This window comes from Molossus molossus, unplaced genomic scaffold (assembly GCF_014108415.1).
Source record: "Molossus molossus isolate mMolMol1 unplaced genomic scaffold, mMolMol1.p scaffold_m16_p_9, whole genome shotgun sequence".
Classification (NCBI taxonomy): Eukaryota; Metazoa; Chordata; class Mammalia; order Chiroptera; family Molossidae; genus Molossus; species Molossus molossus.
In genome coordinates this window covers 30,137,560-30,262,744 of record NW_023425403.1, presented here as the reverse complement: position 1 = coordinate 30,262,744, position 125,185 = coordinate 30,137,560, and the positions used below count along the sequence as shown (strand labels likewise).

General features: G+C 41.4%; 3 protein-coding genes across 16 annotated transcripts; 1 reads left to right on the top strand and 2 right to left on the bottom strand.

Annotated features, from left to right (window-relative positions):
- Window positions 1-6,935: 6,935 nt before the first annotated feature.
- On the bottom strand, window positions 6,936-35,040 carry POLB (DNA polymerase beta). Its single transcript, XM_036250362.1, has 14 exons — window positions 34,811-35,040; window positions 34,420-34,477; window positions 28,732-28,798; window positions 25,574-25,648; window positions 24,966-25,024; window positions 21,709-21,758; window positions 19,562-19,613; window positions 17,717-17,771; window positions 17,549-17,621; window positions 14,956-15,026; window positions 13,714-13,800; window positions 9,202-9,266; window positions 8,140-8,279; window positions 6,936-7,179 (listed from the first exon to the last, which is right to left on the bottom strand). The coding sequence occupies exons 1-14, from the start codon at window positions 34,869-34,871 to the stop codon at window positions 7,085-7,087; spliced, it is 1,008 nt and encodes a 335-aa protein (XP_036106255.1). The 5' UTR covers window positions 34,872-35,040; the 3' UTR covers window positions 6,936-7,084.
- Window positions 35,041-35,143: 103 nt separating this feature from the next.
- Window positions 35,144-37,187, top strand: LOC118622829 (UPF0428 protein CXorf56). Its single transcript, XM_036250342.1, has 2 exons — window positions 35,144-35,253; window positions 36,322-37,187. The coding sequence occupies exon 2, from the start codon at window positions 36,422-36,424 to the stop codon at window positions 37,088-37,090; it is 669 nt and encodes a 222-aa protein (XP_036106235.1). The 5' UTR covers window positions 35,144-35,253; window positions 36,322-36,421; the 3' UTR covers window positions 37,091-37,187.
- A 4,839-nt stretch (window positions 37,188-42,026) lies between these two features.
- Window positions 42,027-117,417, bottom strand: IKBKB (inhibitor of nuclear factor kappa B kinase subunit beta). Of its 14 annotated transcripts, XR_004958047.1 has the most exons (25): window positions 117,360-117,410; window positions 113,459-113,578; window positions 107,424-107,613; window positions 93,629-93,751; window positions 83,222-83,316; window positions 82,255-82,372; window positions 79,384-79,453; window positions 68,384-68,472; window positions 66,913-67,002; window positions 64,584-64,708; window positions 60,619-60,726; window positions 59,058-59,187; window positions 58,514-58,708; window positions 57,762-57,876; window positions 56,278-56,401; window positions 55,556-55,707; window positions 55,332-55,393; window positions 54,134-54,243; window positions 52,903-52,952; window positions 52,705-52,804; window positions 52,357-52,504; window positions 48,726-48,853; window positions 45,630-45,720; window positions 43,948-44,449; window positions 42,027-42,067 (listed from the first exon to the last, which is right to left on the bottom strand). XR_004958047.1 is itself a non-coding variant. In XM_036249768.1 (24 exons), exons 4-24 carry the CDS (start codon window positions 93,731-93,733, stop codon window positions 44,384-44,386), a joined length of 2,271 nt encoding a protein of 756 aa, XP_036105661.1. In that variant the 5' UTR covers window positions 93,734-93,751; window positions 107,424-107,613; window positions 113,459-113,578; window positions 117,360-117,410; the 3' UTR covers window positions 43,507-44,383. The 14 variants fall into 14 exon arrangements, 13 of the variants coding, with proteins under 13 accessions (XP_036105661.1, XP_036105665.1, XP_036105653.1 ...); XM_036249768.1 differs by lacking the exon at window positions 42,027-42,067 and having other exon boundaries at window positions 43,507-44,449; XM_036249760.1 differs by lacking the exons at window positions 42,027-42,067; window positions 43,948-44,449 and having other exon boundaries at window positions 45,513-45,720.
- Between the last annotated feature and the right edge of the window lie 7,768 nt (window positions 117,418-125,185).

Below are 125,185 nucleotides of genomic sequence, written 5' to 3'. Positions count from 1 at the left end.
TCAGCTTCCTTGAGCCTCAGTTCCCGCTGGTTTTTCCAGCCAGAAGTTATGGGGACTTCTCTTCCTGGCACTGGAACCCAGAGCGGGCACCTGGTGTGGGATGGGGACCCCTCAGTCCTCAGGAAGGACCTTCCCAGTCGAGGTATCCTCCTGATTTTTATCCGCCACACATGGGTGTGGGACCAGCTCCTCGCGTCTCTGCCCCTCGTGCCTCCGCCCCTCCTACCAGTCTGGATGTGGCTGCTGCTTTAATTCCGTAGCTGTAGGACTTCCATTCAGCTTGATTTCAGGTGGTTTTGAATGATGGTTGTTCTGTAGTTTAGTTGTAACTTTGATATGGTTGTGGGAGGACGCGATACCGCATTTACCTACGCCGCCATCTTGACCGGAAGTCAGAAAAAAGAATTTTTAAAAAATTAGGATAGCCCTGGCTGGTGTGGCTCAGTGGTTAAAGTGTTGGCCTGCAGACCAAAGGGTCACAGGTTTGATTCCTGGTCAAGGGCATGCACCTGGGTTGCAAATTTGATCCCTGGCCCTGGATGGGGCACATGCAGGAGGCAATCAATTGATGTGTCTCTCTCACATCAATGTTTCTCTCTCACACACTCCCTTCTTTCCACTCTCTCTAAAAATCAGTAGAAAAAATATTGAGTATTTTAAAAAATGAGGATAGTTTAAGGAACCTTTTGGACGACCTAAAATGCAACAATATCCACAACATAGAGATACCAGAGGGAGAAGAGAGAGCGCAAGGATTGAGAACATATTTGAAGAAATAATGACTGAAAACTTCCCTAACCCGGTGAAGGGAAAAGACAAATCCAGGAAGCATAGTCTCAAACAAGGTGAATCCAAAGAAGCCTACACCAAGACACGTCATAATTAAAATTCTGCCCATAAAGTTGGCAGTATCCCTCTCCTCAAAAAGGCTATAATAATGAACAAAAAACAAAGACATATATGCCAGTATTCTAGATAAATACGCAAATGAATTCTTGTTAGACTCTGAAACACAATATAGAGATCAAAATTGGTTCTTTCATTTTAGAAATTTGGAAATATGGCCTACGGAGATTGAAAAAAAATGTACAAAATACATATGTAGCCCTGGCCAGTTTGGCTCAGCGGTTAGAGCGTCGGCCTGCGGTCCGGAGAGACCCGGATTCGGTTCCCGCTAAGGGCACGTACTTCGGTTGCAGTTTGTCCCCGGCCCTGGTTGGTCGTGCAGGTGGCAGCCACTCGATGTGTCCCTTCACGTCGATGTTTCTCTCTCTCTCTCCCTTCCTCTCTCTCCCTCCCACTCTATCTGTACAAAAAATGGAAAAATATCCTCGGGTGAGGATATAAAACAAAAACAAAACATATTTAGAGAAAAAATTTAGAATCCAGATCTACCAGCAGCTAATTTCTCTTTACAACATATTCAAACATATATTCAGAGTAGAAGACTGGACAAATCATGTATGAGCTAAGAGGATTTAGGTTAACAATGCTGCCACATAAAACTGCAATTATTTTGTAAAACTTAGTTTAAAATTTTCAGTGACTATGGGACAAGAAAACAACCAAACAATGAGTATTAGAACAGTGTAGTAAACTTGATCTTAAGGTAACTTTCAGATGTATATTTTGTTTCATTTCATGTGTACTTACATATCTAGGTAACTGAAATTCACAATGAATATATCACTGGTAGGCACTGTTGTCTTAACACATGATTTAACAGAATACTTAAGCAAGAGGTTTTTAATTACTTAAAGTAAGTTATACCATAAAATGTAGAAGCTATGAGTAAAAGCATGTCTTATATTTATATTTATCTTGTTTTTGTAAAATCACTGATATATTAAAACAAAAAAAATGTTTAAAGGACCAATTTCATAACTTTGACACCTAAATATTTTTATATACACAATATCTATAGTATCTACATACCAATAACATCTGTAATATGTATATATCTCTGCAATTATTGATGTATACATAATAAAAATTATTTGGGGCCAAATAATTTTTTTAAAATATGTTTTATTGAATTTTTTTTTTTTTTTTTTTTTTTTGAGAGAGAAGAAGAGATAGAAACATCCATGTGCAAGAGAAACATCGATTGGTTGCCTTCTGCATGTCCCCTACTTGGAATCGAGCCCACAACCCGGGCATGTTCCCTGACTGAGAATTGAACTGGAACCTCTCAGTCCATGAGACGATGCTCAATCCACTGAGCCACACTGGCCAGGCAGGACCAAATAACTCTTATAATCATGTATCCAAACACAAATGTTAAAAGGTAGAAGTCTTATTTTGGTCTCAAATAAAAATATACAAAAATGTTTTAGGTATCATTTACTACATATTTACCTCTTTCTCTCAATTCATCCTCCTCATTCATGCTGCATATTTAAAAAAACAGGGTGAGTTTTATATTTTCTGCATAAGTTGGCAGCTACTGTACTATAATGTAAGCCAACTTTATTATTCTCCTACTATGACTGCAACTAATTTTGATTTCCTATAACTCTCAACGATGGGCATTTTTTCCATTACCTTTCAGTGAAACAGACAACTCCGCAGCATATCTAAAGACTGAAAAGTAGAAGAAAAGCCACATTCATGGAACAAATGTGTTCCAGATGCATTTCTCATTAATAGAGCTCCCTTTCTCTACATCTGGCTCTTTCTGAAAATCCCGAGAAATGACAGTGTCCATGTACACTATGAACAGTAGTCACATATTATAAATAAAAAGTAAAGCAATTATCTTTATTTATATTCACCTTGTCTGGAAAGCCCTTTCCTTGATCATTTCTACCACCTGAAATCCTCATTCCCACATTATTCCAGAAAGCTTTACTTAAATTCTCAAATCAGAAGTGGCTGCACTTTGGTATCTCGCAGCACTGTATCTGTACTTCCATTCAACCACTTACTCCAGTCTACTTCAGAGTAAATGTCACATCAGCAGGCCCCTACTAGCTTTGTTTCCTGAGGGTGTATATAAGGTTTATGGTGTTTTGCATACAGTAGAGATCCAATTAACACTGGATTAATTGAGGGTTGTTTTTTTTATTTATTTATTTTTTTTATTTATTTTTTTTCCACATCTTTATTGTTGGATGTAAAATGTATTACAGATGTTCCACATTTTTCCCCCATTGACTCCCTTCTCCCCACTCCCGCCCCCCTCCCACCTTTTCCCAAACTATTGTCCGTGTCCATTGGTTATGCATATAAGTTCTTTGGTTTATTTCTTCCCACCCCCCCAACCCCTTTCCCTTTGAGGTTTGTCAGTCTAGCAATGAATTTGTGCTTCTTAATCCCTTCACCTTTTTCATCCATTCCCCCAACCCCCCTCCCAACTGGCAACCAACAAAATGTTCTCTGTATCTATGAGAATGTTCCTGTTCTTCCTGTTCATTTTGTTTGTAGATTCCATTGTTGATAGATATGTATTCATTGCCATTTTGTTTGTTCATACATTTTATCTTTTTCTTTAAAAAGACCCTTCATCATTTCATATAATAACGGTTTGGTAGTGATGAACTCCTTTAACTTTTTCTTGTCTGGGAAAGTTTTTATATGTCCATCGATTCTAAATGACAGCTTTGCAGGATAGAGTAATTTTGGTTGTAGGTTCTTGCTTTTCATCACTCTGAATATTTCTTGCCACTCCCTTCTGGCCTGCAAAGTTTCTTTTGAGAAATCAGCTGACAGCCTAATGGGAACTCCCTTGTAGGTAACTATCTGCCTTTCTCTTGCTGCTTTTAAGATTCTCTCTTTGTCTTGAACCTTTTGCATTTTGATGATGATGTGCCTTGGTGTGGGCCTCTTGGGGTTCATCTTGTTTGGGACTCTCTGTGCTTCCTGGACTTGTATGTCTGTTTCCTTCACCAAGTTAGGAAAGTTTTCTGCCATTATTGTTTCAAACAGGTTTTCGATTTCTTGTTCTCTCTCTTCTCCTTCCGGCACCCCCAAGATGGGAGTGTTGGCACGCTTGAAGTTGTCCCAGAGGCTCCTTACACTCTCCTCATTTTTTTGGATTCTTTTTTCTTTTTGCTGTTCTGATTGGGCGTTTTTTGCTTCCTTATATTCCAAATTGATGGTTTGCTCCTTGGATTTACGTACTCTATTATTGAAGCTGTGTAAATTATTCTTTATTTCAGTTAAAGCCTCCTTCGTTTCTAACTGTGCAGCGATCATTTCTAACTGGTCCTTTTTTATGCTCTTGAGGCCCTCACTGAGTTCACTGAGCATCCTTATAAGCAGTATTTTGAACTCAGCATCTGTTAGGTTGCTTATCTCCATTTCGCTTAGTTCTTTACCTGGGGTTTTGTTCTGTTCTTTCATTTGGGACCTGTTTCTTTGTCTCCTCATTTTGGCTGCCTCCCTGTGTTTGTTTCTGTGTATTACTTAATGAGAGGTATGGGGCTCGCTGAGACCCGATGCTGCTCATTTGAAAGAATTTAGGAAAAACCTGAAGCAGGATCCAAGACAGGCCAATCCTACGGTTAAGCAAGTGGCAACAGCTTGGGTGGACCTGAAAGTTGTATGGGGCGGGGCGGGGCCTCAGGGAGTCACCAGGGCGGGGCTACCAGCGTGAGCCAGGTTGCTGGAGTCCCAGATAAGGCGACTGTCTGCCGCCCCAGGGAAGGGCTCACCAAAGGAACAAAGGCCTCTTACCGCACATTTGTCCCCGAGGAAGCCCTCTCTCCAGCCCTCGCTCCAGTGCCAAACAGCTCAGTTCTTCCCTGTATGTCTCTGGCGCCCCTCGAGCTGCCTCCCCTCCAAGCTTAGAGGGAGAGAGTCCGATAAGTCTGTGCGCGGGCCCTTTAGGGAGCTGCCTGTGGCTCCAGCCAGATCAGCTTCCCTGAGCCTCAGTTTCTGCTGGTTTTTCCAGCCAGAAGTTATGGGGACTTCTCTTCCTGGCACTGGAAACCTGAGTGGGGCACCTGGTGTGGGACGGGGACCCCTCAGTCCTCAGGAAGGACCTTGCCAGCCGCGGGAGCCTCCTGATTTTTATCCGCCACACGTGGGTGTGGGACCAGCCAGTCGCGCCGCCGCCACCCCTCGCGCCTCCGCCCCTCCTACCGGTCTAGATGTAGCTGCTTTTTTTTTTTTTTAATTCCGTAGTTGTAGGACTTCCATTCAGCTTGATTTCAGGCGGTTTTGGATGATGGTTGTTCTGTAGTTTTGTTGTAACTTGGATGTGGTTGTGGGAGAACGCGATACTGCGTTTCCCTACGCCGCCATCTTGACTGGAAGTCAGTTTTGTTTATTTTTAATGAAGTCTAGTTCTGAAACAGGAAACTAACCTATTACACTTGATGTAGTTCCACCTAGACTTTGTTGTGCTCGTCAATATTGGACTAAAATTTGTGAACTAATCCTACTGGAGGGACAGGTCTGTTCTAGGAGAGGACATAAGACACTGCTCAAGCTCCAGAAATCTTTCAGCGCTGTGACTGTGGTCCTAGACTGCTGTCCACATCAAGGGGCTGGCAATCAACAACATGCATGGTTTAGAGCATGCCAAAAAATCTAAAAAGCTGTAAATATTTCAAAATGAAGATGACTCATTGTATTCAAGCTGAAATCTCAAACGTTAATTTTTAAATCTTTCTATACAAATGTATCTTAAAATCAAATCTTGTAGCAATTGAAATAGACTGGGCTAGAGAACAGTGAGATGCCTTGTGATGAATGGAAACTAGCTTTAGCTTTTGTCTATTTCTGCAGAAAAGTGATGTGATACTATAACAAAATAATTTAATTTTTATCTAGTGATTCAAGTAGTTCAAATAAATCTTAAATAATTATTGGTGAAGTTCTGGTAACTGACAGTAGCTTGGGGGGAAATAGTGATGGCATCTGTGGTGCAATGAATTCTTATATCTTACCAGTGAAAATTATCACAGCAAATACTATTTTTCCTTAAAAACCCTATTGTTTATTTTCTTTTATTTCTTGGAAGGGCAATGCCATTTCACCACAAAATAATTTAGTTAATAAATAAGTTTCAAAAGGCAATTATCATCTTAAGTTTGTACAGACCTTTGCAAGTTACAGAGCATTTTTACATAATTTGTTTTCAATAGCTTTACTTATCATTTGATAACTTTTTACATTTACATAATTTTTATATTACAAATTGAGGGCTTTCAAGGAGTGTTTTGAGTTATATATTTTTACCATTTAAACCTAAAAATTAGCTTGGAGGAAAACTAGGGCAAATTTGCTTAAAATTTCAGAGGCCATATTTTGTACATACGGGTACAACTAGAAGTGGTTTTGCATAGGGAAGCTCTTTCTGATGGATTACAACCAGTTGCTACAGATTTCATTTAAGAGCTAAACCACACACCCGTTCTTCTATTTAAGTTTTAAGTGTATATTATGAAATCAAATATGGGCCAACCAAAACAAAAATTAAATTTATGAAGATCCCTAGTTTTAAAAAAATACTGAACCATCCTCCAGAGAATAGCCTCTGGGAATATCTCTTTCTTTTCTTTTTTTAAAATATATTTTTATTGATTTATTAGAGAGAGAGGAAGGGAGAGACAGATGCATCAATGTGAGAGAGCCTCCTCTTTCACACCGATCAGCCTCCTCCTGCATGCCCCCACTGGGGATGGAGCCCACAACCCGGGCATGTGCCCTGAACAGGAATTGAACCGGGACTCCCATGAGAGGGCACTCAATCTACTGAGCCACACAAGCTGGGTTCCGGGTGTATCTTAATTGACTAATTTGTAATCAGTAAATAGTAGAAAAGGAAGTGGGAGTAATGTTGGTTTATAGCATAAGGGCAGAAAACAAGAAAAATCCCATTAAAGATTTATTATTACCTCTTAATTCTCTCTAGTAAACCTTTAGTAAAGTGTGATCAAAAATGTAAATTTAAACATATTTTCTAATAACAGAACAAGTTCATCTGATAATAGTACAAGAGGTTTTATTGACTACGGTGCAAGCTAAAGCATGAAGAAGAAACAATCATTTAAAAACACCAAAGACCCTTACATAGCAAACATTAAGAAATAAATTAAGACTCCTTTTGGGCTGCGCCTGGGAAGAAGGACAAGCCTCATTCACTTCGATCCTTGGGTTCTCGGTATTTCCATTGGATGTAGTCAAAGATGTCTTTCTCACTATCCACTGGCAGGGGTTCTCCAGCAACTCCTGCAAGTAAGAGACAAAATAAAATATTTACTTACAAACCAGTTTTAGAATTTAGTTATAGAAGATTCAGAACTGACAGCTATATGGGACATACTTAAAGAAAAGAAAATGGTAACCAAGCCACTGAAAAAAAAAGATATTGCCCACCCCATCCTCCCACACGAGCCTGTGCTTGAGGTTTGTCATACATACGCTAGTGCTACCAAAGGAACCTGAGGACGCCAACCATGGCCTCTGAGGTGATCCAGTTCATGAGTTTCCTCTCTGCGGGATCTCCATTATAGCCACCATGTACTATATAAAATACTCCTTAGTTCTTTGGCAACACAAAATGGGGTTCCTAGACTAGCGGTACTGGCATCACCTGGAAGCTTCCTAGAAATGCTGGATCTTGGGCGCCACTCCAAAGTCCACTGAATTAGAATCTGCATTTAATGGGGCCTCCACATGATTTTTATACACATTGACATGTGAGAAGTCTGCCCTAGTCTACCAAGAATGAAAGCCCGATTTTAAACTTTTAGGACAAAATCGCAGAGAGTAAGCAATTCTTACTTATAAACTCTAAACCATGGTGCCAAAGCTACCAGATTTGGCCTGGCACCAAAAGCAGTGATACCTGGGTTCTTTAGAAGTCTTGAAGATAGATTTAAAAAAACAAAACACTTAGATCAATAAATTTTCTTTTGCTGACCATCACAGGTAGAAAGAATTTAATCCATGTGATAGAGCTAGAAGTAATTCTTGCTATCAAAGCCTTCAATTGAGGGCCTGGGAACATATATGCCCTAAAGCCCTCTTTGTTGCCTGAGGAACAAACAATACAAAGAAACTACAATTAATTGGCAATAGTTACTTAAAGGCTTTTTAGAGAAATGCAAATTGCTAAAACAAAGTATCTTTGAAAATAACTTTCTCTCCAGATGACAGGGGTTATCACTAAGGGACACAAATACTCACCAGTGACTCCCAAGGGACGAATTGTGTACTCATTGATTGTAAAGCCCTTTTCTAGGGCATGAGCTCTCATATTCTTATTAAAAATATCACTCCCAGTGAAATAGAGAACACCACAGTAATACTGATCCTTGGGTATCAACCTAAAAAAAAAAAAAGGCAATAAACAAATTTAAATCTTTTAAATTTAGCAAAAATAACCTGGCCAGTTTGGCTCAGCGGTTAGAGCGTCGGCCTGCAGTCCAGAGAGACCCGGGTTTGGTTCCCACTAAATTTAGCAAAAATAAGACTCTTAAAATCAATAAGGGCCCTGGCTGGTTTAGCTCAGCGATTAGAGCTTTGGCCTGCGGACCAGAGTTGTGGGTTCGATTCCGATCAAGGGCACATACCTTGGTTGTGGTACGTCCCTGGCCCTGGTCGGTCGGGGTCATGCAGGAAGCAACCAATTGATGAGTCTCTCTCATATCAATGTTTCTCTCTTTCTCTCTCTCTCTCTCCCTCTCTTTCTCTCTCCCCCTCCCCCACTCCCTCCCTCCCTCTCTCTCTCTGTCTCCTCTCCTCTCCCTCCCTCCCTACCTCCCTCCAACTCTATCTAAAGATAAATGGAAAAATATCCTCAGGTGAGGATTTAAAAAAAAATCAATAAGGTACAAAGCACCTAAAATAAGTCTATGTAGCCAAATGACACAAAGAGGAGACTATCATTAGGTAGACCATTCAAAACACCCCAACGCTGCGCAGTTTAGGTTTTAGTAAATTATGTTCTGCAAGATGTGTGGAGAAATGAAAAGCAGTATCACTTATTACAACCAATTTTCCCCAGGCAGGAATTTCCTTTTGAGCTGTGGAAGGCATCATGATGAGATGGATAGCTAGAAAAAATAAATTAGATTCTGTAGACAGTTATTATTTATATATTTTCAGGCTACACATTTTCTATAGCAGGAACACATAGCACTTCAGAATGAAAAGAGATTCTAGACATTTATGTGAATTCCAAGATATATAGAGGGAGGGGTGGAAAAGAGAAAAGAAGGGAAAAGTTAATAGGTCAGCAATAAATACCTGATATCAATTCTCCTGTGTGGATATTCCTTTTCATCATTTTTACTGGGAAGCTGGCAAACACCCTAAAATGGACATTTAAAAGAGTGTTTAAAGATATTTTTAAACTTAAGGCTTAATTTTATTATTATTATTATTTTTATCCTCACCCGAGGATATTTTTCCATTTTTTGTACAGATAGAGAGGGAGGGAGAGAGAGGAAGGGAGAGAGAGAAACATCGACGTGAAGGGACACATTGAGTGGCTGCCACCCGCACGACCAACCAGGGCCGGGGACAAACTGCAACCGAAGTACGTGCCCTTAGCGGGAACCGAACCCGGGTCTCTCCGGACCGCAGGCCGACGCTCTAACCGCTGAGCCAAACTGGCCAGGGCTTAAGGCTTAATTTTAATTACATATTGTTAAATGTGAGGTTATTTTTGTTTTAAATGGAGGCAGTTTTCAAATTTGGAGCACTTTTAATTTAGTTTTTTTTTTTAAGTATGTTTTTAGGGAGAGAGAGATAGAAACATTGATCAGCTGCCTCCCACATTCCCCCCTCTGGGGACTGAGCCCAAAACCCGGGCATGTGCCCTGACTGGGAATCGAACTGGGACCTCTCAGTCCATGGGACGCCGCTCAATCCACTGAGCCACAATGGCCGGGCTAACCTAGTTTTTCTATGCGGTATTTGTTATCACTACCTTCCTATTATACTTCATGATAATGAAAGAGCTACATGAAACAGCAGGCAAGGACTATAGTTATGAGGACTTGGCCTTTGTGTGATTCTAAACAACAAGCACCAAGGAAAAGCACCAAACACGAAAGACAGACATCAAAACCAACAGAAAAATGCAATTTGGAAGAAATGATTATTCAGGAAGAAGAAAACAAATAAAAAAGCTATGAGTAATATTCTCAGATAACAGGAGATATTCCATCCAAGAAATAAGGGCAGATGCTACAGCAAAAGAACATTCAGGGAAAAAGTTTAAATTAAAATAAAAAATATGATAGCAAAAGTAGATGAGTTAGAAATTATGGAAACCTCCCAGGAATTAGAGGACAGATAGAAGAAAAATAAGAAAAATTTAAAAGATAAGAAAATCAGGGTTATTTTCTTCCTTCTCTGCAAGTTCGTTTTCATTATACTTCTACAGTTTTCAAATAGGTATTTTTAAGGTCTGTTTTGCTATCTTTTCCTTTTCCAGAAAAATGGGGGGAAATTCTGGACTAGTCAGCAACCCATAAATATGTAAAAAGAGCTACAAACATCAAATTTCAAAATAGTTTCAAATGCCACATTCTAAGAAAAATATACAAATGAGGGGGTTCTGGTTTTAAAAAGTAGTTGAGCTGGTATACATATCACTAAAAGCTATACTTTTTCATTCAGCAACACAGAAAAATTAAAATCCAAAATGGGTATTTTCTTTAGCTGTTGCTATGGCTGAAAGATTAATGAATCCTGTTTATCTTCAAAATATGAAACCTACCTTCTTAGGCATTAAAAAGTTCCAACTCAACCTTCAAATGGATCAGAAATGACGTCCATCTGGAATTACCATGAAGCATGACCTTGTGGATATGGATGTTTGGATGCCACAGGCAATGATCTTACTGTCTGTCACATTAGTAATAGGACTTCATCTAATGGCTTTGTTCCTTTCCTCAAGACTAACTGTATTTCCTACACTTTTTCTAAAGTGTTAGGGTTAAAGAATTTCTCTGAATCATTGTAAATTATTTATTAGATAGAGTGGATTAGTTTTGTTTGGCATTACAATTAGGTAGCTCCATGCAAGTGTCTGGAATAAAGCCCCTCTTACTTCCTCAGGGTAGTCAAGGTATCTTCTACTGTCCCTTGAATCCTTACTGTTGATATTTCACAGAAAATCATCCAAGGCCAAATTTGCACAAAATGCTAAAATTTGTATGGTGCTCATCATACATACAGCAAACAGGCATCTAAATGCAGAAGGAATTGGTCTTTTCTTTCTAAATGTTAGTCACAGAATGAATAGCTCAATTATCTAAAGACCATGATTCTACAAGATTTGTAATAACCCTGGCTTTCCTAAGGTTTGATTACTATTAAAAGAATTAACATTTTGAAGATAACTTGAAAAATACATGAATGGTATTATCTTTAAAACTAGTTCGTAGTTATAGCAACAAAAGGTTTTGAAATCAAGTAGATAAGGAATGAGAAAGGTTTATTTCACCTTATAAATTGAATTCATTTCACAGCCAACTTCCTTTTAAAAACCTAGAGATCTTAACTTCTTTGGATGTCTCTGCTAATATTCATGTACTTAGGGTCATTGCTCTGATTCTCTCCCCGCCACATCTATTTGGCTAACTCCCTTACCTCAAGTCTTTCCCCAGGTCTCATCTTCTGTGCCTCTGACCATCCTATATAATACTATGACCTGCACACCCATCTCCCCATACCCTGCTCTCCCTTTTCTTCTTTTAAAAAATAGTACTTATTACCTTAACCTAACACATTAAACAATTTATTTATTATGTTCCTTGTTAACTATCAGTCCCTTCCCACAATCCTCAAATATAAGTTCTACTTAAATTCACTGATATATCCCAAGCTCCTAGAACCTGGAATGTAGTAGATGCTTAATATATATTTGCTGAATTAACTGAATATACCTTCTCACCCTATTGACACTCATTCTCACCATTTTGTTCTTTTATATCATAAACAGCAAGGTCTGAACCAGCCTACTGCAGCAGTCACTGGGATTTGGCTGCCCATTCACTTTCCAGGCAAGAGTCTTCTCTTTTTTGATTGAGCAGCTACTAGGATAACCCATTTCCACCACTGTCAGCAAATCTTTACATTCATGTATACTTGGCTACCTACCTTTCCTTTTCAGATTATAACCAGCCCACCAGCTTGTAATTTTTCCTTGTATTCTTGCTAGCTGAATTACTATAGCCTCTGTTGGTCTTTCCTCTGTATCTCTCTGAGCACTGTTCAAACAGTAAAAAAATGCTTCTGCTATTGTATTGCATAAACACCTTCCATGTAGCTAACTCTGAAAGCAGGTGGTGCACTTCCCCAGTAGGGAGTCCCAGTGCCTTTCACAGAGATGACTACTGGAGGAGGAGAGTTAGGCCAGAAAGAGCACCCAGAATGTACCCAGTGAGGACACTTACAATGAAAAAAATCCAGCGTGTTTAGCTCATATTATTTTTAGGATTTTTCCCAATTGAATGTACTTTAAATGTAAGATTTATGCGTATTTGGTATGAGTGAATTACAATCAATCTAAAATTTAAAGGATGTTCATGGAGCATATATAAACCCTATTTTAAATAAGATCTCATGTATGTATATACTTTTGGACATAGAGTCAGAACTCAGAATCTGACAGATTCAGGAAAACATATATTTAATTCCCAAAGACTGGCTAGAATTTTATTTTTACCTTTCCCAAAATTCTTTTGAAAACATTGATAAAGTGTGACCAACTTAGGCAATATACTTTCACAGCCCATTAAAATCACCAGGCTGAATTTAATAACACAATGTTTTTTTATGATTAAATATACATAAAATTTACCATTTTAACTACTTTCAACTTCCCCAAATGAAATTCTGTACCCCTCCCCATTCCCCCCTTCCCCCAGGCCCTGGCAACCACCATTCTACTTTCTGAATGGTATGATATTTCAATTATTTATCTCAACCATCTTCTTCTACTGTTGGTCAAAACTGTTGTCAAATGTATGCACAAGACTTGCTAATTACAGCATGTCTATTCTCCAAAAGCACACTCTTTCCTTTCAGTCATATAACTTGGGGAAAAGGGGGCACAGAGAAAAGGGAATCCAAATGATGTATATATTTAAGTGACCAGTAGAATAAAGGTAAGCCTTTATGACTTTAGTCCTAGACTTCTATTTGCCTTCCTATTGGTTTTTATACAGGGTCATTTATTAATCTGCTTTTAATCCATTTGCCATTTATCTTGAATCTAAATTTTAATTCCCTAGGAAGACTACAGGATTTTGAAAGTTTGTCATGATGGGTTTCACTTTGAAAATCTCTGCAAGTGTGCCCCTCTGTGAACTCCTCTACCTAGCATTCCACATAACATGTTTCTAGCACATACCTTGATTTCTTTCCTTTCTTTGGTACTGTAATAGATTAATACTCTTCAGACAATTTTAATCTCACTTACTGAAGAATTCTGAGTCAGAGAATATGAAAACATTTGCTATTTTAGGGAAAAACTTATATGTCAAAGTCATTAGGAATATTTTGAAAATAGCAGGTTATGCCTAATGATCTATTCCAATGGCACAGATATTTACAAGTGGGGATTTTAAAAGAAAACTTTTTTACTAAAATATTCTGAGATTAGCATTCTGCTAATTATTCTTCTCTGTGGTCTCATGGATATTTATTGACTGTAACATTAAGCTACTGTGAGGTCACACATCACAACCATTACTGAACAGTCTTTAAGGTTTTTCTGATTTGTTAACTCAAACAACTACTTACCATGAATTTTGTTTCTCCTTTCGACAGAGTATCCGTAATAAAACAGACCTTTTGTAACTGCTCCACAACACGATGTAACAGCTTCGGCTGTAGAATCATAATTAAGGAATAAGAAAAAGAGCAATTACTCTGTTACAGCAAGAAAACTTTTTTTACATCCTCAGTAGAGGATTTGCAGACAAAGTGGAAGGGAGGTAGGGAAGGAGAGAGAGAGAGACAGAGAGAGAAACATTGATGTGAGAGAGACATTGACCGGCTGCCTCCCATACAATCCCAACCAGGGCCAGGGACCAAACTGCAACTGAGGTACATGTCCTTGACTGGAATCAAACCTGTGACTCTTTGGTCCATGGGCCAATGCTCTAACCACTGGGCAAAATCAGCCAGGCCAGCAAGAAAACATTTTTAGTCCGGCTGATGTGGCACAGTGGTTGAGCATCGACCCATGCACCAAGAGGTCGCCAGTTCGATTCTAGGTCAGGACACATGCCCAGGTTGCGGGCCCGACCTCCAGTGGGGGGCATGCAGGAAGCGGCCAATCGATGTTCTCTGTCATCAATGTTTCTCTCTCTCTCTCCCTCTCTCTCTAAAAGTCAATGAAACATTTTTTAAAAAAAGAAAACATTTTTAACATGAGTTTTCTGATTATTTGTGGAGAAATGCCTATTTTCCTATGCTCTGAGTAAGTACTTTTTTTCTAACAGAAAATTTATCTTATTAAGCAAAACTTATTTTTAGATACCATCGTCTTTCAATCATGATATCCCCCAAACAAACATCATTTGTGTTTATCTGTTTCATTAAATCAAAGTTACCTGCTTCATCTTTAAAAGGCATATATTTGAAAATAAAAAATGTTTTGCATTCTTGAGTTTTCTAATCGAGGTCAAGTTTCTAAATACAATATTATTTTAATAGAAAACTATTCCTTTAATGAAAACCTAAATATCATATTGGGTATTTCTAAAATATTTATGATAGACAATAAATAATTCTGGAAATATTTTACTAAATTTCATCTCTTTCAAATGTTAGACGGTCCTCCCAATTCCTTATGAAAAAACATGTATCCCTTTCAAAAACTTACTTTGACTTTCACATAATTTAATCAGTACAAACTTCAACTGATTTTTCAGAAAGATTAAAGCAAAAACTTATTCTGAAAATATCCAACTATCATTTAGAAAATGATACTGCACTGCTATGTAAGATCGATCACAGCAAACATAAATTCTGAGGTACCTGTTTGTTTGATTCAGAGGTAAAACTTGGATGGGTCAGAAGAACATCCATGTCACCACTGGATTCTGCACCTATGAAAACAGAAAACGTACAGAATTTTTCACGTGAATTTATCTGTGAGACAAACAGAACCAGGGTGATGACACACATTAATGGGCCTTCCTTCTCATAGCCTAACTTTCGATTTCACTAAGCTTCATATTCAGAATTACTGAAAAGATTTCAATTTTCTGTCCAACTATTTAGTTATATTGATGAAAAAGGCAGAATCTGGTGTAACAATAGTCACTGGCATTAGATATCGCACCTAATTTGCTAATTTAATGTAGCTAGTATAGCTCAGTTGGTTGGACATCGTCCCAGGCATCAAAAGGTTGCCAGTTTGATTCCCAGTCCGGGCACATGCCTGGATTGCAGGCTTGATCCCTAGTAGGGGGTGTGCAGGAGGCAGCCAATTGATGTTTCTCACATCAATGTTTCTCTCTCTCTCCCTCTCCCTTCTTCTCTCTCTAAAAAATCAATAAATAATATTTTTAAATGCACTTAAGTATTTAATAAAGAGTAAAAATAACATTTAAAATAGCTTTAAAAGACATTCTATGAATACTATATATCTAAAAATTTCAAACAATATACTCTAACTCTGTAAAGGTTAATCAGAAAACTCACTTTAATTCTTATGATTGAACTTATTTAATGAATATTGGTAAAAATAACTATGATAGTGTCATGGATAAAGAGCACAGCACATTATAATGACGTAGGCTTTCATTTTGATCCCTATTTTAAAACTAAATAACTTCAGGCAAGTTACATACAGTTGTTTAAACCTTTCTTTCACTATGAAATTTTATCTCCATTGAAATGGAATTTTTTCATTTTAAATCTTTTTTTTTTTTTTCAGTATTGCAAACGAAGACTATATTCCTCTAGATCTCACTTTCCTTGTCTACAAACTATTAAAAACTACTTTATAGGCTGTTGTGCAACTAAATAAGAACATGTGTCAAAGCATCTAGAATAGTGCCTGGCACATAGCTGGCATAAAATAATCCTGTTCACTGCCTCTTTTCCCATTTTTTAAGTATAATATATGTAAAAAATACTTCTGGTCACGGAAGATCTTACACTGTCTATGGACCATCATCCTATCCATCAAAAATCTTTAACCAGATTTTTAAGTGAAAAAAAGGTATAGTACACCATGTATATATTATATTACCTTTGAGAAAGAGAGAAAAGAAAACCAAAAATGTATATTTATATTTAAATTTAAAAACACTGAAAGAATACACAAGAAAGTGGTTATTAATGGGTCAGCAGTGGGAAGGAATGAAGAGAGTAAATAGGGGTAGGGTAGAAGAGAGACTTCTTAAGAGTATATCTTATTTATATTAAAGCAAGTAAGCATATAAGTGACTGATAAAAGCAAAAGAAATAAAAATAAAAAAATATAAATCCAGAAAGGCTGTTCAAATGAGCATGCATGTGACTTTCTGTGTATCAAAATCTGTTTTGAAAATATCAATTCCAAGGCCCCACCCAAGGAGATTCTTATTTAGTAGGTTTGTAGCAGTGTACAGCAGTGTGTACATTTTTAAAAACTTCCTAAGTATTTCTGATTGACAGATGTGAACAACATAACTTTAATTCTTTCATTTTGCAAATACAGAAAACAGGATATGGAGAGACAAACTTACTTAATTTGGCCTGAGAACCCAGGTATTTTGGCCCCAATCCAGTGTTCTTTCTACTTATCAGCAATTGTGAATTTAGTCCTTTTCTCTCCCCAGCTCTATTCTTATAGCAGCTACCCAGAGAACTGCTTATAGCCCGTCACCTACTTCCACGCAAAACTCCAGAGGTGGCCAGAGATTCAGTCAGATATCTATTCTAAAGTTTTAAATAAAGTTTTTCTATTCTAATTGTTAAAGTTTAAATTTTTTTTTTATTTTTTATCCTCACCCGAGGACATTTTTCCATTTTTTGTTCAGATAGAGTGGGAGGGAGAGAGAGGAAGAGAGAGGGAGAGAGACATCGATGTGAAGAGACACATCGAGTGGCTGCCACCCGCACGTAAAGTTTAAATTTTTTAACTTATGTTACCCTTCCAAATTTTTGAGACCATGATTGTGTGGTACGCATTTTGTTCGTATTCACATAGTAAATGAAGATCAGCAGAACCTCGTTGTTGTGAGAATTGGTTTTGAACTGGTGCTTCTGAGACATTATTCTTAGATCCATTATAGAAAGCTTAGAAAATACAAAAAGTAAAACAAACAAAAACTACCCACAGATTCACTAGCATCTAGCCAGATAGCCACTATTAAGATTTTAACACACTCAAAATTATTCTACAAATTTGTATTAAAATTAGTCACTAAAATATCATTCCATAAAAAATTCAGTATGAACTTCATCTAACTTTTCACATATATTTCTATCTATAAATAAATAAACTTAGCTATTACTACTGGATCTTAGTAAATCTGTTAAGTAACACAAATTCCATCTTTTTAACCCACGTTTTTCATATATACTAGGCAATTTTAACATCAAAGCATGAATCACCTGAGATTAAGAAGTGTATTACCTCTTCTGAAACTGCCACAGACTGTAGCAATGTATTCAGAATCCACATTTTTAACTTCATTTAGTACAATATCCTAATAGAAGAAAAATTAAGTCAGAATTCTAAAAATGGCTTTCACCAAGGACACTGTCAATTCTAATTGAAGAATACAACTCAGCACACTCTTACTTGCATTTGTAACATCTCTTCACGAGGAATTCTTTTTTCAAAGTCCTCAAAATATCTATAAAGACAGAATAAATAGACAAGATTTTTGTGACATTTAAATCTTCTTAAAAACTACATTTCCTGTCATATCAAGTGTCCTTATACCATCAAATCATTCAAATATCAAGATTAAAATTCAGTAAGACAACAGTAAAATTGGGGGTAGGGAAAGTTTATTCCTTAACTTGGATCAAAATCCTTAAGTGCCATCCTTGCTGATATTTCAGATACTCCATCTAAACTTATTTATAAATAAACGTCACATTCACATGCCCAGAGTAAACGAATATATTTAAGTCAGTACATTTCCAAATTAGACTGCTCCCTATTGACAAGGGGTTATAATTTATTGCCCTTAAATTACGTAAAATTACTGTATTTTATTGTATGTTTTTTTATTAATTTTTAGATAGAAAGGGAAAGGAAGAGAAAGATAGAAACATCAATGAGAGAGAAACATCAATCGACTGCCTCCTGCAAGCCCCTCACTGGGGATCAAGCCCACAACCCGGGCATCTGCGCTGACCAGGAATCGAATCAGTGACCTCTTGGTGCATGGGACAATGCTCAACCACTGAGCCACACTGATCAGGCAAATTACTGTATTTTAAAATATCCTAGTAGAATCCTGCAATATGAATGAACCCAGACATAAATGAAAGAAGCAGTCACAAAAGACCACGTACTATATCATTTCATTTATATGTAATGTCCAGAATAGGCAAATCTATAGAAACAGAAAGTAGATTAGTGGTTGCCAGGAGCCTGGGGGGTAGAGGTGGAGGACTGGAGAGAAATAGGGAGTGACTGTTAATGGGTACAGGCTCTTTCTAAGATAATAAAAATGCTCTAAAATGGAGTGTAGTGACGGTGGTACAACTCTGTGAATACATTAAAACCCTTCAATTGTATACTTTAAGTGGGTGAATTGTATGGTTATCTGTAAGATTTTTATAAAAACATTACTTAAGTATGAAACAACATCTAAGAATAAAGCACCGGTTCAAAACCAATTCTCACAACAACTAAGTTCAGAAGATCTCTATTTACTATGTAAATGCAAGGAAAGTGAGAACTATACCATCCTGATCTCTTACCTGCTCAAATTTTTGGAAGGATGGTGTAAGTTTAAAATATTATGGTAAGGCATCAACAGAAAAGTTCAGATTATTAGGACTGAATCGCCAACAAAACTATATGAGATTAGTGGAAAGATGCATGCTTATGCCTTGACATAGCTTATACACTATGTATTTTAAATAATTTAAAAGGGGGTTCCTGATTATATCTGGCACAAAATAATAGCTAATGCTGACGTACAACATGCCTATTAGCTATTCCTTTACTGTTATTTAGGTGATTGGTTTTTTGTGTTTTTTTTTTTTTTTTTAAATTTAGTGTTTTAATTTCATGTCCCATCTTCTGGAGTAGACTCTAAACTTCCTAAAAGCTCCACTGAGCCTGTTTCTATCCTTACCCCAGACCTAGTGCAGTGCTTTGTATAACATAAGCACAAAACAAGCACCTACTGACTCACTGATGCACTCAATTCTATGCATTTTCAGAGGAAATTCCCTGCTAAAGTCAAGAGAATGAGAGAAATACTCAAAACAAGCAAACTAGAAAGCAATAACAAAATGTGAATATAGGCATATTCTCTACAGGAGTCTGCGATAAATCTTAGCATTTCTGAATAGAAAAATGGTTGTTTAGCTAAGTCTGAAGAATTATGATGATGTATGGAAGGATGGCTATAAAATATTTTACTTTTACATCTCCAGTGTCAAAGAACATTTGCCACCTTACTTCAGCCCAATTCGCTGATGATGGTTCAATTTATCTTCATTTTTTCTGAGATCTGTATAGAAGATAAATAAAGTTGAGGTGCTAATTTAAACATTACTGGAAAAAAGTGCTAAATTCAGTGATCCTTTTTACAAAGAACTACATGGAAAATACATTAAAATGACTTTGAATAGACAAATGAAAAAATGTACTTAAAAAGAATTAGCTAAAAGTGACTATTCATCAATGTAGTAAAACCTAACAGTTACTTCATGAGCATTTTTATTTACTGAATCAAAATTTCAATTATAGTTACATGGAATAGTAAATAAAATATACCAAGATGACACTGAATTTCACTGACTATAGCAAAAAGAAGCCTTATAAGAACATACAGCCCTGGCCAGTTTGGCTCAGCGGTTGAGCGTCGGCCTGCGGACCAGAGTCCCAGGCTTGGTTCCCGCTAAGGGCGCGTCCCTCAGTTGCAGTTTGTCACCAGCCCTGGTTGGTTGTGTGGGTGGCAGCCACTCAATGTGTCCCTTTCACGTCGATGTTTCTCTCTCTCTCTCTCCCTCCCACTCTATCTGAACAAAAAATGGACAAAATTGTCCTCGGGTGAGGATAAAAAAAAAGCAATTCCTATAATCACCCTCATATTCACATAAATTCTCTGGAAGTACAAAATGGAGAAAATAAGCATCTTTATGATACATGGAACACTTCATATTTCTCAGTTGTATTTACACAGAAAACACTAAAGTATATGACTGAAATGAAACAGAAATATTGAGTTTTATATATATATATATCAATAGTTATATTACATATCTGTGAATTGTAAAATGATGTAAAAACCATTACAGTAGATCTTTCACACTCCCAAGGGATGAAACTAAACACCTTTGAGAAACAAATTCTTGACCCCTTTATTCAATATTTCACTCAGATAAACCATATGCCACAAGCAGAAAAACACAAACCCTCTGAAATGCAGATGTAGTAAAGATCATTATCTATCACAAATTCTCAGTAATATTACTAATTAATCATGCCTCTTTAAGAGTCGGTTACTATTTTTAAGTACTGTAGTAGGTACGAAGCATTCTACTAAGTGTTTTATATACACTGTTTCATTAACTCATATGAAGCAGAAATTATAATACCATTTTGTAGCTGAGAAACTGAAGCACCACAGTCATTCATTCTTTTTTTTTTTTTAATCCTCACCTGAGGACATTTTTTTTTTCCATTTTTTGTTCAGATAGAGTGGGAGGGAGAGAGGAGAAGAGAGAGAGAGAGAGAGAAACATCGATGAGAAAGGGACACATTGAGTGGCTGCCACCCACATGACCAACTAGGGCCAAGTACAAACTGCAACCGAGGTATGTGCCCTTAGCAGGAACTGAACCCGGCTGCAGGCTGACACTCTAACTGCTGAGCCAAACAGGCCAGGGCAGTCATTCATTCTTATAATGTGGTGGAGACCAGATTCAAACCTAGGTCAGTCTCTAAAAACCTGTCCACCTAACCATTTGGGTTGTTTACAAGTAGTTGAGTCCATAAATATTAAAGCCTAAATGCTACAGGTATGCTGTAACAGAATCCATATATATATATATATATATATATATATATATATATATATATAGTATATGCCCTTGAAATGTATTGAGAAATAAATTATATTTAAAAGATTGCTATATTAGGTTTAAGAAAAATGTTTCATAATTACTTTAGCTCTATTTTTATCACTTCTTTGAAAGCAAAAATTCAATAAGCATTACAAGTCTCTTACAGAATCTTTCTCAATATATATAACTTGGCTTTTAAGCTGAATGTGTAGGACTTTGAAGTCTAAAATTTTATTTAAGAAACAAAGGTAATTTAAATAATCTGAAAATCTGCAAATGAAGTAACTGCCATAAAATCAAAAGCCACTTCTTGCTCTTCTTGATTTTCTTCTGAGTTACAAATCTAAACATGTTTAAGATGGCAATATAAACTACTCTTTATATGTACTCTCTACTGTAGAGTTAAAAAGAAATCATATCATTTGTATCTACTAATTGAGAAAGGGTTTTTTTTTTTGTTTGTTTGTTTTTAGTTCCAGTTTGTTAGAGCACGATCAGTCTGTCAGGACCACATTTAACCTGGAATTACATACTCACCTTCTAAGGTTTTAATGCCTTCATCTACAAACTTCCTTGCCGCAGATGGACTACAAAGAAAGACATGCATTATCTCAATATAAAGCAAAACAAAACTCAGGATTCTTACAACAAATAACCAATTATGTCGTCTCTTGTCAAACATAAAGAGTTACTATTGAACTGAACAAAACTTGCTAAAATGTTACATGGTTAGTTTGGTACCACTCAATTTCATCCAAGGAGAAGAATTCTTGAAGCCTCAATGGAGGAACATAACCATAAACTTAGACATGAAAAAGATGTACAACAGCTAGGTGTCATAATGCTCATGTCTTTTATTCATAAAAGACATACAGGCACTTGAAAACTTAATTTGTTCATGAGATTTACCGACAGTCTATTATATACCAGATACACTTCTAGGTGCTAAAAATACTTCAAGAATAACACAAATAAGGGCCAGGTCTTATCTCCTTACATTCCAGTAGGTAGAGAGAGACAATAAATACATATATAAACAAAGAAAAATATCTGGTAGATGAATTAAAATAGAGTAATATAACAGAGTAGCTAGGTACTACTTTAGATTGGGTGGTGAGGGAAGGCCTCTGAGATATTTAAACTGAGATTGGAATGACAAAGTACCTTTTCACGAAAACTGTGTGGTACAGAAACTGACATGTCAGGAAGGCAATGTGGCATAGAAAAAATAGAACTGAAATGGGAGACATAAGTTCTAATTCTGATTCTGCCATAGTTATCCCACTTTCTGTATTTACCTTTCTTGCCTGGGAAAAGAGAATAACTTAACAGATGCCCTGTAAAACAACTTTTAACTAACATTTTATAACGACCTTTGGTCCCCAAAGAGTCAAGTTCATTTTCTGTAGACTAGGTTTAAGAATTTAATCTATTTTAGCCCTGGCCGGTTTGGCTCAGCGGTTAGAGCGTCGGCCTGCGGTCCGGAGAGACCCGGGTTCGGTTCCCGCTAAGGGCATGTACCTCGGTTGCAGTTTGTCCCCGGCCCTGGTTGGTCGTGCGGGTGGCAGCCACTCGATGTGTCCCTTTCACATCGATGTTTCTCTCTCTCTCTCTCTCTCCCTCCTGCTCTACCTGAACAAAGAATGAAAAAGTGTCCTCGGGTGAGGATAAAAAAAAAAAAAAAAAAAAAAAAAGAATTTAATCTATTTTAGAGTAACTTTCATAAAAATTGACATTTAAAGGATCATCGTATATCTAAAAGAAATTCTCACTCCATAAAGATGAGAGTTAGGTAAAACATTACAGCCTTAATATTACAATGTTCATCTTTATTTTATCTAATGTCAAAGAAAACTCCCTTCATGCTAATTCAATTTTTTTAAGTCTCCCCTTTTTAAAAATTTCTTTTAGAGAGAAAGGAAGGTGGGTAGGAGGGAGGAGAGAGAGAGAGAGAGAGAGAAACATCAATGTGAGAGAGAAACACTGATTGTCCTTGTCCCACAGGCACCCCAACTGGAGATTGAACCCACAGCCTAGGTATGTGCCCTGAGCAGGAATCAAACCCAAAACCTTCTGGTGCATGGGACGACCCTCCAACCAACCAAGCCACCTGGCTAGGGCTGGTTCAAATGTTAAGATAAAGATCCCTTCATTAAAAAATGCTTGAGGCTTATTTCAAATTCAAAATGTACTATGCTAGGTGCTATGAAAAAAACCTTAAATGCTTAAGATAGATATCATGCTCAGAGAGGCCAACGAGATTTAATCTGGAGGATGCAATAAGATATACACAAATGAGGTATCACCTCACACCTGTCAGAATGGCCACCATCAACAAATCATCAAACAACAAGCGTTGGCGAGGGTGTAGAGAAAAGAGGACTCTAGTACACTGCTGGTGGGAATGCAGACTGGTGCAGCTACTATGGAAAACACTATGGTGTTACCTCAAAAAATTAAAAATTGAATTGCCATTTGACCCAATGATTCCACTTCTAGGAATATACCCTAAGAAGCCTGAAGCATCAATCAGAAAGAATATATATACCCCCATCTTCATAGCAGCACTATTTACAATAGCTAAGATCTGAAAACAGCCCAAGTGTCCATCAGTAGACGAATGGATAAAAAAGCTGTGGTACATATACACAATAGAGTATTATGCAGTTGTAAGAAAGAAAGATCTCTTATCCTTTGAGACAACATGGAGGGACCTGGAGAGTATTATCCTAAGAGAAACAAGCCAAGCAGAGAAAGACAAATATCACATGATCTCACTTATTTGTGGAATATAATGAACACAACAGTCTGAGGAACAGGGTAGACCCAGAGACGTGGAAATAGGGTACAGACTGACAACCCTCAGAAGAGGAGGAGAGGGGAAGGAAGAGATAAACCACAGAACTTATATGCATGTACACATAACTGATGAACATGGACAACAAAGCTGGGGATGGGGTGGGGGAATGGGGAAGAGGGTGTCAATGGGGAAAAAAGAAAAAATATCTGTAACAAAAATAAATTAAAAAAAAAAGATGTACACAGAGCAAGTGTTAGTGGAGTTTAGAGAAAGAAGAAATTATTTCTGGCTGGGGAATCAAACTGGTTTCATAAAAAATGTAACATTTGCCTTGGATGGGGCTTTGACAGTAGAGGCATCATCTAGAGAACCAGCCCAACAAGTAAGCCATGAAAGAGTATAGGCAAAGGTACAGAGGTGGAAAGGTACAGGTTTTGAAGGGAAACAGCACGTACTTTAGTTTGGCTGACATAAAAAAATTAAACTAATCCTACTATTGTGTCTGTTTAAAAAATAGTTCTTGCCCTGGCCAGGTGGCATAGCTGATTGGAGAGTCATCCCATACACTAAAAGGTTGCCAGCTCGATTCCTGGTCAGGGCACATACCTAAGATTTTAGTCGGGGTGGGTACGTGTACGGGAGGTAACTGTTCAATGTTTCTCTCTCACATCGGTGCCCCCCCCCTTTAAATCAATAAAAACATATCCTCAGGTGAAGATTTAAAAAAAAAAATTCTGCCCTGGCTGGTTTGGCTCAGCGGTTAGAGTCGGCCTGCAGTCCGGAGAGACCCGGGTTCAGTTCCTGCTAAGGGCATGTACCTCAGTTGCAGTTTGTCCCCGGCCATGGTTGGGTCGGGTGGGTGGCAACCACTCGATGTGTCCCTTTCACATCGATGTCTCTCTCTCTCTCTCCCTCCTACTCTATCTGAACAAAATATCAAAAAATGTTCTCGGGTGAGAATAAAAATAAATAAATAAAAAATAAAATTTCTTACCCAATGCCAGTAACTCGAGTCAGGAAATTGATGGATGAACTTGTATCATCCTGGCGAATCTTTAAGCAAAAAATAAAACACAGCAATGATTTAGGAATGCTTCAATGCTTCAGATAATCTTATGGGAAATACATCAATCTGCTAAGAGACCTAAGAATCACTTACATGTGCCTGGATAACCCTTACAGAAGTATTCATATGTAACCTATACTCTTAAAAGACATTCATAAAAGACCAGAAGTGATATAACTACTATTATCATGGTAAAATAAGACCATAAAAATGCTTGGGAGAGTTTAAGCACAGAAATTCTAAAAGATTACATCTTCTGGTCAAAGTTTATTATCTCCCTCCGAATGGTACTACAAATATGGAAATAATTCTATCATATACGCTAATAGTCTTGTAAGTACTACATAAAATACGTGAACATTTTATAGAATATTCAAATTTAAAAAAAAATAGAACACTTAAAGCCATAAATTCCTCTCTTCTCTTTTCCTTCTAAGTCTCACTAGAGTGAGTGACATCAATCACCCTGCAATAGTGCTCCATGATAACTGCCACAAAAATAGACACACAATCAAATAAGTAAGTTAAAATTTTACCTTTTCCAGTTTACGTAATTTTCCAGTTGCTAAAAACTCATCGATCTTTTCAGCAATTTTTGTTCCTACTCCAGGCTACATATAAAATTTTAAATATAGAAGTCATATAAATATAATGTTTAACAAATCACTAAAATATAAGCGTGCAAAATAAGAAATGAAAACCAAATTATCTTCACATGACCAGTTAAGCAGAGTTACTACATATATATGTATATACATATTGTTTTCTTACAATAATAGAATCATACTGCTTCGTCAAATGTTATTTCAACTTAAGAATACATTGTGAACAAAATTCCATATCAACAAATACAACTACAATAGCTTTAATGGCTTCATAGCATATCATTGTATAAAAGCATCATAATTTACTTAACAAATACCCCCTACAGATGAACATTTAGATGGTTTCCAATTTTTGATATTATAACAAGGCTGTCATAAACTTCCTCTACAACAGAGATTCTCAAGTTTTTGCATATATCAGCATCACATGGGGGATACATTAAAACATAGAATGCCAAGTCCCACCTTAGAATTTCTGATTCAATAGGCTGCATTTCTAACAAGTTCCCAGGTGATATTGATGCTGCTAGTCTAGGTACCACAATTTAAGAACCACTACTCTAGAACTGCATAGTCCAACATGGCAGCCAGCAGTCACAAGTGACAATTCTAAGCTTAATTAAAATAAAAATTCAATTGCTCAGTTACACTAGCCACATTTCATGAGCTCACTAGCCAAATGTGGTTCATGGTTACCATACTGGACAGCACTGCTCTAGAATATAAGCTTTAGGAGAGCAGAGATCCTATCTTTTCACTGCTTTATCCCTAGCACCTGGATGAATACCTGACATATAGGTGCTCAAAAATGATGAACAAATGAATCTTTGTGTGCACATATCTCTACTGGTTTCCTTAGTATAAATTCCTCAAATTGGAATTGCTGGAACAAAGAATATATACATTTTGCCAACATTCTGCCACATTATCCTTCAGAAAGGCTATTAACAACCAACATTTTGATCAGCAGTAAATTAGTGTCTTTTTTTCCACACCTTTATACATACTGCATACTATACTTGATAATTTAATAGGCACTATACAGCACCTTGTTTTAATTTACAACTCTGATTATTAGTGAAGTTAAACTTTTTTGTGCTTATAGTTAAATGTTTACCATGCACAACAAGTGAGCCAGGCATTCCTATCATCTCTTAGCCCTAAGTTCACCCTGCTATATCCTTTTTGTTTATCTGTTTTGTTTTATTTGGTATTTTTCTTTGTGTTTTTTACCCTTTTTTATTCTTGATTTATTTAATATTTAGTAAGTGTCCCAAGACTACTGAATGTATGTTCAAGTTCTGAAAATAGCAAATACCAGACAGAAATGAAAAATATTAGTAAGCAGAATCAATTTGAAAAGGGTAACTGTTCAGGTTTCTCATTTTCTATGTCAGAAGATACATGATGACCTAAAGCAATTTAGGCCCAGGCTATTTTCTATACCTAACATTAAGAAGTACAAGGCAAAATGCTCATTCTGAAAATTCCAGATTTCTAAAATTATTGAGAAAGTAGGTCTGTTTGAAAATAATAGTGAAAAGAAAGGTAAAACGGAATAAAGATGAGATTTGCATATTAAATTTAATCTTATGCAAAAGGAATTTTGGGTACTTCTGTGTTCTTTTTAGGGATATATACCATAAGCTCAGATTTGGGATGAAATACATCAGAGCTTGACAGAAGTCTGCCTCTAATAAATGATGGACTATTTTCAATTAACATGAAAAAGGAAATGCAGGTGACTAAAGGGGAACAGAATGGGAGCAGAAGTGGCTCCTGAGGTTAACACTGGGTCAGTCTGCCAATACAGAAACTTAGAATTAAAATCTAACATATTTAGATTTTACCTAAATTCTTTTTTTTTATCCTCACCCGAGGATATTTTTCCATTTTTTTGTACAGATAGAGAAGGAGGGAGAGAGAGAGAGAGAAACATCGACGTGAAGGGACACATCGAGTGGCTGCCACCCGCACAACCAACCAGGGCCAGGGACAAACTGCAACCGAAGTACGTGCCCTTAGCGGGAACCAAACCCGGGTCTCTCTGGACCGCAGGCCGACGCTCTAACTGCTGAGCCAAACCGGCCAGGGCGATTTTACCTAAATTCTAGAGGACTTTTGTGAAACACAAATGGATAAAGAAAAACAGAAGAAGGACCTGTACTAAGCAAAAGCCATGTCAGTTTGACATCTTCAAGAAAAAAATGAATGAGCCCTGGCCAACATGACTCAGTGGTTGGAGCAATGTCCTGTAAACCAAAAGGTTGCAGGTTTGATTCCAGGTCAGGGCACATATGGAAGGCAACCAACAGATGTTCTCTCCCACATCGCTGTTTCTCTCTCTCCCATCTCCTCTCTCTAAAATCAGTAAGCATATCCTCGGATGAAAATTAAAAAATAATAAAAGGAAAAAAAAAAATGAATAAAGTATGACTCTTAATTTTGAAAAACTTGGAATCTTTTAGTGAGATTTAGATGAGAACATAATCTGATTATCAAGAGGCAAATTTTCCCAGGATATTCTTAACAATACTATTACAAATTACCAAGAGATGTCACCTCTAAAAATCATGACAATATTAGCATACAGGGCTTTATGGAAATTACAGAGGACAGGGCTTAATGCCATAATATACAACAAAGGGGTTTAATCATGTGCCTATTAACAGGTAAGATTTCTTTGGGAACACTAACTCACATAAGTTCCTATGCCTGGGGATCAGAAAAAGGTAGCTGGAGACCAGATATGCTGGAGACCAGATATGCTGGTATCACTCTGTCACCATATTCTTCTTCAGGACTATACTCAAACTGAAAATGAATGAGTACATGTATACATGGAGAAAGTAGAGAAAGAAAACTGTAATTATACATGGTTAAAATTTTTTAAACCCACCCTCCCCCAATCAAAACATTTTGAACTTGAAAAAGTATGCCTGAAACAGAATAAATATTATTCCAAGAAATCAGTAACAGTAAAATCTGTGTGGGTCAAGGCAGTTTCAAAGAGGCAAATACAGTTTTATGGGAGCCCACCAAATCCATACATGTGTGAACTCTTCGATCAACTTGCTCACTAAACTTACCAGTTTCTTAGCTTCTGCTCCACTCTTTATTTTGTGTGGGTACTTTGCTATCACAGATGCCGCTTTTCTAGAAGAAGAAAAAAAAAGAAATTAGAAATCCAGGAAGGTCCTAATTTTTCTTAAACTGGAATACACATACAAGCAAATATGCAGCTTAAACTTTCACGGAGATAATTCATTTTCCACATCGGTGTAACATTTACAAAAAAAAAAACACAGCTAAGCTTAGAGACTACATACCTCTAATTTTTAGAAGTATATCTTGAAAATCCTCACATTTGAGACATCAAAATTACAACTAAACTACAGAACAACCATCATTCAGAACTGCCTAAAATCTAGCTGAACAGAAGTCCTACAACTAAGGATATACTATAGAAGAAGCCACCTTAAGACTGGTAGGAGGGCCCTGGTCGGTTTGGCTCAGTGGTTGGGGCATCAGCCTGTGGAGCAAAGGGTCGTGGGTTCGATTCCGTTCAGGGGCATGTGCCTGGATTGTGGGTTCAGTCCCTAGCCTCAGTCAGGGTCATGCAGAAGGCAGCCAATTAATGTGTCTCTCTCACATCGTTACTTTCTCTCTCTCTCTCCCTCCCTCCCTTCCACTCCCTCTAAAAATCAATGGAAAAGTATCCTTGGGTGAGGATTAACAAAAAAATTCCCCCCAGCCCAGGGTTCCAGTGCCAGAAAGAGAAGTGCCCACAATTTCTGGCTGTAAAATCCAGTGGCTGAGTGAGACAAAGGGCTGCCAGGGTTTCAGACATTCCTCTTAAAGGGCCCACACAGACTCCCTCTAAGCACCAATACTGGGGCAGCAGCTCAAAGGGCACCAGGGACATACAGGGAGGAACTAAATTGTCTGGCATCAGGGCGAGGGCCAGAGAGACAGCTTTCTCCCAGACAGAAGTGCTGGCATAGGTCATCTGCTGAGCCCTCTCCCCACAGAGCCGGCAGGCATTGGCATATCGGCGTTTCCATCAACCTGGCTATCACTGCTTGCCCACCCTGGTGATTCCCTGAGACTCTGCTCCACCAATTGTATAGGTCCACCAAAGCTGTTTCCAGTGGCTTTTCTATAGGAATGGCCCGACTTGGCTCATGCTTTCTCTCAAACAAACAGCACCTAGCCTCACCATGACCCGTACCCTTTGCTAAGTGGCTCCAGGCCTGACTCTAGTGGCAACCAGCCTTGGTTCAAAGCTTGGCCTCTCTTGGGCACCTCCAAGCCCAAAACAAGTAGCAGCCATCTGCAGATCACTTTGTATTTCATGCAAGGTGGCCCCCAGCGGAACACAGGTGGCAGCTGACTTTGACCTAATCTTCTGGAAGGCCTTAGAGTCATCAAAACAGGTGGACAGCTTCAGACCACTTTGAAGTATCACCAACCACCTTCATAAGCGACACACTCAAGGGGCAGACCAGCGGGTACCAGAGTCCCACTGAAGTAAATCCTGCTCCATGGGGTGGACCCTTGCACAGCTGATCCTCCACAGTGGTCGAAGCCAGTTCTTACAGCAGATCAACGCGGTGGTAACTCCTTCCCATTGACATGCCAACAGCAATCAAGGCTCAACTACAACTGGAGGGTGTACACAGCCCACGAGGGGAGGGGAGGGCACACCTGGAGTGCCCAGCTCTGGTGAACAGGGAGGCTGCGCCACTGGACCCTACAGGACATGTACTACATTAGGCCACTCTACCAAACTTGGGGGACACAGCAGCTCTACCTAATACAAAGAAACAAACACAGGGAGGCTCCAAAATAAGCAAACAAAGAAACATGTCCCAAATGAAAAAAATAGAACTCCAGAAAAAAAAACTAAATAAAATAGAGATAAGCAATGTACTAGATGCAAATTTCTTTTTTTTTATCCTCACCCGAGGACATTTTTCAGTATTTTGTTCAGATAGAGTGGGAGGGAGAGAGAGAGAGAGAGAGAGAAACATCAATGTGAAAGGGACATATCGAGTGGTTGCCACCCACACAACCCAACCAGGGCTGGGGGGACAAACTGCAACCAAGGTACATGCCCTTAGCAGGAACCGAACCCAGGTCTCTCCAGAACGGGCCAATGCTCTAACCACTGAGCAAAACCAGCCAGGGCGCAAGATATTTTTTTTGGTACGTGCCCCTAGCAGGAACCAAACCTGGGACTATCTGGTCCGCAGGCCAACGCTCCATCCACTGAGCCAAATCGGCCAGGGCTAGATGCAGATTTCAAAACACTGATTATAAGGATGCTCAATGACTTAGTGAGAACTTCAACAGCATAAAAAAAAGACATGGAAATAATAAAAAAGAACCAGTCATAAATGAAGAATACACTAACTGAAATGAAGAATAATTTACAGTGAATCAAGAGTATAGTAGATAAAGCCAAGAATCAATTCAGCAATTTGGAATATAAGGAAGCCAAAAACACCCTATCAGAACAGCAAAAAAATAAAAATAACAGTAATAATAATAATAATAAATAAAAATAAAAGCAAGAACAGTGTAAGGGACAACTTCAAGCATACCAACATTTGCACCATGGGGAGGGGGAGGGGCTCTCTCTTCAAGAGGGAGAGCAGGAAGTTGAAAACCTATTTGAAAAAATAATGACAGAAAACTTCTCTAACCTGGTGAAGGAAATAGACATGCAAGTGCAGGAAGCACAAAGTGTCCCAAACAAAATGAACCCAAAAAGGCACACATCATAATTAAAATGCAAAAGATTAAAGACAAAGAGAGAAACTTAAAAGCAGCAAGAGAAAAGCAGTTAGTTACCTACAAGGGAGCTCCCATAAGACTGTCAGCTGATTTCTCAACAGAAAATTTGTAGGCCATAGGGATTGGCAAGAAATATTCAAAGTGATGAAAAGCAAGGACCTACAACCAAGATTACCCAGTAAAGCTATCAATGAGAATTGAAGGACAAATAAAGAGCTTCCCAGACAAGAAAAAGTTAAAGGAGTTCATCACTACCAACCCAGTATTATATGAAATGCTAAAGGGAGCCCTGGCTGGTTTGGCTCAGCAGTTAGAGCATTGGTCCAGGAACCAGAGGGTTGCATGTTCGATTCCCAGTCAAGGGCATGTACCTGGGTTGTGGGTTTGATCCCTAGCCCCAGTCAGGGTCATGCAGGAGGCAGCCAATCTATGTGTCTTTCTCACCATCAATGTTTTTCTCTCTCTCTCTCTTTCCCTCCCGTCCACTCTATCTAGAAGATGTAGTTTTACAAAAAATAAATAAAAATATGAACAATAAAATGACAATAAGTACATATCTATCAACAATTGAATCTGAAAAACAAAATGAACAAGCAGAACAGAAACAGACTCGCCGATACAGTGAACATTTTGACAGTTGCTAGATGGGAGTGGAGTGAAAGAATGAGTGAAAAAGGTGAAGGGATTAAGAAGTACAAATTGATAGTTACAGAACAGTCATAAGTACGTAAAGTGCAACAAAGGGAATATAGTCAATAATATTTTACTAACTATGTATGGTGCCACATGGATATGGTACATTGGGATGATCACTTAGCAAGTTATATGTCTGAAGTACACCTGAAACTCATATTATATTGTACATCAACTATAACTGAAAAATAAAAAAAATATTTTACATAAATAAATTAAAAGAAAGAAAATCCTCACATTGAGGATAATATGATATTAACTGTATATGTAAAACCAGGGAGATTCAGGAAACCATTTCCTTTTTGAGATGAAGTGGAAACTACCATTGGGCCTTTTTTTTTAATGGCTACTTTTTAGAAATTATTCATAACACTCTTTTATAAAAATGTGCCACTTAGCATTCAGACTACTAGGTACCCAACTGGCTAATAAGTAACTATTTTTAAATTTATGGTTTAAAACTGCATTCCCCTATGTCCTTAATAAAAGTTCTTTTTTTCTTTCTTTCATTGCTCCTATTTCAGTTCCACATAAGGCAGAATGACCTGTAATTCTTGCCCATCTCCACACATCCAGTTCAGTAATCTTGTGTCAGATTGGGTACAGCCTAGGAGCACACCAATGGTATCCTGTCTACAATTTCAATGCTAAATGTGGTTAGGACTGATGCTGATAAAAAGCCATAATACAGCTAAGTCTAAAGCATAAATATTGGATAGTCTGTGGAGGAAACTGCTTCAGTAAAGGCAAGTAGTTCCAGATAATTGGCACTATGGGGCAAAGCCTCAAAGGGAAGAAGAATCAGATCATGAAAGGCCTTTTGTATGCCACAATGCATTTGGGCTTTATCAAACTGAAGAATAAATATTTAATTATTTGATATGGAAGAATGACAAGATCATATAACTATTTTCAAAAGAATATTTTGGCCACAAAGAGAAATGTTATCAGGAAAGGGAAGAGCATGCAGGGGTGTTACCTGCTTTTCCAGACTTATTTTCCATTCAGACCATGCCCCTTAAGCAAACTGAATTACTGACTTACTAGAAAACGCTATACCCTTTCATGTCTCAATGCCTTGGCATACTTTGCGTTCTATCTCTAGATTGTTTTCCCCTTCACTTATCCTTTGGTGGGTTCATACAAGACTAAACATTTCCTCTCTGAAGCCTGCTGTGACTCAAATTATAGTGCTGAATATCTCTCAGATTTCTAGATCATCAAATGTGTGGATGATAGTACAATTATTTTACATAGGAAGTCATAGGAGGTAAAGGAGAGAGTATAATCAGTTTTTAATTATGCTGGTTGGGAAGGGAAGGAAGGAGTGGAGTTTAGTTTTGAAATGGTAAAAATAAAGGGATACAGATGGAAAAATCTGTAGAAAAGCCCAGTGAGATACATATTTGGAGTCACAGACATAACCAGTATCCAAAGCCACCAGGAATGTTGAGACTGCCAAGAAAGTGAGAGAGAGAGTGAAGGGCAGACCTCTGGGAACCACCAACATTAAAAGGTAAGACAGAAGCGGTGAAAGAACAGAAGGCTGCGCCATCAGGAAGTCAAGGGTAAGACGTGAATAGAATGAGCGAGCAGTGAATGCCACTGAGAGTCCAATAAGAAGAGATGTAGGCAACCGCATTTTCAGAAGGGAGATAGAATGGAAGTTACACTGCAATGAGATAAGAAAAGACTAGGGAGTAAGAAATCCAGGCAAGGAACACAGATTACTCAAGAGGGATAACTTTAAAATGGAGAAAGGGGATATGATACTCTGCTAGAGGGAAGTTAAGAAGATTGCTTTGTTTCTGCTTTTAAGAGCTGAGGGATTAGGATGTGCTTCTAGGCTAAGGATCAGAAGCAGGTGGATGTGGGGAAAATGTCTAGGAGATGAACAAGGATGGGATCCAAAAAGGTGACAGGATAAGACACAGACCAGCCAGATGGGAAAATGTGATTCCTTGAACCACGTCTATTTCACAGACCTCATCCACTGTCTTTCATTATGGTTTAAAATCAAACTGTATTTTCAGTGATTCATGTTTAACGACGGGAACTCTGCCTGTTTTCAGTCAGAACCGGGAACTGGCCAGAATTGATTCGACAGAGCTCTGGCCAAGTTCTCCCAGAAATACTGCAGGAAGGTACCACTACGGAGTCAATGCCCTCAGTTCTCGCTTTTCCCCCTCCTCTTGAAGATGGCCCAAATGCACACGGGCTGCTCAGCCCTTCCAGCTGCCACAGCCCCCCGAACGCCTGTTTCCAGGGAATGCCGCACGGCCCACCTGTACGCGTTGTATTTGTGGATCGCCTGGTTCACGTTCTTCTCAAAGTTCGCGAGTTCTGAAAAGGCAACAAGAGACTCGGGTGAACAAGAACCCCGAGTAAAACAAACAAGAACCCCTAGTTTCCCATAAGGGGACGTTAAGAGCCTCTGAAAAGTACGGCGAACCCCTCTCTTCTCCGCCGGCCAGGCCAAAGGCAGCCCAAGCGGTGACAGAACCCCCGGCAGGGCTGACCGTCAGCCACCCGCCGCGGGCGCGGAAGGAAGACCCGCGCGGCAGACTAGCCGCTGCCAGGGCCCGATCCCATCCACCGGGCTGCTGAACTGGATAGGTAGGGAGGGCATGGGGTGGGAGGAAAGAAGAAAGCCGCGGCCCCCGGCGCGGGGCTCACCTGTGAGCATGTCGGTGATTCCCCCGTTGAGAGTCTCCTGTGGCGCTTTCCGTTTGCTCATGGTGGCCTGCACCCGAGAACCTCAGAGTACACAGAGGGACTGGCCCCCTCTCCCAGCTTTCAGGGGGGCAGGGACGTGGAAAGGCGGGGAGGACCAGCCCAGCCCCCGAGCAGCCTGCGCGGCCGGCGGAACAATGGCTGCCTCTGACAGGAGGCGCGGCGCACGGCGCACGGCGCTCGGCGCGCGCGGTGACGTCACGCCCTGAGGCGGTGCGGGGTCGGGGCGAGGACGGCGCTACGCGGGAGCCGAGGGAACCGGTAGGGCGGCGGGGACCTGACACTTGGCTTGGGCAGGAGGAGCGTGGACACCTCAGAACGACATCCCAGTGGGGCTCCTGTAGGAAGACGTGGGTTCCTAACCCTACCTCGTATCCGTGTTCCCAGTACGTTTCTCTGAAATTCTCTCCCTTAGAAGGGGAAAAATAGTCCGAGTTTGGACTCTGAAGTCAAAACTTAAAGTGGTCGGGGATAAAAGGTGGTGGGATGGGGGACAGAATACTGAAGACTGCTCTGTGCACATGTTGTGTGTGCACAGGAGTAGTTACTGAACTCATGACGTATTTCATATGTGATATGAGGCAACACCCCCAGGGTCGTGCCTACTGTCAAAACTTTCCGTGGGAATCGAGAGCAGCCCACACTGCAGTGCCTTTCTCCTGTGCTAGGAGCAGCAGGAGCCCGAAGTGAAATGTGCCCATAATAGGAAAGCCTCCTATATGAAACTTTTTAGCAGATATGCCAACCAATGTCCAAAGACATTTTATTTTTTATTCCCCTGCCTTTTGTGGTAGGGGCCAAAGTGAAAAAAACACTAGAAAGGGAGAAGTGCTTAACCTACTGAAACTGGCATAACAGCTTGACCTATAGCTGAGAATCTTGCGGTTCTGCTGCAGAAATGAAAATGTGACATCATCAATATTTTACAAGTGTTAACTCCTGGGGTTCACACTAAACTGCCAAATTCTAAGCAATTGCTTTGTAAATAAAATAAAAGCTCGGTACATGGAACTCTAGAAAGAGCAGAAAAAAGTATAAAAGGAGAAAAGAAAATTAAAATCAGTGAACATCTCACCATCTCTCTTAACTACTGTTAATATTTTGTGACATATGTTTCCAGGTCTTCTAATCCAGCCCTTTTAAAATTCCCATTGTTTTTTTAATAATGAAATAATGTTTTAGATATAGTTTCTTTGATTAGGTTGTGGTTGGTTGTGTTGTTTTTACAATATCAGTGTACATCTTAAGTATACTTATTGGACATTTGTATTTCTTTTTGTGAATTTCCTATTTATATCCTTTGTTCATTTTTGTAATAAGGTAATTATCTATTATTAATTTGCTAAATTTTTAATATATCACTACTAACACCCTTTTTGTAAACTGTATTTGTATGGTTTTTGTAAATATTTGTATTTTCCCCTAATCCCTTACTTTTTAACTTTATTCTGAAGATTCTTACCACTTTGATTTGCACCTTCAATCAGAAGTGAGTCATCTTGATCTCTGGGAGACCCTTATTTTTGGCGTTGAGTTTATGGACATCTGTGAACTATGCCTAAAGTTGTGTCCCGGTCAGTTGTCTGCTCCTACACCCGGGACCGGGAGGAATATGATGACAGTGAGAAGCCCCTTCACGTCTACTACTGTTTGTGTGGCCAGATGGTTCTAGTGCTGGATTGTCAGTTGGAAAAACTGCCCATGAGGCCCCGGGATAGGGCCCGGGTGATTGATGCTGCCAAACATGCCCACAAGTTTTGTAACACAGAAGACCAGGAAACTATGTATCTTCGAAGGCCTGAAGGCATTGAACGACAGTACAGGAAGAAGTGTGCAAAGTGTGGACTGCCACTCTTCTACCAGACCCAGCCAAAGAATGCTCCCGTGACCTTCATTGTGGATGGAGCAATAGTCAAGTTTGGCCAGGGTTTTGGGAAAATGAATATATATACTCAGAAGCGAGAGCCTCCTAAGAAGGTGATGATGACCAAAAGGACTAAAGACATGGGTAAATTCAGCTCTGTCACTGTGTCTACTATTGATGAAGAGGAAGAGGAGATTGAGGCTAGGGAAGTTGCTGACTCATATGCACAGAATGCCAAAGTGATTGAGAAACAGCTGGAACGCACAGGCATGAACAAAAGGCGCCTGCAAGAGCTGGCTGAACTGGAAGCCAACAAAGCGAAAATGAAGGGGACTTTGATTGATAACCAGTTCAAATGATCAGGATCTTTCTCTGAACCCAGACTAAAGGCAAGCATTTAGAACAGGAGGCAAAAGAACTTTTTCTTGACTGCATGTACTGGTTCCTACTTTTATGCCCCAGCAGAAGGCTATATGTTGCTTCCTACATTCAGTGCGGTCTTTGAGTCCATCTGACCTGCTTTCTAGAGATGGATTTTTTAAAATATATGTGTCTTCTGTACTATTTTTGTCCGTTTGATATCAAGTTCTTTAGTTGTATAGAAACTCTATGACTAGTTCAGTGCTTGAGTGTCTTTAGATTCTAAAATAGCTGTTCTTTAATAAAATATTTAAAGATTTTTTTTTAAAAAAACTGAGCATCTTAATTTTTCTGTTCACTTTTGCTATCCATCTCTATTCCAGGCTATATTCCTATTATTTTGTTCTGAAGAACGAGTATTCTTCTTAAATAAAGTTTTTATTCACCTCTGAATAATGAACACTACAATTTTAGAGAATTGTAGGATCATTTTTTTATATGAGTATTATGCCAACTTTTTAAAAAAATCAATGCCAGAAAATCCAGGGGAAATGATCAATTATCTGTCCTCATCTTTTCAGACCAACAATTAACATCTGATCCACTTAACCACTCTCTTCTTGAAACAATGTTTTCAGTTGGCTTCTAAAATACTACATGGTCTGTTTTTCTTCTTCCTTACTCTTCTGTAGTAGCCAGTTTGTTGGTTTTTGTGTGTTGGTTCCCAGCTCCTCCTCCACTCTCTAGCCTCTATGGGAAAGTGCCTCAGGCCTTGATCTTCTAACCAGCTTTTCCACTTTGTCCAGTTTCACCTTTGTAAATACCATGTCTAGCTTTAAGATTCCTAAATTTGTATTCCAGCCCTGATCTCTCTTGAGCTCTAGTCCCATATATCAGACTGCCTACTGGTTATCTCTAGTTGTCCATAATAGGCACCTCAAAGATAAAGTGTCCTATAGAACTCGATTCTAGCTTCTCCTTAACTTTTCCCCATCTCAGTTAATGACACTTAAAAAAAATTTATTGGGGTGACATTAATTTCAAGCATACATTTCTATGATACATGATCTGTATCATGTGTACCCACCACCCAAAGTCAAATCATATTCCATCACCATCTATTTGGCCCCTTTACCTTATACTATCCCCCACACCCTTCCCTCTGGTAACCACCATACTGTTATCTGTATCTATAAGTTTCAGTTTTGTATCCCACATATGAGTGAAATCATATGGTTTTTAGCTTTTTAAAATTTTGCTTAAGGTCCATCCACGTTGTCACAAATGGCAGTATTTCATCTTTTCTTAGGGCTGAGTACTATTCCATAGTATATATGTTCCATATCTTTATCCTGTCCTCTATTGAAAGACACTTTGGTTGTTTCCACGTCTTGTCCACTGTAAACAGTGCTCCAATAAATATAAGGGCGCATGAGTCTTTGTGAATATGTTGTTGTTGGGGTTTTTTTTGCTTATATTTGCATTAAGTTTTTTTTATGTTTATTGTTGAATGTATTACAGATGTTCCTCATTTTTCCCCCATTGATCCCCTCCTCCCCACTGCTGCCCCCCTTCCACCTTTTCCCACACTGTTGTCTGTGTCCATTGGTTATGCATATATGCATATAAGTTCTTTGGTTTATTTCTTCCCACCCTCACCCCCCTTCTCTTTGAGGTTTGTCAGTCTAGCGACCAATTTGTACTTTTTAGTCCCTTTACCTTTTTTACCCATTCCCCCAACCCCCCTCCCATCTGGCAACCAACAAAATGTTCTCTGTATCTATGAGAATGTTTCTGTTCTGTTTGTTCATTTTGTTTGTAGATTCAGTTGTTGATAGCTATGTATTCATTGCCATTTTGTTTGTTCATATTTTTTATCTTTTTATTCAAGAAGACCCTTCAACATTTCATATAATAGTGGTTTGGTGATGATGAACTCCTTTAGCTCTTCCTTGTCTGGGAAACTCTTTATATGGCCATCGATTCTAAATGACAGCTTTGCAGGATAGAGTAATCTTAGTTGTAGGTTCTTGCTTTTCATCACTCCGAATATTTCTTGCCACTCCCTTCTGGCCTGTAAAGTTTCTTTTGAGAAATCAGCTAATAGTCATATGGGAGCTCCTTGTAGGTAACTAACTGCTTTTCACTTGCTGTTTTGAAGATTCTGTCTTGAACCTTTTGCATTTTGATGATGATGTGTCTTGGTGTGGGCCTCTTGGGGTTCATCTTGTTTGGGACTCTCTGTGCTTTCTGGACGTGTATGTCTGTTTCCTTCACCAAGTTAGGGAAGTTTTCTGCCATTATTGTTTCAAATAGGTTTTCGATTTCTTGTTCTCTCTCTTCTCCTTCTGGCGCCCCCAAGTTGCGAATGTTGGCACGCTTAAAGTTGTCCAGAGGCTCCTTACATTCTCCTCACTTTTTGGATTCTTTTTTCTTTTTGCTGTTCTGATTGGGTGTTTTTTGCTTCCTTATATTCCAAATCAATGGTTTGCTTCTTGGCTTTACCTACTCTACTATTGAATCTGTGTAAATTATTCTTTATTTCAGTTAGTGCCTCCTTCATTTCTGACTGTGCATCCTTCATTTCTGACCAGTCCTTTTTTATGGTCTTGAGGCCCTCACTAAGTTCATTGAACATCCTTATAAGCAGTATTTTGAACTCAGCATCTGTTAGGTTGCTTATCTCCCTTTCGCTTAGTTCTTTTCTTGGGGTTTTGTTCTATTCTTTCATTTGGGACCTGTTTCTTTGTCTCCTCATTTTGGCTGCCTCCCTGTGTTTGTTTCTGTGTATTACTTAACGAGAGGTACGGGGCTGAGACCAGATGCTGCTTGTTAGAAAGAATTTAGGAAAACCTGAAGCAGGATCCAAGATAGGCCAATCCAATGGTTAAGCAATTGGCAACAGCTTGGGTGGGCCTGAAAGTTGGATGGGGCGGGGCCTCAGGGAATAACCAGGGCGGGGCAAAGGTGTGAGCCAGGTTGCTGGAGTCCCAGATACGGCAACTCTCTGCCCCCCACCCCCCCCACCCCGGGGAAGAGCTCACCAAAGGAACAAAGGCCTCTGAAAGCACGTCTGTCCCAGAGAAAGCCCCCTCTCCAGCCTTCCCTCCAATGCCAAACAGCTCAGTTCCTCCCTGTATGTCTCTGGCGCTCCTTGGGCTGCCTCCCCTGCAAGCTTAGAGGAGAGAGTCTGATAAGTCCGTACCCAGGCCCTTTAAGAGGAGTTTCCTGGGGCTTCAGCTGCCTCAGCCTCCCTGAGCCTCAGTTCCCACTGGTTTTTCCAGCCAGAAGTTATGGGGACTTCTGGAACTGGAACCCTGAGCAGGGCACCTGGTGTGGGACGGAGACCCCCTAAATCCTCAGGGAAGACCTTCCCAGCCGCAGTATCCTCCTAATTCTTATCTGCCACACGTGGGTATGGACCAGCCAGTAGCGCCTCTGCCCCTCCTACCAGTCTTGATGCAGCTGCTTCTTTAATTTTTTAGTTGTAGGACTTCCATTCAACTTGATTTCAGGTGGTTTTGAATGATGGTTGTTCTGTAGTTTAGTTGTAGCTTTGATGTGGTTGTGGGAGGACGCGATACCGCATTTACCTACGCTGCCATCTTGACCGGAAGTCTCTGAATATGTTTTCAAGTTTTTCAGGTAGAGACCCAGAAGAGGTATTGCTGGATCACATGCTAGCTCTCTTCAATTTTTTTTGAAGAACCGCCATACTATTCTCCATAGTGGCTGTACCAGTTTACATTCCCACCAGCACTGAATGAGGGTTCTGTAAGGTAGCCAGGCGCCGCCGGTGGGAGGTGGGAAGAAACCGAAGAGCCAAACAGCTGAATAAGCAGAAATCAGGCCTTATTGGGTACACTCCGGGCGGGTTCACAGACTCCGGGGGTCGAGTCCAAGAAGCCGCGCCCGATGCTGGGGTTTGTGAATTTTATATCTGCGCCTATGGCAGCGGGAACCTGTTGTTAGGGTTAGGTCCTGAGGGGCTACGCATGGGGGCCCCTGGAATGTGAGTCTATTGTCCCGGAGCAAACAGTTCCTGGACTAGGACAGGAGAATGGGACAGGAGTTGATCTATGAGTTCGGGGCAAACAGTTCCTGAAACAGGGTGGGAGTCTGGGTTGGGTAAGCGAGGTAACGGCTGAACAGTTTGCCTGGCGCCAGTTCCCAGGCTATCAGACAGGTTCCTTTTTCCCTACAACCTCTCTATTTGTCATTACTTGTCTTATTCGTAATAGCCATTCTACAGGTATGAGGTGGTAACTCATTTTAGTTTTGATTTGCATATCCCTAATAGCAGGTGAAGTTGAGCATCTTTTCATATATCTGTTGGCCATTTGTATGTCTTCTTGGCAGACATGTCTATTCAGGTCCTCTGCCCATTTTTAAAGTTCTTTCTTGATTTTGAGAGACAGAGGAAGGGAGAGGGAGAGGGAGATAGAAACATTGATGAGAACATCGATTGGCCACGTTTTGCATGCCCCCCCACCCCCACTGGGGATTGGGCCCACAACCTGGGCAAGTGCACTGACCAGGAATTGAACCGGCAATCTCTTGGTGCATGGGTCAATGCTCAACCACTGAGTCACACCGGCCGGGCCCTCTGCACGTTTTTAAATTGCATTGTTTGTTTTTGAGTTGTATGAGTCTTTATATATTTTGGGTATTAACCACTTGTCAGAGCTGTTATTTACAAATATCACCTCCCATTGGGTTGGTTGCCTTTTTAGTTAATGACACTTTAATCTACCCTATAAGGCAAAAACCCTAGCAGTCATTCATAATTGCTCTTTTCACATCGCACATCCAATCTGTCAGCGCATGTTGTCTGATCTGTCTCCAGAATACGTATTCTTAACCAGATTGCCTTTCACCACCTTTACTGCCACTACCCTAGTGCACTGTACCATGATGTCGGTCCCAAATGACTGCCATAGCCTCCTCAGTGGGCTTCTTTCTTCTGCTCTTGTTCCCTACAAATAGGACAAGAGTGATTTTTTAAAAAATGTATATCAGAATATGTCATTCATTTGCTTAAATACCCTCTCGTTGCATTTAGAATAAAACCCACAATTTTGCCCTGGTTGTTATGGTCTAGTTGGTTGGATCATCATCCTGTACACCTGGTCAGAGCACATATCCAGGTAGGTTGTGAGTTTGATCCCCAGTCAGGGCACATGTGGGAAGCAACCAACTGATGTTTCTCTCACAGCAATGTTTCTCTATCTCTCTCCCTTTCTCTCACTAAAATCAATTTTAAAAATCCACACTCCTTTCCATGGCTTAAAAGGCCTAATCTGATCTATCTTCTACCATCTCTCCTACTTCCCACTTTTCCCTTTGATTTAGTACATAGATGAACCTGCTTCACGGCTCTTCTCTCATTGTTCAGTACTTTGCCTGGCTGCCTTCTTTTCATCATTCAAATCTCAGTCCAGTAGTCACATCCTTGTCACATTCTTGGATAACCCTTAGGTACTCTATCCATTACTAAGTTTTATTTTCTTCATAGCATTGAAACTATTTGAAACTTACATGTGTTACTTGCCTATTATCAGCTCCTTTCTCTTCCCATTTTCCCACCAATATAAGCTCCATGAAAGTAAGGAGTTAATTTTGTTTGCCACAGAGAGATGCTCAATAAATAGGTACTCATTAAATACCCTAAATTGCAATTTTGCTGAAGTGCCAAATACTTTGAATTACACAGTATATGGACACATCCGGATGTAGGATGGCCAATCATCCCGGGTTGGCAGGGACTGAAAAGTTCACTGGGATACAGAACTTTCTGGGCTACAACCAGGAAAGTCCTGGGCAAACCAAGATAAGTTAGTCACCCTAAGATATGTCACCATTTCAACAAATCGTGATATTAACAAAATATCAATAGGTTCTGCAACTTTAAGTAAAACAACATATAACAAAATCAACTTTACCATAGGCTAATTGATATAAACAAGAGTTAAGTTCCTATAGTATCTCATCAACATTACAGAGAAACAACATTGAATGAAACATTTTTCAAAGACCTTCTTACTTGAATATACCAGTGTACAATGTGGATCTTACAGGCAATTAGAGCATGAAGCATTTCCAAAACTTACTTGACCATGAAACATTTCTGTACTATTTTCATGAAAGCCACTTTGTGAAACTCTTATTCTAACTTCCTTCAATCAAACTCAGTTTTGTGATCATAGGAACTCATTTTCTTTCCTGCTTTTATATAAAGGTGAAGTTTTATGAAATGTCAGAGAGCTATGGCACTGTTTATCCAGGCACTATTCCACCTTATAAAATTTCCATTAAGTCGGATTATGAGTTCATAAGTTCTAACCAGAGGTACTGTAAAAATGGATTGTGGAATCCAGTATAAGTATTTGAGTCATATCACAAGATATAGAAACAATTTTTAAAAATAAACCAATTTAATAATACTGCTAGATGATATGAGAGGCAGGGACTCCCCATCCCACCACCACACAGATGTGTCTGAGCAAGAACAGGAGGTGTGTGCTTGTGGTCAGCAGGCCTGTGGTTGACAGGTAACCTTTTCTTCTTTCCTTCTTCTCCATAACAACTCACTCCCAAGTAATCTTTGAGACCCAAAGGAAGGGAGTTGCTCTTCCATCCTGGCTCTAGTGAGTCACTCTGTGGCCAAAAGGACTACAGACAGGGAGAGGTTAGCATTCACTTACAACCTTGCCAAAGGGAGTATAACCACCAAAGTGTAGGTAAAAAGAAAATTTTAGCAGCAGTGAAATGAAAAGAAGAAGAGAGAGGATGGGGCCAGGCCAAGTCCGTGATTTTAAAGTCTGTTCAAGAGAAGCCAAATCCAATGGACACTAACTGTGAGGACGTGTGGATCCGGGCCTCCAAAGATCAGGAGGGTCACCAGAGGACAGGCTGGCACCAAGTGCTGTTCATACTTTGTCCTGAAAAATTCATGTTAGACATTTGTCCAGTGGTCTGTGGGGCAACTGTACTTGAGTACTTTTTTCAGAGCAGAGGAAGGAGGTGTTGTGGTTTAGTCTCCCTAATGCTCCTGCTTGGCATCCACGTTCGCTGGGCCTCTGTGATGGAGGACTTCCAGTGTACAGACAAGTTGCTGGCAGTGCCCACGGAGAGCCACACCCTTGGTCCACAGTCAGTGCCACAACCGTTGGGGAAGTGAGAAGATCTCCATCTGGGTGCCGAAGACTGCTGGGACATCTACATAGCAGGAGCCACTGTGGGACAGCTTCAGGCCAGGCAGCCCCATCATGTGGTCAAGGCCACACACACAGTCATGAGGTCTGCTCCAAGCTATTCTGTTCTTCTTCTTCTGTCTGTAACCAGCTCCAATCTAGAGACTGAAAGTCAACAGGCAGGTTAAAAATACAGTGGCCACCAGTACACCTCAGGTTGTTTTTCTTTTCCAGGAGGCAACCAGCACAATTTAGAAGGAAATTTGAACCCTTTCATTAATAACAGTCTTTTTATTGCAGGGTATGCTTGAGCTAAATAGACATTCAAAATTGTACAGGATCTTTTCTTTGGACTAGATTGGAGTCCCTGAGATCCCTGGACGATGGAAAGTAGAAATGCAATTTTAGCTGTACTCACATTACTTATTTATGCCCACTGTGGGTAGGTGGTACCAAGGGCATTTAAGGTGGAGCAAGAGCACATGCAAAGGCCCTGTGGCTAAAGGAGCAAAGTTATACGTGGATTTTCTAATGTGCAGGGAGTAGGCACCTCTAGCTCCTGCGTGGTGGAAGGGTCACTGTACTAGAAAATCATAAGTGTATACTGAGATTAAGGAAACACTGGATTGCCTTTCCATATTCTTTTTCTCCGCTGCAGAAAGGACATGGGATAGCTGGGCTTCACACAGGCCATAATCTAGGAGCAAAGCAAATCTCAGCTATTGATTTCCAACTTCACCAGATGAAATGCTCTAATAAGACTTCCTTTTCCTCTGGTAGAAATGCAAATTAGCAGTGAAAGGATTAAATATACAGTCCCAGGAGGAGGAAGAGCAGCAACAACAGATATAGAAAGCCTACAAACCTGCCCTGGCTGATTTTTCTCAGTGGTTAGAGCGTCGGCCCGTGGACCAAAGGGTCTCGGGTTTGATTCCCAGTCAAGGGCACGTACTTGGGTTGCAGGTTCGATTCCCAGCCCAGGTCTGTGTCATGAGGGAGACAACCAATCAATGTGTTTCTCTCACATCAATGTTTTTCTCTCTCTCTCTCTCCCTCCCTCCCTCCCTTCTACTTTATCTAAAAATCAGTGGAAAATTATCAGTAAGTCTGCCAGTCAACAGTAGGCCATTCGTAGTAAAGTTTTTGTGGAGTCAAAAGTTATACGTGGATTTTCTAATGTGCAGGGAGTTGGCACCTCTAGCTCCTGCGTGGTGGAAGGGTCACTGTACTAGAAAATCATAAGTGTATACTGAGATTGAGGAAACACTGGATTGCCTTTCCATATTCTCTTTCTCTTCCGCTGCAAAAAGGACATGGGATAGCTGGGGTTCACATAGGCCATTACCTGTAAACTCTGGTCCTGTTCTTTCATGGTGTCTTGCATTGCACTTTCTAGCTGGGTGCAGAGAGTATGTGCTTCAGCCACCAGCTCTTCACTAAAGAAAAGGATCAAGTTACTAAAAAGTGTCAGTAATATTTTTTCAGAGATAATACTGCTTAAAAATATGCTAAAGAGCTTTTGACAAGATTTTTTAAATTAAATAAGAATTATTTTGGTGATGAGGGTCTTTAAAACACCATGTTGCCCTGGCCAGTGTTGCATCAGCCCGGGCACCAAAGGGTTGCAGGTTCAATACCTAAAGGGCACATACCTAGGTTGCAGGTTTGATCCCCAGCCCCAGTCTCTCACATTGTGTCTCTTTCACACTGATGTTTCTCTCTCTCTCTCCCCTCCCTCCCTCCCTCCCTCTCTCCCTTCTATTCTCTCTAAAATTCAATGGGAAGAATATCTTTGGGTGAAGATAAAAACAAAACAAAACAAAACAAAAACACGTCAGACTAGTGATTTCATTCATGTCGTTAAGTACTTTCAGAAGACCAAATCTAGCTATGAACATTGCCTGTCACAGTGTGAAAAAGCAAATAGATCCCTCCTTAATAAAAACAAAAGTAAAAGAACTCTTTCTGATTTAACTAGATAGCTGAATTTATTAAATTCTCTCCAAACTGCCAAAATCTAAAGATAACTCCCAAATCACCTGTTTTCTAATTTTTGAAATAGAAAAAAAATATATATAAACCAAGCAATTTCACCAGGTTTTCACAGTTCCTTGAGATCTGAGAAAAAGCAGGTCTGGGAACTGATTTCATTTAATCTGTGTTCTCTCTTTTCTATGATTTCAGTCCTATCAAAAATGGGCCATGGGGCCCAGCTGGTTTGGCTCAGTTGGTTGAGTGTTATCCCAAGAGGGGTGTTATCCTAAGAGGTGGCCGGTTCAATTCTGGGTCAGGACACATGCCTGGGTTGCAGATTAAATCCCCAGTAGGGGGCATGCAGGAGGCAGCTGATCAATGTTTCTATCTCTCTCTCTCCCTTCCTCTCTATTAAAAAAAAAATCAATAAAAATATTAAAAACAAAAAACCACCACCACAGGCTGTAGTAAGATAGGGAAAGTATAATAAGCCATCTGCCCTTTTCTAATCTCAGCTCTGTGATGCAGAGAAACAACTGGCAACCTGTGCTCCCAGGATGACTCTTCTAGATCGTTGAGTATATCACTGGAGGGAATATGAAAAGTCCAGGAAGGCAGTGTCCTCTCACCTTGCTAAGTATGACACTGATGGAAGGAACTCAGGGCACTTTTTTGCTTAGCCTCATCTACAGGACTACTGACTAAGTTAAAGCCTAGGTGCCAGCTCCGGCAGACAATGTAGGAGGCACAGGATCCAGTGATTATCCTCAAGGAACTCACAGTAGGTTGGGGAGAGAATTAGGAACCTAAAGCCACATATAATTAAGTACCAAAACAGTATATAGGCTATGAACTCCCCAAGTACTAGAACAGGACTTTTAAAAACAGTTTTATTGAGGTAAATTTACATATCATAAAGTTTACCCAGTTAAAGTGTGCAATTCGACAGTTTCACCACATTTACAGAGTTGTACAATCATCACAGTAATCTAATCTTGGAACATTTTCATCACCCATAAAAAATCTTGTACCCGCCCTGGCCGGTTTGGCTCAGCAGTTAGAGCGGCGGCCTGCGGTCCAGAGAGACCCGGGTTCGGTTCCCGCTAAGAGCACATACCTCGGTTACAGTTTGTCCCCGGCCCTGGTTGGGTTGTGCGGGTGGCAGCCACTCGATGTGTCCCTTTCACATCGATGTTTCTCTCTCTCTCTCTTCCTCTCTCCCCCTCCTGCTCTATCTGAATAAAAAATGGAAAAATATCCTCCGGTGAGGATAACAAAAAAAAAAATCTTATTCCCATTATCAATCACTTCCCATTCCCCCTCCCCACCTGTCCTAGGCAATCATTAATCTATTTTCTATGTCTATAGATTTGCCTATAGGAACTGATTTTAACCATCTCCAGGGCCTAGGCCCTGGCACACAGAACGTGCTGAGTTAATGGGTATGAGACTGAATTATAAACGAAAACAAAAAAACCCACAGGAGGTCCAAGAAGAGAACGATCTCGTGTGCTTGTGTGGTCAGAGCTTTGGAGGAGATGGGAAGCAGATGAGCCCTCCAGATGAGAGGAGCATTCCAGGGAAGTTTCTCCACTTGAGTGTGCATCAGAATCAGCCAGGGCTTGTTAAACACAGACCGCTGTGCCCCACCCGAGTTTCTGATTCAGAATCTGCATTTCTAACAAGATGCTGCTGATGCTCCTGGTCTGGACCAGACTTTAAGGACCACTGGGCTAGAGCAAGGAGTTTGTGGATCCACCTGGAGAGCCTCTCTGAGGTGGCTGTGAATGCCTGAAAAGGCTCAGGATGGATTTTTTAGGGAGTGAGGAACCATTACTACTTACTGACCAAGGAATAACTTGATCAAAATGGTATTTTGGGAGGACTAACTTGACCAGAAAGGGCTTGGAGGCAGTACGAGGCAGGAAGCAGGGAGGCCGAAAGCCTTGCCGGAAAGGGCTGAAGTGCTCTGCGCACTCCTCTGTGGCAGCGGTCCAGGTAACAGGAGGGGAGAAGAGGGGTGAGCCACTCCACCGGGAGGTGATGAGAAGCAGTGGGAGGAAAATGTAACAGTAACTCAAAGTGTGGTGGGGTGGGAGGGAGGAGGCAAGATGACTCGGGTGGATGAACATGGCCCTCCCTATAGGGAATCTGGTTTTGAAGACCAGATAATGACTAATGGACTACATAACAGCATGTGACTGCCTAGCATTTTCAATATTCTTATTGAGCAATTAGTATTCCAACCCTCAGCCAGGGAAATTTTAGTTACCAAGATATTCTGACTCCCAAGGGACTGAGACATTTGTCCCTGCAGTGCCTACCATATGTAACAAATGCAAAGAAAAACATGCACAAAATCATTAGACAGATGAAATGGTCTATCAGTGATAAACATCCATTTCCATCTGATGACCTCCTGATGTGCCCTTGAATATTACACTTGGCACTGTTAACAATGACGTACCTTTTGTTGACTGACTCAGGTGAGCTGTTGGGAGCGGTGGAAGGCTGAGACATCAACTGTCCAGAGTGACTAAGGCGAGAAGTGTTCATGCTATCTGGGCTTCCACTAACAGGACCACGAACCTTGCTCTAAAGGACGAAACCAAAAGGAAAGTCAACAAAATTGTGGAGCAAAGAGATAATTCAACTTTTGCATTCACACTGTGGTGTTTTCTCATGAGGCAGCTGGCCACAAGACGCATGCTATTCCTAGAGGATACCGGGCAACACCTCTATCCATGACAACAGCTCATAGTTTGCATTTCAGTTTAGAAAACGTTTCTCTATCAGGTGTACTTTTTTTTTAATCCTCACCGAAGGACATTCTTCCATTTTTTATTCAGATAGAAGGGGGGAAGAGAGAGGAAGAGAGAGAGAGAAACATCAACGTGAAAGGAACACATTGGGTGGCTGCCACCCACACGACCCAACCAGGGCCAGGGACAAACTGCAACCGAGGTACATGCCCTTAGCGGGAACCGAACCTGGGTCACTGTGGACCGCAGGCCGACGCTCTAACTGCTGAGTCAAACCAGCCAGGACTAGGTGTATGTACTTTTTGATAAAAGATTCTAAACATAGGGAGATTTGAGTGCCTGTATTTGTAAGCTTTATGTCTCTAAGTTTGATTGCTTAATGAACTCGCATAAGGAAATTAAAAGTGAAGTGTTATTACTCTTTTCCAAGTAGAAGACTAAGGCTCAAAAAAGTTATCAGTGACTTTTTGTGAATGCACCATTTGTGGGACAGCAGAGAAGAAAACCAAGATAGTCTGACACCCAGGCTGCTGCAGCCATTCCACCTCAAAGCCAAGATGCTAAACCAAAGGCTCCTGCTCCAGCTACTTGCACCTCCTCAAACCTGCAGCCTGCAGCCTACGGTCAACCTTCTCAGCACCCCACGCCACCTCTTCCTCCCTGAGTCCCCAGCACACTCTCATCTGTTGGCCTCACCTACTTACTGCTCATTAACCCCTCTCCTTGCCCTCACTGCAGCCTGCAGTGTTTCATCCCTCTCAGCCGCTCAAATGTGGGACCCATCCTGGCTCCACATCTTCCCTTCTAGCTGAATGTCAAGGTCCAACCTCACCCAGCCTTTTGCCCTGCTCTTTGTCTTCTGCTGTGTCTTCCCTGATGATTATCATCCTTGGAGAGACCCAGCCACCTACCTCCTTCAGTTCTGCCTGGGTCTGCAAGTGAGGAAGGAGATCACTACTGTGCTGTTTGGCTCCTTACTTTTCTACCATCCTGGCCTCTGCACCACAGGAACTACTCATTTCCAGCCTCCATTGAGAGGCACTTCATGCTCAAGATGAGGTCTGCCAAAGTCTCAAATCTGTTCTCCAGTGCTATTAGTGAGTTTTCTAAACTTAATGTGATCACCTCATTCCCATACTTAACTTCTTTCAAAATAAAAGGAAAAAACAAATACTGCAGTGTTTCCTCTATGTCTTCAAAATAAAGTGTGGCTGCCCTGGCCTGTGCAGCTCAGTGGTTGGAAAGTTGGCCCATGCACCGAAGAGTCGCAGGTTCAATCCCTGTCAAGGGCACATACCTGGATTGTAGGCTAGATCCCCAGCTGAGGCCAGGGCGCAAGCATGAGGCAACCAATCCATATGTCTCTCTCACATAAGTGTTTCTCTCTCCCTCTCTCTTCTCTCTCCCTCCTCCCCCCCCCCTTTTACTCTCTCTAAATATCAATGGAAAAATATCCTTAGGTGAGGATTAAAAAAAAAATTTTAAATAAAGTGTGGCTTGTATGAGCTAGCCCCTGCCTACCTGGTGCAATGCCATCCCCAGTGATACCCTTCCCTACACCAACCAACCTGCTTATACCTTCTCTCCACGCCTTTGTCAGAGCAATGTCTTTGTTCTGGAATGTCCTCATCTCCACCTAGCCACCTACCAACTTCCTACTCATTCTTCAGGTGAAACAATACCTCCTTGTGAATGTTTTCTGTGGTTCCCTCACCTCTAAGACTGAAGCTGGCATTCCTCCTCTGTATTCATGCTATAGCTTGTGCTTACTATAGTTGATGTAGGGCACTTCCTGCCCTAAATTGTTCTCAGTCACTTCCCTGTCTGTGCCCCTCACCAGATCAGGAGTTCATTGGGCCAGGTGCTACCTTATTTTTCCTCCAATAACTCCAGCACCCTGCTGGGCATATAGTCAGCACTCAATAAATGTTGAATGGATACAGATGGCAGATCAGGCCATTGACTGTGAATACCTCAACTTCCCTCTCCCTCTTAAATCGTCTCTGCCTGGTCATCTCTCCCCCTTTTCCTCCTTACTTCCCAAGGCCAAGCTCATCATGCTGACCTCTCTCCATTGTTCTCAAGACTGGAGACTAAACTGTATCCTACCACTTTGACACTGTGAATCCCCCGGAACACTGTCTCCTTCTGATTGGCCTACAAATATGCTCCAGTTGCCATGATCTTAAACATCCCCATCCTGCCAGCCAGTGTGCCTCAGTGGTTGAGCATCAACCCATGAACCAAGAGGTCACTGGTTCGATTCCTGATCAGGGAACAGGCCCAGGTCGTGGGCCCAATCCCCAGTGGGGGGCATGCAGGAGGCAGCCAGTTGATGTTCTCTCTCATTGGTTTCTATCTCTCTCTTCTTCTCCCTTCGTCTCTCTCTAAAATCAATAAAGAAAAAAACAAAAACCCCATCTTTGTATCCCACCTCAAGAATTCCCATTCTCCTCTTTGCTCTTAAAGGCCACAATGACTACATGGCTCTCTTTTCAGCCTTTGTGCGGCCTTCAGAGTGCAGGCCACTCTCCCATCAGCTCTGGCTTCCATGGCTTTTGCCTGGCTCTTTCACTTCTCTGTCCTGAGCTCTCTTTTTCGTTTCATGTTTTCTCTCTGAGCAACATTCAGTGGAGTCACAGTTATATTAAGACTGATGGTAAGCACGGAAAGTATGAGTTACAATGGAAGCCGCATACATAGATGAGGATCCACCACATCATGCTGCCATGCGCTGTAGGGAAGAATAAATGCAGGACCCCCAAAAGATCCATCCATTCCTAACTCCAAGAACCTGGGAATGGGACCTTATTTGGAAAGAGGGTCTTTCCAGATGTAGTTAAGGATCCTGAGATGAGATCATCCTGGACTATTCAGGTGGGACTTAAATCCAATGACAAGTGTTTTTATAAGAGATACTCAGAAGAGAGACACAGAGAAGGCCATGTGAAGACAGAGGCAGAGACTGGAGTGATTCAGCCACAAGCCAAGGATCACCTGGGCCACCAGAAGCTGGAAGAGGCAAGGCTCCTCTACAGCCCATCTCTACCAACACCTAGATTTTAGACTCTGACAGAATACTTTGTGGAAATTTATTACAGTAGCCACAGGAAGTGCATACATGCATAAATAAAAACAATGAGCCTAGGCTGTAACTCTGCCCCTCCCTGCTCACTCAAAGTTATGAAGAAGTGAAAAGTGAGCAACAGCAGCTGAGTGGTTTGTCAGTGGCTTTGTGGTCTCCCTTGTTGGGTGGTGACAGTTGCACAGAGGTGGAAAGGCCCAGAGAGGCTGGCAGACTGAGGGCTGTGTGCCTGGCTACAAGGCTTCACTCACACAAGCGATCTTCAGGAGATTCCAGAGCTCCTTCTGTCGCTTTTCCTGAAGCCGAACAACAGTCTTCTCATCCTCATTCATTAAACTCACCACCTCCTCCACCTTGGGCAACAATTCCAGAGCCTTCTGCTTGCAAACCACAGTTTTACTGTAAAGAATAAACAAGAAAAAGCCCAGTGGCATTTGGGTTGAAGAAAGCAGGACATAATCCCTGGTGATTATGAATCCAATCAGCAATTGCAGATAAATTTTCTTCAGGTGGGCAAGCGCATCAGCGTGAAGAAATGGCCTCACACAGCCTCGCTGCTTCTCCACAATCCACCTCGAGTAGGAAAATCAGGGATATACCTGAGCTGTGTGTAAATCACTCGCACTTTCTTCTCAAAGGCTTGGATTGCCTGAAGTAGCAGCCGTACCATTTCCTGACTGTCACCCTCGGTTCGCTGGTCTGGAGAGAGGAAAGGAGTTTCATAGTTCCTCCAGATGGCTGGCAGAGTCCCAATGCCTCACACCTGAGGTAACAAGGAACCCAAGGAATCCCCTTACCTCTTGGTTTTTCCCTGAGTCTCCTGTAAAGCTCCCTTGCTTGCTCTTCTCTGAAATATACAAATAAGAAGCTCTGTCTAGATTTGAGGACAAATTAGCACACTTGAAGCACTGATAAGCTAATTCCTGCCAGTAGAATTACTGATTTCTAGAAGTAAGTCTGGCAATATGTCCTGACTGGAGAAAATGACTATTCCTGGTTTTAGTATAGGTGAGGTTTAAAATAAGGGAATGATCACCATCATTATAAAAAATCAAACATCTCCAAGGTTTATGAGAGAGGATCTTAAAGAAAGGAATCTCCATTCTGTCCCTTAGAATTTCTGTCCACTTGGCTTCCACAATAGTAATTCCAGGTACCATCCCTGGACCTGAGCCCAGAGAACATGGTTTCCTTTTGAAAATGCAAGACCAGGGAGGACACAAACTCCAACCCCTTTTTCCCCTTAACACAGTGAGACTGGCTGACATTTTCAGAGATGATTCTCATTTGAAAACTAGGGGAGAATAAAAGTTTAAGTGATTCAAGAAAATATAGAATACAAATAATCAGATTTCTAGATTCTCAGTTCCTGGTCCTGAGAATCCTAGTAGAAGCATCAGAGGACACTGCTCAGCCCAAATGAGATAACTCCTGAGAAATTGATGAGCTTGCCTGCCTCCTCCCGTCTGCACCCTGGGGGCTGTGTGCAACTTCCTTCAGGCAGGACTGCTCTTCCTAGGCCCCTCGTCCTCTCTTGGAGCCAAGGCCAAAGTCCTGATAAAGACTCAAATGAACAGTTTCCAGGTCCAAACTTCTAAGAGTTGCCAGTCTTCTCCTTCTCTGCTCTACTTTCTGCTCTTTGAGCTATACCTGGGTCAAGGTGGGCTGGACAAACAGTGATGCCTGAAACCATGGTAAAGGCTCCTTGCGGTATAGCCTTCATAGTTTACACACTACTGCTCTGTGCATTATCTGAACTGATCTTCACAACTTTGGGAGACGAGACCATTTTTCTGGCCACTAAATAGATATGGAAACAAAGACTCAAAGTGATGGTGATGTGTCCTTGTTCATTTCTGGAACATGCTGAGATGATTCACTGGGGATGAGGGTATATGCTCTACAGGAGAACAGCCTCACAAGCTTCCATAATAACCACACATGATCCCAACACACATATGGAAACTCCAGTTGGGATATGTGCATGTGTTGGGGACAGTGTGCGGCCCCCGCCCAGTTGGTACTCACAGGTCGTCCAGTGTTCCCCCCTGCTTCCGACCCATTGGGCTCCTCTGCAAGTCCACGATGTCTGTCTGCAATGCCATCATCCGTTCCACCAGATGTTTCACTTCATTCTCCTGATTAAAAAAAACAAAACAAAACAAAACTGTGCTTATGTCAACTGACATCATAAGATCATTCTGAGGTGCAAGATTTTCAGGGAAAACCCTCCAAACTCACTGTAGACTCTCAATTGACTGGCTAGAAGGAATATGGACTTTGGAATCAGAATGAGCTGGTTTGGATCTTGGGTCTACCACTTTCTGTGTGACCCTTGGGCAAATTACTTAACCCCTATCTGCAGTCTCCTCCACCATAAAATAGGCTTCTGATAGGGCTGTTTTAGGGGTCAGATAAGTATGTAAAGGATCTGGCCTGGTGCCTGGCATATAGAACATGCCCCGTGTACATTCCTCTCTCTCCTTAGTTTGTCCATCCAGGGCCATCCCATGTGGGGGTGGGATTCCGTTCACAGATTACATATATGAGCGCCGAGATGGGGGTGGAGCACTACCCATTTCTATGGTTAAATAAGTTGTCTATATATATTCACATTTAAGCATTCATTCAGTACCAATTTACAGAAACAAACATCAAAACACATAGGTGAAGGTCCTTGCCCAAGTTCACAGGGGAAAATGGTGAAAAAGTCCAAGAAAAAGCCTCAGAGCCCAAGGTCTTCAATTTGGTTGAGGGTCACTAAGTAACACTTCCCCTGCCTTCCTAATTAATGTTTTCCAGTGGCATTTGGTTTACACTGTCCTAAGACTCTGCCTAGACCTTTTCTTTCCTATGGATTTAGTGTCCCCAAAAAACTAGGCAAAAACTTTTGACTAGATGGAGTGTTTATCATTCATCCAAGGCCCTTTCGAATAGGAAGAGGTCTCTTCTCCACGAGGACACTTCACACTTTGCTCCTTACTCAAATCTGGACCAGCTCTGTCCATCTGTATAGCTCCTGGATCTGCCACAGTTGGGCCCCCTTTAGTTGACTACTCTGCCAGCTTCTTTCCATCAATTTCTAGTTAAAGTCAAAGAGCAAGGTGAGGAAAACTTGAGTTCTCACATACAAGGTCAACCTAGTGTTTGAAGAGAAAGTGGGAAATGGCAGAAAATAGCCTCATCTCCCATCAGTAAGGATATGAACCTAAAATGAGTCTCCTACCCGCCCACAGAGCTCCACAGCCTGTTCCATTTCCCTCCAGGCCAGTAGCAGTTTATCTGATGCTGGAAAAAAAAAATGTAGGGGAAAAAAATAAAAAACAAAATGAAGACACCACAAAACCAAAACAGAATAAGCAACTCAATTTTAAAGAATAAAAGAAAACTCAGGAAGAGAAAACAAGAACAAAATGGTCTCTCCAAACTCATTGCAAAGAGTACACTCACTGATCCCAAACTCAGTTTGCTCACTATACTTCTCCAGGTCAATCTGGATGCTGGTCTTAAAGAAATCCAACTTGGCCTTGAGCTGCTGAGACATGGAGGCCATGGAGTTCTTCATCTTGGAGAGGCAGCTGTTATTCCGGAGGAGATTCATCCTGCAAGGACCACAAGAAACAGAGCCTTGGGGCATCTTTGGGATCCAAATACCATTTCCTGCACAATAACACAACTGCCTCAAATGCCAAGGCAGATCTCTGCTATAATTATTGTAAGAGCAGCCACTTACAACCATAAAGACAATTTCCTAGTCCTCAGCAATGCATGAGGTCCTGCACCAAAACTGGAATTAGAGGACTACACAAATGGCCAATAATCCAAACTAGTCATAATCTGGGGAAAGAGTTAGTCAGCCCCTGGCATGACAATCAGGGGAATGTTGCTGACCCAAATTGCAATGAGCTCCTCCACATTCTAAATTCTGCCCCCAGTTTAGTCAACCCAGCCCTCCGTTTACACTCCTGGCAATGTGCTGACCTCACCCTGTCAGGTCTAAAAGGGCCTCCCTCCAGCCAGCCCAGCTGACCACTTCCTGCCCATCCAAACCAGTGTCTCCCTCTTGTCTCTCCTAACAGTTGCTTCTGGGCCCCTGCCTCTGCCACCTCCCTGTGGCAAAAGCCACCAAGCAATTTTAAATAAGTTAAGTCCAAAACCGCCTGGCACAATACATGGCAGCTCGCTGTCCCTGCTGCAGGCGGTTACAGTCCTCCTTCAGGGTTTGGATGCTGTGCCAGACCTGGCCCCACACTTTCCGCAGCTGGAAGAAAGGCAGATTCCTCTTGGGCTCTTGAACTGGAACAGAGACATATACAATTGTCAGAGAACAACTCCCCTACGATTAACCACATCCTGCCTTGCAACATCACTGGCACGTTCACATTTTTAAAAGTTATATAACTACTATACTATTATATAACTTTTTGGGGCGTTATGCCTGGTTACTGTCTCATATATTTTTGGTACCCCATTACAGAACAAGCATGTACCAGTCAATAAAGAACTGTTGATTTGATGTGAAGAAACAGTGAACCGTGTGGAGATAGTCATATGTACACAGGCCTCATACATTTTCAGTAGAAACTCTTATGATCACAATATTTAAGGTAATATGAAGCTTTCTAAAAATGCAGCTGCTACGAGCAGTACTGAAAGATAACTAAATAAGCAATAGCCTGGAGGTGTCTTTGACCCTTGCTCTGTTTGTTTTGTGTGTGTATGAGTGAGTGTGAGTGTGAATGAGTGAGTGTGTGAGTGTGTGTGAGTGTGTGAGTATGAATGAGTGAGTGTGTGTGTGTGAACAGGACTGAGAGATACATTAAAATTTCCATCGCCCTGGCCTGGTGGCTCAGTCCATTGGAGCATCATCCTATACACCAAAAGGTTGTAGGTTCGATTCCCAGTCAGGGCAAATACAAGAGGCAACTGATTGATGTTTCTCACATCAATGTTTCTTTCTAAAACCAATTTAAAAAATCCTTGGGTGAGAATTTAAAAAATTTTTTTGAATGTCCATCTAATATTCATACAATGGAATACTACTACACAGGCATTTAAAAACTAGGCAGCTCTATATGCACCAAAAGTGGGGACAAGGGAATCTCCAAAATATATTGTTAAGTAAAAAAGGCAGATACAGAACAGTACATATTGTATGAGACCATTTGTTTGGGGGGGGGGGGTATATATAATCTATAAATACATAGGTAGAATATTCCTGGAAGGTATACCCAAGAATTTGATAGCAGCCGTTTCTTGGAAGAGGATGGAGAACTTGGGGAGAGAAGATGGCTTATTTTTCACTATATATCCTCTTGCACCTTTTGATTTTTTTTGTATATGTGTATGTATTAATTATTAAAATATAAAAACACTAAAATGGCCATCTGATTCAAGTTCAGTGGCTTATAGGCAGTATTCTCTATCCTCTGTTTAAAGTTCTACCTAGGAAATTCAAATTAACTGAAGACTTCCTTTACTCTTTTTTGGCTAGGCTACTCCTCACATGTCCCTAGTAAAGAAGGCTGCCCCAAAGACAGGGTAAGCTGATCTCCTTGGTGTACACCCCTCCCCTGGTCCATGTCCCTCCCTTCTGCCTTGTCCCCCAAATTCTACGTGATTATTAAAAAAAAAAAAACCACAATGATGTTCTTACGGATACAGCTGACACTTTCAGGTTGAGGCCGTGGGGAGATCTGAGTCTCATAGGTGACTTTACTGTTGTCAAAGAGAAAAACAAGATCCATGTCCAATGTGTGGCCCTCATTTAGCTGCAAAGGGACAAGAACAAAATGAGATCTCATGAATCTAACCCCTCCTTCTCCTAAGTAATAACAAAGAGATTTCAGAGTTTCCCACTGTCTACCAACAGCATTGTCTTCAGCCAGTAAGTACTAAGCGCCTGTCTGGCCGCTACTTCTTTTTCCTGTTCCTTTTACACTTACTTATCGCAACGTACACCTTATTTACAACTTATTACATTCTATTTTATTCTATGATTTAGGCATTTGCTATCTCCTTTCCTCTTCAATGACTGTTTTTCACATGTTAACTTCATCAGCTTTTTGGGGACATGGACTATGTCTTGCTTTGCTGTGGTGGTCAACACAGTACACAAGATGTACATCATAAATAGTTTTGGTTGATGGAAGAATGAAGCATTACTTTGCAACAAAGGCAAAATAAAGGTACTCTAAGTGGTCTGGAAGTATCAAGTCAATTATGGAGTGATCGGTGTCTCCTGTTAGGCCAAACAGGGGATCTCGCGTTCCAACTAAAAAAACAGGCAGGTATCTGTGTGATGAACAGAACTGATAAAGTAGAGCTAAAATATGAATGCAAGATTATTTTCCTTGCAGGCAAAGTCAGGGTAAAACAGGGCATTCTGCAAGAAGCCCAGAGGCTCACCTTGTTGTCTGAAATACACTGAGTGGCAGGCTTGTCGGGAATCAGTGCCAGACCCGCTTCTTGCAGCAGCTCCTGGTCCTCCTCTGGGATTCCTGTGTCCTCCTGGATTCTGGCCTTTAAGCTCTGTAGACTCTCGTCTTCTGACACTGGATAGGTGTGAATGGTGCCTGTGACCATGTTCAAGATATGGACCAGCTGCAACACAATCCAGATGTTATTGAAAAATTCCAACTTTACAGAGATGCCCATCTCTTTGCCTGGATCCTCTGCTACTCCCAACACTTCCCAGCCATGCGAAGCAAGGGCCTAGCTTGAGGATGGGCATCTGAGTGTCATGGTAATATACTCTAGTCTTTAATATTCGTGTCTGTTCATAGCTACAACCTTATAACCTACGTCAGTTAGCACAGGGGTTCAATCTTCTTACTTATGTAGAGAGATACTCACAGCAGCCTAAATTTCCCCACTGGTCAGGAGGCCCATGACCTGTTTTTAAAGAACTGCTGTGTCCCCTGGGGACCTGAACTGTTGCCTCCATGCTCACCTTTAAGTTTAAGATGTCATCCAGGGCCTTGAAGCAGCCATTGGGCCCGTACCTGGGATCAGTGCCCCTTTGTCGGGGGTGCCACATTAGCATCAGCTGCAGCCACTTCTCCAGGAGCTGTGCCAAGACACTGAGAAGAGGAGCAGAGTGTAGGAGACACGACTATTTCAGGCGGCCTTAATGTGCAAATTGCAAAGCACAAACCTCACATGCATTTCACCATTATGTACACAGATGGCAGCCAATAAATGATAACTGAAAATAAATTAATCTGAGAGGAAAAGTGAACATATCCAACCAACTTATTTATTCAGGTGCTTATTATCTCTCCTGATTTGATAAAAAAAAAAAAAAATACAACTCCTGAAATCAGGGATTTCTCAACAGATGGGTCAATAGGCTGATCTCCAACTGACTATGCAAGAATGATCTAAGCTTTGTAAATGCACTTTACAAGCGTGCTTGACCTCCAGGTGATCTCCACACACAATCTTGAACCCCTGCTGCTGGAGTTATTTGTTAATCACCCCCTGAAAGGCATTTGGTTCACATGACAGAGGTCACACTCCTCTTACCACCCCTCCATGAAAGCCCTTTATGAGGCCACTACTTCTATTGACTGATTTCCTAAATGTGCCTTTGCTGCCCCCCATCTTTCCCCTTTGAACTTCTTTCCTCTTTATCTATCCATGTCCTGCACATCTTTCCAGATCCTTCCACAAAGTTCTGGCTCATCCAAAGTCATTCCACATAGCTCTAACCCACACAATATATCTCCTCATCCTCTAAATACTCATGATAATTATTATCCATGCTACTCATGGATAATGTGACTGCCTTGTAGTTTTCTTTTGTACTATTACCCAATTCTGATATTACTGTTGAACTGTTCATATTCTGGCTATAAAATTAGATTGCAATGATGCTCAAACTACAAAGGTTTATTTGTTGGTTATGACACAGTAAGATGTTACATGAGGAGTGCAAAGAGAAATAAAGTATAATTCCCTGCCCTTAAAAGGCTTACAGTTAAGCCCTGGCCAGTTTCGCTCAGTGGTTAGAGCGTCGGCCTGCAGTCCAGAGAGACCCGGGTTGGGTTCCTGCTAAGGGCACGTACCTCGGTTGCAGTTTGTCCCCAGCCCTGGTTGGGTTGTGTGGGTGGCAACCACTCGATGTGTCTCTCTCACATCGATGCTTCTCTCTCTCTCTCTCTCTCTCTCTCTCCCTCCCTCTCTATCTGAACAAAAAAAGGAAAAATGTCCTCGGGTGAGGATTAAAAAAAAAAAAGGCCTACAGTTGAGTAGATCCAACTCAATGAAACACAAGGTTGAAGCTACTAAGGGTAATAGGAGGTAGAGATAAATTGTTATGTGAATTTAGAAAAGATGATTTCTAGATGGGGCGAGGGCTGGGAATCCATCTGTTTATAAGAGAGATGGATTGTGTCCAGTTCTTAGTCCGATATCCTGATAACCTGTTTAAAAGCTATCAGATGTCACCTCAGACATCTATCTCAAAAAGAGGAAAAACTTTTGTTGAAAAAAATGTCACTGTGCCTTACCTGTTCAGATTATTGGGGTAGGGTAAAGAGCTGGAAAACTTCACTGCTCCATTCAAGTCTTCAAAAACCACGATGTCCATCTCACTCTTCTGCCGGACTCTGGAATGCCTGCAGAGGTGTGCTTGTTAACTGCAGCCCTTAACTCACTTAGTGGTCAAGAGCCGCTTTACATTTGTAACATGTCACCTGGCAACTGTACAAGATACCCCCAGGTCACTAGTGATTCTTTTCAGATAATCATCAGTGCATTTGTATCCCAGTAGGAAGGCTTCTTTGAGTTTAAGAATGGTCAGTACTGCCTGAATGAGTAGTCATAAACCACCCTGTGTCCAGAGTTCTACAGACAGCTATTTTACCCTTGGCTTATCATTATCATTGTCTCTACCTTTCATTTTTGCTAATTCAAAGCTCTTATGTTTGAAGGAGGATCAAGTTAGAACTTCTAAACCACGATTACTGCACATATCACACTGACAGAAAATGCACACAACATGCACTTCCCTCTAAATGTGTACAGCTAAGTCTTACTTCTAGGGATAAACAAACTTTAACATTTCCCAACTTAGAGAACTTATTGATGCATCTGAAACAGTATTTAAAGGGAAAAAATTTTAAATCTAACTGGTTTCAAATTTTCATGGTGACGAGGGTAAAAATTTGAATCATGCATAGCTAAGCAAGTCCTTTGACACTAAACACGTACTTCCTTTGCCAGGATAACCCCATATGGCAGACATTTTGTATTTCGTCCCCCATTCAGTGGTAAGAAAATAAAGATCGGGTGATTTGCCTAAGGTCATACAACTGGAGAGTGGCAGAACTAGGGACTCAAATCCCAAGTCTGGTGTTCTTTCTACTCTGTTTGAATGTCTGAATCTTTCCTTTCCAAAAGATAAAAAGTATTCCCCTGAACACTTCTCATTGGTAAAGGGTGAACTAACTGGCCTATCTGGAGCACAGGGGAAACCTCATAGAGTTGGTAGGTGGCAGGGGCTGGTGGTTTACAGCTCTGGCTGAAACCGACTATTGTAAGTCAGGCGCACCGAGACTTTTCATTACATTCAAGTAGGATGATCCTCTGATAGAAAACTTAGTCTGTCAATAGGGAATTATAAAAATAAAAGGACATAGTAAGTAAAATGCTTATTGCTTAGGTCCTAAATGTACTGCAAAGTAGCTTTATAACTGAATTATAAAGCTGAAATTGCATTTGTCCTGAAACTACCGTCTACCTGCCATCTGAGAGGAAAGTGAAGTTTTACAAGAGTTGTCTGAGGCATTACAAAGCAGACGAGACAGGCACTTCTCACACACTAGTCCACTACACAGCTCCTTATCGGGCGTCAGAGAAAACCATTTGAAAGTGGTCACCTGGCCTTCCAGCACCGATGAGGGGAGGTCTAGGAAGCTGATTCTGCAGACAACAGACTTACTATGAATATGATGAGCCATTAGGAATATATTTTCAAATAGCACTTATTCTTCCAGTTTTAATGGATTTTAACTCATTTTGTTATAAATAATAGAAAAGGTCAACATTTGAACTGAAAAAATACAGTTAATTCCTTGGTTAGTTAAAAACTCTAGAGCTGTACAGATATTTAAAGTTTTTTCATAATGGTTACATTATATGATATAATTATGGCCCTGGCCGATTTTGCTCAGTGGTTAGAGCTTGGGCCCGTGGACCGGAGAGTCCTGGGTTCGGTTCCCACTAAGGGCACATAACTCGGTTACAGTTTGTCCCCAGCTCCAGATGGGGTCATGTGGGTTGCAACCACTCGATGTGTCTCTCACATCGATGTTTCTCTCTCCTTTTCTCTCTCTCTCCCTCCTGCTCTATCTGAAGATAAGTGCAAAAATGTCCTTGGGTGAGAATAATTTTAAAAAAAGATGTAATTATGAATTAATTAGCTAATTCCTCAATATTTGGAACCTGTGCAAAACAAGAAATGCTTGTTTTAAAGTAAGCCACCACAGGAGGGCATACTTTGCCATTTCACAGGACTCCTCAAGGGCAGGGCCCTCGCCTCATACACCATTGCATTCCCAATATCTTGTGTATAGTTGACTGAACTGGACTGCCATCACATAAAGTGAGTCTCTGGGACAGACTTCAAAGGCTACATCTTATTCTCATAAATAAATATTCTCAAGATGCAAATACCTTTTTTGGAAAAGTTAATTGTTTTTACTACTTCCAAAAAGGTAGAAAAATGACAATAGCCAGTGCTGGCAATGGTGTGATGAAAGGGACAGCTTTGCATGTTCCTAGTGGAAACGATATTTATACAATCTTTCTGTTGAGCATTTTGTTGATACACATCAAAAACCTTTGAAACGTATAATTTTTTTATCTGTTGCTTCCATTCCTAGGAATTTATCCTAGGGAAAAGTAATTGTGGATATACAAGGATTTCCCAACAAAGTTATTCTTGGTGTTATTTTAAGAAGTAAAACTTATAAACCATCCATGCTTCCAACAATAGGAGATAAGTCAAATAAGTTATAGTAAGGCCATTCAGTAGAATACCAAACAGACACTACAAATAATATGGGAAAACATAAAGCATTTTCAATACTAAGTTTGAAAAGCGGGCTCTATGAGAGTATGTGATTAATTTGTGTGTGTGTGTATGTTTTAAGTATAACACACACACTGAAGAGCCTGGACATACAAAAATGTTCATAGTGGTTGTTTCCAAGGTGCGTGAAGGAAATTCTCACAGTGTAAAACTGCTCTAGGAGCACAGGACGGAGTTCATATCATGCTATCACTAATGTAAAAAAAAGGGAGAAACACATTAATGAACAAACAAATACATGCCAATATGTACAAAACATCCTTGGAAGCCCCACAAAAAACAATGCTACCGGGTGCCTGTGGGTTAGGAAACCAGGGCTGGGAGACCAGTCTGCAATGACTTGTCACTGTATTTTTACACTTTTTGAAGCTTGAACCATGCAAACTTACTACTGCTCCTAAAAACTGAAAACAAAAGAAAAATTGAACCATAGAAGCATCATTTAAATTCGTGTGCGGCACCCAGTTGGTGTGGCTCCGTGCACTGAGTGTAGTCCCATGCACCAACAGGTCACTGGTTCAATTCCAGGAGAGGACACACACCTAGGATGTTGACATGATCCCCAGTAGGGGGTATGCAGGAGGCAGCCGACTGATGTTTCTATCTCTCTCTCCTCCCTTTCTAAAAAAATCAATAAAAACATATTTTAAAAAATATTTAAATTAGTGTGTGGCCTCTCAAGGAACAATTCTGAATGAAACCTAACTGATTTAGGGGAATGTTAATTTTTAAATTATGCATTTCAGTAATGATACACACACACACCATATATATATATATATAAAGATCAACACATTTTAATAATCAAATACAGTTAAACAATATAGAGTAATTTTTAAAAACTTAATTGTATCCTTTGGTTTTTTACTAGAAAATCTTTCTTTGTAACTTATTTGGTTCATATTTTAAGCCACTTTCTCATATTTTTAAAACAAAAATTTATATTCAGGTTTAGTGAACTCTGTCAACAACAAATTTTCATGTAATATTTCTTATTTGTCTTGTGCACATGTCCTTCAGTTGTTTACTAATACACAACATTGTCAGGGTTAGTGCACACATTTACACAACGGTCTGTGAAGGTACTGGCATGTTGCTAGTACCTACTGGCAACATGCAAAGGCCATTTATATGGTATACTTAAAGATGTTAGTACTTGACAACTACTCTATTTTCTAGGTCTTTGGAGCTCGAACTACCCACATGCAGGGTCCCAACAGGACTTTCTCTCTGGGAGACAGATCACAGATGTCTCAGGCTTAGCCTGAGAGTGCCCAATGAGATGGGAACAGGTGAAATGACATGACAAAGACAGAGAGACATATCCTTCCTTCAGGAGACTCCCCCAGCCCTGCCCCAGGGCCGTGGCACCTCACTCACCACTGCACAGGCTGCCAGTTGGGGAGGAAAGGCCGGAAGCCCGTGATGCACTCGAAAGCCAAGGTGCCAAAGCTCCAGTAGTCGACAGTCACCGTGTACTTCTGCTGCTCCAGCAGTTCCGGAGCCTGTAACAACACATGGCGGAAACATACCTGAGCCGCTGCAGTTGGGGGCAACCAGCCCTTCTAGTCATGCCCCACACTTTTCCTGGCTCCATCCAGGAGGTACTGGCACATCCACTCAAGGGTGAGGTGACCATGTTTAGGTGGTGGTAGCTAGGATTTTTCTGTACTTCTCTGACTCCTGATGTTGACACAAGGGCCCCTAAGGGTACTTTTAGGTAGATCAGAATACGTCATATAACCTTCTCTTGGGCGCTGTGTAGAGATGGGAAGATAGACTACATACAACAAAGGAAAAATGTACACACCAAATGCATAACACACACATATGGTTTATGACATGTGGTGTACAATGAAATGGAATATTTACAATCAGGCTGAAAAAAAAAAGCCAGATGCAAGACTCCCAGGTAGAGGGAGCTGGGGTGACCAAGGAAAGCTCTGAAGCACCGGTGGGACCAGACCCGGGCTTGGAATACGGCTCTGTACATGAGTGTCTGAGAGGAAACATTCCAAAAGGACCACCATAAGCAAGGCATGAAGACAGCACTGTGTGTGGTCTGGGTGGATGTGCGACTCTTATGGAAGGGCCAAGGAGTCCAAACCACAAGGAAAAATTGGGGGATGATCAGGTCAATCTCTGTGTCTCATTATAGACAGAAGTTTTGGCTTCTGCAAGTGAACAATTTCACTGAGCATCCTAGTCAGAGCATGGGGCTCCCCTCTCCCCCCACCAAGCTGCTGCTGAGTCAATGAGGATGCCAGATGACACTCAGCAGGACCTATGTGATTACACTATATGGACACAGGTGCTGAATCATAGTCTGCCCAGAGTTACCACTCTGAAACCTCTATACTATAGAGCGGATGATAAACTGGTGGAAACCATACCCTAATTGGTGGGATAAATAGGAAGTATAAATGTACTCAGAAAGACTTCAAATAATTTTTTTTAAATTTAAGAGCTGGATAGAATATTTAAACTCGTCAAATCCAGTGATTTTTAACCTTTTATTGTTTTTGTTTTTTTAACCACAGCCTCCTTTATTTAATCAACATTTTATTGGTTATCATCCACAAGCAATCTATCACCAGGTCTTGCTAAGTCTCTTGCTAAGAATTGCTTAAATAATTTTCTACATCCTCACTGCTGCCATCAACTCTGAACTGCCTATCACATTGTCCTCCTTACTACCTGACCATGACTTTACTCTCGTTCAGTGAAATTCATTCTCTCCACCGTATCAAGAGTAATCTCTTCAAAAGGTAAACCTAATTCCTCTCCAACTGAAAACCCTTCGATGTCTCTCCGGAGGCTTTAGGAGAAAGTCTAAAATCTTGAACCCAGCCAACAAGGGCCCCTGCATCATCTGTCCTCTACCTCTCTCTCCAGCTTCAACTCAAGATACTCTCTTCCTTCTTCCCTAGGTTCCAGTCACACTTTCTGGCCTCCCACTGTACTATCCCTTTGCCTGGGACTTCCTCTCCCTCCCCCACCTCCAGCCCCTTTTCACCTACTCATCCTTCAAGTCCCAGACCAGGCTTGGTCTTCCTAACATATATTTTTATCACACCTCGCACTTTCCTTTGCAGCACTTACAACAACTGCAATTTCTTAGTTATTGGTGTAAGTCTCCGGTAATGCCTACTTTCTTGCTAAACTCTAAGCTCCTAGAGGCCACAGAAATGTCTGTCTTCTTTCCCACTGCATTGCCAGCTCCTAGTACAGTGCCTGGCACAGAGCCTACACTCGATCACTATTTCTTGAATGAATGAATGAATGACTCAAATAGAACCACAACATTCAGACCAAATAACAGAAAAAAAGGGTGGGAGCTCAGAGCTCAGCTGCTCCTCAATGGCCCCTGAGCACTTCATGGGAACTGCGGCCTCTACAGACCACTTTAAATCTAGTTTAAATTCTTTATTTTCAGACAAAATATGGAAGCACAGAGGTTACTGGAAATTTGTGAGGGCACACCAGCAGAGCCCCGAGAAGATGACCACATTCTTCCACGGGGCCTCTGCTGGCAAAAATGCTGGCTTGGCCAGATTATGGTTCTGACCTCATACAATAGTTCCTATGCATCTAGGAAACATCCAAAGAGCTGGGAAGACTTATGCTAGAAGGCAAGGGTAGAGAGGAGCGCCGCAATATGGCCATCGGAGAGACACTGATCAGCAAACAGGTAAACCCCATTTCTTACCAGGTATTGCAGGGTCCCCACAAAGGAAGTACAGAGACTGCCCTGATCCAGTTCCTTGGCATATCCTAGGTCAATAATTTTGTGTATTAACTGAAAAGAAAAGGGAGGAGGAGAAATCTGAGGATTATGAGAATATATTATCCTCCTATAAGAATTCTGATTGTTTGCTGACAGAGCAGGAGATATTTCTGAATTCCCAGGTGATAGTAGATCCTAAGTTACTAAGAACCACCAAATACACAGGCAAATGCCTTCAACATGGTCAATTTAGGACAAAGAGAAACAAATTTACGCTGTAAAAACACTGGGAAAAGGCCTATGCTCTCCCTTGCTCTGTGACCAATCACCAGAGGAAGGCCAGCTTTAACAGAGGATGCACCAGCCTTCGACATTGCTAAACCTGGACTTCATGATGTGAAAGACCAGGCTGGCCTCTTCTCAGAAGCAAATGCCTTTAGTTCTCAACTCTTAGAACCAATGCAAGAATGAGTGTGAGATGAAACAAAGGTGAGCGCTATGAAGTCATGGGTCAGCCTAGAATGCTGACGGAAGCTGTATCAGAGAGATGAAGTGACCCACAGTTGAGATACTAAATTCCTCTCAGCTGAGCCCTTGCTCATCACCCCCAGCTAAACAAACAAGGCCATGAAAAAGCACAGCACTGCCTTGACTGGTTTGAGGATCGACTCGCAGACCCAAGAGTCATGGGTTCGATTCCCAGTCGTGGGTTCAATGCACATACCTGGGTTGCAGGTTTGATCCCCGGCATCGATTGGAGTCATGCGGGAGGCAACCAATAGATATGTCTCTCTCACATTCATGTTTCTCTCTCTCTCTCCCTCCCTCCCTCCCTCCCACTCTACCTAAAAATCAATGGAAAAATATCCTTGGGTGAGGATAAAAAAATAATAATAAAATAGAAAAAGCACAGCACCAAGCCTAAGCCCCACAGGGAGGTCATCACCACACATAAGCAGGAAGGCCACTGAAGAGGGTCACTAAGAGCTCTGGGGAAACTGCAGGCTGGACCAGCCTCCATGGGCAGGTACCAGCTCCAGAGGCCTCTTCTCAGCCACATCTAGAGCCAACTTAGAGTTGGTTTCCATATTAGCATCAAAAGTAGCCACTTTCGAACAAATAGAAAACAAAGACTATTTCCAAGACATACTAGTCCCAAAGTTCTGCTCTCAAAGGGTTGAGACTGGAGGTGGTAAAAAAAACATTATTTTCCTTATCAGATTCTTGCAACTTGGGCCATTAACAATGTGATCCATTCAAACTTGCCTCAATCTGCAAGCAAGAATTTTTTGCCCATTTTGTTTCAAATCAAAAAACATTCCCAGAGAATCAAAGCAAATATAAAAACTCGAGGAAATGCAAATATAAACAAACATACAAAGCTTGTTCCTTCCAGGGCAGCTTCCCTGAGCCAATTCCCTGGGACTTTCCGAGTCCCAGGAGGGTCACTCACTCTTTGCTCTCCTTGCTGCAGGACGATGTTTTCTGGCTTTAGATCCCGATGGATGATTCTGTTTTCATGAAGGTATCTAAGTGCAGAGGCTGAGAGGATGGAAAAGGGAGTGAGTTTTCGTTAACCCTAAAAAAACCACCTATGCTGTGAAAGATGAATATCATGTGCACGTGACCCATAGGCTGACTCCTAGTGCAGAGATTCATGGTGGAGGGACGGGACCTGGGCAGAAGCCCCTCAGGTGAAGTGAAGGGTATCTGGCTTTGTGAGCAGAATTTGGACCACCACAAAAATCTGGCTTTTTCACACAAAAAACTCGCAGCCTTGCATCCTTGAGGTTACCAACTACAGTCTAGAGCAGTGGTTCTCAAATTGTATTGCCAGGAACAGCAGCATCCAAACTTGTCAGAAATACAAAGTTGTTAGGTCCCACCCCAGACCTACTGAATCTGGGGATGACCCTGCAATCTGTGTTTTAACAAGCTCTCCAGTGATGCTGATCAAGTTTGAGAAGGTGAACTCCTCTGGTACAGAGGTTCAATAATCCAGGTGGGTAAGGGAGAAGGCCCCTGTGGACAAAGAGCACTTTGGTCATCTGGTCTAGAGACCAATAAGGCATAGCCAGCCTCAAGGAAGAAGAGGGGAGCACTGAAGAAGAGAACAGGAGCACATTCAAGGAGCACATTCAACACATCTGACAGTGAGACATGTTTACTATGCACCCAGTTGTCTGCTAGGTCCGGTGAGGGACATAAAATGAGGACATGATCCCCAATTTTAAAGAGCTCAGAATCTAGCTGGAAAGGAAGGAGCCTGCCCAGTACTGGCTTTGAAGGTATGTGATACCCACAACTCTTGTGTGAAGAGGAAATGGGATGATGACACAGGAGGGGCATGGCACAGAGCAACGCGGTGGGGAGGAGGCATCTACGGTCTAACTCCAAGTGGGATGTGATTTTTACTCGTAGGGCAGGTTTTAATAACTTCAACAGAAGTTCTAGCTAATTGTACTACAGAAGAAAAAAAAAGTAAGTATCAGAAAGAGATAAATTATCTTTATTTGGGGATGATAGGACTATATGCCTAGAAAACTCAATAGGCTAAAAACTGGAAAGAATTTAGTAAGTTATTTGGAAACAAAACTAGTAGATATAAATTGGTAGCTTTTCTCTATGTCCCTTATATTCAGTTGAAGAAAGAAAAAAAATGCATTCACATTAGCAACAGAAACTCTAAAATACCAAGGGGTAAATTTAGCAAAAAAATAGTAGTAGTAGGTGAAGAAAAGTATATGGCATAAAGAAAAGCAATAAAAATAACACAGAAAGGGTCTTTAAGTTTATGGCAAAAGATAACGATTCATAAAGTCAAAACAAAAGGGCTGGGAAAAAAATATCTGCAACACATATGCCAAAGAGTAGCTATACCTAATAGACAAAAAGCTCTTACAAGTCCATAAGAAAGCAATTTACATAAGAAGACAATTTACAGAAGAAGAAAGGCAAATGGTGAGCAATGCAGAAAGCTGTCAAGGTCACAAGTAGTCCAAAAAGCACAAATTAAAGCACAATGAAATGCCTTTTTTCACCTCTTCGACTGGCAAGAATTTTAGGTGAGAAATAAAAGACACTTCCTTACATTGCTGGGAGGAATAAAAATCGCTGTGCCTTTTTGGGGAAAAAATACAGTGATATCTATTAAATTTTAAAACATACGTGTTGTTTGACCCATTATTTCCACCTGTGGTAGTCTAGTTTGTAAAACCAAAAGCATCATAAATAAGAATGCTTATTGCATAGCATGAAATGAAATAGTCAGAAATAAACTGAAAGTCATCTGCCAGGGAATGGTTGAAAAAATTATGGCAGATCCACATTATAACAGACAACTGTTTTTAAATCATTTAGGTTTATAGATGATATAACTCAGATATAGATAGTATGACTCAGGAATGTCAATGATGCATTTCCAAGTTAACAGTATGGGTTTCTGTTTTTAAAAAAGTCAAAAGCAAATGCAATAACACTAAGAGAGGTTTAACAAACTCATCAAGCCAGACTGAGAATGCAGGCAAGCCAAGCAGGCAGGCAGCCCCCTGCCCTGTGCAGGCATTCCTGTCTGCTCTACAGAGCAGGAAGGAGAGGCCTTTCATAGGAACCAGTGATCAGACATGCCATGTAAAGACTTTCATGTCGAACATTTCCTAAAAACACATTTGAAAGTCAAACTGAGACAGCTAAGCAACTAACATCTGATTTGGGCAGTTCCATCTCACAACATTACATTATATTATAAAATTTCTAATTACATTTGCCCTTTAAACTCAGCTTTGACCATATAGTTCCAGCATTTCATATGTGCTCCTTATTTTTATTTTCTTTCATATCTGAATACAGTAGATTGGTTTAGATCCACTGACTGTCCAAATGAAGTGAAGGACTTCCTACTTTCTTTTTAATTTTTTTTCTCTTTTTATTGATTTTTAGAGAGAGGGAGAGATAGAAACATGGATGAAAGAGAACACCCACATCTGCCTCCTCCATGCCCCTCACTGGCAATTTGACCCACAACCTGGGCATGTGCCCTGACTGAGGATCGAACCGGCGACCTCTTGGTGCATGGGTCAATGCTCAACCACTGAGCCACTCTGGCCAGGCAAGACTTCCTACTTTCAACGCCTAAAAAATTCTACTCCATCTTGTTCTCTACTGTATTAATTTTTAAAAACCAATGCTTCTTACCACACTTTCATTTTTGTTTTACTAATTTTTATTAAAGAATCAAAGTATAAAACAACACTATAATAATTGCACAAATACAACCTTGCACACAGGGGTGGTGCTACTATTGAAACTGAACTAGTGGCTGTCAGGGAGCGCTGAGGTGCAATAACGCAAAATGTTTACTGACCAACTCACAGAAGTCCTGGTTGGATGTATGACAAGAGTGTCAGGGTATAATATATAAAAGTATCGGCTGATGTGTTCAAAAGCAGAATGCATGAAAGTGGAGACTCACTATACTTTAAGCAAGCACACATGCTCAGACTAAGACAAGGCCTCTGAAGCTAGATGTGCAAATACATAGGGCATGAGCAGGTGAGATGTTCCAATAAGCCCCACAGTGAGGGAGAAGAGCTCAGATCAAAATGAAAGCACCATTCTCTAGCCATGCTGATTAAGAACTGTCACCAGATCTTTAATGAGGTGGGATGTCAGGTTAGTCACTCAATCCACTGATTACTATTAATAGCTGTCTATTTTTATGCTTAAGCAACTATATATAACAAATGTTAATCTTCATTTTGGGGCAGTCATTTATTCTCAAATATTTTTGACAACTTAAAGTAGGAAATTAAAGAATCCTACAGGTATTGTTATAGATAGTTTCTTGGACTGAGTGAAAGTCAAAACTTGGATAGGCAAGACCTCTTAAATAGCTCTCCTTACAGAATCAGTCCTTTAAAAGCATAGTTCAGCTTGACTGTGCTACATTTTATAAAATAGTACCTGAAGAGCATCATGAAATGAATCAAAATTGTGTCAAGCCAAGAGAACCTAATTTTATTTAAATCGGATGGAAAATAAGAATTTGAGATTAAGAAAAATACTTTTGCATTTAAGTTTATTTAAAAATCTAAATTTCTAGCAACACTGATAATACACATGTATACAAATTGAAAACCAGCCCTGGCTGGTTTGGCTCAGCAGTTAGAGCATCAGCCCTGGGTTCGGTTCCCGCTAAGGGCACATACCTCAGTTGCAGTTTGTCCCCAGCCCCGGTTGGGGTTATGTGGGTGGCAACCCATCGATGTGTCTCTCTCACATCGATGTTTTTCTCTCTCTCTCTTCCTCCCTCTCTCCCTCCTGCTCTATCTGAAGATAAAGATAAATGCAAAAATGTCCTTGGGTGATAAAAAAAAAAATTGAAAACCACACCACAAGCATCAAAGCCTAAAAGTTCATTTCTCATGTTTCAGTTACAGAAAAGAATTCCTAGGACAGATACTGCGCACAGGGTCTAAGTTAAGGACTGGCCACAGGAAAGCGAGAGCCTCCTCCTATTATCCTTGTCAGGTACTTAGCGCAGCTTTCCCTTAGCCCATCAGGTAGACAAATATATAACTGAAGAATGTGACACACCTGGAGTTCTTATTGATGAACCAGAATCTCAAATCACAGATTCTGTTTATTTTTTCTTTTTAAAAAATATGTTTTATGGATTTTTTTTTTTTTTTTTTGGAGAGAGAGAGACACAAACATCTATGTGAGAAAGAAACATTAATCAGCTGCCTCCTGCATGCCCCACACTGGGGATCGAGCCCAAAACCTGGGCATGTGCCTGACCAGGAGTTGAATTGGAACCTCTCAGTCCATGGGATGACGTTCAATCCACTGAGCCACACTGGCTGGGCACAGATACTGTATATTTTTTTCAGATTACTAATCACAAATTAGGGAATAGATAGGACCAGCTAGACTTCCTCGTAGAAAAACAGTTTTATAAGACTTGTGTCTATGAGTCTCTACTCTACTTACCACATTCCAAATCCAAAGGGATTACCAAACTCCCTTAAGAACATTTTTGCTTGGGATACATTCCATAGAGAAGAAATGGAAAGATAAATGGACCAAAGGCTGACACATAGATTGGAAGAGACAGAAAAGGCGGCCACCAATTGGTGATTTAAGTCACCAATGAGTAAGAAAGGCAACAGGATGTTTGATCACTCAATAAAAATTGACCATGTGCCTACTATGTGCCAGTCATTTTGATGTCACTGAACTTTCCAAACAAAAGGCCAAGTAAAGATGTGTAGAGAAAGATTTAGTTCAGCTAAAAGTTTCTCAGCTAAAATAATCAGCAAGATAGCAAGGCAGGCACCCCAAGTACTAAGAGAAAAGTGAAAAATCATTTTCTCACCCATTCAACTAGTAACATATAAAGTGTCTTCTGTTTGCTAGGTATTATGAAAAATGTGCCAGTGAATCAAAGCATTTTCTTCACTTACAACACAAAGTCTGTTCAACAGGCCCCAAGCCCAGAAGCCAGTCTTTATTGTCAACCACAGGCAGAGATCATGTAACAACAGCAGGGATGCCAAGTACCAAGTGCGTGCAGTAGGCAAAAGGGGGAAAAGGAAGCCATGAGAGGGAGAACCACTGTGAGTGACGGGTGAGGACGAGTCCCATGGAAGGGGCAAGTCTAAAGCTGTGTTCAAAAGATAAGAAGGCTTCGGGTTGTTGGGGAGGTGCAGGAGCAGCATTCTCCAAGGAGGAGCGGGGCAAAGGCTAGCAGGATTGAAAAGTGGGTTTTCCAAGCCACATACATGTGAAGTTGGCTACAGTCGGCTCTCATTTATCAGGTGCATCAGTTCCAGACTCTACCGCGATAAATGAATTTCCGCGAAATGGGACTCTTTATTTATATACAGTCATCCCTCACCACTTCGCGCTTCGACTTTCACGGCTTCCCTCTGTCGCGGTTCTTCCCAACACAGTACAATATAGTATAATATTTGAAAAACTGTGATAGAGGGAAGCGGCGAAAGTCTGTATAGTGGATTGGGAGAAATGCAAGGTTAAGAGGTTTGGCCTTGCCCTGGCCGGTTTGGCTCAGTGGTTGGAGCGTCGGCCTATGGACCAGAGAGTCCCGAGTTCTGTTCCCACTAGGGGCATGTACCAAAAAAAAAAAAAAAAAGGTTTGGCCTTGACCTAATGATGGAGTGTGATGAAAGTGGTCTTCAAATGAAAGAAGGATTAGTAACCTCCTGTAGTAATTTGCAATGACACAGTTAGTGGAGGCAGTAGGAACAGGAAGGGAACATGGAATATACAACACAAAGGAAGGATGAAAGGATTTGGTGACTGTTTAAATAGGAGGGTGTGGAGCAGGAAGAGGGGTAGATTCTAAGAAATGAGGTTCAAAATTGGCAGAAAGATGGGGCAAGTGGCACAAGAAAGAGGTCAGAGTTGAACATACAGATTTTGGAGATGTAGTTGATACATATGTCATGAGAATGGCCTGGCAGACACAATACTGGTGGTCAGTCCAGGGACGAACAGGGTGGAGCAGAAATACAAAATGCATCAAGCAAAGCTCTGGGCAAAAGATGTTGCATTAAGGGAAAGGGGAGAGAAACTAGGAAGCAGTCAGGATGGAACAATGGAGTGAACATCAAGGCATTCTGGGGTGCCCTGGCTGGCGTGGCTCAGTGGTTGAATACTGTCCCATGCAACGAGAGGTCACCAGTTCAAATCCCAGATAGGGCACATGCCCGGTTTGTGGGCTCAATCCCCAGTAGGGAACATGCAAGAGGCAGCTGGTTGATGTTTTTCTCTCCCTCTCCTTTCCTATCTCTAAAATCAATAAAAACTTAGCCCAGATCCCTCTTTTTTTTTTTTTTTTAATTATTTTGGAAGGCCCAGAAAGTTACCATAGTTTTCCATAAAGAGGAAATGGAAAGATAAATAGACCAAAAAGGTCCTTGCACAAAGAGACAGAGCTGGGAAAGTAGAGAAGCCGGAACTGAAAGCTAGTTGTCTTCTCTTTTATCATATTCATTAACCTGGTTACTTATGCTTTCTAACATACTTATACACAAATTATCTGATTTTCTGAGATCAGGTGACCCTCTTTTGTTATAAATCCTCAGTGAGAGAAATACTACATAGAGAGCCCAATGTCTGATTTCTAGAATGGAGCTCTCTTCCCTAAAGCCCTGTGTTCTCTTGAAATCCTCTCTGCTCTTTAATGTTAATGTACTGGATGCCTGCTAGGAGCAGCTCCATAGGTACAGAGACGGTGACTCAAAGAATGAAGCACAGACAAAAATGGGGAGTGAAGTTCCTAAAGGCTCAGAGGACAGGATGGTCAGTCACCACTATCAACCAGCCACCTGAAGAATCAAGGAAGACTGAGTCAGATCTAAGATCCGATAAGGCCCTGGCAAATGCACAACTGGCCCACCCAGCTGGGCCTGCATGGGCAGGTCCCCACCCCTCAGAGAGCAGAGACATGGGACTACAGAGTATAGTAATCTACCTCAATCTCGAGTGCCCAGGAGTCTGCTCCTCTGCTGGCAGAAGGAAACACATGCCAATGTTTTCCAAAGAACAATGAGCAAGGCTGTTTCAATAGAGTCCATTTTAGATACAACTTTCTTGAGCTATTTTAGGATTACATTAATTGGAAGATGAATAATTTCCAGCTGCCTCTACACCTGTCTCCAGATCTCTTACCAGCATAAAACAATGGTCTAACAGGCCTGTCCTGGCAGAGGAAACGGGGCTCAACCACGTGTTTGCCAGGCACCTGTACACAGCAATATCTTCTTGAGCAATTTAAAGTTCACTGGAAAAATCTGACCTGTGTCTATTATCTTGGTACTACTCTGAGTGAGCATCTCTGGAAGGTCAGTGGCACAGAAAATATGGGGGTAAACAGGTTTAACCGAAAGAGAAGGCAATGAATCTGGACCCAGCAGGCAAGGGTGTGGCTCTGCCACTTATCTGAAATCAACCTGGCAGAGAACAGAGTGGCAACTCCAACAAAGAGAATGTGGCGCCAGCACTTGAAACAAACTGGAACAAAATATGCTCCGGAAATGTTGCAGAATACAAAACAGTTATGTGAGATGAACTCCAAAAAGAGCTTTTGAACTCTGGCTCAGTGACAAAATCCTTGCAAAAGAAATAAATTTAATGAACCTTGTACACAATGGGAATAAAAGTAAAATTCAAGTTTATCAGCCACCTCCACCACAACCACAAAGTCAGAGCTTGTAATTGCATACAAAAGGTGGCTGAGATAGGAATGGGTCTGAGAAAGGGAAGTCTCATAGACAACCACCTGCCTGGCTCACTGGATCCCCATCTCAGGTCAACACCCAAATTAAGGTGACGGAAGTTTTCAAAAGGGACGCTGTAAATCCAAATCCAGAGAGGAAAGGAAATGAGAAAGGAACTAACACTTGCTGACTGCACATTCTGCCAGGAGCCTTATGTACATCAGCTCATTTTATCCTCATAATAATTCTAATAAAGTAAGTAATGGTCCAATTTCACAGCTAATGAAATTGATCTCCTTACAAATTAAGTAACATGCCTAAGGTTACAACCACCACCAAGTGGAAGAGCTGGTATCAGACCTGGGAGTGTTACATATATGTAATATGTTCCCTTTTCATAGGTCCTTACTTATTTTAATTTTCCTTGGGATTTATTTCATTTGTTTGACAAATATTTATAGAGAAGCTGCTACATAAAGTACTACTGTTCCAGATACTGAAGATACAGTAAGGACTAAAGTCTCCACCTTTGAGAATTTAATTCCAGTGTATGAATGCTTCAAAGCCTCATTATTTCTAACTTGGGGTCACAGAGAGAAAAGATAGAGAATCAGTGAACTAAAGAATTTTAATATTCTTCTGCCTGTAAGAGAACTGAACAACAACTTGTCTTGGTTATTCTGATTTATGTATAACTTACACGCACGCATACAACTTGAATAGGTAATAAATAATACAAAAGCTACCCCACGAGTCAGTGGTAACTGGATACAACATGCCCAGACCGAAGAATACACAACCAGAAGAAGCTCTGTTAATATCACCAGAGAATCACTTGAGGAAGTAAAAGGTTATATGAGGAAGTAAACAGTTGTGTGCTCCTAAGCCATTAACTTAAGACTTTTTTTAACAACCATTTGCTGAGTGCACAAATGAGTGAAAGAAAAAAATATTGGCAAGGATAACATTTTAAAAAATGACTTGAAGCTCTAACTAGGGAGAAACAAAATAAAAGTTTCCCATGAGGAACAACATAATATTCCCCAACCTATTAACCAGCTTTCAACCCAACTCAACAGAGAATACATTAATGATCTGGCCACTGGGGAAAATACAATAAAGTAAACGTCTGAGAAAATGCACATGGGCAAGCCATGTGGCAAGATGTCAGAAAAACAGGTGAGATCCTTGACCTATGGATTAGACCTTCTAGGTAGACAGGACCCTTCCAGTAGACCCACATGGGCCAGTGCATGAAGGAATCAGTCTGGCCAAATGAATGCCCACCCCAGTCAGGTCATATTGGTGCAGTGTCAAACTGCCCTCATTGTGAACTCCATTCAAAAGAAAGACACAGGATAGAGAGGGAGACAGAATTTTCTGTCAGACTGGCTTCTAACCTTAAATATGTCATTACTTGATTTTGCCCTACTTCATTCCCTTCTTGCCCACCTTTCATCAAAAGTGTCACAGAGTTCCCTGGCCAGTGTGGCTCGGCTGGGCGTCATCCCATGCACCAAAAGGTTGCCGGTTCAATTACCAGTCAGGGCACATGCCCAGGTTTTGGGCTCAATCCCTGGTAGGGGGTATGCAGGAGGCAGCCAACTGATGTTTCACTCTCACACCAATGTCTCTCTTTCTCTTTCTAAAAATCCATTTTTATTACTTCTTGCCTGAGGACATTTTTTTTCATTGATTTTTTTTATTTTTATTATTTTTTTTATCCTCACCCGAGGATATTTTTCCATTTTTTGTACAGATAAAGTGGGAGGGAGAGAGAGGAAGGGAGAGAGAGAGAGAAACATCGATGTGAAGGGACACATCGAGTGGCTGCCACCCGCACGACCAACCAGGGCCGGGGACAAACTGCAACCGAAGTACGTGCCCTTAGCGGGTACCGAACCCGGGTCTCTCCGGACCGCAGGCCGACGCTCTAACCGCTGAGCCAAACTGGCCAGGGCTCATTGATTTTTTAAGAGTGTGGAAGGGAGAGAGGGAAGGGAAGAGAGAGGGAGAGAGGGAGAGGGTGAGAGAGAAGAGAGAAACACCGATGTGGGAGAGATACATCAATTGGTTGCCTCCTGCAACCCAGGGTGGTGCTCTTGACCAGGAATCAAATTTGAGACTCTTTGGTGCATGGGATGTCACTCTAACCACTGAGCACACCAGCCAGCACTAAAAAATATATTTTAAAAAATAATTTTTTTAAAAAGTGACACAGATTATAGAAGAAGCAGAGTGTCCTAGAGACTGGAGGTCCACCTACCTTTCCAAGCCGACTTAGAAGAACCCAGCTTGTGGCAAAATGCTAACAACTTGTGAACCTGTGATGGGTATGTGGGTTTCACTCTATTACTCTTTCAACTTTTCAATATGTTTGATGTTTTTCTAAAAAATAAAGTGTGAGCAAACAAAATTCACCTTCAAAAAGGTTGCAGTGAGAAAGGGATGAAAATGGTATATCACTCCCCAAATCCCAGGGCAACACTCTGATAAATTTGGATCACTCTAAACTTTAGATCTCAGTCAACTTGTACCAACAACCTTGGAGATTAAAAATAATTTTTCTTTAACAATACCTGGGAATCCCCTCTCTCACTCCTGATGTCTGTTTCCCTAGGCTGGAGCCATGTGCTGACTTGGGGAGCTCCCCCTCCAAGTTCTCTCCTGGAGCAGGGTCTAGGGGATTGCTTCTGACCTTTACAGTCTAAGGTCACTCTTATCTCCAAAGCCAGCCTGGTCTTCGCAGAGAGCGTCACAGATGCCTTCATCATAGGGCACCAACAGTACCAAAGGATTAAACAAGGGCAGTTTTTCCTACGCCTATGGTTAGCAAAAGAGCTGCCAATGTGGAAGTGGAAAATTCGTTGCCAAAGGATGAAATTCATTCAAATGACAACCTACCCTATTGCTGGCCATTCCAGGAAAGCAGGGAGGGGACATTTGTAATGGGAAAGGAAATCTGTTACTCTATATACAGCATAATTCACTTCATGACTTAGTCCGGAAGGAAAAGAAATCTATTTGAGTTCAGTGCCTGTCTGACTAGCCCCTTGTTGACCTCCCCACCTTGTCTGTGGGGAACCCCTCAACCCAACCCTCTGTAAAGATCAGAGGACCAAATTATCTCCCCTGTGCTCCACAAGGACTCACAGGGGCACCACATACTCTCCCTGGAGGGCTCGGCCTCACTTCCAGGGCTGGGATTTACCAATGTCACTCAGCAAGGTGAGGATGGATCCTTCCCGTAGGCCACAGCAGTTCTCAAACTGGTTCAGGTACTGTCAAGAAGATGAGAAGAAATGTCAGATTGAGTGCTCATCAACCAAAATTAAGTTCCCAAGTGGCTTTTAACAACTAAAGTCATCTGCGTGAGGACCATGGCCCTGGGCTTTGGGGACCTGGGCTGATAGGCAGCCCGGGCAGCAGGACAGGCAGGAACTGGCCCGAATCGGAGGAGGAGGAAGCTGGGCTGAGAACTTCCAGAAGCACTCACTCATGCATAAACTGAGGTGTCTCTGAGTCACTCTAAGATGAGGGATTTTCAGTCTCACCTGTGCTGCAGTTTTGAGGGAGACAGGCCAGAGTCTAAGCTCAGCCACAGTTGGCCCACTGCTCCTGAGCATCCCGCAAAAGGCCGGGTGGAAGGCACTTACTAAAAACCACCCTCTGACCACTTCCCGACATGGCCTCGCCAGTGGGATGATGACAGGAGGAAATATTTAATGAGCACTTACTACGTGCCTGGCACCAAGCTAACCTCTGCACAGATTAGCTAGGTAACACTTTCCCTGCAATGTCTCATTTCATCCTCCCACTGCCACTGAGGTACGAACTGTTGGAATTTCCATTTCGTAGGTGAGAAACCTGAGACTGGAGGGGGTCAGTGATCTGTCTGCTCACACAGCCATTCTAGGGCAGAACTGGAACATGAAGCCATGCGTGTCTGAGGCTCGAGCCCACACAAACCCCCTTTGCCCTCCTGGCCCTCTCAGCTTACAGGGGGGCTCCATACACTGCCGGAAATTGGCCTCCAATGAAGATAGTGGAGAAAAAACTTCCTAATTGCAATTCACAGCATTAACTAATATTTATAACCATGAACGTCCAAGAGCCTGTTTCCTGAGCCAGGCATACGGACTTCACTCTTTCAATCTCTTCTGGGGTTTTTTAAAAATATTTTTTTCTTTTCTTTCTTTTAATATTTTTTTCTTTATTGGTTTTAGAGAAAGAGAGGAAGGGAGAGAGAGAGATAGAAACATCGATGAGAGAGAACATCAGTTGGCTGCCTCCTGCATGCCCCCCACTGGGGATTGGGCCCACAACCTGGGCATGTGCCCTGATAGGGAATCGAACCAGCAACCTCTTGGTGCATGGGTTGATGCTCAATCACTGAGCCACACTGGCCAGGCAACCTGTTCTGGTTTTTACATTTGCTTATGTGCTGGCCAAACTTGTATCTCTATGACCAGGATGCAGATTTTGAACTTTTTAGAGGAGGGAAAGACAGGCTATCTCATCTGGAGAACAAAGAGAACCCCACTGCTCTGGGCAGCAGCACCCTCCTCCAAGTTCTCCCACCCACCACCCTGGGTAACAATGCGGACAGAGGCCCCTTAGGTGTAATCACTTCCTGCTTCCCCAGATCATCCTGCAGGCACACCAGGTCAATCATGCTGAAGTGTGTGTCTGCTTCCCTGGCTGACTGGCTCTGCAGCCTACGAGAACAAGTCTGAAATCTTCTGCCCAGCCCTCCAGAATCTGGTCACACCCACTGCCTCCTACACTGACCTCCCAGAGCCATCTACTCAACTACAACATGGCTTCATCTCCATAAATAACTGCAGTTAGCAACAGATGATTGCCAAAGGTTGGAAAAATAGAGAGTAAAATCGAAGCTTTGTCACCTTCCTCTCTGTCCTGTTATCAGTGCCCTGCCTGCGGTCATGCCAGCAGCTGTGCTCACATCCGGCTGTGACACTCCCGGGATGCGCCCACCCTGTGCTGGAGAAAGCTGCTGGGGCCGAACAACCCTCAGGAAAGTTTCCTTGTGGAAAAGAAGGCGGAAGGGGCCAGAAGAGTGAGAATAGCACATGATGCTGGCTGGGTCCAGCAAACTGCTGTGTGGAGACAAAGGAAATGCCTGGATTCCCCCTCCCCAATATCCCTCTAGAGTGAGGAGCTGAGGGAGATATGCCCTAACAGAGAAACCTCTTTTTCATACAACAACAACTCTTTTGGCCAGAGCTTTCGGTTCTCCTCGTGCTGGAGGGCACACTCAGTTTCACGGGTGGAGAGAGAGGTGGCGCCGCCACCGCAGCGTGTGAGGGTTGGATTCCACCTGACCTCTCTGGGCTGTGCTATGCACCCTTTACATGGGAATCATAACTGTTTTACCAACACCGCAGGGTTGTTGGAAATCAAACGAGGCACTGTGTAAAAGCAGGCTGTGTGATGCTGTTCTGGAGAACAGCAGGGAGGGGGACACACACCGCTGTCCCTGAGATGAGGGAGGGCTGCCATCACCTACCCTGAAGTGGACGTCCTAGAAAAGAGAAATTAATGTGGTGAGAAGAAAGACAGCAGAGCTCCAAAGGTGAGTCAGTGGTGGCTCTGGAGCCCCAGCTGGGTTCCCTGGTTACTGAGCCAGCCCCCTTCCTGCTCCCCTCTGTGACCGAGGGCACTGCTGCCACATCTGCGGGAGAAAATCCCTCCTAATAAGGACAGTGGTGACGCTGTCATGAGAGACTGAGGTGGCCCTGACATGCCAAGGGAAAGAACATTTGTTTTGGAATGTGTCCAGTCTTTCCCTGTACTCAAGACCTGGTGATCATTTCCTTGTCATTTTAGCAATCGCTGTGCAGAACGTATAGCAAGCCCTTCCCTGACTTTCTCGTAAGAGCTTCTGATTCAGTCTCTTGATTCACATCCCCACACTGGGCATGGACAGGGGATTTGAGAAGGAAAAACAATCCTAGTGAAGTCACCGTGGCTCCTGGAGCTTCCTGATGATGAAAGTGGTGAAAGGTCTCCCCACTGCTCCCGCCCAGCAGGCTGTGCCCTGCCACCCTGGAAGCGTCACCTTTCGGAGATCTCCTCCTTGGCAGTACTCCATGGCCAGCAGGGGCAAGTCGTTGGGAGCCAAGTTCTGCATCCCCTCGGGGACATCCCGGGCAGCCACCACATTGGGGTGGTTCAGCCTAAGAAGGAGGAGAAACCAATTAGGAAGGAAACCAAGCTTTGGCTCAAATCCATTCCCCACTCTGTCCATGTCTCAGTGAGCTCACCTCGCCATCTAACAGAGGCCTAGAGTAGCCACGGGCCTTAGGAGTAAGTAGGAATCGGTGACTCACCACAGTGCCTGGTCAGTCTGCATCCACCCAGCTCTACTTTCAGCACCATGCACTCAAGGACTCTGTGAGTACATCAATATAACTTAATTTTCTTTTCAGTGCCCCATATCAAGTCCTCATTGTACTTCAAAACTGCTTCTAAAAGCACAGAAAGTAAAGGGACTTCCGATCTCATGCCATTCGAGTGGCGATGGCATGTAGCGGTGTGTGTGTTTGGGTGTGTGCATGCAGATAAGGTGACACCTCCCCTTTTTAAGAGGTTCGTGGAGGGAGCAACTGTTTAAGGTCTTCCAGGCTGATGAGGCTGCTGGGAGGACAGGATCCATCTAGGGACTGACAGGCCCTGTCTCCACACTGGAAGAATAAATGCCAGCAATAGGCTCACAGCATAGAGAGTCACGTGCCAATTGGAATTGGAGATCTGGGGGGAAGGGGAGAATTTTTGCTGACAAAGGAAAATTCACTGGGATGGCTAGTTTAAATTCCTTAATATAACAAATAAAACTGACCAAAAGCCCTTGCCAAGGGACTGATACACAGCAGGTAGGGCTGTTGCTCCAGATCTCAAAGTTCAGCTGGCTCCCTCCAGATTTTCTTTCAATGTCCCAAGGCCCCTCAGCTCCAGTGGTACCCTCCCCTTCTCCCCCAAGGGGCCGCTCTGTCAAAGGGCTCAGTGAGCCAGTGCCCCGACCTCACCGTCTCATGATCTGGATCTCCAGGCACCACCGCTCTCGATTCCGGGGGCTGAGCTCCTGCCGGCACTGCTTGATAGCGATCTGCTCGCCTGTTTCCTACAGGAAGAGCACACGGGAAGGATCAGCGCAACGAATGACCAAACACAGAGAAACCCGGGTCAAATCCGACACTGTCTCTTTAGGGCCCAAAGTATGGATGGCATTTTTCCCCCGTTTCCCGAGGCCTGCTGATAGACACTCCCAAGCCACCTGCTAGCCCATCAGGCTGGTCTCCATCCTCCCCGCCTCTCACCCTGCCCTTCTCTCTCCTTATTCCTATCCACCTGGAGTCTACATCAAGGCCTTACTCCATTCCCATCTCCTAATCAAAACCTCTGCTGCCATTCCTGCCCAAAAGATTTCTCATTCCTCCAAACCCTGAATGCTGTCATACCAGGTTGAACCATGTAACATCGCAACCTTGACCATTCTGACCTACACAAATGGCACTTCCATATGGCTCAACCTAATAGTTACTGCCACATTCTCTAATGTTTCATGTTTCTCTTCTTTTTCATGTTTGTCTCTCCAGAAAGAATGCAAGCCTAGTATAAATAGGTGGAAGACAAACTCATTCCAATTCCAGCTCAGCCATTTACTAGCTCTGTCACCTTGGGCAGACCACTTGGTCTGACTCATTTTCCTGATGTCCAAAATGGGAATATGGAAGTCCAACTTTCAGGGCTGTCATGAAACTAAGCCCCTAGCAGTGTCCAGCCCTGAGCAGGTATCCAATAACACTCCTGGGGGCACACCCGTGTCACACAGGTACTCCTGGAATTTAAAGTCCTCCAAAGCTTGGCTCCAACATGCCTTTCCAGCCATCCCCCCATGACTCCACCCCAGCCACGTGACACCTCAGCTGGGCTGGACCACTGTCCCACTGCTGTGCTTCTCTGGTCTATGCTCTCTACAGTCTTCCTTTTGCAAGGGGCTCTTCCCCGCCTCTCTAAACAAGTAACTCCTCCATTGTACATACCTAGCAAAGACTTATTTCCATAGGGTCACAGGATTATTTTCCCTTTTCTTTGTTAAATTGTAAGTTTGTCTATTCTCATGCCCTTTAACCTCTACTCTAGTAACTAGCACAATGCTCTCAATTGGGGTATTTTTAATGGAAGAAAAGGCAAGCAGTAAAATTTTTGTGAGTAATTAACTGTCTGCCTGGATCCTGAGAATTAACTCTTCCCTTTTCCTTAGTGCTCTAAGGAGCAGCAAGGAGCCACGGGGGACAGGCTAAAAGTGGAGGGCCCTGAGGCTGCAGCACTGGCAGCAGCAGAGACAGCAGCTCTGGCCCTGGCCTCTCCGACTGCCACAAAGGGGTAACCACTATGCTGCTGTCACCTCCACGGGGGCCTTCAGCATTGATGAGGGACAGCAGCTGCCCCTGGTGTGGCTTTGGTAGCACCAGACTGGGAGCTGGTCCTGCTATCATCAAGCAAGCTACACTAATACACTGTGTGTTCTGTGCACCCATAGCAAGCACCTCCCCAAGAGCCACATGCTCAGTATGACCCGGGGAAGAGCCACAGCCTACAGGATGGTACAGAAATCCACCAATAAAAGATTTCAAAACCATACCAAAATCCTACTGTTACCCATCTGATATCCTAGAGGTCCTGTCAGACCATTTTCTCACTTTATGAAAATACATACTGAGAACAATCATAAGCCTTATAATTATTAGCCTTATAAATGCTATGTAGTACTGAATGGGACTTAAAAACATGTGAAAGATTGTGGCAATACCTCCCAGTGTGCATGTGGCTGTCCTGGCAGTGGAACTGTACCACGGCCACTCATTCACCAAACTAACCATGATCCCTGCAGGAACAAGGCCCTGCCCAGGAAGAAAAGGGAAAACGGAAGTCTCTAAACACAAGCGGAAGTTGTCTGATAGGACCACTGAATCACTGCTCAACACAGCAATCCCTAGGACTGACGGTCAAAAACTGTAAGCTTCAGAAATGAGGTGGCAGCATCTCTGATCTTACAGCTCCAATTCCAGAAAACAGATCCTTACAACACCTCTAAGATACTCTCAGAAGTTGCTTTTATCAAATCCCAATGTTGCTGTGGTTAACTTGCCATCACGCAGTTACCTTACATGCCTACCTTTTTTTAGTAGCTCTATTGAGACATAATTCACATACCATACAACTCATCTATTGAACCAATTAGTACAGTTGTACAAGTGTATTTGGGTAGAAGTCCACCCAGGAAATGTGCCAAAAGAACACCATTTCTTCAGTCGATGTACAGACTAAATTACATCTCACAAAATGTTCTATCCTCTAGATCATGAACTTCTGAATTCTTCTGTCTGTTCTCAACCTGATCTGTACTTGGTTTCAAGTTTCACTTTCATCAGCATTCAGATTCACACTTTTGCCCAGTTCTATGGTAACTTCATCAATAGCAGCTCTCACATGCCATTGTGGATGCTTGTTTCCAGACTGGTGGGACCTCCACAGAAACTCACACTGTGGAAGACAGAGTTCTACAAGTGAGAGAAGACTGACGGGCCAAGCTGTAAAATGAGGTAGCACTGCTGAGAGCATCCACTCAGCATGTGATGTTTTGATAGACAGGCTTATAAGCAATAGTGTAGCAGAAGATACTAATGGCTTGTTACTTCAGAATGACTCAGAGTTTAAACCAAGATATTTTTAAATGTGCACCTATTTTAACTTCAATTCACAGAAAAGTGTGTTAGTTTTCTATGGCTGTTATAACAAACTGCCACAAACTTAGTGGCTTAAAACAACACAAATGTATTTTCTTACGGAAATACTGCTGAGCCAAACTGGCCAGGGCTGGATGACTCTCTTTATTGGACCTGGAACCCCCAGCCTCAGCTCAGTTCTGTGGAATCCTAGACTTGGCCCAAACCATCTCACTATCCAACTTCTAGTAAGTGGACTCTTCATTTGCGACAAAATTTCAAATTGGTTTGTAGCCCAACTGGTGTGGCTCAGTGGATTGAGCATCATCCCAAGGACTGAGAGGTCCCGGTTTGATTCCTGGTCAGGGCACACGTCCAGGTTTCAGGCTCGATCCCCAGTTGGGGGCAGGGGCGGTGCAGGAGGCAGCCAATTGGTGTTTCTCTCTCACATTGATGTTTCTATCTCTCTCTCCCTTCCTCTCTCTCTAAAAAAAATCAATGAAAACATATTTAATAAATAAATAAATAAATAAATAAATAAATAAATAAATAAATTGGTTTGTATTTTGAGAAATGGAGATAGGAGCCAACAGTGTTATCTGTGTTGGATGAAGTTCATTACAAAGGTCATTAAGAGCCTCTGTGAGCCTTGGCTGGTCTGGTTCAGTAAACAGAGCATCACCCGGGAACCGAAGGGTCGCAGGTTTGATTCCTGGTCAAGGGCTCTCAAGGACCTGGGTTGCAGGTGCCTCTCACATCGATGCCTCTTTCTCCTTTCTTCCCTCCCTCCCCCACTCCCTTCCACTCTAAAAATCAATAGAAAAAATATCCTCAGATGAGGATTAACAAAAGCAACAACAACAAAAAGTCTCTGCCCTGGATGGTTTTGCCCAAAGGTTAGAGCATCAGCCCTCAAACCAAAGGGTTGAGGGTTCGATTCCCAGGGTATGTACCGGGGTTGCAGGTTTGATCCCCAGCTCTGGTCGGGGTTGTGTGGGAGGCAACCAATCAATGTGTCTTTCTCACATCAATGTTTCTCCCTCTCCCTCCCTTCCATTCTATCTAAAAATAAATTTTAAAAAACCCTCAGGTGAGGATTAACAAAACAAAACAAAAAAGTTCTCTGTGATTCTTTGCTTGTTGTACACGAAAACATAAAACTTGTGTAAATGACTTTATAATGAGTGTATTATAAAGTGTAGAAGGCAGGAGGACGGAGGGTGCCAGGAGACACGTCCTCAGACTTCTGAGAGCTGTCAGAAGTTGCCACAGCACAAGTGATCTGGAAGGCTAGTTTATATAGGAGCTGGTGCAGCTTCTCATTGTTAGCCTTCTTCTAATGACCAAGGGAAACTCACAGAAAGCCAAAGAGTATATTCAAACCCTTAGCACAGAAACCCCAGTCTCTTGTTATCATGGCCACCATCCAACAGACCATGGTGGTATAAGGGGGTAATTAATAATAACCTCTTCGTTCCTTCTCAGGCCTTGCCTTCCAAAATGAATGTTCCAGAAAGGTGCGAAGCTGAGCCCAGAGAGATCCTAGAGACAGAACCCAGGCCTGAGTGTCAAAAGGTCTGGGGTCCGGCTGCAGCTTCAATCGACTCAACAGTGTTGACCAGTCTACACTGAGAGGGCTCTGACTTCAACCCACTCTGTTCAGTGTAAACACCCCATGGACACAGTGGCCTCCAAACTCTCCCACAGGACTTGGCAACAAAGTAGGTCAGAGTGTAACTGCCTCATCCTTCACCTGGTAAGTGTGTGGCATTGAGTCCATTACTTGAGCTTCTGGGTCTTTATCCACAAGATGGAGATGACTCTACGCATTCTGGTGTTGTCAGTTAAAATGAGAAGGAGTGTTTGATACACAGTGAGCCTTGAATAAGACAGTGGTATCATTTCCTTTCTCTACCCTATGCACATGTTGCTCTACCCATTTGAAGTGCCTTCTCTTGTCCCCATCAGACTGTCTACACTACAGTCTACTTCCTTTCAGGATCCTGCTCAAGTTCCATTTCCTCAAGAAGCCTTCGCTCACCTCTGGGCAGTAAAGAAACAATATGGATAGAGCACCTAGACCAGCTGGCACATGACACTCCTGATAAATAGTAGCCATTATTATTTTCACATAAGTTGGTGCTTATATTTTGATATACTGGATAAATTCCTATGTATTCATTTTCCCCTCCTTGATTAGAGTGTAAGCAAGCACATTAAAGACACGGCGGTTGTGTCATTATTTTTCCCTGATGGATCCATGATGGAGCTTAGGCCAGTGCTCAATAAATTCTTAGTGAACTGACTGACTAGTCTTTCAGACTTCAAAATACACAGATAAGCTGAAGTGAGCTTAGTCTTCTCCAGTGAGGGGACAAGTAAAAGTTAGTACTACTTCACAAAAGGGATGATTAAGAATACCTTATCTTTTATATCTTTATAACAACCAGTGTATACATGACCCAAGACAGTGCTTCCCAGATATTTTCACATCAAAGTACACAGAGAATATATTTACAAGGCATCCTAGGACTTTTCCAGAGAGCAGCTGCCCATGTCTGGCCCAGAGCTGAGGGGATCAATATCTTGGCATCCTCAAAATTCCAGGGGGAACTTGTGGCCCATAGCCATGAAGCTGGCAATCACGGAGGCAGGATTTGAACCCAGCACTGTGTGACTGTGATCATGTATTTTCCCCCCTTTTTCCCACAAGGTGCTATAGACTGACATCACTCAGATCATCTCCTTTTCTTCTTCCTTTATATTTAACAAAGATCTTATTGGCCCAGCCAGTGTGGCTGGTGGTTGAGTGTTGACCCATGCACCAAGAGGTCACCAGTTCGATTCCCGGTCTGGGCACATGCCCAGGTTGTGGGCCCAATCCCCAGTGAGAGGCATGTAGGAGGTGGCCAGTCGATGTTCTCTCTCATCAATGTTTCTCTCTCTCTCTCACTCTCCCTTCCTCTCTTTCTAAAAATCAATACAGAAAAAATAAATAAATAAAGATCTTATTGAAATTATCAGCCTATCTAGGCTGTACTGACCCTTGGGCTGAAGATTTAAGGGAATACCAATGCAACAAAGATTGTTAAGGCCCATGCTTGGTAAGAGAATTAAAAAACTCAAAGAAATAGTGGTGGGGTGATTGTTACATTGCCCTTCCTCACTGGGAAATAATCATTTAAGAATTCTCTGTTAAACAAGGAAGACATATATTTTGTCCTCCAAAGGAGTTTTTCCCTTAGTGCTTTGAAATGGTTAGACTTACTGTGGAGAACTGATAATGTCCTAGGGGTGTCCCCCACCATGGATTCCCCCACCATGGAGAAGTCACAGTGGAGAAAGCATGAGGCTGGAATTCAAACAGATGTAGGTTCAGATTCCAAATCCTTCACTTATTAGCCTCTTTGGGTAAGTGATTTAACCTCTCAGCTATAATTTCAGTTTTCCCAGTTATAAAATGAGATTAAAGACAATAGTACTTCCTTCAAGGATTACTGGGAAGACTGCAGATAAAGCACGTAAAATACCTAGCCCAATGCTGGCATGTAGTAGGTTCTCAATAAATGATGGGTCTAGCCCTGGCTGGTTTGGCTCAGTGGTTAGAGCGTCGGCCTCAGTCCAGTGAGACCTGGGTTCAGTTCCCACTAAGAGCGTGTACCTTGGTTGCAGTTTGTCCCCGGCCCTGGTTGGTCATGCGGGTGGCAGCCACTCGATGTGTCCCTTTCACGTCGATGTTTCTCTCTTTCTCTCTCTCCCTCCCACTCTATCTGAACAAAAAATGGAAAAATGTCTTCAGGTGAGGATAAAATAAATAAATAAATAATGATGGGTCTATTATTAGGTATCACTTATCTGACTAAGTAAACCAATGTTTAGGCTCTTTTATGCAATTTCTCTTGTGATTAAAAATGGTCTCTTTTTTGTAGTGAAGATAAAGTACACGCATGGTTGAGTATAATTATTATATTTTACTAAAGTTAAGCAAAGCAACACCACCATAGCCCAGTTATTTTCTTCAGGAGGCTCTGAACAGAGGGGTATCCACCAGACAACACAATGCTCATGTTCTGATCTTGAACATTGATTCAGCAACCTCCTCTAAGCACCCAAAGCAGCTCTACAGATTTCTCCAACTGAGGAAGAATCCAGGAGGACGATGCAGAACTCCCTGGACCGAGTCAGGCTTATCAGCACGGATTCACTAAGTATTTGCAAACACTTAACTCTTCCTACTCCTTCGGGACCTCCACTTTCTATCCCACCACTAAGTCCTGTCAATTTTACCTCTAAAATAGCTCTTAAATCTGCCCACTTCTCTCCATCTCCACCACCATCAGCCCTGTCCAATCTCTCACCTGGATACTCCCAAAACCTCAAACCTCGTGTCCCCACATGACAGGGAAGATTGCTAAATATTTAGGAATTCAGTGAGAACTGGCTGTTAAACTGTCAGTGGCTTGAAAGGAGCCATGGTGGAAATAGTTACTCCGGAAATCAGGGCATTTTTTTTTTCTGGACAGCTGATTTCCCAGCACACTGCTTGGGCCCAGCCGTTCCAATCTGTCCCTGAAGTCAGAGTGGACCCCTTTCAACAGCTTCCTGTTGCCTTTTGGATCAAAGCAAAACCTCCTCAGCAGTGTCTGATTCTCACCTTCTGCACTTCAGCCTCCCTGGCACCTGGTTCCCTGTCATCCTTCCTTCTAGTCACACTTGCCTTGACCTACCGCTCCACACGGTGGCTCTGAACAGGCCACTCCCTCTGCCTGGAACTCTTCCCACATTCTCTGCCCAAATAACGTCAATCAATCCCTCAGATCTCTGCTGGAGTGCACTTCCTGGGGAAAGCCTCCCCTGACCCCTGGTATCCTGGGTCCCTCTCCCATGTCATACTTATCATAGTTGGGGTTTACATTTATAATTATCGATTAATGGCTCTTTCCCTTTTCCAAAAGGGTGTTTATCAAAAACCAAAAGGGTTTTAATCACCACTGTATCCATAATAGACAATATTTATGGACTGACTGAATGAATGAGTTTGTGCACCTAACACATGTATAACATAAAGATAGTTGCTACGGGGGACTCGAAAGAAACCCAAAGCCACACAGAACCCTGGCTGATCAGGAACTTGGAGCCTTGACAAGACACACTCCTACACATAGACAAAAAAGACATTATATGAGGCATGCCAAATGAGCAGACCCGAAGGAATTCAAAATTCCCACAGAATGAAGGAGTCTACGATGGATTTACGGAAGAGATGATCCAGAGCTGATCCTGGAAGAACGGGTAGAATTTATATAAAGCTGTCTAGGGAAGAGAGACTTGTCCCATAGAGGGCTAAGCCAACAAATCTGCTGGAAACCAACAACGGGCGGTAAGGCCAGAAAGACAGGGAGAGGCCAGACTGCGGACAGGCCTCAAACAGCAGGATGAGGAGGAGTTTAGCTGTTGGCTTAGAAAAAACAAGTTAAGATTTTTGAACAAAGGAAGGAACTTAAAAATAGTAATTCTAGAAGAGAATCCACACACATACACATATACATACACACATTATTAGACCCATATAAATGAAGCCAGAAATAAAATTTAATCTGACAATAGTTTTCCAAATACAGAGAGCAGATTGGGGGGCATTTTGAGCTAGAGCTGACAGACAAGTGGTACATTTGGACAAAACTCTTTTGAAGGAAACCAAGATGTCTCTAGTTCAGCTGCAGCAAGATGTTTGCCATAGTCAAGACTCTAAAAGCCCAGGCTGGTCTAGAAGCAGCGCAGTCCAGGTATGTTGGTGCTACAGAGCGATCTGGCGCTTCTGTTGCAAATGCTAAGCCCCTGGCTTTACTCTGACCAGAATAAATTTCAACCAGTGGTGTTACTAAGTTAGCCTGCTCAGCCAGGTACAGGGTTTGCTGGAACCCTAGTTTACCAGTGGGTGTGAGAATGTTCCTGTAGTGCAGAGCCAGTAGCTTCGACGACTCTCCCTGCTTGCTGCAGCCAGGCTCCTGGGAAGTGGAACACAATCTGCCATTCCTTCAGTCCAGAAAGGGGCAGCAGCCCTGGACTGAAAGGTAGGTGCCTTCCTTCAAAGACTTCAGTGGGTCTGAATTTTGGATCAGGAAGCTAATTTAGCTTTTTGGTGAGTGAGGATTCCCTAAAGCAGAGGTCTCCAAATGGGGTATATGGACCCCAGGGGTTACCCAAAACTGGAATCCAAAGAAATTAAGTTTTACTCATATTAACTATGTGGCACTCTCCTCAGATCTTCTGTCAAAAGGCCCCTTGCCACTTTTGGTACTCGAGGCATCCAGAGGAAGAAGAGCATTTCACAGGCAGGGGTGGGCAAGGGCCTATGGGAACAAGCTGCAGGTTACATGTGCTCTGCTTAGTTAAAATTATGAGTTGTATTCTATAATTTTTAATAACTCTCATAAAATGGTTGAGTGGCTTAAAAAGATTCCTACAGAGAATTTCAGTACATGTAACACCTGTACAAGCAAACAAAAAGATGGAAGAACACTTCTAGTGTGAGAAACCCGTCAGACACATAAGAAGCAAAAACAACGAAGCGCTAATGGGACCTAAAAAAGAAATCAGTCCAGCCCTGGCCTGTTTGGCTCAGCGGTTAGAGCATCAGCCTGCGGAGCAGAGATACCAAGTCCCCTTCCCACTAAGGGCATGGACCTCGGTTGTAGTTTGTCCCCAGCCCCAGTTGGGGTCGTGTGGGAGGCAACCACTCGATGTGTCTCTCTCATGTTGATGTCTCTCTCTCTCTCTCTCTCTCTCTCTCTCGTGATGTTTCTCTCTCTTGTTGATGTTTCTCTCTCTCTCCCTCTTTCTCTCCCTCCTGCTCTATCTGAAGATAAATGCAAAAATGCCCTCGAGTGAGGATTAAAAATCAGTCCAAATAATTCAAATATAAAAATTACTTAAAATATGGATTTTCTTTTTTTTTTTTTTTTTTTTTTAATCCTCACCCGAGGACATTTTTCCATTTTTTGTTCAGGTAGAGTGGGAGGGAGAGAGAGGAACAGAGAGAGAGAGAGAAACATCGATGTGAAAGGAACACATCGAGTGGCTGCCACCCGCACAGGGCCAGGGACAAACTGCAACCGAGGTACGTGCCCTTAGCGGGAACCGAACCCGGGTCTCTCAGGACCGCAGGCCGATGCTCCAACCGCTGAGCCAAACCAGCCAGGGCTAAAATATGGATTTTCATCCAAGTTCCTTAACAATAATTCTCTTTCATGAGCACCTGTGTATGTTGTACTGTGAAGTACTGCAAAAACTAGGAAGACATTTAAAAATATTTCATTCTTATCTTTAAAACTTTTGTATTTGTATGTTTTATAACATGATATATTAGTACACAATATATTTAGTATATGATAGTCTAGTGTTAGCATAGGTATATAATTTTAAAATATATAATTGAGGCTGAAAGCTTAAAATTGTTTTCCTATTTATTTAGGTGGCATAGTCAATAAGCTTGGAGGCCACTAGCCTACTGCCAGCTTTGCGGCCCTGGAACTCCCCTTCTCAGTCCCCCTTTCCACTCTCTCCCAAGAAGCCCATGGCAAAGGTGAGCCACATTCGCCCATCTAGCACATTGTGGGGTACAGTCAGTGAGAGGGGGGCCTACCTTCCACAGCCCCCACCCCTGCCTGCCCATAGCCCTTCCCAGCTGCACAGAGCCCCTACCTGATTGTGCCATCGGATGACGTTTCCAAATCCCCCCGTCCCAAGTCGTTCTTTCATCTCCCAGGCCCCACATGTCTGGGTTGGCAGGGAGGGTGACCAGCTCATACTGATGCCGTGCTAACTCTGTAAGCAATTTGGGGTGGGGGACAAAAGGTTAAGGTTGAGAAAAAATGGAACTCAAAAGATGGAGAAGGTGAGAGATACCATTGCCCTTCAGAGCTGGTTTTCATTTTGTATGAAATGAAAGTTTGGTGTGTACTTTGGTTTGGGTAACAAACTTTTGTCTTTCTTACTTTCCCCCACCCCCACCTCAGCCACTGTGTATGCAAGCAGGGAGGAAAGTCACTCGAAGGAGAGGATGCCACACACCCCATGACCTGGAAAAGGGATCCCCAGCCTGGACTTCAGCGAGGGGCGCCCCGCCCTGCCACTCTGCCCAAGGTTGCAGGAGCAGAATCTGTTTGAGTTTCCCCACGGTCACGTGTGTCTTCACACAGTTCGAATGAATCACTGCTCTCTCCCAAAGCCACCCACCTGGAAGCCGCCACCTGGAACCGCCCGGCCTGGGCTGTTCTGGGCCTCCGCACTCCAACTGCACAAGAGAAACGCTTCCACGCCGGGATCCCCCAGCCCCCCACCTTTAAACTAGACAGAAGTGTCTTCAGGAGCCTCAAGTGAGGCGGGAGATACAAGCCTGCCTGGGCAGAGGGGACTAGGGGTTGGCAGGTGGCACCGGGGCCCCAGCACCCCGTGGCCCACGCCCGCCCGAGGACTCACCTGTCGGCGGGGACACGGGGCGGGGGATGAGGGGGCTGGGGCGGAAAAACTAGGGGCTCTGGTACCACCCCGAAGACATTAAAGTGCGGGAATCTGACACCCGGGAGCCGAGCGCCACTTCCTCAAACACTTCCTGCTCTGGCGTCACGAGTCACGTGGGCCTGGGCCCGCCCTTAAAGGGGCCGCAGGGGGCGCTGACCGTGGCCACCGCAGGTGCCCGCAGACGGCAGGTGCGCAACCCGGGCGATACCCTGGGGGCCCCGCGCTCAGGTGTCTCCGGGATGGATGCGTGTAGCTTCTAGACTATTTTAATCCAAATCGTACAGGCTGTGCTCCCGGAGAACAGCCCTAAAGCAAGCCCTAATACGCCCGAGTTCTCTTTAGACAAATGACTTTGAACTGAAGAGGTTTCAGGGACGGGGGTGATGGGGATTTCCTCACCCCAGCCCTCACGGGGTGAACTTGACCCTGCTTCCTAGACTTTTAACCAGGTGGAATTTCCCGCGCCCCCGCCGGGATTGATTGAGGGACTGTTTACAAGAATTGCCTGTGGCCTCCTGTGGTCACGCGGCACTTCCCTGGTCTGGAGGTTTGGGGCTTGGTATGAAGAATGATAAAGCACGGCCATACTCCTTAGAAGGACCAGCCCCTGCTCCCCTCTTTAAAAGATAAAGAAAAGGAAACGATCTAATAGTGCAGCCTGAACTGCAGCTCCGGGTCCAGTGGTGTGGCTTGAGAAATTGAGAGAGGCGCTCAGCCCTGAGGTTTATCCTCCATCTCCTACCTACTTGGCATTCGAGTAAGGTCTTTTACAAGTTTCTTGGGTCTGTGGCGTTATATTAGCAGTCAAAGGAGTTGTGTGTGTTGGTAGATTGACTCAAGCAGGAAGGATATATTAAAGGAAGCCTGAAATAATGATAGCTGCATTTATAGAGCATTTCGGAAGTGTCAGGCACGGTCTAAAATCTGTACTTGAATTTCTTCATTTAGTTGTCAAGGCAACCCTACAAACTGAACAAAACTGCATCATTATCATCATCTTCATTTTACAGATGAGAAAACTGAAGTACAAAGAGGAAATGTCTTTTATTATTATTATTATTGACATTTAGAGAGAGAGAGGAAAGAGGAGAAGCAGGGAGAAAGAGAGAGAGAGAGAAACATCTATTTGTTGTTCCACTTATTCATACATTCATTGGTTGATTCTTATATGTGCACTTACTAGGGACTGAACCCAATACCTTGGCATATCAAGATGATGCTCCAACCAACTGAGCTACCTGGCCAAGTATCTTTTTTTCTTTTTATGAGTTTTTAAAAATTAAACTGATATATGCCTGGAAGCAAGATCTAAAATGCTCCAGAGAAGTCTTTATCCCAAAGTCACAGGCTAGTAAGTTGGTGATCTGATATCCAAACCCAAGCGACTGGTTCTTGGGTCCATGGTCTTAATAGTTGGTTAATAGTACCATATACACTAAGAAATTCAGAAGGAGGCTAAATGAATTTTGAAGCAGCTACTGCTATTGACTGACTACCTCAGAGAATCTAGGGCCAATTACTTAACCAGTGCAAACATCCTCTTATTATTTATTTATTTTTAATTTTTTTAAAATCCTCACCTGAGGACGTTTTTGCATTCATCTTCAGATAGAGCAGGAGGGAGAGAGGGAGGAAGAGACAAAGAGAAACATCAATGTGAGAGAGACACAGCCACTGGTTGCCACCCACACAACCCCAACCAGGGCCGGGAACAAACTGCAACAGAGGTACATACCCTTAGCAGGAAACGTACCTGGGACTCTCTGGTCCACGGGCCAAAGCTCTAACTGCTGAGCCAAACCAGCCAGGGCCATTTCTCTTCTTTAAAACGTAGGCAATATTAGGTTGAATTGCATGAAATTGTCATTTTTATAAGTCAAAAACAGTTGAACCTTGGCCGGTTTGGCTCAGTTGTTAGAGCATCGGCCCTCGGACCAAGGGTCACGGGTTTGATTCTAGCCAAGGGCACCTACCTGGGTTGCAGGTTTGATCCCCGGCCCTGGTTGGGGTCGTGCTGGAGGCAATCAATCAATGTGCCTCTTTCATATAGATCTCTCTCTCTCCCCCCCCCCACCCCTTCCTCCTTCCTCCCTTCCACTCTATCTAAAAAAATCAATGAAAAAGTATCCTTAAGTGAGGATTAACAACAATAACCAAAGATCAGCAGTTTCATCTGGTTCAGCCTCAGAGCAGCAGGAAGATAGAAGAGCACACAAGTTGGAGAAAGGAGGCGCCAGCAGGGTTGTTGTGAAGGACAGATGAGGTAATGGTAGCAGACACTCCTGCCTGAACAGAGTCCAGAGGCTGAAATTAATTAACTCTTAGGGACTATGTCAACCCAAACAGATGGGTCAGCAGTGCCCAGGGCCACCCTAGCCACTCTGGGCAGCTCACTAGTTCTCACTTATGGTCTCTGCTAAATAGAACACTCAGCCTCAAAGCAGGAAGAGAAAGAAACATGAGTAAATAGTTGTAAGGCAATGTGTTTGTCTAATAAATAAATTTTTAAAAATAAAACAAATTTATTGAGCTCCTATATGTGCTAGGCCCTCTGTAGTCTATTTCCTGTATGACATCATAAAAGGTTTCTCTTTAATCCTGTCACCTCTGAAAATCATTGTCCCTGAAACTTAGGGAGACATCCACTGATAACTGATAGGCCGAAAGTTTACTCTGCACCACTACAATTTAAGAGTTCTCATTGCTCAAAATAACTTGGTTTTCAACTGAACATAAATCTATCTGATAAGTCATATATTACTAGATTTTTTAAATAAATTAATGATGGCCCAGGAAGTTGCCTCTGGGTTTCATCATGTCCCAAGATATTTATCAGCTTACGCCCTGTTTTCCCTCCAGATAAGACATATCCACTGTCTATATCTGGTCTCTTTCCTGCTCTAAAGATGTGAGCAGAATATTTACAAAAATATATTTTTAAGTGGAGCAGAAAAATATTGCTTTTTCTTCCTGTTTTAAGGTTGAGCATGTCATTTAGCAATGACTATAGGGTAATCAAAAAATACTGATCAGCCAGGGGATCCAAGCAATGTAACTCTCATCAGAGACACTGACAGGGGACATAAAACTCACAGAGAGCCCTGGCCGGTTTGGCTCAGCAGTTGGAGCGTTGGCCTGCGGTACAGAGAGACCCGGGTTCGGTTCCCGCTAAGGGCACGTACTTCGGTTGCAGTTTGTCCCAGGCCCTGGTTGGTCGTGCGGGTGGCAGCCACTCGATGTGTCCCTTCACATCGATGTTTCTCTCTCTCTCTCTCTCTCTCTCCCCCTCCCGCTCTATCTGAACAAAAAGTGGAAAAATGTCCTCGGGTGAGGATAAAAAAAATAAAATAAATAATAAAACTCACAGAGAGCTATCAAGGAATGAGCAGTAAGGACCAAGCAATTAAAAAAAACATGGTAACAATGGAACACTATGCAGCTGTAAGAAAGAGAGATCTCTTACCCTTTGAGATGACATGAGTAACCTGGACAGTATTAGGCTAAGTGAAAGAAGCCAGTCAGAGAAAGACAAGTACCACATGATCTCACTTATTTGTGGAACATAATGAACAAAATAAGCTGTTGACCAAAAGAGATCCAGAGTCATGGAAGTAGGGAACAGACTGACACACCTCGGGGGGGAGGAGGAGATAAATCAAAGAACTTATATGCATATATGCACAGCCAATGGACACAGACATTAGGTTGGGGAAGGCAGAAGGGGGGTGAGAGTGGGGAGGAGGGTGTCAATGGGGAAAAAGAGAAACATCTGTAATACTTTAAATAAATAAATAAGTAAATAAATAAATAAACAAACCCATGCTAATTAGTTCTGTGATGGAGTCAGTATGGTATTTGTGATAGGATAAAGTTTCTACGTGGTTTGTTTTAAAATAAAATCTTCTTCCCAGGGTAAGTCAAAGATATCTATCCTCTTACTCAGTTTTTTGGGTCATCATTTGAAAAACTCTGCTCTCTGAGCTCCTTTGAGTGAGGAAAGGATTGTTTCTGAAAAGATGAGTCATAGTAAGATAAACCAGCTTAAAAGACAGAAAGGCAATAACACAGACCACTCAGGATAGGGAGGATTTCTTCAGAAGCCAAAGCCCTCAGAGTCAGCTCTGGTTCAGTGATCTCTTTCATGACCCTTCCGAGTTTATTTTATCCCTGCCCTGCAGAGAGAAGACTTTGTAAGTCAGACTGCTCCTTCGTCAAACAAAAATTCTTCTGCCAGGAAATTTAGAAAGCTCATTTAGTTGAAAGACACAAAGAAATCCACCTTTCTCAACCCACTCTATGGAAGAGCATAATTGCCAATGATATATCAGATAAGGGGTTAATTTCCATAATATATAGAGTGCTCAAACAGCTCAACAAAAGGAAGAAAAAGAACCCAATTAAAAAATGGGCAGAGGAATACATAGACACCTCTCCAAACAAGACATACAAATGGCCAAGAGACATATGAAAAATGCTCAACATCACTAATCATCAGAGAGATGCAAATTAAAACAACAATGAGGTATCACCTCACACCTGTCAGAATGGCCACCATCAACAAATCATCAAACAAGTGTTGGCAAGGGTGTGGAGAAAAGGGGACTCTAGTACACTGCTGGTGCGAATGCAGACTGGTGCAGCCACTATGGAAAACAATATGGTGTTACCTCAAAAAATTAAAAATTGAACTTCCATTTGACCCAGTGATCACACTTCTAGGAATATATCCTAAGAAGCCTGAAACACCACTCAGAAAGAATGCATGTACCCCCATGTTTGTAGCAGCACTATTTACAATAGCTAAGGTCTGGAAACAGCCCAAATGTCCATCAGTAGACAAATGGATAAAAAAAAGCAGTGGTACATATACACAATGGAGTACTATGCAGCTGTAAGAAAGAAAGATCTCTTATCCTTTGAGACGACATGGAAGGACCTGGAAAGTATTATCCTAAGCAAAACAATCCAAGCAGAGAAAGACAAGTATCATATGATCTCACTTATTTGTGGAATATAATGAACCTAACAGTCTGAGGAATGGGGTAGTCCCAGAGACGTGGAAGTGGGGTACAGAGTGACAATCCCCAGAAGAGGGGGTGGGGTGGGAGAAATAAACCACAGAACTTATATGCATGTGTGCATGAACAATGGACACGCACAACAAAGCTGGGGACAGGGTGGGGAGGGAAGGAGAGGGGGTAATCAGTAGGGGGAAAAAGAGAAATATCTGTAACAAAAATTAATTAATTAATTTAAAAAAAAAGAAATCTGCCTTTCTTCCTGGGAAATTGGTGGGAGATAGGGGTGGGCTGAAGGAGGCTGATGACGAAAATAAACTTTGGTCCAGACCGTTCAAGGCTCAATGAATTACTGGCCACAGAAGAGGAAGGGAAGAAAATCTGGTTAACTTCTATCCCTGTGAATGAGTCCCGTACCAAAGGTGAAACTTTAGAGAAACCAGGAAACTTGAAAGGGCCAGCCAGACAATCATGCCTCAAACCTGGGGAGAAACACTGAAAGCTGAGCATTTGGGGCCCTGAGTCACCCTCCCTGGAGGAATGACAGATTGGAGGAGGAATGATAGCTTGCACTCTCCCTTCATGTTTACGCACACATGGTTTTATTCCAGTAAATTCAAACTAAAGAGAAAGAAATTACTAAAAAGCACCTGCCTACCCCTTGTTGATAGTGGCAGGGGACCATGGATATGACCTAGGCTTACATGTTTATACCACCTGGCAGATAGGTTTCTCAGCTCACCTTAGTTTTTCAGTTGTTGTTTTTGTGCCAGAATGGTTTTATTTTTATTTTATTTTATTTTATTTTATTTATTTATTTTTTTATTATCCTCACCCGAGGACATTTTTCCATACTTTGTTCAGGTAGAGTGGGAGGGAGAGAGAGGAACAGAGAGAGAAAGAGAAATATCTACGCAAAAGGGACACATCGAGTGGCTGCCACCCACATGACCAACCAGGGCCGGGGACAAACTGCAACTGAGCTACATGCCCTTAGCGAGAACCGAACCCGGGTCTCTCGGGACCGCAGGTCGACGCTCTAACCACTGAGCAAAACCGGCCAGGGCTATTTTATTTTTTAAATTAATTAATTTATTTTTGTTACAGATGTTTCTCCTTTTTCCCCCACTGATTACCCCCTCTCCTTCCCTCCCTGCCCTGTCCACAGCTTTGTTGTCCATGTCCATTGTTCATGCATACATGCATATAAGATCTGTGGTTTATCTCTCCCCCCACCCCCTCTTCTGGGGATTGTCAGTCTGTACTCCACTTCCACGTCTCTGGACTACCCCATTCCTCAGACTGTTATGTTCATTATATTCCACAAATAAGTGAGATCATATGATACTTGTCTTTCTCTGTTTGGCTTGTTTCGCTTAGGATGATACTCTCCAGGTCCCTCCATGTCATCTCAAAGGATAAGAGATCTTTCTTTCTTACAGCTGCATAGTACTCCATTGTGTATATGTACCACTGCTTTTTTTTTATCCATTTGTCTACTGATAGACATTTGGCCTGTTTCCAGATCTTAGCTATTATAAATAGTGCTGCTACGAACATGGGGGTACATACATTCTTTCTGAGTGGTGTTTCAGGCTTCTTAGGATATATTCCTAGAAGTGTGATCACTGGGTCAAATGGAAGTTCAATTTTTAAATTTTTGAGGTAACACCATATTGTTTTCCATAGTGGCTGCACCAGTCTGCATTCGCACCAGCAGTGTACTAGAGTCCCCTTTTCTCCACACCCTTGCCAACACTTGTTTGATGATTTGTTGATGGCAGCCATTCTGACAGGTGTGAGGTGATATCTCATTGTTGTTTTAATTTGCATCTCTCTGATGATTAGTGATGTTAGGCATTTTTCATATGTCTCTTGGCCATTTGTATGTCCTGTTTGGAAAGGTGTCTATGTATTCCTCTGCCCATTTTTTAATTGGGTTCTTTTTCTTCCTTTTGTTGAGTTGTATGAGCACTCTATATATTTTGGAAGTTAAGCCCTTATCTGATATATCATTGGCAATTATGCTCTCCCATACAGTGGGTTGCCTTTCCATTTTGATGATTGTATCTTTTGCTGTGCAGAAGCTTTTGAGTTTGATGTAGTCCCATGTGTTCATTTTCTCCTTTGTTTCTGTTGCCTTCAGTGATGCATCAGTGAAAATTCTGCTGCATATGATGTCTGAAATTTTGTTGCCTACAGTTTCTTCTAGGATTTTTATGGATTCATGAGTCATATTTAAGTCTTTTATCCATTTTGAGTTTATTCTTGTGTATGGTGTAAGTTGATGGTCTAGTTTCATTTTTCTGCATGTAGCTGTCCAATTTTCCCAACACCATTTATTAAAGAGGTTGTCTTTACTCCACTGTATGTTCTTGCCAACTTTGTCAAATATTAATTGGGCATATTGCCTTGGGTCCATTTCTGCGTTCTCTGTTCTATTCCACTGGTCTATATGTCTGTTCTTGTGCCAGTACCAGGGTGTTTTGGTTACAGTGGCTTTGTAGTATAACCTGAAATCTGGTAATGTGATCCCTCCTACTTTGTTCTTCTTTTTCAAGATTGCTGTGGCTATTCAAGGTCTTTTTTGGTTTCATATGAATTTTTGACGTATTTGTTCTAGTTCTGTGAAGTATGTCGTTGGTATTTTGATGGGGATTGCATTGAATCTATAGATTGCTTTGGGTAGTATGGACATTTTAATGATGTTAATTCTTCCAATCCATGAACAAGGTATGTGCTTCCACTTTTTATATCTTCCTCTATTTCTTTTTTCAATGACCTGTAGTTTTCTGTGAATAGGTCCTTTACTTCTTTGGTTAAGTTTATTCCTAGGTATCTTAATTTTTTTGCCACATGGTAAATGGGATTATTTTCTTAGTTTCTCTTTCTGTGAGTTCATCATTGGTATATAAGAATGCCATCAATTTCTTTATGTTAATTTTGTATCCTGCTACTTTGCCAAATTCATTTATTAAGTCTAGTAAATTTTTGATGGAGTCTTTGGGGTTTTCTATGTATAGTATCATGTCATCTGCGAATAATGACAGTTTCACTTCCTCCTTTCCACTTTGGATCCCGTTTATTTTTTCTTCCTGATTGCTGTGGCTAAGGCTTCCAGTACTATGTTAAATAAGAGTGGTGAAAGTGGGCATCCTTGTCTTGTTCCTGTTCTTATGGGAAATGCTTTTAGGTTTTGCCCATTGAGTATGATGTTGGCTGTAGGTCTTCCATATATGGCCTTTATTATGTCGAGATATGATCCCTCTATTTCCACATTGCTGAGCGTTTTTATCAGAAATGGATGCTGGATGTTGTTGAAGGCTTTTTCGGCATCTATTGATATGATCATGTGGTTTTTAACTCTTCATTTTATTTATGTGGTGTATCACATTTATTGATTTATGAATATTGTACCAGCCTTGCATCCCTGGGATGAATCCCACTTGGTCATGGGGAATAATTTTTTTGATGTATCACTGGATTCGATTTGCTAGTATTTTGTTCTGGATTTTGGCGTCTATGTTCATCAGGGATATTGGCTTGTAGTTTTCTTTCTTTGTAATGTCTTTTTCTGGTTTTGGAATTAGAATTATGCTGACCTCATAAAACGAGTTTGGAAGTCTTCCTTCTTCTTGAATTTTTTGAAATAGTTTGAGGAGAATGGGTGTTAGTTCTTTATTGAATGTTTGGTAAAACTTCCCCATGAAGCCATCCGGGCCTGGGCTTTTGTTTGCTGCAGAGTCTTGATTACATCTTCAATTTCCTTAGTTGCTATTGGTCTGTTCAAGTTTTCTATCTCTTCCCCGTCCAGTTTTGGGAGACTATGTGTTTTTAGAAATTTGTCCATTTTGCTTAGATTGTCGAATTTGTTGCCATATATATGTTTATAGTAGTTGTTAACGATCTTTTGTATTTCTGTGGTGTCAGTTGATACTTCGCTTTCGTTTCTGATTTTGTGTATTTGGGTTCTCTCTCTTTGTTTCTTGGTGAGTCTAGCTCCATCAATCTTGTTTATCTTTTCGAAAAACCAGCTCTTTGTTTCATTGATCCTTTGAATTGTTTTTGTGGACTCTATGTCATTTATTTCTGCTCTAATCTTTACTACTTCCTTCCTTCTATTTGCTCTGGGATTTTCTTTTTGTTTGCCTTCTAGTTCTTTACGTTGTGAGGTTAGATAGTCTATTAGAGATTTTTCTTGTTTCTTGAGGTAGGCCTGTAGTGCTATGAACTTCCCTCTCAGAACTGCTTTTGCTGCATCCCATAGATTTTGTGTTGATGTGTGTTCATTTTCATTCGTTTACAGGAAGTTTTTAATTTCTTCCTTGATCTCCTCGGTAACCCATTCATTGTTTAGTAACATGCTATTTAGCCTCCATGTGTTCAAATGTCTTTGCATGTTCTTGTTACAATTGATTTCTAGTTTCATGCCATTGTGATCTGAGAAGATGCTTGATATGATTTCAATCTTCTTGAACTTGTAGAGACTTAGTTTGTGTCCTAACATGTGGTCTATCTTTAAGAATGTCCCATGTGCACATGAGAAGAATGTGAATTCTGTAGTTTTGGGTATTTTATTTATTTTTTATTAATTTGTTTTTGTTACAGATGTTTCTCTTTTTTCCTCCATTGACACCCTCCGCCCCATCCCCCTCGCCCTATCCCCAGCTTTGTTGTCTATGTCCATTGGTCATGTCACCTTAGTTTTGAGCAGCTATTTTTGTTCCACAGTAGCAGAGATCTTGTTCACTGCTGCATTCCCAGTGCCCGATATATCATAGGTGCTCAATAAAAATTTCCTGAATGAATGAGTGAACTGGACTAATGCAAAGATTAGTTATAGCTGCACTCTTTAGGTTTTGGTTATACATGGTCTCTGGAGTCTGAAAGATGTGGGTTCTAATCCTGGCTCTGCGTTTTCTTGGCTTTATAAACTCAGTTTACTGAACCTCACTGAGCATCAGTTTTCTCATCTGTAAAATAGGAGCTAATAAAATCTATTGCTCATGGTTATATGGTTTAAGTGAGGTTATATATATATAAAGTGCCTAGTACAGAGCTTGGTATTTATTAAGCCCTCTTTGAATAGAAGTTATTAATGCTGTTATTTTTTAATTGCAATAACCCAGAAGTCAGCCGAGTCCTTTGTAATCCCAGTGAAATGAGCTCACTGGGATTGAGCTCACTGGGATTGAGCTCATTCCTTCCAGTAGAAGTCTCCAAGTCCTTTCAACTTCCACATCTTTCCAGAAATTTGATGTAAGAGGTGGGTGGTATGTTTCTTAGATTCTTAACCACCCTTTCTAAATAGGCCTTCTCTCCCCTCCACTGGCTCTTTTTGTCACCACTCTATTCTAGTCCTTCAGAGCACTTATCACTAATTTTTTAAAAGAGTTCAGCTATTTATTGAACATGTTACAAAAGAGATTTAGTAAAAAAGACTGAAGTCCATGTCATCAGTGAACCCCTCAGATTCTTCTTTGCTTCTACTCTTTTCTCCCTCGCCAGGGTGGCCACGGTGTTGGAAGGAGCAGGATCTCTTGCTGGGCAGGGTCACCAACCCTTAAATTGTAGATGAGGCTCCCAATAGTGATGTTGACCAGGGCATTTGCAAACAAGCCTGGGCAGAAATGTTCAACATTTACACCAGCAGCTGTAATGAGGGCATTGATCTGATCTTCTGTGACTGTCAGCTCATTGTCGTGCAGTATGAGGACCAGAAGAGTCCGGCTACTTCAGAGATGGATGCCCTGGTACAGGCAGGTCCTGGGCTGGTGGCTGCCAGGACTGGTGCTAGTTGCTGGATGAAGAGAAGGCCTCACCCCAAGCAGCCATAGCTGCCTTGGAAGGACCCAACACCTTAAAGGCAGCTGTGAAAAGGAGGCCCTCACTAATTTTAATACAATATTAGTTTATTGTTTATTGGTTGCCTCTCCCACTACTGTTAGCTTCCTGTCTGCCTGTTCTGTCTCCCACTGTCCATGCATCACCTACATGTGCGAGGGCCATAATAATATAATGATAATAATAATAATGATAATAATAATAATAAACATTTACGGCCGCACAGTAGGTGCTCTATAATTATTTCTGTATTGGAGGAATTTGACCAGTTTATGTGTCATTTTGCCTTCCTGCACTGGTGGATCCGGCTCTTTTGCCCAGCTGTGGAAGTCAATGCTTTGCCTCAAATTTATCCAAGTGATCTTTCATTCACAGAAGAACTTGGTATTTCACAGAATTCACCAAAGATTTGGAGAGATAGAAAGATTCACATAAAAGTGCCATAAGCAATTTACAAATTAAACATCAGATAATTTCTCTCCAGAAGTTTCCATTTCTACCACCCGGGCACTAACCCCGACCCCCCAACCCTCGCTGTGCTATACAGCTCCTCTGGCTTCTGCTCTTGAGCAAAGAACCGATCCCTCCCAATTTCTCCTGCAGAAAAGCTAGCTCTCCTCGGCCACAAGCCCCAGCTTTAGGTCCTAACAGGACCCTGCAGCCAGAGACTCTGAGACGGCCGGCACAGCACTCTAACTTCCATCCTGATCCCCATGCCTTAGGCTGAGACCAAGTGCCTGTCCCTGTTTTCCTGCTGATGGCCCCACCGGCTCACAAGCTGCTCTTCTCAGGCTGACATGACCTCCTCCAGACCCTGTGTGACTCCTTTAGAGCACCCCCTTCGCATAAGCGAGATCTGAGCTGAGCAGGCGATCTACGCTATGTCTAATTTCTTTCTCTGTCCCTGCCCAGCCACCAGCCTCTGTAGGAAGAAGAGACCTGTAGTAATTTGATATGAATTATGTATGCCTCCTTTTTAGAAAAACTGACAGAACATTTTTGTTCCTAAATGGCATTGTTTTTCTTTTCTGCTACTTCTATTGCTTCTACTAACTGCCATTTGACTCAGTTTACACTGGTCAAGTGATGATCTACAAAGTGGGCAAAAAAAAAATGGCAAAATGGGCAGGTGGGGGATTCTCAGGTGAAGAAAAAATGGTAGATTCCTACTTATTTTATTACCAGAGGATGTCAGATGATTTACATACATAGATAATGTCTCTACTTCATTTTGGTCATTAGAGGTATAACTCACACAAAATAAAACTTCCCAACTCTTTTTTTTTTTTTATCCTCACCTGAGGACATTTTCCCATTTTTTGTTCAGATAGAGTAGGAGGGAGAGAGAGGAAGAGAAAGAGAGAGAAACATCGATGTGAGAGAGAGACATCGAGTGTCTGCCACCCACACAATCCAACCAGGGCCGGGGACAAACTGCAACCATGGTACATGCCCGTAGCGGGAACTGAACCCGGGTCTCTCTGGACCACAGGCCAATGCTCTAACTGCTGAACCAAACCGTCCAGGGCTCCCAATTCTAAATGTACAGTTTAATTAGTTATTTTACAACTGTACATAGGTTGTATCACTCCAAAAGGTTCCCTCAAGTCCTCTTGCCATCAACCTCCTCCCCACCTTTTGACAACTGCCCCTGCCCCAGCCCCTGGCAACCACTGATCCACAGTCACTATAGTTTTGTAATTCAGCTCATTTTAATTTCAATTCTTAGTGATTATTTCTAGAAAACTGCTAAGGTGTGGCCAGACTGCTGGGCTGGGCTGGATTTTTCGTACTGAGGAGTCAGAGGCCAGAGATGACCAGACGGGAACTGGCCAGGTCAGCGGCTCTAGAATAACTCAGGCTGAGCTAGCTGAGGCGGGAAGGACTGCTAATCATGAGCCTCCAGGGACCATGCCAAGAAAGGGGAACAGAGAGAAGAGAATAGTCATACAGTCTAGAGGGAGGAGGGGTGGAAAAGGCCACATAGTCAGCAGAGATGGGAACTTGACTTAAAAGCCCTGAGCTGTGTTACAATTCAACTGTCAACCCCAATCCATCCTCAGCCCAGGCTGCTCTCAGCACTTCCCCTTGTCAGGGGTGTCTGTCCCACCTACCTGCCAGCCCAGCTTCCCCTTCCTGCAAGAGGCTGTGGTGACTCTCAGCGCTGCCAGATCACCAAATGTGGGCCATCCACCTTCCACCTCAGGGGTTGGGGCTGTATCAGGGAGCATCACACCCAGCTCCTTTCTCCCCTGGGCCTCTGTCTCCAAGTTCATGCTCCTGTGTACGGGACCCTTTGCAGGGCTGTTTGAAGTAAATTAACAGGTAGTAAGTATCTTCTATCAGAGGAAAGGAAAAATTTAAACAGTTAGGAATGACACAAATGAAAAGTAAGAAAGTCTCTCTCTGTCTCGATTCCTAGTCTGTCCCCCAAAAGCCAACATTGTCAACCATTTCCTGTATGTCCTTGGGCCAAAAAGGGATATTGCTTTAAAGCAATGTAATACACACATGGCTCTGCACCTTCCCTTTTCGCTGCATAAGCCATATGGGAGCTCCTTCAATGCCAGCATACTTCATCTCAAATCTACAGAAAACTTGCAAAAACAATCAAAGGAACTCTTGTACACCTATGACCCAGATTCACCGATTATTTACATTTCACCCCTTTTGCTTTATTATTTTCTCTGTTATCTATCCATCTACATATTATTTTTCTCTGAACCATTTTAGAGTACACTAGAGACTTGTACCCCTTACCCCTAATTACCATAGTGTGCATTTCCTAAGAATAGGACTTTCTTTAAATAGCACAGTTCAATTATTAAAACCAGGAGATTTAACCCTGATACAAAACTATTACCTGACTCACGGCCCATACTTCAATTCCGTCTGTTGTTCCAGTACCATCCTTTACAGCTATTTTCTCCAGTCCAGGGTCCAATCCAGGATAACATACAGTATTGCATGTAATTGTTCTATCTCCTTAGTCTCCTTTAATCTGGAAAAATTCACCAGCCTTTCTTTATCTTCCTTGACCTTGACATTTTTAAAGAACACACACCAGTTGTTTTGTAGAACGTACCTCAATATGGGTTTGTCTGATGGAATGTTGCATCTTTCTCAGTGCATCATCTCAGGAGGTACATGTTCATTTTCTCTTGCCCATTCCTGGTGCTATTAGATTCCTTGATTAAGGTGATGTCTGCTAGATTTCTCCATTTGTAAAATTACGATTTTCCCTTTGTAATTATGATTGTGGTGAATTGTGTAAATATCCACTTCCTCATCAAACTTTTATCCATTTCTTTCTGCATTCATTGATGATTTTCTAACTATCATTTCCTATAGTTGATATTACTATAAAAAAAAAAAGGTTGGGATTTTTTTTTAGCTGGTATTCTGTAAAGAATCATTTTCCCGCCCTGGTAGTGTGGCTCAGTTGGTTAGAGTGTCATCCTGATACACCAAAGTTGTGGGTTTGATCCCCCATCAGGACACATACAAGAATCAACCAATGAATGCATAAATTAGTGAACAACAAATCGATGTCTCTCTCTCTCTCTCTCTCTCTCCCAATCAATAAAATTTTTTTTAAAAAAAGAATAGCTTTCCCTTCTCTGCTATTTATAAGTTTGTTATAGTAGTATAAACTCTTAGATTCTTATTTTATTCAATGAATTATGATCCAATGCTGTTATTTTATTTATTTATTCTTTTGATGTTCAAATTGTTTCAAGGGACCAGTGAAAGTCACTTCAAGCTGGCGCCTGTGTCCTTTTGACATGTCTCATGACTCTTTGAGTACTTCCTTACATTCTGGTACAACAAGATGTTCCAGAACCGTCACACTTGCAGTGTTACAGCCCTGGAACCAGCCTTTCCTCGAAGGAGTCCTGGTTCCTTTAAGTGGAGAATGGTATTTGGAAAACAAGCCCATAGATTTTTCACCTACATAATTGATTTATCAGCGGAGTATTATTTTATTATATAGTATGTAACATGATTTACATAACCACCAGTTAATGAACATTTGAAGTGTTACCAGTTTTTGCTATTACAAAAATGTGATGCTGGGAATATTCTTTTTTCCCCTCTCTTTTCTTTATTGATTTTAGAAAGAGAGAGGAAGCAAGAGGGAGAGAGAGAGAGTTAGAAACATCAACAAGAGAGAACATAAACTGGCCGCCTCCTGCATGCCCCCAACTGGGGACTGGGCCCACAACCTGGGCATGTGCCCTGACCAGGAATCGAACCAGCGACCTCTTGGTGCATGGGGTCGATGCTCAGCTACTGAGCCATACCAGCCAGGCATGAGAATATTCTTGCACATACACTATCTTAGCTTACATTTGAGACTATAACTGTAGAGCAAATTTCTAGTAGTGAAATTCTGGATCAGGTTTATGCATTTAAAAGTGTGATAGATGTTTCCAATTATCCCTTGAAAAGATTAGAAAATTGTCCTAATTCACATATATTCCTCAGGGATATATGGGAGTGTCCTTTAACCCAAATCTTGCTAACTCTAAATAGTATTTAAGAATTTTAAAGTTTTGTCAACTCAATTATGCATTTAGCATTTCTGGTGTTATAAGTGATATTGAATCACTTTCTTTGGTTTATAACCATTTGTCTTTCATACTACCTGGTCAAAACTTTTTCTCACAAATATATATTCTCTCTATTCTTATTGATATAATACCTCCCTTGTTAATTAAGAAAATTAGCCTTGACAAAAAGCTTCCCAATTTTTTTTTCTGACAGTGCTTAGTGTGAGATTTTTGGTCATGAAAAAATTTTAAACATTCATTTGATATTTTCTGGCCTCCAGGCTTTATATTCTGATTAGACAAGCCTTCCCTACTACAAAATTATAAATAAGTTTCACTTAAATTTTTACTTTGTAATTATGTACTTTCTTTTCTTAGGTTTAATGATCCATGTAGCATTGCTTTTGAATGAGTAAAGAGGTAGGAATTCAGCACCGTCCTCCCCCACAAAGGGCTAGCTTATTGTTAAAGGTTTTACTTAAAAATCCTCCCCCACAAAGGGCTAGTTTATTGTTAAAGGTTTTTACTTAAAAATTCATCTTATTTCTCACTGCATTGAAATTCCACCTTTATCAGAAACTTTATTCTCATTTGTTTTGAATTTATGCCTGCATTCTATTTTGTTTAATTCAGCTTTCTTTTCTTCTCCATAAAAATAAAAGTATTTTAATTATTGTAGTTTCATAATATGTTTTAAGATCTAGAAGATGATACATGGTCTCATTTGAATCTCAAAATAAATCAGGGAGAAAAATATTTCTCCATCATTGCTAATAAGGAAATGCAAAAAAGGTGAAACAACTTGTACCACGCTGCAGAGAAGTTAGTAGAATACTGGGACCAACACCAACCCCTCCATCTCTCTCAGGGGCTTTTTTGAATGCATGGCCCTACAGCAGGGCTTAGTTAAGTTCTTGTAAGACTTATGAAAAGAGTCACCAGGTTTTTCCTGCAACAACTGCAGGTCTTGCCATTTATTAGTCTCATTAATCTTAGATAGTCCCAGTTAGTAGAAATATTTCCTGCTCTGTGTGATAGATATTTCTGAAAGGTTGAGCATATCTGGCTTTATTAGTTTTCAATTTTTATAAAGTGAATCCCTTTTGTTTTTTTAGTGTTTTTGTTTTTTAAATATTTTTTAAATTGATTTTTTAGAGAGAGAGGGAGGGAGAAAGATATGGAAACATCAATGCAAGAGAGCAACATCGATTGGCTGCCTCCTGCACGCCTCCTACGGGGGGTTGAGCCCACAACCCGGGCATGTGCCCTAACTAGGAATCGAACTGGGACCTCTCAGTCCATGGGACAACGCTCAACACACTGAGCCACACTGGCCAGGCTAAAGTGAATCCTTTTTCAAATGAACCAGAGAGCCTCTGTTGAAGGGAACTCTTCAGAGATCTAGTAATGCAGAGCCCTTCTGCAATTGTAAAATGTGCTCCTTCCCTTGCCTATCCCGTGATTCGTATTTGGAAAGGATATCTGAGTTTCTTCAAAAGAGGTGTATCCACTCTATTAGAGTTCTAGCACATCATGGCAAGTGAGCATGAAGACTCGAGATAGTTTTGACAGCAGCAATAAGGTTGGACTCTAAAGCTAAAAATCAGTGCTTCCCGGAGAACATCCTTCATCTTACTTCACCAGCACCTGATATTCACTGAACAGCTGTCTGGCAAAAATGACCAGCAAGACAAATGACAGTATCAACAGTTCATCTTCCTTAAACAGGAAACTTGAAATTGCTGGGTAGGGACAGTCAGAGGGCGGGAAAGCTGCTGAAGAAACTTTTCCACTGGCTCTCCTCACTGAGGTGCTGTGGTTTTCTGCAGCAAGCTCAAGACGGTACCTATGGCACCTAGATGTCTACGGATATTGTAGAGCTAAGATTTAGTGAGCATCATTCCATGCCTGATTTGTGCTAGGGGCTTTGTAAATATCACTGGATCCTCATATACTCTTTTAATTATATATAGACTTCCTATTTAAATGCATTTTTAAATGCAAAACAATATATCTGAGAGGGGGGAAAAACAGAGCAATATGGAAATGGATAATATGAAAAGTGAAAATTTCCACAAGGCCACTTACAGAGATAAACTTTGCTTCAATTTTTCCACTTAACACTATGACTTTTTTGTTGTCGTTAATCCTTACCCAAGGATATTTTCCCATTGATTTTTAGACAGAGTGGAAGAGAGGTGAGGGAGGAGGAGAGAAAGAGAAACATCGATGTGTCTGGTTGCCTCCCGCATGACCCTGACTGGGGCTGGGGATCAAACTTGCAACCCAGGTAGGTGCCCTTGACCGGAAATCGAACCCTCGACCCTTTGGTCCATGAGCCGACATTCTAACTGCTGAGCCAAACTGGCCAGGGCTAGTACTATGTCTTGAAAATATATATGTCAGTTCTGATTGTTTCTGTAGCAACTTCGTATCTCATTGGATGGATGTTTCACTTCTTAACCAATACTCCATTGATGGTTATTCCAAATTTGGCCTATGACAGCAGTGTGGCAATAAACATCTTTTTATGTGTCTCTTTGCATGCATGCCAAGAATTTCATAGAAATTTTTAGAAATAGAATTGCGAGTTCAAAAAGCATGCAGATGTAAATATTGTAATAGTTGTTGCCAAATTGCTCTCTGAAATGTTTGGGTTTTATAGGCATTTTCCAGATAAGGGCTGCTTTTCCTCTTTGAACCTGAGAGTCCTCGATTTTCTTATGATCGCAGTAAGATGAAACTATGGGTTCCTAGAGACAGGGTCTCCTAATCCCTTTATTTTGCGTCAAATGCATGCCAAGTGGTGTCCAGACAAAGCCCACACTATTCTCTGTCTACCTGTGTGACTCTCAACCACCCAAAGGCTTCTCCCCCACAGCAAGGTGGCTCCCATGACACAGCTGACAGAGGGGCCGTGATCTGTCGCTGAGCCTTTGTGAACAGTCTGCAGCACTGCAGTGTCTTAACCCATTTTGTTGCTTTCCCCAGATCAGAAGTTGTGAACCCATGGTGTCATCCAATCACCGTGCTCTCACTTCTTTGGGGGTACTGAGGAGAACACAAACAGGTATTCCTAACATGCCTACAATCATAAAAAGTGTGATTTCTAAAAACGGGGCCTAAAAGCCCCTTTAGGCCACTGCTTTCCAAATGTCTGGTGACTGGATACTGCCTTGCAGTTCCTGGCCCAATTCCAGGGAGCAGCCCAGTGCGACTGGATAATCCACTGATAGCCGATAATTGCACACAGAAAATTAATTACAAATTACTTTTTTAAATTATTGTTAATCCGCCCTGGCCAGTTTGGCCCAGAGAGACCCAGGTTTGGTTCCCACTAAGGGCATGTACCTCGGAGGTTGCAGTTTGTCCCCGGCCCTGGTTGGGTCATGCGGGAGGCAGCCACTGGATGTGTCCCTTTCACATCGATGTTTCTCTCTCTCTCTCTCTCTTCCTCTCTCTCCCTCCCACTCTATCTGAACAAAAAATAAAAAAATGTCCTCGGGTGAGGATAAAAAAAAAAGAATTATTGTTAATCCAACACAGGAATCCAGTAAAGAAGATTACAAGAAGCAAAAGGAACTTGGCACACTTACATCAGGCCTGTTTGTTCAAAACACAGTCTGTGGCATTGTGTATGTTATAGGCGCTACCTGTCCGGTCACATGTGCAATAGCCACGGCGCTGGGACAGCCAGGACATGTTCTCCTTATGCTCTAAACAGGAAACAGAGTAGACTCTGTTTTACTCTCTTCTCTTCTTCTCCTAATCAGAATAGTTAACCACCTTGTGTCAAGTAGGGCCAGATTAGAAGAATCTGAAGCTTTAGTAATTAATTCTTTCAAATAAAATTAATCCACTGACATGACAAATGCATTGGTCTGAGCTTCCACATTTTGGTTGGATGACTTCAAAGCATGCTAAAACTCCCAAATAAAATAATGAATACATTGTGAACAGTGTCCATATATCATCAATGCAACCAAAACTCAATTACCAGATATAACCCCAAAATAACAGGAAATTTGTTTTGGCATTTATATAGACAATAGGGTGTATAGCCTTGAAGTCCAACTAAAACACCCTCATGGAATAAACTGCTAATAAACCCAGATATGCTCAGTGATTAAAATGCATCATCTGTGACCAGCCAGTGTGGCTCAGTGGATTGAGCATTGTCCCAGGAACTGAGAAGTTCCGGTTCAATTCCCGGTCAGGGCACATGCTTGGGTTTCGGGCTTGATCCCCATTAAGCGGGAGGCAGTCGATCAATGTTTCTCTGTCACATTGGTGTTTCTAACTCTTTTCGATCTCTCTCTCCCTTTCTCTCTCTCTAAAAAAATCAGTGAAATCATATTTTTAAAAATAAAATGCATCAACTGAGTTTAGCCCAATTTCTATCTATATCCTAATTGTCTTCATATGAACAAAATCCAGTATCACATGCAATCCTAAAAGCTCTAATATTATGTGTCCGACTACAGATGCCTTTAAAATGATTAACCAAGGAACCAGGACTGTTTATTCTTATTTTAATGTTCTGAACACCGGTCCATCACCGTAAGCACATGGGGTTACAGACTTCAGGTTCCTGTTAGTGCTGTCTGTCTTACTTAAACTCAGTCCTGTGATCTGACTCCGCCTCGAACCAAAGTGGCCTCTTGCAGTGCTGTAAACAGTAGCACCATTTCATATGAAGTTATGCTAGTTGTCATTCTGCTGTCTATATGTTAATTAGTAGTTATTATTATTAATCCTAAACACAATTCAGAGGAATGGTGGGACATACAAACCTCATGTTTTGGGACTCTGAGACAATCTGTGCTTGCGTCCTGAGTGACCTGCTTATTGTCAGCAAGGCCACAGCAATCACATGGACAAGGCAGCTGGGGGTGTCCAGTCCCCTGTGTCCCTCGGCCCTCCTAGAGAGCATCAGAAGTGACTGGTAGAGGTTCCGAGAACAAGGAGGAACCTTTCAGCAAGGATCAAGAGACACCATCAGTAGAAGTGGCACTGGACTTATAAGCCAGAGGCCATGAAGGATGATAGGCGGCAGCAGCAAATGCCTCAGGGAGTGAGGACAATGACCAATGACCAGGTAGAATGGGTCGACATCTCTGTGCAGGGTGGCAGAAAACAGCACGGACCAGAGTGCTCCCCTACCCCTACAGCACTTAGCCACAAGTAATTTACCAACCATATAGGTATAGCATTTTCATTATATCTTTATTATTTCTTATAGGGACCCTACTTCCTTTATATACCTACTTGACGACATCTACCTTAATATCTCTAATTTTTCTATTATTTTCAGTGCACAGTGCTACCATAAGGTGAGGCTTGCTAATAATAGCCTCTAACATCTGCACCATCTATTCAAAAGCTTAATCCTTTCAATACTAGAATCTTTATTCCAACCACAGGCATGGTGCTCTAAACTGTCCTCACTTTAAACTGATGCTCTCTACTTTGTCATACGCATGCCTCCCCACCCTGATATTAGTAAATCAGTTATCTAATTTAAGCTTGAATTCCACACTGACCAATTCCCTCCATTTTCCTTCTCTTCTCCCACAGGTATTAACAGCAGGGCTCTTATACTACTATTTATAAGCAGAGAAGCTTGTATTTCCATATTAATTCATTCTACTACTAATGGTTGAGACTTCCTGTTTTTTCATGTGTTTCGAGTGTGTTTCTAATCACTCTCTAAAGCATTTTTATGATTGCTGCTTTAAAATCTTCATCAGTTAATTCTAACATCTCTGTCATCTTTGTCTTGGCATCTGTTGGTTGTCTTTTTTTCACTCAGTTTGAGAGTTTCCTGGTTCTTGGTATGATGGGTGATTTTTTTAAATTAAAAACTGGACATTTGGGGCCCTGGCCAGGATGGCTCAGCGGTAAGAGCGTTGCCCGCGGACCAAGGAGTCCCAGGTTCGATTCCGGCCAAGGGCATGTACCTCAGCTGAGGTTTGTCCCCAGCCCTGGCTGGTGTTGTGCAGGTGGCAACCAATCGATGTGTCTCTTTCACATCAATGTTTCTCTCTCTCTCTCTCTCTCTCTCTTTTCTTCCCTCTCTCCCTCCAGCTCTACCTGAAGATTAATGTAAAAATATGCTCGGGTGAGGATTTAAAAAAAGCAAAAAACTGGACATTTGGGATGTTAGATTATAAGGCTCTATCATTTTTAAGCCTTGTATGTTAATTTGTTGCCTCCGACACCACTCCTAGAGGGGAAGGTGGAGGGAAGGTGCTTCTTCATTACAGCCAAGAAGAGTATTCCCTTCTCAGCTATTTATTTTTTATAAAACAGTGTTTTTAGTAATTTTTAAACATATACAAAAGCAGAGAAAACAATACAATATATGCACATGTACGCCTCACACAACTTTAGCACTGTCAACACTTGGTCATTTTTCTTTCATCTATACCCTACGCCCCTCTTTTGAAAAAAAAATGTTTCCTTAGTTTTAGAGAGAGAAGAGAGAAAGAGAAACATTGATGTGAGAGAGAAACATCAGTTGGCTGCCTCCTGCACACCCCATACTGAGAATCAAGCCGGAAACCCAGGCATGTGCCCTGACCAGGAATAGAACAGCAACCTTTTGATGCACAGGACAATGCTCAACCAACTAAGCCATACTGGCCAGGGTCCCCCTTTTTTTTAAAAGCTGGATTATTTAAAAGCTCATTCAAAATTAAGATATAATATAATTTCACCCATAAATACACCAGAATATATCTCCACAGATTAAGCCTAAAAACATAACTGCAATACCATTATAACACATAACAAATTTAACAATAATTTCTTAATATGTCCTAAAACCCAGTCTATAATCAATATTGTCCAATTGTCCATGAAATTATTTTCTATAGTTAATTTATTTGAAACAAGATTCAAATAAGTTTCACATGTACACCTGGGTGATAAATTTTTTAAAAATTTATCTTTTTAAAATTTGTAATATTTTTCTATTTCCATCTTTTCCCCCAGGCCATGTATTTATTTAATAAAATGGGTCGTTTAAATATAGATTTTCCTATTTTCTGGATTTGACTGACTCCTTGGGTCATTTATCATGTTCCTCTATCCCCTGCATTCTTTTGAATTGAGAGGTAATTGGCATATAACACTGTATTAGTTTAAGGCATACAACAATGATTTGCTATATGTATTTATTAAGAAATAATCACCACACTAAGTGTATTTAACACCTCATTCCACTCAGGGGTTGTGGGGAGGGTGGTGGTCTAGGCTGTCCCCTCAGCCTTTGTTGGTATGGATAAGTATGGGACCACAGCTTTTCTGTGATGTTTGTCCAGAAGTTTTCTCTCTTGCTGGGATGCCACTCCCTGGTCCTTTACCTAGAAAGAGCAGGCTTGAGGGTTTTTTTCTTGTTTCTTTTTGTCTGTACCCATTTGATTTCTAGGTAGCTCACTTCTTCACCTCCAAACCTGGACTATATGAAGCAAAAAGAAACCCCAGGGAACTCACCATCATGCAGTTCCTTGGACCTCAGGGTCCATAGCCAGTCTGTCGTCTTAGGTTCTATATATAATGTCCAGGATTTCTAGTTGTACTCAGTGAAGGAGCGATAGGGAAAAGCACATCCGCTCCATCTTCCTAGAAGCAAAGAACTGATCTATTTTTACTACTGCCTGTAAAGGATATTTTTATAACAAAACTGAAAAAAACATTATAAATGGTTTCTTCATCAGCAATAGCTGCAATAGCACTAATCAAGCAAATGAAGGTTTATAAGGGCAAAAGTTATTCAAATTTCTCACTTCTATATTATTCACTTAGTAATTCAAATTACAAGGAAATTCATAGTAGTATTATCCATTTGTGTGAGGATTATGAACATTACTACTAGCTAATTTAACAAACCTAGCTTTTTTTCTTCTTGTTAGTCTAATTGGAACAAACTTATAGCTAGCGTTCCTTTCTTTTAATCAAGTATAACTCTTTTACTGATAGGTTCAAATTTAGCAATTACATATCTTTCTAATTATACAGAGTCATTATAATAGAATGTAGCATATGTATATACCATTTTAATTGCACTAAGCCATCTTTTATATATAAACATACTTATATAAATTGACATGTAATCTCTCTTCAACTCCTGGAGCTTAACCCTAAAATAATTCTTGACTTCAAGTACTGTAAATATTATTTAAATTAAATTGGACTGTGATCCTATTAACAAAAGTTTATTAATTCTTATCTATTAAGAAAGATTTTAAGAATTTTTAATTCCTATTACATTATGTAACATTTTATTTAGATTTTTTTATAATAGTAGTTATTTTTTGTTTTTAAGAGCCAAAAATTGATAATATTCCAAATAAAGAATGTCAAGCCCTGTCCAGGTGGCTCAGTTGGTTGGAGTTCGTCCTGTACACCAAAAAGGTTTCAGGTTTGATTCCCAGTCAGGGCACATACCTAGGTGTTGGGTTGGTCTCAGTCAGGGCGCATATGGCAATTGATCAATGTTTCTCTCTCACATCAATGCTTCTCTCTCTCTCCCTCTCTTCCTCTCTCAAAAAAAAAAAATTAAAAATATATCCTTGGGTGAGAATTTTTTTTTAAAGTTACTAAATTATCAATTAGAGAAAAAAAAGAGTGTTAATATATTGAATATTTTGATAACAATAAATCTGATCACTTTCCTACATTATCCACACATTCACATGTCACATCAATATTCAAATAATCTTAAAAGTCATTCCACATGCCTCTATAACCAGTCTTGTCCATACTCTTACATTTACTAATGTAGATTAGATGACTAGTATTTCAAACCTGCAATGAGCAATAATCAATATCATAATATTAATAATAACAGTAATGGTAAATATTTAAACTAATAAAAATGTTAAATTTGATTATATTTCAATAACCTTTATTTCTATTGCCCTTTTCATAACATAGTTCTAAAAATTTCAAAAACAAGGATACATTTACTCAAAATTAATCAATTACTTTATTTTTTTTTATCCTCACCCGAGGACATTTTTCCATTTTTTGTTCAGGTAGAGTGGGAGGGGAGAGAGGAACAGAGAGAGAGAGAGAGAAACATCAACGTGAAAGGAACACATCGAGTGGCTGCCACCGACCAGGGCCGGGGACAAACTGCAACCGAGGTACGTGCCCTTAGCAGGAACCGAACCCGGGTCTCTCAGGACCGCAGGCCGACGCTCTAACCGCTGAGCCAAACCGGCCAGGGCATAATGAGGGAAAATTTTTAAAGTAATTGATTGCCCTGGAAAAATGTCCTCGGGTGAGGATAAAAAAAAATTTGCCCTCATTAATGATCACTGCATCAAATGACTCCTAACAATATTTTCAAACTTTGTATTGGGTAATAAAACATAGAAGTCATGTCATGTTATTAATTGATCAATGATATGATCAAATAGATGCAAATACAGTAACCCCTCCAAGCAGTTCTCTATAATTGGGTTGAAAAAGCCATCTTTGAATCAGGTTTTGAAAAATTTAGAGTTAACTACTTCATAAGCTTTCAACTAATTTTTATTATCAACCTACTTAGCTACTCATTTTAGGATTACTAGGCCTAGTTTGACCTCTGGTCTTGACTGCCTTCTCTAGTAGAAGTCTTCTACCATTAACAGCCTTACATTACAGGACAAGAGCAAGAACAGGGTTTGTTTATACTAATCTGAATTTAACATTTCCTAGAGAAAGTAAATAAAACAAAATACTTATTTCCTAAGCCTCTGTTAATGAGCCCAGACAACACTACTTATGGCCATCTAAAATATTATATTTTAAAAATAGTTTATTTTTCCACTTTCGACCTACTAGGAGTAATAATAATACTAAGTTGAATTAATCAAACTTACTTAAAAAGAAGAGGCACAGGTGCAAATAAGCATATAAAAAGATGCTCCACGTCATGTCATTAAAGAATTGCAAATTAAAACAACAGTGAGATATCACTACATACCTTTTAGAATGGCCCAAATCCAAAACACTGACAATACCAAGTGGTGGCAAAGGTGTGGAACAACAGGAAATTTCTCATTTATTGGTGGTGGGAATGCAAAATGACAGAGCCACTTTAGAAAACAGCTTGGCAGTTTCTTACAAAACTGAACATACTCTTACCATATGACTCAGCAAGTGTGCTTTTTGGTATTTACCCAAAATGAGCTCAAATCTTATGTCCACATGAAAACCTACACATAAATATTTATTGCAGTCCTATTTATAGTTGCCAAAACTTGGAAACAACCAAGATGTCTTTCAGTAAGTGTATGGATAAACTGTGATATACCCAAACAATGAAAATTTATTTAGCACTGGAAAAAAAAAAAAAAGCTATTAAGGCATGAAAAGTCATGAAAGAAACTTAAAGGCATATTACTAAGTGAAAGGAGCCAGTCTAAAAAGACTACATACTGAATGATTCCAACTATATGACATTCTGGAAAAGGCAAAACTATGGAGACAGTAAAAAAAATCGTTGATTGCTAGAGGACAGGAAGGAGAGAGGGAGCAATGAGAGTACAGAGGATTTTTAGGGTAGTGAAACTATTTTGAATGATACCACATGTCTACCACTGATTTAAAAAAAGATGTTAACATATTGCTACATTTGCTTCATTAGCATTTTTTTCTCTTTATTGATTTTAGAGAGAGAGGAAGGGAGAGGGAGAGAGAGATAGAAACATCAGTTAGCCACCTCCTGCCAACCCCTGCACACCCATCGCTGGGGATTTGGCCTACAACCAGGGCATGAACCAGTGACCTCTTGGTGCATAGGTTGACACTCAACCACTGAGCCACACTGACTGGGCTCATTAGCATTTCTTAAAGACAAGGTACATTACACTTTTGATGGGACAAATCACATATTATTTGTAAGTCCTATCACCATGCATATCATCTCTGCTTTTTTTCCTTGATCAGCAAACTCATGAAAAATCAGCAGTGCCTTCGGAAAATATCAATCTTCTTGTCCCTGGCCCATTGTTCAAAGCACTTTCTAAGCTGAACTATAAACATCTAGTGTCCACCTTTCTTCAAGATTATGTAACCTAAAACTGCCCCCCATTACTCTTTTTTTAAATGTATTGAGAAAATAGTTCTCTTTAAAAAAAAAAATTTTTTTTAATTGATTTTTAGAGAGAGAAGGGAGAGGGAGAGAGAAACATCTATGGGCTGCCTCTTGCATGCCCTCTACTGGGGACCAAGCCTAAAACCTGGGCATGTGTCCTGATCTGGAATCAAACTGGCAACCTTTCAGTGCATGGGATGACACCCACACTGGCCAGGGCACCCTTCATTACTCTTAAATAAAACATCATGACCATGAATCTATGACTAATTGGTCCATGATCCTCTATAACTGTGGTTTCATTAGTTGGATATATTTTATTTTATTTTATTGTATGTATGTATGTATGTATGTATTTATTTTTGTTAATCCTCACCCAAGGATATTTTTTCCATTGATTTTTAGAGAGAGTGAAAGGAGAGTGAGGGAGGAGGAGATAGAAAGAGAAACATCAATTGGTTTTCTCTGAGTTATTTTGTTTTAATGTAACCTTAACACACACACATAGAAAAGCACAGAAATTTTAAGGGTAAGGCTTGATGGCATTCAGATCACATGGTATTTTATTAAATGAGGGAAATGCTGTAACCCCGATATGGCCATAAAAACCTAAAAATAGTCTCAGAACTTACAGCATGTAATCCATAAATGGTATTTACTTAATGCTTGTGAGATGTAAAATAAAGTAATATATAATAATAGCTCTGGCTGGTGTGGCTTGGTTGAGTGTCGTCCCATGCACTGAAAGGTTGATGGTTTGATTCCCGGTCAGGGAATATGCCTGGGTTGTGGTCTCCATCCCCGGTACGAAGTGTGCAGGAGGTAGCCAATAGATGTTTTGCTCTCACATTGATGTTTCTTTTTCTTCCTCTCAAAATATATATTATTAAAGTAATAGTGTATAATAAAAGTATGTATGTGGGCACAAATGCACATGAGTTAATAGAAATAAATATAAAATTAAACTAATATAATTAGTTTTCTGTAAACCCTCCTGCCTCCCTGAACTGCCTACTCCTGTTACTTTTAATATCTTGTTAAACCTCTAAAGTAGAGGCATGGATACATAGAACAGACTGATAGCTGTCAGAGCAAAGAGGGGTAGGGTGGGGGACTGGATGAAAGGTGAAGAGATTAGCCAAAGAACATGTATGTATAACTCACAGACACAGACAACAGTGAGGTGATGGCCAGAAGGAAGGAGAGTAGAGGAGGGGGCTGAGTGGAGGTGGACAAAGGGGGGGAAAATGAGAATATCTATAATAGTGTCAATAACAAAAAGAAAGTTTTAAAAAAAGATTAGTATATACAACAGCAATAACTATCATCTTGTATTAAAAGACAAAAATTTAGGTATAAATAATGTTAAAATTACCAACGTACTCTATAGAATTTTTTCCTTGGCTTCACACTTATGTAAATTACCTAATTTTATGGTTCAATACAGACAGTGCACAAAAGCTTCCTGGGTTAATTTAGCTCATCTTAAAGCTGGGCAATGGAAATGTCCAGGTGGGCTTTTATAGGCCCATAAACATAAAGGTGGGGCTTGGCTTTAATGTTAGTGGCCAGCAGAATGGCACCTGCAAGCATCAACACACCAACGGGAAGGGCCTTTGGTTCACCGAAAACTGAAAGGCTCTAGCACCAAGAGCATCATAAGGCAGCTCGCCACATCTTGTTGACCAAATCCACATGGAACCATCAGTAATTTTTTAAAAATCAAGCATGAAATGAAGGTTTGACTAAGCTATCCTTAGAACGGTAAATTTCATGCTATCAACTGAGTTCATATCATTGACCAGTACTTCCCAGTGTAAAGCATGTCTAAGATGTAAAAGTGAAGATAAAAATTCAACTAAATTGGGGATACCTTCAGCTGAAATTAAAATGGAGATACTTATTTTTGTCTTTTTGGGGGAGAATGTATTTCAAACATACAGAAAAGTTGCAAGAATGATACAATGAAAATTCAGCCTGGCCGGTTTTCTCAGTGGTTAGAGCATCGGCCCGCGGTCCAGTATGGGTGGCAGCCAGTAGATGTGTCTCTCTCACATTGATGTTTCTCTCTTTCTCTCTTCCTCCCTCCCTCCCTCTCGCTCTATCTGAAGACGAACGCAAAACTATCCTTGGATGAGGATAAAAGAAAAGAAAAAAAGAAAATCCATATACTTTCCACCCAGATTAAACAATTGTTAACAATTTGCCACTCTCTCTCTTTTTCAATTTAACACTCTCTCTTTTTCAATTTCTCTGTCTCTGTCGCTCTAGGTGGGTAGGTAGATAGATAGATAGATAGATAGATAGATAGATAGATAGATAGATATGTACAGTTACATCATTTATGTTTTGCTAAGTAAATTGTAGACATTATGACAGGATGACAGGCCATCCCTAAATATTCTAGCAGGAGTCTTCTACAAATAAGGACAATCTCCTACAGAATTACAATACTATTATCACACCTAAAAAAAACTAACAATCATTCTATAATAGCATCTATATGCAATCCATATCCAAATTTCCTAAATTGTTCCAAGAATTTTTTTATAGGCTTTTAATTGTTTGTTATAGTCTTCAGTCTTTTTCGGTCTCCCACCCATTTTTTTCCCCCTCAATGATCTTGACTTGTGTTGAGTACAGAATAATTGTCTTGAGGAATTTTCCACGATATGGATTTGTCTAAACTTGTCTAATTGGTCTCTTGATGTCATTTAATTCTTCTCTCTCCCCTGTACCTCCTGAGAACTGGAAGTTATGTTTACAGTCTTGATTAGACACAGATTAAACATTTGAGCAAAAAATACTTTCTGGCCTGGCCAGTGTGGCTCAGGGGTTGAGTATCGACCCACGCACCAGGAAGTCCCGGTTTGATTCCCAGTCAGGGCACATGTCTGGGTTGAGGGCTCAGTCTCCAGTGGGGGATATGCAGGAGGCACCCAATCGGTGTTTCTTTCTCTCTCACATGGATGTTTCTATCTCTCTCTCCCTCTCCCTTCCTCTCTCTGAAGTCAATAAAAACATATTTTAAAAAAACTTTCTAGGTGATATTGTGTGCTTTTACATCATATTAGGAGACACATATGGTCAAGTTGTGGCACTATTTGTGAGGCTCATTTTGATCACTCAGAGCGGTGGCCACCAGACCACTCCATTATAAAGATACATTTTCTTTTTGCAATTCATAATTAATCCATGAATTGTACTTTGTTGCCATGAAAACAGTCTTCACTAACAATCTTTCACCTAATGATTTTAGCATCCATTGATGATCCTAGATTGACCAAATTATTACATTTGGAGTTGCAAATTGGTAATTTTAAGAAAATGACTTTAATATTAGAGAATATATAAGTCAAGACCCTGATAAGAATTAGATACTTTATTATGTTTCATCCTAAACTAACACAGACAAAGCACTTTTTTTTGCCAAAAAACTGCTTAATGGTTTAAACTCAAATAATGGGTGATTCTTATATCTCTCTGAGAGTCTGTTTTATAATTAATATTCTCCTATAAACCTCAGCTTACTTACTCTCTATATCAGTAAAGCTTTAGTTGAGTAGAAGAATAAGCACAAGTACAGTCACAAAACCATTAAGAAAAGGCACAGCATTTGGGTTAAAAATAAATGAGCTACATTCTCTAGTTTAGAGTACAGTGGTTATGAAAGTTTTCAAGGTTACATAGTCCAAAGGATTTAATAATTAATAAAAACAATCCATAAGGCACACACCACCTCTCTCTCCTATCCTAATAAAAAATCTGTAACTCACAGTATGATGGATTTTACTTGACCTTAGGGAGGAGATGAGTCAGAACACTGTAAGCAGACTGAAAGGTACACTTGCGTGAATCCCATCATAACACAAGCCAAGTACCCAATTTACTAAGTCTAGTTCAACTATGCTTAACATTTCCTAAAGCATTTATGTTCACTCCCAGGCATGAAGAAACACTGGGGATTTTTTAAGTGCTAAAAGAAAAAGACAATCGAAGTAATTGTAAAAGTCAGTGAAGACCAAAAGTTAACATTTGGCATAGAAAATTAACCAGTTATACACCCTAAATCTTATTGGTTTACAATCTTGTAACTAAATGAACAACTCATAAACAATGAACAGAGTGAAGTCATCTATGTTGCAAAACAGTGAGAGATTTATTAGCATGGGGAAGGAGCCACCTCTGCCTAGAGAAGGCTGTCTAAAATGAAATTAAGGTTAAACATCAA

Coding starts and splice junctions, on each gene's coding strand:
- IKBKB (XM_036249763.1), bottom strand. CDS start 93,733: ATGAGCTGGTCACCCTCCCTGCCAACCCAGACATGTGGGGCCTGGGAG. Junction 59,188..60,618: donor TACCCCAATAATCTGAACAG/GTAAGGCACAGT, acceptor TCCTCTTCTCAG/TGTCTTGGCACAGCTCCTGG. Junction 48,854..52,356: donor ATCTCCTGAAGATCGCTTGT/GTGAGTGAAGCC, acceptor TTCGTCCTTTAG/AGCAAGGTTCGTGGTCCTGT.
- POLB (XM_036250362.1), bottom strand. CDS start 34,871: ATGAGCAAACGGAAAGCGCCACAGGAGACTCTCAACGGGGGAATCACC. Junction 25,649..28,731: donor GAGCAGAAGCTAAGAAACTG/GTAAGTTTAGTG, acceptor TTTTATATGTAG/CCTGGAGTAGGAACAAAAAT. Junction 8,280..9,201: donor CACAGGAGAATTGATATCAG/GTATTTATTGCT, acceptor TTTTTTTTTTAG/GTTGATACCCAAGGATCAGT.
- LOC118622829 (XM_036250342.1), top strand. CDS start 36,422: ATGCCTAAAGTTGTGTCCCGGTCAGTTGTCTGCTCCTACACCCGGGAC.